General features: G+C 44.3%; 2 protein-coding genes and 1 long non-coding RNA gene across 8 annotated transcripts; 1 reads left to right on the top strand and 2 right to left on the bottom strand.

Annotated features, from left to right (window-relative positions):
- Nucleotides 1-70,590: 70,590 nt before the first annotated feature.
- Nucleotides 70,591-120,612, bottom strand: PROX1 (prospero homeobox 1). 6 transcript variants are annotated; one of them, XM_047704601.1, is made up of 7 exons: nt 120,146-120,612; nt 119,905-120,010; nt 114,242-114,285; nt 110,398-112,189; nt 102,835-102,942; nt 96,134-96,328; nt 70,591-72,775 (listed from the first exon to the last, which is right to left on the bottom strand). In XM_047704601.1, the coding sequence occupies exons 4-7, from the start codon at nt 112,120-112,122 to the stop codon at nt 72,587-72,589; spliced, it is 2,217 nt and encodes a 738-aa protein (XP_047560557.1). In that variant the 5' UTR covers nt 112,123-112,189; nt 114,242-114,285; nt 119,905-120,010; nt 120,146-120,612; the 3' UTR covers nt 70,591-72,586. The 6 variants fall into 6 exon arrangements, with proteins under 6 accessions (XP_047560557.1, XP_047560562.1, XP_047560558.1 ...); XM_047704606.1 differs by having other exon boundaries at nt 70,591-72,772; nt 120,146-120,611; XM_047704602.1 differs by lacking the exon at nt 114,242-114,285.
- Nucleotides 118,504-120,040, top strand: LOC125085816 (uncharacterized). The gene is made up of 2 exons (XR_007123013.1): nt 118,504-118,602; nt 118,735-120,040. It is a non-coding gene; the product is annotated as an uncharacterized LOC125085816 (long non-coding RNA).
- Nucleotides 120,613-124,300: 3,688 nt separating the features above from the next.
- Nucleotides 124,301-135,732, bottom strand: LOC125085550 (translation initiation factor IF-2-like). The gene is made up of 3 exons (XM_047704037.1): nt 135,533-135,732; nt 125,191-125,805; nt 124,301-124,842 (listed from the first exon to the last, which is right to left on the bottom strand). Exons 1-3 carry the CDS (start codon nt 135,730-135,732, stop codon nt 124,497-124,499), a joined length of 1,161 nt encoding a protein of 386 aa, XP_047559993.1. The 3' UTR covers nt 124,301-124,496.
- Between the last annotated feature and the right edge of the window lie 8,447 nt (nt 135,733-144,179).

Raw genomic sequence — 144,179 nt, 5'->3', positions numbered from 1 at the left:
CTATTGACCCTGAACTTCAAGGTCAAATGGGCATCACTCATGCCCTTGTTGGAAAAAAACTGTGGTTAGAAGTGCAAGGGGAAGGGGAAGTTGTTCTTTGCAGCATGTATCTCAGTGTGGAGGTTCATTACCATAAAATTAAAATAGCTGACCAAATTCCCAAGCCAGGCATTTAAGCTGGGACAGGGGCTCCGTGGGCTCTTTGCAAACAGCCCTCTCTTCAAGGTCCAGCATAGGGCTTGGCACAGAGAGGGCGCTAGACCCTCCCATTGACCAAATAGAGCACAACCTTCCTCTCCAAACTCCTTCCCACATCCCACCTCTCAAAAACCTCATCCAGCACTTTGGTCCCCTACACAAGCCTGGACTTTCCTTTCTTTAAGTCTGGCTTCCTGTCACCTCTTCACACTCTCTCCCTGGAATTTCCTTCGATCTCATTTAAATTCAGTTGATGTTTCAACCTCTGCCACCTCCCTAAAGCCTCTAGGACTTAGGGACAAGTCCTCTAGAAGGACACCCAGCCTTCATTCCTAAGCCCTTGGGGTAGCAGATCTATAGTTGTTTTAATTAACAGTCTTCTATTCTATTAATAATGATATAGCTATAAGTATACATCAATAGTTAATGTAAAGTATTATATCATATTTCCGTCTATATCAATATTGTGTAAAGCAAATTCTTACGCATTTTCTTCCAAACAGGTTGTAAGTTTCTTGAAGCTTAAAAATAATGTTTAGCCACATGTTTTACAAAGGGTAGGATGCCAAGTAGACATTCGTTCATTGAAAGTGGAAATGTTCTGTTTGCTGCGCTCAGTTTATGCACTCCCTTCCAGAGTACACATCCATGGAAATCAATCTTTCTTTCTTTCTTTCTTTCTTTCTTTCTTTCTTTCTTTCTTTCTTTCTTTCTTTCTTTCTTGAGAAATGATTAGAGCCTGGAATCCTCTGTTCCTTCCCCATTCAAGGCTCCCTTTGAGATCCATAAATGAAGAAAGGCCCAGAAAAGTGGCGGTGGTTCCCTTTCCACCCCCTTTCTCTGAGGTGTGGTTCCTCTTGACAAAGAAGAATGTCAAGCCTCAGTTCCCTGAGGGTAATTTGTCTGGTAATTATATGCAAAGACTCAGATCCCTAAAAGAGGGCTTGACTTTGTTGTCACCTGGGAAATGTCAACAAATGACATTATCTCCTGTGGAGCCAGCACAAGGCTTCTGGGTGGGCAGGGAGGGTCAACAGGGGAAGCAGGTGAGTCAGGGGCCCTCAGGGTCACCAGGGACTGGGATAGGAGGGACACTTCATGACCCACTCCCTGTAACTTTATTCTTCTGGATGAAATTTAGAAAAAAATCCATCATAACTAGAGGGTATTATGCTTAGCGAAATAAGTCAATCAGAGAAAGACAACTATCATACGATCTCCCTGATATGAGGAAGTGGAGATGAGATGTTGGGGGGTAGGAAAAGAAAAAATGAAAGAAGATGGGATTGGGAGGGAGACAAACCATGAAAGACTCAATCTCAAAAAACAGACTGAGGGTTGCTGGGGGGAGGGGGGTTGGGAGAGGGTGGTGGGGATATGGACATTGGGGAGGGAGGGTGTGTGCTGTGATGAGTGCTGTGAAATGTGTAAACCTGGTGATTCACAGACCTGTACCCCTGGGAATAAAAATACGTTATATGTTTATTTTTAAAAAGTTAATTAATTAATTAAAAAAAAAGAAAAAAATCCATCATGTCTCCTTTATGAAGAGAACCTTGAAAGGCAGATCGACTTTCTGCTTTCTGAGTTGGAAACAGAGGAAGAGCCTTGCCAAAGCCGGGATGGGTGTGTGCAGTACCATGACACCATGCTTGCTGGACTGACTGAGGCACCCCCCAAAAGCCGGCGGTGAGCAACGGGAGGCCAGTTCTTCTCTGCCTCCCGCTGGAGTAAGCTGAAGTCAGTGGAAAGACTGTGTGGTTGGTGAAGCCGATTAAGGTCACTTACTACTCCAGTTAGCCAGTGCTTGCTGTGGCCTAAGTGCCTTACATCCATCCTCTTCTTCAATCCTTAGCACAACTTTGGAGAACTTCCCATTTTATAGAAAAGGAAACTGAAGCTCAGAGAGGTAAGAAAATTTGACCTGAATCACACAGCTAATAAAGAGCAGGGCTGGGTTTTAAACCCAGGGGTCAGGTGCTTTGGATTCTAGTCCTGATTTTGCCACTGTGTAGCTTCATGACTAAGGAAGGACAATCCATAAAACTTCTTTGAGCCTCTGTGTCATCTTCTTAGAATGAAGGGTCTGGGTTGGATGATCTGGAACTCCTCTGTTCAATATGGTGGTCAGTTACTCGCCAGATGGCGGCCATTGAACACTCGATGTGGCTTGCCTGAATTGAGAAATGTCATGTTTGTTACATACCAGATTTCAAAGGCCAGAAAAAAAGAATGTGCAATATATTGATAGTATTTTAAATACTGATTACATTTTAAAATGGTAATATTACATATATTCTATGAATCATATACATATGGTTAAATACATACATATATATTATTAAAATTAATTTTACCTGTTTTATTTTTAGTTTGTAAAATGTGGGGCTAGTAGAACATTTACAATGACCCGTGTGGCTCAAATGATTTTTCTCTTGGAAAGTGCTTTCTAGACTTCCTGACAAATTGTACTAGAGATCATGTGTCTTAAGAATTGATATTTTTGGGTCTGGAGTTGGGGATAGGAGTAGGAACAGAAGCTGAGGAACAAAGCACAGACAGCCAGTGCCACTTGTGGAAAAGTCACAGGCTCTGACTATCGGTCCGCAGACTGGTCACTCAGCTCGCTTACAAATGGTCTTGGATCGGGGCGCCTGGGTGGCTCAGTGGGTTAAGCTGCTGCCTTCGGCTCAGGTCATGATCTCAGGGTCCTGGGATCGAGCCCCGCATCGGGCTCTCTGCTCAGCAGGGAGCCTGCTTCCTCCTCTCTCTCTGCCTGCCTCTCTGCCTGCTTGTGATCTCTCTGTGTCAAATAAATGAATTAAAAAAATCTTAAAAAAAAAATAAAAACAAAACAAACAAAAAAACAAATGGTCTTGGATCTGACAGCACGTTGACTAAACACCTGACAACGTGTTGTCTTACACTTTTCAGCAAGCACGTCCACCATCACACTTGCAGGTGCCAGGTGAAATGCTTTACACAGAATTCCTTACCAAGTGTATGATTTCATCTAATCCTTGCAATAGCGCTCTGGAAGCAAAATCCGCTATTATGCGGACTTCACACATCCGTGTGACAACTGAGGCACAAGACGGGTTAAGCAACTTGTCCAAGGTCATAGAGCTGGTTAATGATAAGTGTGTCTGATTCAAAAACTTATGCGTATAATCATTAGGTAATACGACCTAATCCAAGAAGCCTCAGTTTCTCCAGCTCTAACCAGGGACAAGTGGAAAAAAGCAACTGTTTTGTGGGAAGGGCACTGGTCCAGGAGGAACCTTCCAAAAGATACTTAATTCTGCTCAGGGATTATTTATCTATCTCGGAGGGCTTGTCCATCATTAGCTACCTCCAAGTCAGAAGTGCTCCCCTAGGCTCTATGCCCCAGTGGTTCGGAGAGACTGTGCTTTCTAGGTTCTTCAGTTAAAGACAGACAGCAGTAAGGAAGATGGAAATAATTATTCACCACGCATAAAACTTCCAAGCGGGGATGTCTGGGTGGCTCAGGCGGTTAAGCTCCTGCCTTTGGCTCTGGTCATGATCCCAGTATCCTGGGATCGAGCCCCACATTGGGCTGCCTGCTCAGCAGAGAGCCTGCTTCTCCTTCTCCCTCTGCCTGATGCTCTGCCTGCTTGTGCACTCTCTCTCTCTCTCTCTGTGTCAAATAAATAAAATCATAAAACAAACAACAACAACAAAAACAAACACAAAAAAACAACTCTGCCAAGCAATTGAATAAAAACTGGGAGGTTTGTCTCTGTTATCCAACAATTTCCCAAACATTCAGGTTTGGCAATTTAGAGGTTGGACTTTTAAATTTCCTTCCAGGTATGTGATGCTATATGTGTCAGTCAGAAGAGAGAGCTTGCACAGTAATTTGAACACAAAAATGTTACTATAAAGAATTATTAACTAAAACAGGTGATTAGAATAATGAGGGGCTCACTAGGCAGAAGTAAAGAGAACCCTAAAGGTATAGGAATAGCAGTTGAAAGAAGCAACTATTACCCCCAGGGCTGAGAGAGGAGCCCCAGGAACACCTCCCTGCCTCTTGTCCACTCTCCGTCCCACCCACTCCCCAGGCTGGGATTCAGACATTGTTGGAGAGAGCGTGCTTGTGGCCCCCCAGACAGAAAACAAGTAGCTGTGTCAGTGGAATCTGCTGGAAATTTGCCCTCTAGACCTCATCATAAATGAGCTCTCTAGGGTGCAGATAAAGCTGTTGGGGAGGTCGTGTCTCTCGGAAGGCGTTCAGATGAAATGACCCGAGGTGCTGGGGGAAGCTGCTAGATGTGGGGCGCTGCTGGCTGCCAGGCGCGGAAGGAACTGGATACTTGCAAAGCCACCTGTGCTGCCGCAGCTGGCTGCTGGAAGAGTTGCCCAGGCTGCAGGAGCCTGGCGCTGAAGAGCTGCCCACTGGGCAGGAGCTGGGCAAGCCATGTGTGCTGCAGCCTCCCAGTGCGGAAGAAGGTTCTGTGCGGCAGGAGCTGGACGCTGAAGACGCGCCTGGTGGGCAGGGGCGAAACAACGGAGCCCCGGCCTGTGATGGGGGATGCCGCCGGACAAGAGCACCCAGCGAGGACGGGCATCCCTTCCCCATGCAAGGTCTCTCCATGCTTTCTACGGACACAGCCTGGCATGATGCTGGCAGGCAAAGGAAAAATATCGCAAGGGTCCATATCATTTTTTCAGAGCAGGCAGTGAAGGGTGAACCTGGAGCCGAGAGAGGATAAACCCAAACCCATGACTGGAACCCTACAGAAGAGAAGAGTGGTTTTTTTTTTTTTTTTTTTTTTTTTAAAAGATTTTATTTATTTATTTGACAGACAGAGATCACACAAGTAGGCAGGCAGAGAGAGAGAGGGAAGCAGGCTCCCTGCTGAGCAGAGAGCCCGATGCGGGACTCGATCTCAGGACCCCGAGATCACGACCTGAGCCGAAGACAGCGGCCCAACCCACTGAACCACCCAGGCACCCGAGAAGAGTGGTTTTTAAACTCTAGCATCCCCACATAACACCTGGTACTGGTGAACACTCTGGAGTCGTAGGACCCCACATTCTGACCCAGGGGATCTAAGATTGGCTCTGGGATTTGTGGTTTGCACAGGTGCTCCATGTCACCTGGATGTGATTTGCTACAATCAATATTCACTTGGATTATTGCAATAATGTCTTAACTGATATCCCCAATTGCCTTCTTATTCCTGTATCATGTATTTTGCACAAAGCAGCCAAGTGATCCTATCCCCCCCTTTATTTTTAAGATTTATTTTATTTATTTGACAGAGAGAGAGAGAGAGAGAGAACAAGCAGGGGGAGGGGCAGAGGGAGAGGGAGAAGCCGACTCCCCACTGAACAGGGAGCCTAACACAGGGACTCGATCCCAGGACCCTGGGATCATGACTTGAGCTGAAGGTAGATGCTTAACCAACTGAGCCACCCAGGCACCCCTTAGTGATCCTATTGTAATATAAGTTGAAATATGTCACTCACCTATTCAGAATCCTTCAGTGGGTCCCCTTCTCACTAGAGAAAAAGCTCAAGTCCCTGCAAGGACTTGCGTGATTTATCTTTGTTCGCCCTATGTGGACCACACTGACTTCCTCTCTGTACCTAAAATATTCCAGGCATACCACAGCCTCAGGACCTATATTATCACACTCCCTTCTTCCTAGTGGGTTCCCCTCCCCAATTTCTGCAAGCCCTCACTTCTTCCTATTCTTTGCTCAAATGATACTTCTTCAACAAACTCTTCCCTGACCACCCTCTTTAAAATTACAACTCTCTTTCTACCTCTTTACCCGGGTTACTCCTGATTAGCCTGCCGTGGTTGTTTTTCTCCATAGCACTTACCATCATTTAACAAATTATCTGTCCCACTTACTTATATCGTTTGTTTTCAGTCTTGTCCCACTGCAATGTAAACTCCGTGAGAAAAAGAATTTCTATCTGTTTCGTTCCCTGCTGTCCTCTCCGGGGTCTTGGGTGGTGCTTTGGACAAGACGTGCTCCATGAATATTCATTGAGTGAATGAATATAGCCTGTGCTTCCAGAAACTTCTCTGTGGAGTATATAGATTGTGAGGTTGTTATACTAATGGAGAGCCAAGCTCCTTAACAGTTCTCAAACACGTCAAAATCTCCATGTACATGAACACTAACATAGACTTTTCAAGGAGCTACGCTTCATGAAAACAGAAGCTTCTAGAACAATGTGGATGCAGGAGATAAAGAGAACATGCCTGTTCGATGAAAGAGCTGGTGCAGCTTTAGAGAGAGAACATTGTAATGACTCACAGTACCTGTTTTTTGAGAAAAGCTATATTCTTAGTCACTTGCCTCTGGAAAGTTTCTAGAGGCTTTTGGATTTAGAAGACTAGGCTCCAGATACAATAAAGCAGGTCTGTCTGTCTTTTCCCAGAGCCAGCTTTTCTTGCCTTGGGAGGAAGGAAGCATGCCTGTGTTGGTACTTCCTTCAGTCTCTGGAACTTGTCCTCCATCACTATCTGGATCAGACCTCTCCCGCTGGCTCTTCACACTGAAGGACTGCATGAATTCCAAGTGCGGCCTTGCGAGTGAGTCATATCCCTCTTTCACGTGACTTGGACCTTATTTAGCCAAGGACATTTAAGAGTTTCTGGATGAATTATTTAAGGAGAGGACAAAGGAAGATTGAGAGGTAGATCCTGAGATTAAAGTTGGACTCCGCAGAATGGATTAGAGGCAACAAAATAGGCTTGGCTCATCATGTATATATGATACTGTAAGGCCAATGGTCTTTAAGTCTTTGTAGAAATATTTTAGGGGACCTGGGTGCCTCAGTCGGTTGAGCAACTACCTTCGACTCAGGTCATGATCCTGGAGTCCCAGGATTGAGTTCTGCATGAGGATCTCTGCTCGGTGGGCAGTCTGCTTCACCCTCTGCCCCTCCCTGCTTTCATGTTCTCTCTCTCACTCTCTCAAATTAATAAATAAAATCTTAAAAAAAAAAAGAAATATTTTAAATAATGGAATTGGACAGAGGTGCCTGGGTGGCTCAGTTGGTTAAACATCTGACTCTTGGCTCAAGTCATGATCTCAGGGTTATGAGATCCAACCTTGAGTAGGGCTCTGTGCTGGGGATGGAGTCTGTTTAAGATTCTCTCTCTCCCTCTGCTCCTCCCTCATTTAAAATTTTTTTTAAAATGGAATTGGACAGAAAAGGCCAAATCTTATTATTGTCAGAATACAGAGGAAAACATGAGACAGTAAGAGTTGATTTTCAGTTATTGGAATTGTTAAGTCTATTTATGGAGTCCAGACAACTTCATCCAATTTAATCCTCCATTAGTATGACTCTCACACCTGATTTTAACACTTGCTAAGAAAGTATCAGCCAAATACATGTTATAATATTCTGCCTGTCCTCAGCATACACACGATCATCTGAAAATACCCTGTTTTGTAAGTTCACAGAAGTGTGGAAAATATATTCCCTCTTTCAAAGGTTGTCAACTCACCAAAGCTTTGGAAGGTGCCTTGGGTCTTGAGAACTTCCAATGGGAACTCACCACCAAGCATCATTAACTTTTAAAAAGACTATCTCTTGATCATCATTTTACTGTCAATATGTCTATTGCATAGGAAGCCAGATAAGACTAACAAGAACAGTTGAAAGAGGCTAACTGACCCTCGGGTATCCCTAAGAACCATGAAGGAAGACAAGAATAATGCAAGGGAAGTTCATTGACTCCTCTGACCCAGTGCCCTTCTACAATGATTTCTTGGTTTGTCTTATTTGCTTATATTGGTAATATATGTGCTCTCCAGATTGCCTGATCCGATGGCCAGATCTCCATATCATAGTCCATCAGCAGCTTTTGACAGAGTCCAACTTGAAAAGCTGTCTTTGTCAGATCTGGATAGCCCTCTCTTTTGGTTATTCATTTACTGGCTATTCACTAACCGTTCCCTCTGTCTCTTTTGTTATTTTCTTGTCACTTCTGTAAGATCCGCCAGTTAGAAGGTCCAAGGATTTAGTCTAAATATCTCTTCTATATTGTAACTAATCACTGCCAAGATAACCTCCCTGAGGGTCGTGGTTTTAAGTATCATCTACTTTTCAAGAACTTTCAAATTCATATCTCAAGCCAGTACTATTCCCTGAAATCAGGTAATATGCAACTTTTTACTTGACACTTTGCCATTTGATGTCTGATGAGTACCTCAAACATAATGTTCCCCCAAACAAACTCTTGATTTCTATACTGCCCCCCAATCTCATTCCTATAGTTTTTCCATCTTAGTTAATGGTAATCTTATCTGTTTCATTGCTTATGGCTGAAAAACTTGGATCCTTCCTTGACACTTTCTCTCATCACCCACATCTGACCCATCAGCATGTTGGTTCTACCTGCAAAATAGATCTAGAATCTGACTCCCACTCCTATCTTGATCCTAGCCAGCATAATTTTCTCTCTAGATTCCTGGAGAGCTTTCAAGAGGTCAGTTGGCTTCAACACTTGCCCCCCAAATATATTTTCAAGACAGTAGCTAGAGTGATCCTTTGAATAGGTAAGTCACGTCTCCTCTGCTAAAAACCTTCCATGGCTTTCCATCTCACTCAGGGGAAAAGCCAGAGCTTTGCAGGGGCCCTTAAGGCCCTATGTGATCTGTCCTCACTCCACACACCTGTCTAACTTAATCTCTTACCACTGTCACTAGCTTCACCCTGGCCACACTAGTCCCTTGACTTTCCTCAGAGGCACCCACCATGTTCCCATCTCACACCCTCTCTGCCTTTGCTATGCATTAGGCTCTAGAAAGCTTCTCCCAGGTGACTTAATGACTCCCTTCCTCACTTCTTTCAAGGTCCCTGATCAAATGTTTCCTTCCCTGGGAGGTGTTCCCTGCCCCCTAATAAAAAAGAGCAATCTGTCTCAGCCAAGTTTCTAGGTAAGGTGTGAATAATTGTAAATAAGAATGCAGCCCACCACATGTTTCTTACCGCCACTCTCCTTCCATCCTTTTGTGTCCCCGTAACCTTACTCAATTTTCCCTTCTTAGTGGTTTGTCGCACTTCTCATCTGACATAACATATTCTTGCTTGTCTATTTATTGTCTTTTTCCCAAAACTGAAGCACAAGTTCCATAAGAGCAAAGGAACCTTGTGCATTGTGTCCACTGCTATATTCCGGTAGCCTTGAATACAACCTGACACATAGTTAAGTGTCCAACAAGTGTCTGTTGAATGGATGAATACATACACGGGAAGCAGTGTCTGGAAGATTAGGACATGTGGAATGAATGGTGCTGTTGCAGACTGCTTATTTGTGTCCCTCCAGAATTCATGTGTTGAAACCAGCCCTGTGATGTTATTTGGATGCAGAGCCTTTAGGAGATGATTAGGTCATGAGGACAGAGCTCTTACGATAGGATTAGTCCATTATTAAAGGGATCCCAGAGCGCTCCCTCGTCCCTTCTGGCCATGCGAGGACACAGGGAGGTTTTTAGCAGAGGAGATGTGACTTACCTATTCAAAGGATCACTCTAGCTACTGTGAATCCAGGAGGGTTAGGTGAAGCTGGATGCCTTTAAGAGAACAAGTTAATGAGGGAAAATATAGTGTTCAAACTTGAGACCCTTCAGCCAGAGGCAGGAGTCTGAGTGCATCCTATCCAGAGCTCATCTGAGCTTGGGTTAACTGGTTCCGCCACTTACTAGTGGTTTGTCTTTGGACAAGACATTTAACCTTGCTAGGTCTCAGTTTTCTTAGCCATAATATGGGGATAATAATAGAATCTACTTTAGGACAATTTTGAAGAAAAATATGTTTGAAATGTCTAGCTCACTGCATAATATAGTAAGCATGCAATAGATGTTACAATGATCCCTTTTGTTGTACAAAATACAATTTTGGCAGGATGCACCCTAAAACATCAACAAGGGCTAGCCTGAGGTTTGAGATTGTGGGTGATTTTTATTTTCTCCTTTTGACTTCTCTTTTCCCCTTTTTCTACAATGAATAAGTATTATTTACTATAGGAGGACAAATGAGCATTGTTGCCTTTAAACCGAAAAAAAATGACCAATGCAGTGTGTTTAGCTGGGGCTGGGTCAAGTGGACCAATTTGAATGGGGCTGATGGTCTCCCCAGGGGCTCAGCAGCATTGTATTCTGCTATTCCTAAAGCAAAGGCTAACACACCTGGAGTGTAGAACCCACTTTCTCAGGACAAGACTGGGAGGAGGCAAGAGGAAGAAATGACAGGCAAGGCAGGGAGCTTTGAAGCCTGAAGGTACAGGGGCTCAAGTGAGGGGCTTCTGGATCTAGCTTTCCCTTTCATGGCTTAGGACAAGTTTAATTTTAGGGCCCTGTGCTCGGCGGTGGGTGGAGAAAACATAAATCAATTCCACTTTGGTTCAAGTATGAGAAGGTTTCATAATGAGGCAAAGTCTGAAAATGGGCTCTTAAGGAAACCTAGATTTCAGTGCGTCGAAGCTAAAGCTTCTCCAGAGGTGTGCCGGGCAATTTTCAGGTTTCCAGTCATCACATTTAAAAAAGGCGGGGTAGGGGGGAAGCAGGTGACATTCTTTTCCATCATATATTTTATTCAACTCCGCATATCCAATGTATCATTTCAACATGTAATCAGTCTCTAAAGGTTATTCATGAGATAGGTACCAAAAAGTCTGTGGGGTTTTATTTGGGGTGGGTGGGTGGGAGGAGCTACGAAACCTTCAAAATTCCAGGCACAATTTGCATTTACAGTACATGTCAGTTCAGGCTAGCGTTTTCCAAGCATTCAGCAGCCACCTGTGGCCAGCGGCCACCAGCTCTAGAACATGCAACTGTCGCTCCAGGAACGGGGATTCCCAAGAGCGAGCCAGAGCCTTCTCTTTCTTCTCTTCTATCTTACCATTATCTCTTCTCAGAGGTCCTCAGATGGCCATTTCCTGCCAGGATCGTTCTCTGCCAACCTTTCCCAGAAAGGGAGTGTTTCCTGGAAAAGATAAGGCTTGTTGAGAAACACGGAGGGTAGGCAGCAAGCCACGCTGAGGGCACCCCATGTCCCTGCACACCATTGGGGTCTCCAAGGATACTGCGTGTAGGTAGAAGATAGCTGGTGGCCAGGACAGTTGGGCTAAGAAACCCTCAAGGTTAGCAGAAGGCTTGAGCAGAGCTAGGCGGGGAGAGGCCTTGTGGCTTGGCTACCTGGCCGAGAAGGTGACCTTCATAAGCTCTTTCTAACCTACAGCTCTGCCCCTTCCAAACCTTCCCCACACCCGCCTCTATCCCTACACACTTGTGTTAGCCCTTGTGTTCCTTCTCTCCCAACGAAAGGAAATTCAAGATAAAGACTTATGTTTATCTTGCCTGTGGGGGGGGGGGGGGTTCAATGAGTACATTTGTCAGCGCCGGAGGTTTAAACTTGACTAGCTAGTTCATTTGTCACGGGGGCGTATTTATCTGTGTTTTGAAGATTTAATTTTTCCCAATGAAGAACTGTATAAATAGGTCTAATGAGCCTTGAGGGCTCTCATTTGCTTTCAGAGTTTACAGCAAGCTGGGACACCTCAGAGCACACTTGCCTCCAGGGCTGCTGTGCCGCTCACCGGAGGGGGACTGCCAAAGGCCAGCGCCGTTCTCATTCTGGGGGGCGCTTGTGGCCTTGGGATGCCCAGGTTTTCCCATTCAAGGGCTTATGTTTTGGGATGTTTAGTTAAGATGATTTTTTTTTCTTTATGCTTCTGATAATCTGCATAATCTTTTGTTTGTGTAGCTGGCGAAGTGCTCTCCAGATAAAAGAGAAGGGCACAGTTAATATATATGAATAGCAGAATATCCCTGGGGGCCTGCCAGCTCTGGAGATAGGCCTCTCCTTCGAGGCACTGCCTGCTCCTAGCTTTCCTATTTTCTTTCTTTGTTTTATTAGCAGAGTTTCTGTCTAATTAAGGGCCAGTGTTAGCTCCAGGAGTCTGGGGGTGGGAGTGGGGGGTAAGGGTAGAGGGCACGAGAAGGAGAGACAGACAGACAAGCGAGGCTGTGGGATGGAGGGAGGGCAGTGGAGAGCCAGAGAGGTCGGGGTGAGGGAAAGGAAAGAAGCTTTGGAAAAACAGGAAGATAATGAGGAAAGGAGAAGAGAGGGAGAAAATGGGGGGAGGGAAAAGGTGGGGACTAGGAGAGAACATCATAGCTGTTATTGCTGGAAGAGGCCCCAGAGATGATATTTTTGTTGTATAGCTGGGAGAGAGCGGGACAGGGACTTGCCCGTGGCCACACGCAGTGACCCGCAGAGCCCGGCTTCTGTCCACGGCTGTCCTCTGTGGAACTCCCAGGGGGAAAAGAAAAGAGAGACATATTCAGGGGCTTTTGTAGAACTTTGCGGGTTCTCGCTTCAAGCCAGGAGTCAAGACTGCTCACCTTGGGTAAAGAAAAAGCCCTCTACCCCCTGCACGGGCCACTGCTTTGTAACAGGTGTTCTCTGCTCTGGTGTAAGGTTTGAAATCACCTGGGTGAGATCAAGAAAGCAGAACTCCTAGTCCAGATTTGCAACACATTAAAAAAAAAAAAAAAAAAGACCCAGCTGATGTCTACTTACCCTGTGTTGACTCCTCTGAGGGTGCCCGTGCTTACTTCTTAGACTCCTCACATCACAAGAACATGCTCTGTGACTTTCTCTACAACACGTGCACGAGCACACACAGGCGCGTGCGAATACACACACCTGAGGGTCGGGGCTACAGGTCCTATCCGCAGCCCTGCGGGGAGTTTGCCAACCCTTTTACTGCTTGCCTCCGTTTCCTCTCCTGAGGAACGGTCAGGCTGGTCTGCTGATCTCTGATCTCTGAAGCCCCTTGGCTTCCATATCCAGTGCCTGCAGAGACAGACCCATTTGGGCCAGAGAGAGGGGGCTTTGGGCGGGCTTACGAGCTGTGTGACTAGACAATTTTCAAAGTTTTTTCTCTGCCCAATTTTTCCCCATTTGTTTTTAAAAATCTTGGGACTAATAACTTCTACCTCAGGGAATGTGTGTGAGGACGAGGCCAGGAGAGCCTTGCTCTGGGACGGTGGAGGTGACTCATGTCTTCTTCATGGCCCTCGGTTGGCAGCTGTGGCCTCTTTCTTCTGTCCTATGACTCTGAGGTGTCTGTATTGAAAGCCGGCCCACCTGCTTTGCCAAAGCTGATCGGGCTCATCTCTTCCAAACTCTAACTTCTAATCATGTCTCCTTGGTAGCTTGAAATCAGCCATGGTGGGATTATTTACACCAAAATTGTCAAATGTTGTAAATCAAGAATTTTTTTTTTTTAAGAGTCAGTCGTTAAACAAAAGCAGCATACCTTTGGGCCTGATCATCCTATTTTATTCATGTTTACTCTAATTTCTCTGGATTTTTGAACATATTATTAATTTAGGCAACAGCTACTTACTTTGTGCCCGCTCTGAGTCAGGGATGGGTCAGGTTGCCTGATCAAACACAGGACATCCAGATAAATTTTAACTTTAGGTAGACCATGAATACTGTTTTAGTCTAAGTATGTCCCATGCAACATTTGACATGTACTTACACTAAAGAAAAATTACATGGAACTGAACGTCCTGTATTTTTACTTGCATATCTGTCAACCTTAGCCATGGAGAACCCACTTCTACAGGATAATCTCCAACCATGTTGCTTACGATCTGGTAGGAGTGCCCACCTTGTGAAATATGAAATCAAGGGATTAACCAGGGACTTTTTACACCCCTCCTCCTCATCTATCCTTTATTTAGTGTTTATTGAGCACCTATTGTGCACTACACACTATTCTAGGTTCTGGGGATTCAGCAGCAGACAAAGCACACTCATCGCTATTCTCATAGAGCGTATCTCTTGTTTGGCAGACACAGGTGATAAATAAGACAGAACTGGAAGAGATATGCTATGTTAGATAGCAGTAACCACTGTGGAGAAAAACGAACCAGAGAAGGAAGTGTGGGAGGGAAGGGAACAGGTCTTTCTGAAGGAGAGTGTTCCAGGTAGAAGAAACAGCAAATGCAAGGCCCTTTACTGGGTGTTGGCCATATGCCAGGCCTGTGCTAAGTACCTCCCCTCCCTTAGCCTATTTAATCCATGCAGTAGCCCTTTGCGGGGGGGTATTAGTATCATTCCCCTTTTGCATGTGAGCAAACAAGATTTTTTTGAGAGGTGAAACCTCTTGTGTGAGGTCCCCCAGCTACTCTACTGTGGAGCCTGCACTCTCACTCGGGGCTGGCTGGCAACCACCTAGATTTTCTTTCTGGCTGAGAATAAGTTTGGGAAAAGGCACTTCTGAATTCTCTGTGCTCCCATCATGCTGTGGCTCTGGGGAGCCTCCGGGAGGAGGCTGGGGCAGCCCTGGGCCTCCCTGGCTAAGGCTGAGAGCAGTTCTCCCTGGTGTCCTGCAGTGAGGGAGCAAGGGCCTGGGGGCCGAAGGGCCCCCCTACTTCCACACATACGCCCCAAACCAGGGGCCTCAGGGCCACGTGTCACAAGGTGGCCTCTGTTTGCACCCCCCACCCCTTGGGCAGGCACACGTTGCCCCTGCAGACTAGGCCTGTGTGAGTCAGGGATCCCCGCGGGACAGTGGGGAGACCGTCTTGCCTCCTTCCACTCCGGCTAAGGGCACTTTACCCCGCCCACGAAGCGCCTTGGCCGGCCTTTGGAGCCTTCTCCCAGGCGGCGGGGGGGCTGGCGGTCACCCTGAGGTCCAACAGACGCTGACCTTGCACCTAAAAAGAATACATTGTTTTCAAACAGGGCTTCCTATTCCTGCCAGATAAAGCAGCACATTAACAATGCGTCCAGGTTGTAAAATGTTGGCCGGGGATTCGTTTTTAGCAGCAAACTTTTTGTCAAGAGATTGGCATTTTCCTCCCCATTCACGAAGGCCGGCTCTCCTTTCAGGGCTGGGCGCTGGCCCCTGGGGAGCCACAGACACACACACTCCGCCGGCTCAGCCTCGCAGCGTTGATAACATTGTTATTATTAGACGTGGCCTCTGGAATCCTGAAGTTCATTCCCAAACAACGGCCCTTGTGGGGGAATGAAAGAGCAGCTCCAGCCACCGAGGTGGCAGCAGATCCATTACCTACCGGCCCCGCGAGAATCTTCCCCCGCCGGGGCCCAGAAGCCCGCCTGCTAAGAGTCCCCGGTGCAGCCTGCACCCCGAGCGCCCCAGGGCCCCTGCCCCGGCTCTCACCAGCTTCCCCGCCGCGCCCAGCCCTCTCCCACCTTGGGCGGATCCGACCCAGGCTCATTCCACACTGGGCCTCCTGGCCCCCAAGCCCTCATTTCTGCTCCGCACAACTGTCTGTGCCCCAGCGCTCGCTCTTTCCTGTCCCGCTGCCCGGGTGCACCTGCCCTGCACCCACCCCCGCCCCCGACTGTGGAATATCACTGCTACTTTATCAGTTTCTTCCGAAGGACCCTTTAAGACAACGTAAGTTTTTATCACAAAATTAGTCCCTTTAAGTATTTGTGCCTTCCCAGCCAGATGGTAAGCCGGGAGCTTCCTGATGCCTTTGTGGCTTCTCATGTGCCTATTAATACCAGACTGTGAGGTCCTCGTGGGCAGAAGTAGTGTTTCTTTCCTCCCCATTATGTATGAAATGTAAGCTGACCCTTGAACAACAGGGGTTCGAACTACACGGGTCGGCTTATATGCGGAATTTTTTTCAAGTAAATACCGTACAACACTGTAAATGTAGTTTCTCTTCCTTATAATTTTCTTAATAACATTTTCTTTTCTCAGTCTCACAATATTGTAAAAATACAGTGTATATAATGTTTAACATATACAAATATGTGTTCATAGACTGTGATATCTGTAAGGCCAACGGTAGGCTATTGGTAGTTAAGTTTCTGGGGAGTCAAAACTCAATACCCAGATTTTCAACTGCAGGGGTATCAGCCCTCCTGACCCCCACATTATTCAAGGGTTGACTGTGTTTGCAGTCAAGTGCATAAATTGCACTAACCTTAAATGTATATACACACACACACATATATATGCGTATATATATGTACACACACACGGAGCTGTACCCATATATATGTAAATATATACAAAACACATTTAATAGATGTGTGTGAGTGTGTGAGTGCATGTGTGTGTGTTACCAACACCCTGATCGAGATACAGACAGTGTTTCTAGATTTCTCCTGCCCCTTTCTGGCTAATGCTTATCCCACCCCCTTAGATCACTAGGTTTTGACATCTAGGAAATATCTCAAGTGTCTTTTCATCCCACATAGCAGATGTTTGATTAAAGTATTTTTTAAGTCAACATTATTATGCGTTGCTCCCTGTGAATGCTGCAGGGTGCTGTACTCCGTTGACTGCCTGAGGTTGGCTCTTGGTCCTTAACGAGTTAATCGTGTAAGCCTGGGGTTGAATTTCAGTAGCTCTGCTCAGTGCTGGATTTAAACACAGTGGAAACCAAGTTAAGGGCAGTGCTGTTCTGTATATCAGTATGCCCACTGAGCCAAGGAGACCCATTTATTTTTAATTGAATTAAATTGCTCACAAAATGAAAGTAGCATACTTTCATTAATATTTAATTACATACAGTGTTAAACAATGATCACAAAGAAAACTTTGCAGCTTTTTTTGTCTCTGCTTTTTTTTATTATTACTTTGTTAAACAAGATACTTTTATTAGCTGTTTTATGCTTGGAATTTTAAGGGCCCTGTTATTATTACCACTCAAGAAGTACTTAATTGGCAGGACTCACCTGAGTGAGGTGGTAGGTTGGCTGTGACGCTGGTCACTGGTAATTGTGTGTGTGTGTGTGTGTCCACATATATATGCTCTAGCTTCAATTACTGCGCCACAGAGAGATATTTGAGGGAGCATTCAAGGCCTCCAACCAAGATATATTTCTGTAATTTACTGGATTATTCTCACATGTTAGAGCACTGATTCTCAAACTTTTGAGTACCTCAGAAGCCCCTGAGGTCCTTGTTAAAATGCAGATTTCCTAGTCCCATGGCCAAAAGCTTTAATTCAGTAAGGGCTAGAGAATCTGCATTTTCCGCAAGCTTCCAAGGTACGGATTCTGATATTGGGGGTAGAAGATCACACTAAGAAATACCATCATGAAGACAGAACACAGAGGAAGAGAGACCATCTAGTCATATTTTTGGCCATGGAATTGTTTTTCAAAGCAAGTCTCCCATGGAAATCCAACATTTAAAACAACAAAAGGATTGGTGCTATGATTAAAATGGTGATCGGGTCCCTCTCCTTTTTCCCCATGTCTCCTCTTGGCCTTTTCCTGGAGGTTGGAGCCACAGAGCTATGGCACTTGGAGATACAGCTTGAAAACCCTGAAGTAGTCTTGGTTGATAAATATAGACATTTTAACTAGTTAGGTAAATTTGTAACATCATGAAGGAATCATGTAAGATGTGTCCAAAGATAAAAGAGCGTCCCAAAGGAGGATTCCTGGACTCTAAGCAGTCTTTGGCTGTCAGTTGACAGGGATAGTCATTTAATCATTCATTCATTTAACAAAAATTGGCTGAATGACCACCATGCAGTGGACGCTAAGCGTCAGCACTGGGAAGCAGTGGTGGATAAGAAAGACCAGGTCACTGCTGTCCTGGGGTCCTGGGGCTGTGTTGTACTGGTAGGACAGATGGTGGACAGGAAAGCAAACACATACAGGCTATGGAGGGTATAAACACAGTCATGTGTTATTCAGGGAAGGTATCCCAGGAGAGTTGATCTTTGAGTTGGGACTTCTATGATGAGGGGGAGGCTCCAATGGGAAGAATTGATGGAAGGAGCATTTTGTACAGAGGAGTGCCAAAACTCTGAGTAGGAATAAGGAAAAGAGGGAAAATAATATAGTTGCAGCATAGCATGCATTGGTATGAGATGTGGGCAGAGAGTCTGGACGGTGCTAGATCAAACCCCAAGGCCACAAGTGTGACTGATGTGGAAGCCAGTGTAACTTTGGCTATTTCACTGGAGTAGTGACTGTGGCTGGTTATATTTTCCAAAGATGTGTGCCATGGTGTCTCCCGTCCCTACTCTGTTCTGCAGTGTGACTTTGTCTCTTCCTTATCTACTCTCTTGTATCTGATTGTGATCTGTGATTGCTTTTGACCAACAGATAACAGTAGAAACGATGCCATGACAATTCTAGGCATAGCTTTAACTGGCCTGGCAACCTTTTTCTCCTACTTTTTGGAACATTCACTCTTGGGACACTCCTTCTTGGAATCCAGAGACTGTGAGAAGGAAGAAACCCAAGCCACATGAAAAGACCATGTGGCACTCTGCTTGACAGCACTAACTGGATGCAGTCCTCAGTCAGCATTAAGCACCAACCAGGAGGGGGAGCCATGTTGGATGTCTAGACCCACCGAACATATAGTAGCCCAGCCGCACCTGGCTATTAAATGCAGGGAGAAATCCTAAGCAAGAACCATCTCGCAGAACCCAATCAACTCTGAACCACAAGAGATAGTGCCAAATTGTTATTTCAAGCCATGTTTTGGGGTGGATGGTTACTCAGGAAGAGATATCCAGACCAGTTCAATACTGAGATGCCCTCATAACATGAGTCTGGAATACTAGTTCGGTTCTTTTTGTCCCTTGCTTGTGTTACCATAGACCTCTTAATGGATAAGCTCCAAGAAGTGAAAAACTAAGAGAGACTTTTAAGACAATCCACTTCCAAAATCTAAGTTGTTTGCCCTTTGGTGTGAATAACCCCTTGCCCCAAGGATTTTACCAATTTTAGTGTTCTAAAATGATTCTCTTCTTTGCTTACATCCTCCTCTTATTCTAGAAGCTTAAGCATCACAGAGCAAATGAGAGCTTGAGTTCAGAAAACTCTCCCAAAGGATAATTTTTCTTGGGTGGAAAAGAGTGGTTTCGGTTATCTGAAACTCCAGGGTTCATCAGGAAGATTCTGGGCTTTGGTTTCAAAAAGAGAATGGGTTGGTTCCCCTCCTGCCACCTCCTGATTGTATAGTTTGGGTCCAATAACTTAAACTTTCTAGTCTCTTCCCTCATCTGTAATCCTGAATTATAGAGGAGATATAGAGGAGAGGGGACTAAATGAAATTTTTGCAAAATGCCTGGTAAATGTTCAGTGGGCACTCAGAAAAGGCTATTGTGTCCCACTCTCTTCCACACTCCGATTTCCTCCCTTCCTTTTCTCCCCACTCTGTTCTTCTCTGATAAGATGAGGGGCTTAGAGCACAAAAACAGGGGCTGCAAATGACAAAACTGCAAAAAGAGCCTGGGGTCCCATAAGCATGTCACTTGGCTTAGTCATAGAGGTTGGAAGGGGTGCAAAGGTCCCCCTCCAAAGCCCTTGGAGGCTTGTGCTTCTCCCTTTGCTGGGTGATTCATGATCTTGTGGCTATTTCAGGTTATTGTTAATTGGCCTTTTAGTTTACAAAGCACTTTCACATACCTTATTGCATTTGATCTTCACAATAATTGCAGGACAGTTATTATTTTCCTCATTTTACAGATGAGCTGACTGAAACTCACAATGGTTAAGAAATGAGCCCACAGACTGAGAGTTGAGAGGCAAAGTCTGAACTTGAACCCAGATGAGCTGGCTTCTCTGTTAGAACAGCTCCACTTTTCTCATGCTGTCTCCTGAAAATAATCGTCACATTGGTGACACAATAATGGTTCTCTCTCAAGAGATGTCTATTATGTGAACTTCTTTCAAAGGCACTTCTGGGAATAGAAAAATAAGTACAAATCATAGCCCCTCTTCTGGAATAGAATTGCCATTTAGTACAGAATTGAGAAAAGAGCTTTCTGACCAACCTTTTCTATCTTTCCAGCTCTATTTAGTACCCCGACTCCCAACAATTCCAATCGCCCCACCAGGGTGGATCCCCTTTGACCTTACCACAATATTACCATCGCTTACTTGACTCATGTCCTTGTTTCTCTTCTTCCCTAGTTGAGATTCTAAGGCCCATCATTAGAGCAACCCCTTATGTAACATTCTAACTCTTCTTATTGGACCCATCTGACAAAATGCCAGCCCTGGTTACACTGACCTCACAATGCACATGAAACCCGCACATTCCTAGCTGACCAAGTCTGGAGGAAAACACGCAACCATGACGAGTGGTCTCAGTTTAAATTCAGGATGACCATCTTCAACTTGGCTTTCAGTGTTGGCTGCCAATTCTACTATAACTCCCTAGTCCATTCACTCTCCTTACCTTTCCTACAACCTTGCCCCCTGCTCATTTTTAGGTATTCAGTATCTCCCCTCCCACCCATGCTCTGAAGGGAAATTCCAGAACTTTTATAACCACATCCACCCTGCTCCCTGCCTTTGTACTATGTGTTTGCTTTACCTTCAACATTCAGCTTCCTACTTAAGGAAAACCCCTTCACTTTTGCTACTTGATACTCCAAGCAGCCTTGAGTCTTGCTATTCAAGGATATCACTCTGGCAATTCTTCTGCATCATCTCTTTCTTCTTTTATGATGCATCTATTTGCTTAGTATACAACCACTGTTGTTTTTCCCATCCTAAAAAAAATCCCTGCCTTGACCCTTATCACCCTTTAGTTTTAGCTCAATTTCGCTGTTGTTCTTTATAAGTAAACTCAGAAGAATTGGTGGCATTCAATGCTACAATTTCTTTTCAGTTCTCACTCTGCTCCAGTCTGTGTTTCTCCACCCCTCCCTCAAACCACCAAAACTATTCTCATCGAGGCCACTAATGATGTCCATGTTTCCAAATCCAATGATGACTTCTCAGTTCACACCTCCTTTGTCTCTAAGAAAATTTAACAATCTAGATGACTTCCTCCTTTTTTTTTTTTTTTTAAGATTTTATGTATTTATCTGAGAGAGAGAGAGAGCACGCACTTGTGCGCAGGAGAAGGGGGAGAGGCAGAGGGAGAGGGAGAAGCAGACTGCCCACGGAGCAGGGAGCCTGATGCAGGGCTCGATCCCAGGATCCTGAGATCATGACCTGAGCCAAAGGCAGACGTTTAAGTGACTGAGCCACCCAGGCTTCCCCCCACCCTGTTTTTTTTAAAAGATTTTATTTATTTATTTGAGATGACTTCCTCCTTCTTGATTAATTCCTTCACTAGGCTCTTGAGATACCATATGTTTCTAGATTTCTTCCAGTTTGCTGGCCACTCCTTCTCATTCTCCTTTGCTGGTTCCTGCTCATTTCCCTGATCTCTAAACAATGAAGAATACCAGAGCTCCATCTTTAGACATCTTGCCTCCTTTACTCTATGTTCATCGCCTTAATGATCTCATCTAATCTCTTTCAATAAGTTGATGACTCCCTATCATTGGCTGAATTGTGTCTTCCAAAATTCATATATTAAAATCCTCACCCCGAGTACCTCAGAACATGACTATATTTGCTGAAAGGATCTGTAAGGAGTCAATTAAGGTTAAATGAGGCCATCAAGATGGGCCCTAATCCATTGTGACTATTGTCCTGATAAAAAGAGGGAATTCTGACACATAATGAGACACAAGGGATACACACGCATAGAGAAAGATCATATGAGGACACAGCAAGAAGGCAAGATAAGAGACCTCAGAAGAAACCAAACCTGCTGACACCTTGATCTTGGATTTCCAGACTCTAGAAATATCGGAAAATACATTTCTGTTGTTTTAGCCACTTATTCTGTGGTTTGATGTCACAGCAGCCCAAGCCAACGCTTACATTCCTGTGATTATTCCTCCAGCTCAGATCTTGCCCTGGGACTTCTGTAGACAACTGGCTACTTAACAGCTCCACTTGGATATCTAATAGGCATCTCAGGCTTCACATGACCTTCGCCCCAAAGCCATCTCTCCAACAGTCTTCCTGTCTTAGTAAATGACAACTCCAAGCTTATTGCCTAAGCCAAAAGCCTTGGCGTCCCCTTTGACTGCCATCTCTCTCTCTCTCCTCACCCTTTCCCCTCATCTTCCATATTAAGGTAACAAGCAAATATGTCCATGTCCAGCTCTACCTTCAAATTATATCCCAAATATATGACTTTATATGTCACCATTATGTCACCACATGGGTCCAATCTCCATCATCAGTTACCGAGGGAAGTCCAGTAGCCTCCAATCCATTCTTCCTCTTTCTGCCTTTTTCACCTTCTTGGTCCTTTTCCAGCTCTGAAGCCAGACTGATAGTATGAACACATACTGGCTCACATCACTCCTCTGCTCAAAACCCTGTTCCTGCCTCACTCAGAATAAAACAAAGTCCTTACTATGCGTCACACCTTTCACCTCATTTCCTACTCTTTTCTCTTTCACCAACTTTGCTCCAGCTCAGCTGCCTCCAACTTTTCTTTTTTTTTCCTTTCAAAAGATTTTATTTATTTGAGAGAAAGAGAGTACAAGGCAGCTGAGGGGCAAGAGGAGAGAAGCAGACTCCCCACTGAGCAGGAAGCCCCATGCGGAGCTCGATCCGAGAACCCTGGGACCATGACCTGAGCCAAAGGCAGATGCTTAAGTGACTGAGCCACCCAGGCACCCTGTCTCCAACTTTTCTTCAGACACATCACAACACTCCTGCCTCAGAACCTTTGTTCTCACTTCTCCCTTTGCCTCTAGGGCTCTTCCCCCAGATACCTTTGGGTTTTTCCTTGATCTTTGATTTATTGTTTACCACTCTTCTTGACTTGACTTCTTGGGAAATATATTTCCCCAGAATTTGTCTATGTTAGGCCCTGGTCGAATTGCTGATGAAAGGTCTAATGACGGGAGACGGGGAGACTCATTATGAAATGAGACACACAGCATGTCACATAGACACAAATGTGGGGGAAGCAGATCTAAAGTGGGAAGGTGGGTGGCCAGGAAGATTCCATAAGAAGGTCATTTTAGCCAGGCTTAGAGCATAGGGAGCAAGGTTTGGTGATAGCTAGGCAGAGTACTCAGAGCAGAAGGGAGGCAAATATCCCTTGAGACTCCTGGGGAACGGTGTCTGCAGCAGGGCCAGTGAGGGCAGAGGTACAGATGTCATGTGGCAGGAAAAAGCTTCAATGTTAGGATATAAAATCAATGCACAGAAATCAGTTGCATTTCTCTACACCAACAACAAGACAGAAGAAAGAGAAATTAAGGAGTCCATTCCATTTACAATTGCACCCAAAACTATAAGATACCTAGGAATAAACCTAACCAAAGAGACTAAGAATCTATACACAGAAAACTATAAAGTACTCATGAAAGAAATTGAGGAAGACACAAAGAAATGGAAAAATGTTCCATGCTCCTGGATTGGAAGAATACATATTGTGAAAATGTCTGTGCTACCTAAAGCAATCTACACATTTAATGCAATTCCTATCAAAGTACCATCCATTTTTTTCAAAGAAATGGAACAAATAATCCTAAAATTTATATGGAACCAGAAAAGACCTCGAATAGCCAAAGCAATATTGAAAAAGAAAGCCAAAGTTGGTGGCATCACAATTCCGGACTTCAAGCTCTATTACAAAGCTGTCATCATCAAGACAGCATGGTACTGGCACAAAAACAGACACATAGATCAATGGAACAGAATAGAGAGCCCAGAAATAGACCCTCAACTCTATGGTCAACTCATCTTCGACAAAGCAGGAAAGAATGTCCAATGGAAAAAAGACAGCCTCTTCAATAAATGGTGTTGGGAAAATTGGACAGCCACATGCAGAAAAATGAAATTGGATCATTTCCTTACACCACACACGAAAATAGACTCAAAATGGATGAAGGACCTCAATGTGAGAAAGGAATCCATCAAAATCCTTGAGGAGAACACAGGCAGCAACCTCTTCGACCTCAGCCGCAGCAACATCTTCCTAGGAACATCACCAAAGGCAAGGGAAGCAAGGGCAAAAATGAACTATTGGGATTTTATCAAGATCAAAAGCTTTTGCACAGCAAAGGAAACAGTGAACAAAACCAAAAGACAACTGACAGAATGGGAGAAGATATTTGCAAATGACATATCAGATAAAGGGCTAGTGTCCAAAATCTATAAAGAACTTAGCAAACTCAACACCCAAAGAACAAATAATCCAATCAAGAAATGGGCAGAGGACATGAACAGACATTTCTGCAAAGAAGACATCCGGATGGCCAACAGACACATGAAAAAGTGCTCCACATCACTCGGCATCAGGGAAATACAAATCAAAACCACAATGAGATACCACCTCACACCAGTCAGAATGGCTAAAATTAACAAGTCAGGAAATGACAGATGCTAGCGAGGATGCGGAGAAAGGGGAACCCTCCTACACTGTTGGTGGGAATGCAAGCTGGTGCAACCACTCTGGAAAACAGCATGGAGGTTCCTCAAAATGTTGAAAATAGAACTACCCTATGACCCAGCAATTGCACTGCTGGGTATTTACCCTAAAGATACAAACGTAGTGATCCGAAGGGGCACGTGCACCCGAATGTTTATAGCAGCAATGTCTACAATAGCCAAACTATGGAAAGAACCTAGATGTCCATCAACAGACGAATGGATAAAGAAGACGTGGCATATATACACAATGGAATACTATGCAGCCATCAAAAGAAATGAAATCTTGCCATTTGCGACGACGTGGATGGAACTAGAGGGTATCATGCTTAGCGAAATAAGTCAATCGGAGAAAGACAACTATCATATGATCTCCCTGATATGAGGGAGAGGAGATGCAACATGGGGGGTTAAGGGGGTAGGAGAAGAGTAAATGAAACAAGATGGGATTGGGAGGGAGACAAACCATAAGTGACTCTTAATCTCACAAAACAAACTGAGGGTTGATGTGGGGGGGTTGGGAGGGGGGTTGGGGTTATGGACATTGGGGAGGGTATGTGCTATGGTGAGTGCTGTGAAGTGTGTAAACCTGGTGATTCACAGACCTGTACCCTTGGGGATAAAAATATATGTTTATAAAAAAATAAAATTAAAAAAATATATATATTCCAAAAAAAAAAAAAAAAAAGCTTCAATGTTGTGGCAAAAACTCAAAGGGAATTGTATTAAATTTATGTTTTCCAGCAAGCTAAGGGAAATCATCAGCTGGCTGGGGCAGAGGAATGAAATTACCTGATGTACATCTTAAATAGGTCCCTTGAGGAAAGGGAGACAAGTGTGAGTTCATTCCATTTGGAGAGATGGTGGTGACCAACATCAAGATGTTAGCATCCAAAGTGGTAGGAAGAAGTCCTTGGATTTTGGATATACTTGAAGATGACGAAAAGGGAGTGGTAAGGGGCTTCCCTATTTGACACTTGGGCATAAGATGGAGAAAGAAGACCTGAGTGGAGGGAGGGAGAATAATGTGATAACTAAAAGGACAGACTGAATCATAGTTCTGTCAATATCTTACTATGTAACCTTAAACAAGTTATATAAATTCCTGGAATTTTAGTGTCATTATCTACACAATCAAGATTGTAATATTTTCCTCTACTTAAGAATTGTTGTGAAGGGGCACCTTGGTGGCTCAGTGGGTTAAGCCGCTGCCTTCGGCTCAGGTTGTGATCTCAGGGTCCTGGGATCGAGTCCCGCATCGGGCTCTCTGCTCAGCAGGAAGCCTGCTTCCCTCTCTCTCTACCTGCCTCTCTGCCTACTTGTGATCTCTCTCTGTCAAATAAATAAATAAAATCTTAAAAAAAAAAAAAGAATTGTTGTGAGGATTGAAACAAGGTAATATATGTAACTTTTTTTTATGATAACACACACAAAGAAAGGAATCCATAGATGGTAGGTGTGTGTGTGTGTGTGTGTGTGTGTGTGTGTAGTAGGGATCATAGGTTAAGGGTAAGTTTAAGGTTCAAGCTTGTGCGGTCTGATGCTAGAAGTAGACTAACGTAGTCTTTGAGAGAGAATTCATACAAAGAGAAGGAAGAACCAGGTATGAAAATGACAAGAAAACATAGGAAGGGGAAGAGCAAATCTGACTTGCTTCCTGGTCCAGCTACAAGAGCTCAAGTCTGGGACCTAGGGAGAGAGATATCTGTAAAATGAAAAAAAAAAAAGTATCAACCCCAAATGTATTAATATATCAGGGACCCAAGCAGCACTGCATTGCGTCCTTTCAACAGAGTATAGCTCAGAGGTGTCTGGTTGGCTCAATCAGAAGAGTATGACAGTCACGATCTCAGGATCATGAGTTTGAGACCCATGTTTGGTATAGAGATTACATAAACAAAGAAGAAAATGAAAGAACAAACAAACAGTTTGAGAAAGCATGAGAAAGTTGGTTTACCATAAACGACCATCCATTTTGGAAAATTGAGGACTCCAGTGTAGCAATAGTGGTATAGAGAAGAGTTGACAAAAGCCAGAACAGTGCTTTATGTGAGACCGTCATGCCCTAGGAAGATGGCAGTGGTTCCTGGCAGAGGCAGCTGGTGTTACACCCAGTGGTGATTGGGAGCTATGCTCACCAAAAGTAATGGTACCCAGTAGAATTGGCAATAGTGCTGGTGGATGGCTCAAAGTGACTGGTGGATGGCTCAAAGGACATACACATTAGCAAATATGAGACTCCACTGGGGACAGAAGAACTGTACTTGGAGGGCAAGGTGGAAGTGGAAGAAAGAAGAGGGGAGGGGCAAATCTGCTGGACTGGGGGTGTCTGTAGAGGTGGGGAGAGGCAAAACAGGAAGCGGTATTTGCGTTCCCCGGGGTCTCATCATATCCAGAGTTGAGGGAAATGGGAAAGTTTGGCTCCATAAAGATAATAGGGTAGATTAGTAATTAATGAATACCCATGCCCCAAGGAGTTTAAGTATAGGATTGGTATCAGTCAAGAGAGGTTGTAGAAGTATACTGTGAACTCTATATTCAACCATACTCTGTTTTATTTTTTAAAGTTTAAATCAGTGTTGAGATAAACTTGTAGAGAACATACTTATCAAATTTACTATCACAAAACAAGGATAACTGCTAATAATGATAGCTAATATTTATCAAACTCTTACTGTATGGCGAGTACATATGTGTTAGTCACAGCATATGTGAAAAAGAAAGATTTTTAACTAGCATAAATCTCGATATTAAAAAAAATGAATGATGCACTCCCCCCACAAAAAAAAACAAAAGAAATATGTTTTTAAGAGGCATTATAAAAGCTTATGTTTAAAATGAGGTACGTGGAGCACCTGGGTGGCTCAGTGGGTTAAGCCGCTGCCTTCAGCTCGGGTCATGATCTCAGGGTCCTGGGATCAAGTCCCGCGTCGGGCTCTCTGCTCAGCAGGGAGCCTGCTTCCCTCTCTCTCTCTCTCTCTCTCTCTCTCTCTGCCTGCCTCTCTGTCTACTTGTGATCTCTCTCTGTCAAATAAGCAAATAAAAAAAATCTTAAAAAAAATAAAAAAAATAAAATGAGGTAGGTAATTGTCTTGTTCAACAGTATTTAGAACACACATGAAATGTGTTGTCCAGATGCTATACTTAAAAAAATATAAATGAAGTATGTATTTTCCAAAGAAGGTGTGAAAGCTAGAAAAACGACTCAAAACCCAGTCCAATGAAGTGTTGCTGAAAGCACAGGAGATTTTTAGTCTGGATAAGAGAAGACTGTGTGGGGGAGCATCTTCATTATCTTTAAATACACCACGAGTCACAGGAAGAGTGATTAGCTTTTTTCGGGATGACCCCAGTTGGGCACAACTGGGACCAACGGCTGAAGATGCTGGGAGACAGATTTTCATACAATAAAATGAAGATGTTTCTAAGAGAGATGTCTGATGTCAGGATGGGCAACCTAAAGAGGAAATAAGGTCTTTTTCACTAGAGGTATCCAATTATAGATGCACCGTCACTTGGCAACAGCAACGGAGGCAATTTCAGTGTTTGAGTGGGGTCCATTTAAACAGCCCCTTCTCACTTGGAGGTGGTTAGGTTAGATTAGTTGAGGTCATAATGCTTGTGGCCTGTGAGGGGCCGTGGTGCACCTGCCTGTATTCCAGAGTCACTGCTGACCCTCGCAGTGGCTGTAAATAGAGCGTCACTTGTGTTGACAGAAAAAGAAAAAAATTTCAGAAAAGCCATGGCACTGTGAAATCGAAGTCAAGATTCTGTTTTCTCTATATAGATATTTAAAATCACAAACTTTTCGAGGCACCTGGCTGTGTGGAGCATGAGAATCTGAGTTGCAGGGTTGTGGGTTCAAGACCCATGTTGGTTGGAGAGATTACTTAAAAATACAAGCTTTTCAAGAGAAAATATAAAAATAAAGTGAAGTCATGAAGTTGGTATAAGCCCTCTGATGACAACACATGAATGGCAACGTACAGCTCAAGCAGAAGGGACGGTCATGACTATAATTACCATGTCCCAACAACCCACACGGAGGTCTCAATCACACCTTTCCAACACCAACTGAGAGAATTCAACCCTCTGCACGCTGTACATTTCCCTCCTAATGATACAAATCCATATCCTTGTCCCCCCATAGACTGCAGGCATCCTGGGTTAGAACCATGTGTGATTTAGGCTTGGATCCCGCAAAGCTCCTTGCATAGGCCTTTAGATTCAGATGTTGCCTTTTACTAAATTAATAAATCAGAACTTTCTACTAAAGAGCCTCAAGAAAGTGGTTATTTTAATGTCAAAAAATCAACCCAACACATTATTCAATATCATCTATTTTTTAAACTTCTCAAGTGACCTACCTGTCAAAAGGAATTTTACCATATAGTCATTTGCATAGAAAGGTAAGTTACACAGTGAAAAAAAATTTCCATTTCCAAAGAAAATGAATCCAGTCCCAGTTGAATTCATTAGGCATTTATCAAGAGCCTACTACGTGGCAGTCATCAGGCCTAACTCCATAGGGATTACAAAAATGACTCAGATGTGAGACCCACTTGGAGAAAGCTCTCAATCTTACGAGATGGAGTGATAGATTAAACTACTGCCAGAGTCTGCACCAGCTGGTCCCACTTTACCTGCATAAGAAGTAAGTGGGAACTTGGGGTTGAGACTAAGCCAGCAGAGAAGACAAGAGATGAAAAGAGAGGAGATGGAACTTGGAGACGTGTTGAGGACTGGAGCCCTAGCAGAAGGGATGGTTAGTGATATTCCCTGGCTACACAAAGGTATACCTTACAAACAGAGAAGCTGAATATTTAGTTTTATTATCTGGCTCTGACTGTAATCACATGGGCCCTTTGTCATTACTATTGAAATCCTCAGTCGAGTTTGTTCTATAGGGCTTTGTTGGGTGAGAGATGTTTGGGGTAAAATAAAACAAAGAGGATATCATGTCCCATTCCGGGACCTCCTTGGAGTCCATGGGTTGAACAGCTACAAAGGTGAGCTGTGAGGAAGACTGAAAATTCACCAGAAGTGGCAAATAGGGTCCAGAATGACTAGCTGAGGTACAAGATCCCCAGAAAACCCTGAAAACTTTGGTGGGAGAGACACTGAGTTTTCTTTTAAATGCAGAAAGGGGATATGAGCCAAGCTTAAAGGACCATACAACCTCATCAAGCCAAGGGGTTGGAATCAGACAGGTAGTTGATATATTGTTTTGCAAAGAAAAGAGAAATGCAGTTTGGTTAAGCAGTTAGGTGTGGGTAAAAGAATAAAAAAGAATAATTCAAAGATATCACCACAGTTTCCTTTGTAGGAGTGGAAGACAATGGTAGTGGCATTGATAAGTAATAGCAAGAGAATGCTTTGGATCATATTAAACTAGCAATGACAGCAGAATATTTTTAAGGCAACATCCTGGAGGATGTTGGAACTACAGGATCAGAGCTAAGTACGATTTGGGGATATACAGTAGGAGCATTAGGTTAGAGGTGATAATGGAAGCCACAAAATGGAAGGCTTCAGAGAGATTGATGTGTGATGTTCAAAATTAAGAGGTGATAGAAAGCCAAAGATAACTGGGGAGAAGAGGAAGTAGGGAGTTAGGAGGAGAGCCAAGAAGTTAATGTAATGGGAGGCCAAGGAGAAACATCATCCAATAAGTGATTGATCAACAGTGTTAAATGCAGCAAAGATACAATGGAGGAAATAGATAGGGGAGCCTACCAAATTTGTATTAATACATGTACAAGTATTTTACTTTTATATATAGACTTTCAGAATCCAAACATCATGATCACAATCAAATAACAATCTTACTGTGACAAATATAGTGGCAATAGAAGATATTTATATCCTTTTTTAAAAAAGATTTTATTTAAGTAAACTCTACATCCACCGTGGGGCTCGAACTTAGAACCCCAAGATCAAGAGCCACATGCTCCACTGACTGAACTGGCCAGGTGCCCCTATATTTTTAAAGATATTCCTAAAGAGTTTATGATCGAAAAGGTAAGGCAAAGATTTGATCAGTACAAACACATATGTGGATTGAACATTTATGACAGTATTTGCACAGCTTGAGATATTTCCAAGTGCCGGCTTATGAGTCTTTAAAAGCATATTTGATAAAGATAAATTGGAATTTAGGCAAAAAATTTAGATTGTTCCTTAGAGTTCAACATAACAAAATGACCCCCTGGAGACTAAGCAAAAAGAACTCAACATCTAAGACACATATTTTATGGGCTTCTGGGTGGCTCAGTCATTAAGTGTCTGCTTTTGACTCAGGTCATGATCCCAGGGTCCTGGGATCGAGCCCCACATCAGGCTTCCTGCTCAGTGGGAAACCTGCTTTCCCTCTCCCACTTCCCCTGCTTATGTTCCTGCTCTAGCTCTCTTTCTGTGTCAAATAAATAAGATCTTGTAAAAAAAAAAAGATATATATTTTAGAGAAGCATTCATGTTTAACCCCCTCTTCCCAAAACCTAGCCCTTAAAAACTGAGTGAGTAATCGGTAACTTGCATATCTGATGCTGGTGCTTTGCATTGGAATATCCTTTATTCTGACGGCTGGACATGCTTATGCTTCTGTATCTTTCATCCAGCCTTTTGCTGGGAATTTCTTCCTGGCTACCTGCCTCTGAGATACCTATATTTCCTCCAACCTCCACTTATTTTTCTTCTTTGCTCTTCCACGGGCCCCAATTGCTGTTCATTTCTTTGTTGCTTGCACGCAGAATTCCAGTTATTTCTCTGTTTTACAAATCTTCATCTTTTACCTGTGGAACTTGGGAAAGCTATGCAATCATTAACTAGGTAGAAATGCTTCCCTTCTTTATTTGAAAATAAGGTAAGCAGTTGCATAGAACTTACAGAAGCAAAAAACCAAAAAAGTAGCACAAATTCCCTCTCTTTTTTCTGTTTTTTTTTTTTGGTTACTGAAGCTCTGTCTGAAGATGAGCTCATTGATAATGTGTGCTGGTGACCTTGACGATGAGCCTAGTAGGCCTCCAACCCTAGGGAGTGCAATTGACCATGGCCTCCAGCTGTTGTGCTGTGAAATCTATGGCTGCATTTACACCAAGGTCTGGCTTCCCATGGGCTTTTTCCAGCCAGTGACTGAGTGTGGCATGAATACTAAGGCAATTTCAACCCTGGGAGACACTGGACTCCTCTGATGGATGATTTTGGCTCCAGGACATTCTGAGGTCTTGTTGAACTTTCCTTAGACTGCATGACATTCTAGGATGCTTCAACCCAACTCCCAGTCTTCCCTCCTGCCCTTGGGGTCAGTCTTGCATGACTGCCTGGTAGCTCTTCCAGCTTTTTCTGGTTCCCTCACCAATTCCTATCACAGACCTTGCTCCTAATAAAATCCTTGCACATCTAATCCTGTCCTCGTGTGTGCTTCTCAGAGGGCGTGGACAGACACACACACATACCTAGTGGAAGAGCAAGGCTTACAATTCCATGGGTCTTAAATCTGGGTCTTCTCATTAACATTTGGTCTACTCATACAGCCTACATCAAAATAGTTGAACGAAAGTGATCTTATTTACAAAGTTTTTACTGAGACTTGTGTTCAGGAAGTCAAATGCTAAAACTTTGCTAAAACTGTATACTCACTTCCCATTGTATTTCTCCCTCATATTCACATACCACATAAGAGATAAGATTGAGTGAATGGACCTTGGTTGTGTAGGGTCTGATTCTCTGGTCTCTAACAGATTCATTCAACATTGCCTGCATATTTGAGGGAAAAGACTGAATCACTATTACTATGAAATTGTTCTGACTCAGAGAACAGAAAGTTAGAAATATTTGATTTTCTACAAATGATCTATTAAACTGAGATAAAATTTTTTACTTATCAGATCAGCAAATATTTAAAAGATTGATCTTATCCAGTGTTGGTGAGGGGATAAGGAAATAAGCAACTTCTTTATATTTGTTAGGAGTATAAACAAGTAAAAACCTTTAGTAAAGTTAATTTGTCAGGACTATCAAAATTAAAGACGGACATAATCTATGGTCAAGGGATCCCAATTTAGAATCTTTCATACAGAAATGTTTGTACAGGAACACAAAAATCTATATACAAGCATGCTCATTGGAGCTAATTATCGCCTTGTTTTGTAATGGCCAGCAAGGCGAAGCTGGTTATGCAAATTAGAGTAGGTCCGTACCATGGAATATCACACAGCTGTTAACAGGGCTGCCACTAGCCCAGAAGCCACCTTTGTGTAAATCAGAAAAAGACAGCCCCTCTTCTGGGTGAACACAGCCAAACGCCAGGAAGCACAATTTGATGAATGAGGTCCGGGCTAGACTTTAGCTTCTATTTTCACCCTGTGCCAGGTGCTCCTCTACGAGGCACAATTTGAACAATACTTAACAATCCCAGCTATTAAAAATAATGACATAATGTTTTATATTATGACATGGATGGATACCCCTGATACTGTTAACCACCTTCCCCCCAAGAAAAGAAAAAAATATATATGTAAAAGAAGAGAGGAAAGTTGGAGAACGTATTATTTACTTCTTCATAATAATTTTGCCAAAACTCAGTATCGTAAAACAGCAAATATTGGTTCTCTCACGGTTTCTGTGAGTCAGGATTCCTGGCACAGACTGACTGGGTCTTCTGGCTCAGGGCCTCTCAAAGGACTGCCTTCAAGGTGCTGGCTAGGGCTGCAGTTATCTCAAGGCTCGATCGGGGAAGGATCTTCTTCTGAGCTTATGTATGTGGTTGCTGGCAGGACTTCCTTCTCTGCTGTTGTGCTGCGGGCGTCAGTTCCTCTTTGGCTGTTGGCTGGAGGCAACCCTTAGCTCCTCACTATGTGAACTTCTCCATAAGGCAACTTGAAACGTGGCACTTGGCTTCCCTGAGAGTGGGCAGGTGAGAAGTCAGAGAAAGAGTGCGGCAAGAGGAGAATCCCCATCCTTTCTAACCTAATTTCAGAAGTGGCGTCCATCACTTTTGCGGTACGCTATTTGTTAGAAACAAGTCCCTAGTTCCAGCCCACACACAAGGGGAAGAGGATCACACAAGGGCTTGAATACCAGGAGGCTGGAGACATTTGGAACCATTTTAGAATCCGCTCACCGCAAAGAATATGCATTGTAACTGTAAATATGTCAGCAGTTATCTCTGAGGCAGAGGATGGGAGGAGGTTTTGCTTTTTTTAATATTATTCCACACTTAAAGGGAATTTGCAAGAATTGCACAAGGACCTTTTATATACACGTTCACCCAGATTAACCAATTGTTTCCATTTTGCCCCATTGCTTTGTCTCTGTGTTTCTCTCTGTGAATATGTTCACGTAGGCATGCGTATTATCTTTTCTTTCTGAACTACTTGAGAGTAAGTTGGAAATACCATGTCCCTTTATTTCTTAGTATCTCAGTCTTTTTTTTTTTTAATTTTTTAGGATTAAAGACCTTTCTTTACCACACGAAAATATTAAAATTAATCAGGAAAATAAACATTGAAACTACACTTTTACAGACTCAACATTCAAATTTTATCAAATTTCTCAAGAATCCCTTTGTAGCTATCCTTTTATTCTTGGTGCAGAGTCCAACCTGGGATCGTGCATTTCCTTTAGTGGTCATGGCTTTTGAGTCTCATTTAATCCAGACCAAGTCCTCAGTCTTTCTGTGTCTTTCTTGACTTCGACATTTTTGAAAGAGTACAAGCCAGTTATTTTGTAGAAAATCCCTTAATCTGGATTTGTTTGGCGTTAGCTCATAATTAGATTAAAGTTATACACTTCGGGCCAGGATACTGCCAGAGCACTGTTGCCGTTAAAAGCATTGTGCTTTTCATAAATGTATATGAATAAATATATACTTAATGAACAACAAAATCTGTCATGATGAAGACTTACTTTTGCATGTAAAATGGAACATTTTAATACCAGAGAAAAAGAAACCATCTTTCTCCATCTTTACCAATTGCAGTAATCCTTCCTATGACAAATGACAGGATATTGCTTTTGGTGTTTACAGTGGACACTGACCATGAGCTTGTTTTTTTTCGCCGTCCTTCTGGTCATAGTGTTCTCTTGGACGCTCTAAAGAAAAAGCCAGACAGGGGGTGGCAATCATCAGCGAAATGAATAAATACTTTGAAAATGAAGTTTTAACACAGGGAATGACCTAGTAATCTTTAATGGCTATCAAGTATGATGTGAATTTCAGCTGGGGATGCCAGCAAAAATTCAATTCTAGTACATGCTAACATTACCTGGCCAATGATAACATTAGTTAGAGATTCAGCTAATCTTCAAAGGATGAGGAGAACTTTCTAATTTTAGAACCAGCATTTATTCTCGCACCACAATGAATATGTGGTTACTTTTAAAGACCGCCTCGAGAGGAATGAAAACTAAACTTATGGCAGCTTCATTCCCGGTTGAGTGGAAGGAAGAAACACGGAGAAGAGGAAATCACGGTAGAGCTGGAATCTAAGAACACATCTCACTCGAAGGTGTGCTATTTTTCTGGGCTCTTTGAATGTCTTCTTCATCACTGTTGTTCACGCACGTTTATGAAGCCTGGCCACGGGAACTTGGACTTCTGAACCAAAACCTTCCAGGTGGAACACGCGTGACAGATAAGCAGTGCAGTTGGGAAGTGTTTAACCTCTAGCCATCTTTTGATTTTGCCATTAGAAAGGGCAAGGGGGCCCTTTCTGGAATGTTCCTGTGGACACTCAACATTTCAACTCATGAATCCTCCTTATGGCATCTGCCACATTGGTCCCCACATCTGCCTTGGGTGCGGCAAAGCACTGCCCACCCGGAAAGCTGATTCTGAGGGTGCCTTGCCTGGCTGGGCTGCGTATGCCGTTGCTCTTTTTCTCTCGAGAACATAGTGCTGAATTTTTGACCTCCATTGGCACAGCTTCCCTATCTCCTCGTCCCCAACTGGCTGAGGGCTTGGTCTGGAGCCACCCCAGTCACTTTCCACCCCCTTGATTCTCATCTTATTATCAGATTTTCTCCCTTTCTCCTTAATGGGAGACTCGGGGGAAGGGATTGTTTTGGCTGGAATTTGACAAGGCACAGGTGGTTTTACCAGCTGCAAGTTCTTTAGTTCTTGTTGGCCGCCCACCAACTCTTGGTCTTTTCACAGTTCTTTCTGTGGTGGTGGAGGAGGAGGAGGGGCAGGAAGGGACAGTAGGCCCTTGATGTTGTTGTTCCAATCAGCAGGCTGTCTCAGGTTGGCATTGAGTCCCGGTCCTTCAGGAAGGGTCCCCCCTCCCTTCCCCCGTCTTGTCTCCCTCTGGGGACTGGCCAGAGCTGTGGGGGAACAGCCGCAGAAATGGCCGCTTGGCCAGGGCCTTGGTCAGCGGGCCCAGGGCCAGAAGGGCCACCTCTGTCCTTGCACACGGCCGGGCTGCAGGGGTGCGTGGCTCCCACGCTCACGCGACTGCCACTCGCAGCCTCGGGAACTCGGGCTCGGACTCGGCTGCCTGCCTCTCTACTCCCCGGCTGGTTGGAGTCCAATGACACCAGCATCGTCTCCCAAAATAGACGACAATAATCCTCAGCGCCATCTCTCAAATGGCTCGTTTTGAGGAAAGAAAAAAGGAACTCCAAACTTGAAAGCGTTTTTTTCCTCCTTCCTTTCTCCTTTCCAAGCATCTTTTTGATAGCGACAATAACACACTTGAATGTGCCGGTGACCTCCGCTGCCACTCCGTTTCACTGTTCTCTTCTCAGCCTTTTTTATTTTGAAAACATTGCGCCGACCCCTTTCCTTAGTGCGGCTGCAGGCCCCTGCCCGGCTTCCTCGGCCGCTCCTTCCTCCCAGGCTCCGCTTGAAAAGCTCGGCCCTGCGCGCTCCCTGTGTGCGGGCGCTCGCCTCCCCCATTAATCTGAGCCCCCGTGAAAGGGGGCGCGCAAAGGGCCCTTTATTGGCTAATTCCTCTCCGTCTTCCGTCCTCTGATCCTTCTGCTTCATTTCTCCTCGCCCTCCTCCTCCCTAATCGCCGCCTCCCTCGGCCCCAGACAGACACGGGGACCGTCCTGTGGGCCTTTGCTGACGGGGAACCAAGGGCTCGGCCCGGCGGAGGCCCCTCCGGGGTGGGGGGGGGGCGGGTGCGGGGGTCTCTGGCTTCCTCGGCCCCCTTCACGGCTGCACAGACGGCTCATTCCTGTCCCCGCCCCTGACGGAATTACCTGCTTGTCTCCCTGGACGTTCCCATCACAGCCCCGACCGCCCCCTGGGTGGCAATCACAGCCACCTTCATCTGGTAGGAGGTGATTCTAGGGCTTTCCCAGGGCCCACGTGCACAGGGAAGCTAAGGGAGGCACATCTCCGTAACGTGGTGGGCACCGAGTTGGGTTCTCCCAGCCCGGCACTGGCTCCTCCAGAGAGTAGAAGCCCATTAGCTGTGTAATAAGGCTTTGTTGATATGCTACTGCTCTCTGTTTGCTTTGCACACAGAGCATTTCTTTGCAACCCAAACAGCCTGGAATGAGGCACAGAAGGAAAAGAAGGTGGAAGTGTGGGGTGTGTCTTTTGGGGATGGTGGGGCAGGGCTGGGAAAGCAGAAATGGCAGTCCTGGGAAGGAAATGAGAAGAGGAAAGATGGGGAAGTTTCTCTGCTTCCCAGATTTCCCTGAGGGGGACACAGGGGGGCTGCTACCTCGCTCCATTTGGATTCCTGGAACCTCAGAGATACCCATCAACAAAGAGAAGCATAAACACACATTTGAAAGCTTAGTCTAAGTGAATTTTGGATTACCCACTGCTTTGGATTTTCTAAACTTGAAAAAGAATCTTCTTCGGCTAGAACAACCAGGAATGAATGTTATTTGGTTTGGCCAGCACCAACATTTTTCACAAAAACCATAGTTCTGTTACATAGGCCACCGCAAAGTATTCATCATACTTAAGGGGGGTTCCATACACCTGTCAATTCAATAGAGCAAATATGCATCTTTCCTCTCTCTCTCTCTCTCTGCTTCAAGGGCCCAGCAATGCTAATCTTTTGCAATATTCTTTTCCCAATAAGAGCTCACATCCAATCTGAATGCTAAATAATGTTGTCACGAGGTTGCATGGGCACTGGTTAAGATCTATGCCCGAACTATAATGAATCTCTCTTCTACATAACTGTTATTGTGGCCAAAATTGGTGAACAGCCCATCCTCGAGGGAGCAGTGGGAGGAGACTGGAATATTGTGTTGGATTCTGTCCTGGACATATCTTCGGCTAGACTCCTGGAGCAGTTTAAATCAAGGGCTGGGCTGAGCAGGCCTGAATGGCTTTCGAATGACAGATTTATGGAGGGAGGCCTAATTAGATCATGGTAATTTGTAGTGGGACAGTATCTTTTGCTCAAGATCTCAAAGCCCATTTCTGCCTTGATAGGTGAGCAAAACAAAGACCTATGGATGTCAAGGGAGAGTCTCAGTTTCACAGAATTAATCCTTGGGCAGCCCAGGGTAAGAGTCACACCTTGCATCTGGAAAACATTCTGCAGTTTTGCTACCTGTTTATGTAATTTTGTCTTCCTTGAGCCTCACAGACCCCAGTGGTGGAGTCAGGAATGGCAGCCAGTATTTTACCCATTTTAGAGTAGAGAAAATGGGAGTCGCTTATTGGTTAAGTGACCTGCCCAAGACCATGGGCTCAGTAGCGGGGTGGATCTTTCTCTACCTCATGTGGATTGACAAGGTTGTTTGGAGAAAGGAGGTGGTGTGACTCTAAGCAGTAAGGGCAGAAGGAAAGCTCGAGATGCTGAGATTCTGCTCCTAATGACTTGGCAGAAGGGAGCATGGCTGAGGGATACAAGCTGCTAGGAAGCCAAACCAGGGAACAGTAGCAGAAGCGCTGGGATTCACGTAGGTCAAGGGCTTAAAATGGATTACGAACCTGTGTTAAAAGTACGCGGAAGCCTCGAGTCTGCATATCACGGTGTCACCTTGGCAAAAAATACTCTTGTATGTATGTGGCCGTCAATCGTTACACACCTGTCAGCAGAGTGGGGGACGCTCTGAAAGAACAGGACCAGTAGCGGATGGCGCTCTTGAGTGCTCTCCCCAGGGCCTCTCTTCCCTGGATCACACAATTATCTAACCTGCCTGATGAGACTGTCCAGTCCGGGTGACATTCACTCACTTAATTCACTGGGAATCACTTCCTGTTGGTCCCTATTGAGGTGATGTATGAATTTTGCCTCTGAGCGGTTTACCTTCCAACAAGAGGGCCGAAACATATGCCTACATAATAATGAGCAGGGGGGGCGGGGGAGGCGATGCCTGTAATAAACACACACACACCTTGTCTTGGTCCCTTATTGCTATGCTAACTTGAACATCATCTAGGTCTTTGGTAAGAAATAGACTGAGCCTTATTTTTTTGGTTTCCGCAGTAGGATTCTGCACATGGCTGATTCTCATAAAATTTTGCTTATATCCAGATGATGGTTTTCTTTTCCCTTTTGGTTTCTTGAGGCCTCTTACTGAAAAAAAAAAAAAAAAAAATCTTAATAAACAATTGATCTATGCCAGTAGTTTGGGGGTTTTCCCCTCTCTCTCTCTCTCACTCTGAACATGGATACATTGCCATTTTGGAGATGGAGCCAGTACATACCACTAAAAGACCCATCATGGCTAAATGCAGGTGGCAGAGAAACTTCATTTTCTAATCCTTAAATGTCCCCAGCATGTTAGGGACAATTTTAAATATAGTTATACACAGTTTAGCAAATCCTTGGATATGCAGTCACTCCTCAGAAATAAATAAGGAATCAATAAGTTTCTCATCCTCAAAGGGGTCACAGCGCATGGTCCTCCGCTCAGGCTTGTCCTTCCTCCTTAGCACTAACCCTGAATGCGAAGACAATGGGTGGGAGGCAGCTTCGGGGACCCGAGGAATCTTGAGACAGTCTCCCCTGACTGTTTAAGCACATGGATTATGACAAAAATCACAAACTGCGGACTTGGCAGATTCTCCCAGAGCAGGAGGGGAAGGTGATAGCCTTCTCCAAAGTCAGAGGAGGGATGGGTATTGAATAAGTCACAACAAATATGTGATATGTCCTGCAAATGATATGAAAAATTAAATACAAAGAAAAGTGAAGATAGGGCTTCTCAAATGACAGAGCTGTGGAGAGGGTGAAGGGGGAGGTGGGGAGGGAAGGGGGGCGAGGCAGCAGGGGGAGGGGGCAGAGTGCTAAATTTGTGCAAAGAAAAACATTGATGCTATGCATAGTCTGAAAGATGACATGTTTCCCTAGTCCAGATGGCAGTTTTTTTAGTTATACTTGAATTCTCTGATTGAACAGACTTTGCTCGGATACTGTTATTAATGTTAGAACTCAGGGCTCGGGTTCCTGTTTCCTCGCCATTGCGGGCTGACACTGCTATTCAGGGGAAGGGGAGTTCAGCATCTCAGAGAGCAGCGGCAGCAGCTTGTACTTCTGGGGAAATGGAAGGAGGACCCCCAGGCGGCCGGTCCTCCCATTCCATAAAATGGAAGAAGCTTGGCTCTCCGTGTGCATTTTCTTTGTGATTTGGAAGACAACTCTGCTTAGTTGTCTACGAACAGGTACTGCAGATGGTTGGATCCTGATTCTTACGGGCTGAGTTGGAAGCCAGGGAGGCTATTTCACTCTGGTTCAGCCCTGCTAAGTTGTTAGCTAAGGATGGGCTCTTGGAAGATCATGAGCCATGGATGCTGTAACTCAGTAGTGGGGATGCAGGCTGCCATGTTAGGACTCCCCTGTGACCAGATCATGTATTATACAAAGTTGCCCCTGTGATAAAGCCACTCTGTAGCTTGGTGGTGTAAGGAAATTGCGAGATACTTTCTCTTAGGGAATCCCAGGCAATAGGGAATTCCTCAGACTCCTATCTCATCTTGACACTGGAACCCAAGGGATATCTTTTGGAGACCAAAGAACTTCAAGAGAAGGAAAAAAAGGAAGACACAAAAATTACTTTCCAGTGTGTTTTGCTTTTTTTCAAGATTTCTTGATCATGATGGATGCCTAGTTTCTTTGTTCAGAGATGTCAGCCTGTGAATCAGAGGCAAAGTTCCCTTTTGGTTTTAGTTGTCACGGATGTCTATTTATAGTCATGGCCAAATGTGACCTCATCCTCTAGGTTTTGCAAGCTCAGCAAAGTGAGGCCAGGTTAGCCTGGCCACAGGTCTCCGAGGAGCACCCCAGATGCTGCAGTGTGTCTTGTCAGCAATGCCAAGGTTTTTCCCTTTCTGTGACTCCTCAAATGCCTTTCAGCTCAGAGAACAAGGTGATTGGAGAAGCCATCTTTGAGGTCAGAAATAAAATGGAAGTCTCTGAGTGTGTACAAGAGCTGCTGATTTTGTTTTCCTTCCTTCCTTCCCTCTCTTTCTTCCCTCTTCTCTTTCTTTCCCTCTCTCCCTCCCTTTCCTTCCTTCTTCAATTCTGTTTTCTTCTTTTCCTTTTTTGAAGAATAGAATGGAGAAAGGCGAAGATGATGAGACAAAGAAGAATGGGACAAATCCCTGATGGAAAAGGCCCCATGGGGCCAGACCAATAAGAGTTTCTAGGGATTCAAGCAGGAACCTGATCCTTTCTCGTTAAGTACTTAAATATTGAGACAGACAACACATCTGTGAAAATCACAGCTCTTGTCTTGGGAGGAGCCATGGTGTTAGTGAGCTCTGCCTCATTTCACAATCCACTTCTTTGGGCCTTTGTTCGTCCAGTCAACATTCTCTGTATGCTGCCTATGTGCCAGGCTCCCTCCGAAGGCAACTTCTCTCTGCTTTCCTGGAGTTTCTTATCCTCGCTTTGAGAATTTATTATTAAAGAACAACTCTGTATCTATGACATGGTCTATGTCATGGAAGTCAGTGAAAAGCTCTCCTTTTCCTAACCCAAGAATCTTTACTAAGCTGTGGATGGCTCTAGTGACACTCCCTTCCAATTCCATTCCATACATATTTACATGGCACGACTGAAACTAGAGGTCTTCAAGTCTACAAAGTCATAGCGATCAGTTGCTTTATTAATTCCATTGAAAAAATCTGTTGAATCAATTGTTGAAGCAATGTGACTATTATGTCAAGAGCCGTTGCTGTAGCTGTCCATTGATGTGGCCAGGGTGGATGGCATTGTCGGAGACACGGTGGTGGGGATAGACGTTGTCCCCGCTCACCAATTAGCCAATGCATACTAAAACATAGGGCATTTGGAGAACCCCCAGAAACTTGGGGGGAAACAGCACAGTGATCAGGAGGGATCTGCAGTGGCTGAAGGAAAACCAAAGATCTTACACCTGAGAGGAGGATACATGTTCGACTTCGATTTCTACCAGTCACAACTGTATCAAAATCACATTTGTCCCATAACACATACATATTCTGTAATGAAGCCTCCCTCGATGTTTTGGCTGTGTGTTTTTTGTTTTTTTTTTTTTAAAGATTTTATTTATTTATTTGAGAGAGAGAGACAGTGAGAGAGAGCATGAGTGAGGAGAAGGTCAGAGGGAAAAGCAGACTCCCCATGGAGCTGGGAGCCCAATGTGGGACTCGATCCCGGGACTCCGGGATCATGACCTGAGCCGAAGGCAGTCGTCCAACCAACTGAGCCACCCAGGCATCCCTTGGCTGTGTGTTTTAATGTCAGTTTTTCTAAGATGAAAATAACCAGAAATAACGAGGAACAAAGTCAAGGAGTAGAAGTGCATAGCGAGAAAACAGCAGTACATGTAGTCTTCTTTCATGAATGTCCCCATAAACGAAAATCCCAAGCAGCTTCCTTGATTTCATTTTTGGTAACTGCAACAGAAAACTGCATCTGGACTGACAATGTGTATACCACGATTCAGCCCAGTGTGTTTACAAATTGCCAAGTTATAGCAAACCCCCAGCAGAAAGGATGGAGATTTCTCACAAAAATACTGGCAAACCTTGAAGAGCAGCGGCATTTACTGACACTACATCCTAGGAAAAAGAAATGAACTGGAAACTGTACATCAGGGTGATCATCAATGTCAGTTGAATCCTGCTTTTTCTTCTCACTCCCCTCCAAATAATTTGGCTTTCAAAATTGCATCTGCTGTTCTTTCTTCAGTAGATGGGGTGATGATGTAGCATCTAACTGGAATTCTCCTCTTTTATTCTTTCCTCTCTACCTCTTGGAAATGTGTTCACTTCGAGGTTAATTTGGATATTCAGCAGAAGCAGTAAGGCAAAGTATTATAGACAAATGACAGTCACCTACAAGGGGGAAAGAATCCACTTTTGAGAGCGAGACAATAACTATCTTGGGAAATATTTAATTCCACTCTAGTTTTCCTGTTCCATCTAGAACTCTTTTGGTTGTCTCCCCTAGGCTGTAAATTCGTTGTTGTTTTTTTTTTTAATCCAAATTTATTTTTGATATTTACGAGAATGGAACATGAACATTTCTTAACCAAACATGATTGACTTTTGCATATTTCACTGGGTGGGGTTAATATTTCTTTGTAATTATGAAAGATCTGCAGTTACTTGGAGCTAAAAGTGGGTGTTGGAACTCTCATAATCTGGGACAGTGGTTGCTAAATTTGGGTCAGCAATTCCCTGTATCCATTAAGCATCATCTGTGTAAAGAATTAATGTTACAGGATGCTGGGGGGAACAGAAGGTCCTCATCCCTGAAAGGTTGAGACTTATGTTCTAGAACACTGAACTTTTAGGGTCTCATCCTGGAATTTCACTGGGTCCACTTGAAGAATTAGGAGTCTGGTCCTGTCCCTGACAAAAATCAAACAACACAATACACACATACACATCCCAAATACTAAACAGCAATAATATGGTTTTCTGTGTGTCTATTTGTTTGTTTTGTACTTAAGCCTTGTCTATATATCTGAATCAGCTTGAAAATAATACACTAACATCCATTTCGTTTCAGATAATCATTTCAAGTAAGTACTCACTAATTCCTTGCTGGTTTTCAAAATAAAAGTTATTTGATGAAAATAAACTACTTCATGCTATTCCCTACAAGAAGAATAAGGACAGAATCTCTATTTGCTATAAGTCAAATCTGGCCAGGAATAGATGTTTCTAAATAGGGTTTCACTTATTTATATGCTGCAAATCATTAGGCCTGAATAATGATAGTCACTCTCACTAAGAGTATTGTTTGGATCTTTTTTAAACATTCATGCTGATTAAAGGATTAAATGGTCACATAGTAAAAATTCCCACTAAAACAGAACAGTTGAAAAATATCGGAGCACCTGAGTGGCTCATTCCGTTAAGCGTCTGCCTTCGGCTCAGGTCACGATCTGAGGGTCCTGGGATGGAGACCCACATCGGGCTCCTTGCTCAGCGGGGAGCCTGTTTCTCCCTCTGTCTCTGCTTGTGCTCTGTCAAATAAATAAATAAAATCTTTTAAAAAATGCATGAAGTCTAGTGCTCTTTAATATAGTCAATCACTATGCCAGAAGTCAATGTCCAGTCTTCTGAACAACAGCTCCAACACACTAAAGTGGGTTTCTATCAACCCTGGGGTTATCTCTGCTTTGCCTCCACTGACCCTGAGTGGGAAAGAAGAACAGCCCAGGCACGCCTAATGGCTACTTGCCATCAAGCAGCCGTGGGAAGGGCAAGTGTACTGAAGCAGCAGAATCAATCACCAGACTCATTAACCCGCCAGCCTCCCACCCCTCCCACGAGCTCCCCAGCCTTACAACGTGCCACTACCCTCCCTCCCTGTGACCCACACTCACCCAGACCACCTTCAAGGGGCCATGCACCTGCTCACCACACCACACTCCCTTCCCGGCCCCTTGCAAACGGGCAGCTGTGACTTAAGACTTAAGCTGCGTTTCCAAAATAAAATCCGCGCTTGCCCCAATGCGCACGCGTGAGCGCCCACGCGCCCACGCGCACGTCCACACACGCATGCGCCCACACATGCGCGCGCGTGCACGAGCAAGCGCCACTGAGATCCCATCAGAGTTGTGGGCAGAGGACCCTGTGCTCGCGGGGCGTCCAGCGCTCCTTCCTTTCGGCCCCCACAAGCCCGAGCCCTTTGTGTCGCCTTGGGACGCCGTGCTGCCCGCGCTCCAACTCCTCCCGGCCCCTGCCTTCCCTCTCGCCCGCTTGGAAGCGGCAGCCCCCTATCAGGCCCGGTTTGCCAGCCCTGTACTGTACTTCATTAGGCAGCTCTATTTAATGGTTTCCACAAAAGCCATCATTTTAGCCCAACTGCCTTGACTAAATTAAAATTTCCAATCTCTGTTTTAGTGTTCTGCGACTGATGTATACATAAGCAAAACTGGTCAACATCTGCCAGGGGGTTGGCAAAAAGTTCGGTAAAGATGTACTTCACATTTCTGAAGCATGTGCAAAGTAACAGCGTCCTTATCCTCCCGAGAGCTCTCATGGTTTTACTTCACCATTTGTTCAAACACACTTTAGCTGCGTATAAGCCATACAGTTGATTCTCCCCTTGGTTGCCGTTTTATCTGTAGTGTCATTTTGAGTAATTGGGGTATGGTAGCTGATCAACTTACAGGTTTCTCATTGGCAGAAAGGGACCATATTGGCACCAAGAAAGAATGTGATGGGTCCTCTCGGTGCATAAGCAAGTGTCCCTCTCTTGCACTTGGCTACCCAAGGCCATTAGGAAATGAGCTTAGTAAAGCCTCCAAGTGTCTATGTCTTCGGTCTCCCCCGGCAGAGGCAGGCACCTATAGAAGAAACACTGCAAACCGGTGTGGAAAGATGGTCAATGTACATATTTAGTCAGTGATCTGTGAAAGTTTTTGAATTAGTTTTTAAAGCTTTGTTAAGACCAGAACGCACAGATGTTGAAAACAAGTTCAGATGTAGCGACAGATGGTATTTGATTATGAAGCAGACTGTTCATATAATACAAAGATGCTGCTTCTGCCATACACACGTAACCGCAGAGAGTGCAGCAGAAATTTTGGAAGGCAGGCGGTTCGAGAGGGTCTTTGTGCAGCAATAACTTTCCCATTTTCCAGCAGTGCTAGAATTGGGATCATTTTCCCCTTTTCTTTTCAATCAGGGCCTCTCTCTGCTCTACCATGTCCTGCCTCCCTTTCTAGCATCTTTTCTTCCAGCCTTAAAGATGCCTCTCTCCCTGCAGTGAGTTGTCTTAGCTCACCAACGCCTTTAACAACAACGGGGCGATCCGCGGGTACGCGTGGCCTCGTCAGAGGCGGTCCCAGGCCCAGAGTAACAGGGAAAGAGGAAGCGACGGCGGATGTTCTCATAGTCTAAGAGGAAAAATTTCTCATCATCCTTGCTTTGCAATGAGAACTCACGCTTGAAACAGCAGCCAGGATGATGACTTCAGACGTGCTGCCACGCACGTGCTGAGGTCTCTGCTGGCACGCATGTGTGTGAGACTCAGCTGCCTCATCTGTAAAATGGGGATGACCTTTACCTCACTCGTCTCACAGATGCGCCGAGAAGATCATGTGGAATGTGGGTTATAAAGTGCCTTGAAAACCAGAAAGCACTGTTCACATGCATGTGACTGTCATTGTTGAGGTCTGAGGATGGGAGACTGTGGGTATCTTACACTGAAAAGAGAAATCGGGGTGCCTGCTGGCTCAGTCAGTTGAGTGCGTTTGGCTCAGGTGTTGGTCCTGGGGTCCTGGGATCAAGCCCTACATTGGGCTCCCTGCTCAGTGGGGAGTCTGCTTCTCTCTCTCTCCCTCAGCCCCTCGCCCATGCTCATTCTCTCTCTCGCTCTCTCTCAAATAAACAAACAAAATCTTAAAAAAAGAAAAAAAAGGTAAAGAGAAGAGAAATCACCTTGTACCTTGGGAGACGCCAATCAGAAATTCTTCCGTGTCAGTCCTAGAAAAATGCTGTGGTATCAGAAGTAAACGAGGAGAAGTCAGCAGCACCCCTGGCTGCAGAAGTATGCTCTCCAGATGGTTATTTTCCTTTTTCAGACTAGGAACTTTGAGGACGAGTGACTTCGAGATCATGACCACGATAGAGTTTCCTGGTGAAGGTTCTGGGTGTGGTGCCCAGAAGCAGACATGCTTAGAAAAGGACAACGTGGTTTCAACAGCCTCCTTTCCAGCCTCCTTCAGAATCCAAGCTTTCAGGTCTAGGTAAGTGATCAGACCTCATCTCCAGAGCTTTTTCTGCCTCTGTTATTTTTCTTTATCAACAGAGTCCTGGCCTGGCCCCTGCTACAGGGCGAATGTGGGTGGGGGAGGGGCCAGGATAGCCTCTTTCCTGCAGGACTCGACTCAGAAGACCACCGCCTGTCCCCCGCAATCCAAGTCTCTTGTTTTGAAGAGCTTACTATGTGCCAAGTAATATTTAACAAACACAGATGAGCCGTAGGAGATGAGGGAGAGAACCAGCGTGCCAGGATATATTGGAGGAGATTTTGAGGGAGCTGTAGGAGGGAAGGCATGTCATTCTAGGTGGGTCCAGGATGCTGCTGGATGAGGAGACAGAGGGGAGTTTTCAGTGTTCTACGAAAAACCTTTTTTTGTTCACTCTGTTGGTTTGCTGGTCAGAAAAAACAACCTGGTTTTGTTGAGGGTAAAGCAGATAGGACAGTAACTTATAATAAATGCACAGAGTTTGATTAGCCAATGGGAAAAGGGATTTATAGTCTTTCTCCAATTTGCAAATGTATATTAAAACCCACTGTGTGTTTATTGCAGACAGAGCTGGTGATCTAATTCGTGGGGCTCCGGCCAAAATGAAAACGTGCGGTCCTTTGTTTAAGAATTATTAAGAATTTCAAAAGGGTGGTAGCAGAGCAGTCGAGCAAACATGGGACTCTGCTAAGTGTGGGACTCCGTGTGACCGCACAGGGCTCATGCGTGTGAAGCTGGCCCGGACTGCAGAGGAGGGATGGAAAAGCAAACTTTTCTGGTCATCTCCCATGCAGAATTTCTGCAGCACTCAGAAGACACCTGTGTTTTGAGTATCCATTTACTGAACTGTGAATAATAGATCGCCGTGAGTGAGGAGGAGAACGGAAGGCAGGGACCACAGATTCATACAAGAAAACAGAGTGGGCACGAAGGCAGGCTGGACGAGAGTAGACGTCCTAGGTTTGCACTCAGACCTTATCCCGGGTCGGATTTATGAATCTGTCTGCGAGAGAGGAATAGGCAAGCGTTCCTGTCCCAAGAGTCTCCCAGGGTTGATGGGCGCTCCAAGGATGGCGATGTGAGTGTCAAGTGCAGAATGCTGGCAAGTCAGTGCTCTTGGTCCAGGCGATGTGCACTACACGGGAGGTGAGCTGGTTAATTAGTCAGCCAGTCAGGATTTATGAGTCCTCCTTTGTGCTCAAATCTGTGGTGAGTGCCATAGCTACGGCCATGAGAACTCGGGAGACACTGGTGCTTGGAAGCAGGCTGGGGATCCTCTCTCTGAGTATTCCACATCCCCCGGACCCCGGAAGAATCTTTTTTTTTTTTCTTAAAGATTTTATTTATTTATTTGACAGTCAGAGATCACAAGTAGGCAGAGAAGCAGGCAGAGAGAGAGGAAGGGACGCAGGCTCCCTGCGGAGCAGAGAACCCGATGCGGGGCTCGGTCCCAGGACCCTGGGATCATGACCTGAGCTGAAGGCAGAGGCTTTAACCCACTGAGCCACCCAGGCACCCCCCCGGAAGAACCTTAAAGTGAAGGTTTGCAAGTCCTTAGAAGCTACCTGGACCACTCATGAATGTTCACATGGGTAGGGAAACCAGTTCCGCAAGAGGCTAGGTTAACCGAGGAGAAAGACAAGGAACAGTGAATTTGATGAGCAGAAATAATTTCTGTGTGTCTGCTTGTGAATCGGTGCTGTTCAGTTAGAGAGCCCCATCAAAGAGCAAGACATACAGCTCTGAATAGAGAGCTGAGGGCTGGAAGAGGTGTCTGGCCCTCACTCAGGCTCTGTTCCCTCCCTGTTCCTGGTCCTTCCTTGGGCACCTGTTTCTGATGAGGACTGATCATGTCGTCACTCCCCACTCCCGCAATCACCATCACTCCTACACTGAGGACCAGAATCTCCCAAGGAAGAATTCTCATCACCTCAGCTAGGACTATTTCTGAGGAAAGGAAATGTAAATAGCTTCATATTCTCAAATGGGCCTGATTGTGGTGTCCTGCTTTGGGGTAAATTGTCCTATTAAAGTGACAGCACCAAGGGAGCTCACACCCAAACTCCTGTCCTTAGAAAGGATGAGAACTGAATATATATTGCTTTAAGCCACTAAACATGTGGCGATTTGTTACACAGCCACAGCAAATGGATACATATTGTGATCATTTATTATAATGTCATAATAACTGCCACTCTCTGGAGTGCCTAGAGTGCCCTCGGCTTTGTACAAGTGTATTGATACATATTCTCTTAATTCGTACAACTTGGTGATGGAGGTACCTTAAGGACTATTTTAGAAATGAAGAAACTGAGGTTCAAGTAACTTGTTCGAGCACAGAATAAGAAGTGGGAGGAACGATTTGAACCCAGGTCCATCTTATCTGGAGTTCATGCCCATGAAGTATGAGGGCAGTTTTCTTTCATTGTGAATTCTTTCTTTCTTTCCCAGCCTCTAACCAATGCATTACGTTCTGGGTTTAGTAACATGTCAATAACCTGCTGCATGCTTGGATTTCCTCACCTCCCTCCACTCTCAGTTCTGCAAAGTGCTCAGGAAACCTAGCCCACCTCCAGTGCAAGTGCCTGGACACCAAGCCCTCCTCACAGACACGTAGCGCCCCCAGAGTGTCTCCGACAGGGCTCCCCTAGGAGTTATCTTTGCTGCCTCTGGGGTCAAGGTTCCAGGAGCTGTAGGCTCCAGGGTTATTCACAAAGGCAACTGTATCTAGTGCCCCCAACCCCCTACTCCTGCTGCCATTGACACTGTAGTATGTATTCATTTTCTAAGGCTGGGTAACAAATTACCACAAATTCAGTGGTGCCGTGTGTGGTGACAGAGACTAGTGCAGGCAGCAGGAGGCCTTTTGAATCAGCCATATTTGGATTTAACTCTTGGTTTCCTTGAGCCTCCTACTTACCAGCACTTAGACAAGAGCTAGCACATAGAAGATACTTATTCAAGTTTGTTAAATCAATGAAGTCGAGCAATACTGATGATGATGATGATGACAACGACAATGATGGCAGCAAGATAGTGGAGTAGGAAGACTTCCGGAAACCAGGTAAGACGTCAGAGTACGCCAGGCAAACTCCAAGCCAATAGTAGTTGGCTTGAAACAGGTTCATCCACTTGTTATCAAACCATTAAAGACCTGAAGACTGTGTAGCAGAGACAGCCAGCACAACGGTCCTCCACACTGGTTCATGGTCTTTGGAAGACACTCGGAAAATGTAGCTGCTTGAACAAAACCATCAATACTTAGTGTACTTAGTGCAGTAAAGAAAGAACAGTTCAGAGAAACAAACCTGTGGGAGCTTTTGGATGTTTCTTATCATTTGAGACTTCAACAGAGTCAAATGCATCTGGCAGCCTTAATGAAATGTATGTCTACTAATTTATATTTGTATTTTGTGGTTGGAATTGTTTTATGATTTGGAATCTGATTTATTTATAATGCCTTATAAAGTTATAGATAATAAATCACATTTAGTTACCCATTGAATAAATCATTTTCGTTGAAAAAAAAATTAGCAGCACAAATTTATTATCTCAGGTTTCTGTGTGGCAAAAGTCTTGGTAGAGTTTGGTTGGGTCCTGTGCTCAGTATCTCACCAGACTGAAATCAAGGTGAGGGCTTGTGATCATATGGAAGGTTTGAGGGGCTCCTCCAAGCTCTCCAGTTGGTGGCAGAATTCAGGTCTTTGGGATATAGTTACAAAGGTCCTATTTTCTTGCTGGCTGGTGACTAGGGACAATTTTCAATTCTCAGAGGCTGCCATCAGATTCTTGCCATGTGGCCCCCTCCATAGACAGTTCACAACATGGCACTTCAAGGTCAGCAGGAGAATCTTTAAGATCTCACTTAATCAGTCTAGGAACACTTAGGATAATGTCACTTATTTTTTAAGATTATTTATTAATTTGACAGAGAGAAATCACAAGTAGACAGAGAGGCAGGCAGAGAGAGAGGGGGAAGCAGGTTCCCTGCTGAGCAGAAAGCCCGATGCGGGGCTTGATCCCTGGACCCTGAGATCATGGCCTGAGCCAAAGGCAGAGGCCTAACCCACTGAGCCACCCAGCTGCCCCGATAATGTCACTTTTGATCACTTGCTTAGGGACCTTAATTATGCCTGCAAAATACCTTCATTCTAGCCATATAATATCACCTAATAATGGGAGTCATAGCTCATGATATTTATTGGTTCTGCCCACACTCAGAGTGAGGGGACCGTATAAGACATGTACACTAGGGATCCAGGAATGGGAAACTTAGGGGCTGCCCAAATATTGCCAGCCACGCAGAAACTGAAGATGGTACAGCCATCCCTGAAGACTAAAGGACCCTGAGAGGTTAGAATAGTCAGTGCCATTCTTCATGGTCCTTGAGGGAACCCACAGGCGGATGACGGCAACTGCACATCATGGGCCTCCAAAGCATGATGTGATGCTGATGGCAGGAGTCCCCTAATCCAGGGAAATTTAGGACTTTCTTTCAGTTTGCATATTCCCACAGTTTCCAGAAATGCATTTCCTTCCATGCATTTTGTTCTTCTTGTTTGTGGTGTGACAAAATTATTACCATTGTGTTGAGAAAAATATTTATTATGACTGCTTACAATTTTCCTCCTTAGTCTTGTTTTTAACAGAATAATTAGTGTTTATAGAGGCAGCTCTAAGGCTTACATTTGTCGTGGAAAATCTAGGTAATAGGCATAGGATAGAGAATATTCATTTTTTGATTCTCCTTTCTTATTGTCATGAGAAGAAACACATCATTTCTTATTTTAAAGATTTTATTTATTTATTTGAGAGAGAGAGCACGAGCAGGGGGAGAGGCAGAGGGAGAAGCAGACTCCCCGCTGAGCAGGGAGCCCTACGCAGGGCTCGACCCTGGAACACCAGGATCATGACCTGAGCCACTAAGGTGTCCCGAAACACATCATTTCATCATAGTTTCACACGTATTTTCCAGTTTCTTACGTATTCTACCCATTGTATAGAATCTTTTACATTTCTCTTAAAGACGTCTTTCTTGGAACTATTGGGTTCCTGTTCCAATAAGAATGAACCATGGTCTAAAGCTTCTGCCCAGCTGTCAATCTACTTCTGTATAATTCCTGGTTTGTTTGACTTTTTCTTCACTCCCTGTCTTCCTTTTTTTCTCCCCTATGGGTTTTCACCTTCATTCTGTTGGAATACATCTCAGGTAAATTTTTCAGAACGAGTACATGGAAAATAGTACTCTATTTTCATGCATATTGGAAAATTTACTTATGATTGATAGTTTGGGTTAATATTACATTTTAGGTTTTCACATTCAAGCTCTGAATAGTGTTTTAGGGAGTAACAAAGAGTTCAAGGAGCAAATAAGAAAAGCATTCAGGCAGAGGAAACATCTATGCGAATGTACTGAGACATGAAATAACAGGGTATGTCTTGGGAACGAGTAACAATTCAATACTGTAGGGCTGTCAGGGGCAAGAATTAGAGGGAAGGGAGGAAGTATTGGGAAATATGATGGGAGGAACAGGTAGGGATCTTGTTGGCCAGGCTAAGGGGATTAGATACAATACTGAAGCAAAAAGAAACTGCAGATTAGTCTTAATCTGGGGAATACTGGAACTGTGATCCAGAAAGATTAATGACTTTAGAGCAGTTGTATGAAGAATGGCCATGAGATTGGAAGAAAAGGAACCTGCACAGAAGTAGTAGCTCATTATAGCTGAGTGGAGAATGGTAGAGTAGTCACCAGGGACAGGTCATAAGGTGGGTTACAAACCAAAGTGAAGGACTTTAGATTTTATTCTGGAGCAGTGGCAAAACTCTGGATTCAAATAGTGGGACAGTTTAATGCTTTAGAAGAATCACTTGATACCGTGCAGGAGAATGAATTAATGTTGGGGAGAAAGATGGAAGGTAGGAGGCCAATGACAATATTGTTCACTTCTTGCCATTGTAGTACCTGGGATGGGAGTTGACAGGGCCTGAATTGGGGTTCTGCGGCTGGACAGGAGTGAACGGGTTTGAGTGATACAAGGACCATGAATTGACAGCCAAACGATATATTGATCAGATGTGGGAACAGAGAAAAGAAAGAGGGAATGACTCGTGGGTTCTCAGGTTGGTCCAGTGGATGGTTGAATGACTCCATTCACTTAGGAAAAGACATTGGGGGAAAGATATCATGATTTGGGATAAAGCGGGTGAGTCACATGTGTATCTCTTTCTGTCTCTCCTTAAATATTAATCACTTTTATCTGGATGGTGAAGCAAAGAGCTTAGTGTGTTTCTTCCTCCAGAGCGAAAGAACATTCTCCTCATCACACCACCCTATCCTGGAAACATCCCCCCTTTGGCTTCCTGGCTTTAGAGGGACCGTCTTCTTTCAAATGCTCTCCATTTCCCCCAAACATAGGGGTCCTTTACAGTTGCCAAACCCTGGACCTAGAACTGTTTTCCCCTCCTCTTTGGTCTTTCGATGTTAGTGCCAAGTAACCGCCTCAGGGAAGGCTGTCTGCTCCCGCCCCGACCCTGGGGACACTTGTTTCCCTGTGACCCTTGCCTTTGCATTACTAAGCTTCTGCATCAATAAAGAACTTTGTAGTCCATGCAGTTCCTTTGTTTTTGTGAATAACTGTCTCCCCCACTAGAGTATAGCCTCCATCAGGGTAAAAACTATGTCTTACTCATCACTGTTTCCACGAAGCCTAGAACAAATGTTTGTTGAAGGAATGAAAGAGAAGAATGCCCTGAAGCTTAGTGTGACTGTGACCACAGAGGCTTTCTACCCCCAGAGTGAAATGATTCTTCTCAGACGACTCTCAGCAGCTGTTTGAGAAGCTGGTGGCTAATTTCCAGACACGGGCCCTACTGGGGCCACTGCACACAGTTCCAGCAAAACTATAGGTCTCTGGGATGCACCGCTTCGAGTTCTGATCCCGGGAAGCCACACTTGCCGGCAGGTCACTCTGGGCAACAAACAGCAGGAGGCTTGCAATTCTACCTCCAGAGGAGGGGGCACGTGCCACCAAAGCACTCCCCTTTTGGCGCATTTGCTCTCTGGCGACCACGAGGTCCTGGAGCATGAGTGGTCGCGTCCATTTCACCCTGGATGCCGCTGAGTGCTGGCCGCAAAGATGAGCTCAATACAAACGTGGCAAATAAGCAAATGCATCCATCAAGACGGAGCTGCTGATCTGCCGTCATGTAATTTTTTAATAGTAAAATTTCTTTTATAAAATTGTTTCAAAATTATAAAAGCAATAAAGCTTGTAAAAATTCAAATAATAAAAAGTTTACACAGTGAAAAAGAAAAGATGCCCTTCATGTCTCCTCTCCAATCCTGAGTACCTACTGTCTATCTGTCTACCTATCTATATCTATCCATCTGTCTGTCTATCTGATCTGTCATCTGTTTGTCTATCACTGGTACAAATTGCACCAGACGGTTTAGAATCAAGCAAGAGGCTGGGGACCCTGGGTGGCTCAGTCAGTCAGGAGTCCAAACTCTTGATTCTGGCTCAGGTCATGATCTCAGGGTGGTGAGATGGAGCCTGGGTCAGACCCAAATAGTGTGGAGTCTGCCTAAGAAATTCTCTTCCTCTCTCCCTGCCTCTCCCCCCACAATGTACACTCTTTCTCTCTCTAAAAAAAAAAAAAAAAAAAGGCACCAATTAAGTTCTCAATTACTCATCTTGTTAGATGTATAAATGAATATAATTTTAAATATAAATGTGATTATGTGACTGACTATATTTCATAAAATCTAAGAGGCATCAATTATAAGGCCTGTCATTATTTTATGTTTTACTGAAGAAAATAATGCTACCTCTTATAATTAATACGAGCTGTTGATTGTATGATGCACCACTATTTCAGAAGTGTTGATATGTAGGAAAAAATGTTTTAGAATCAACAAAATATAGTACTATATTATTCTGCTCCTAGATTTTGCTAGTTAGTGATTTGCCCTGAAGATCTTTCTGTGTTGTTATAAAAAGATTTATCTCATTTTAAAAATTATTCTATAGTAGTCCAGATAAGGATATCAAATTATTTAATCATTCATCTGATAAATTATAATTGTTGCATTTGAGAACAGTGTTTTAAATAAAATTTCTTATGTATTTTTGTGTATCTTGTGAATATATCCATTTCCTAGAGGTAGAATTACTAGATCATATTAAATTTTGACAGTTAACTGTAAATTTGTCCTCTAAAAAAATCTTTTTGTTTACTTATTTAAAAGATTTATTTATCTATTTGGAAACGAGAACATGCATGTGCGTCTGCGTACACACAAGATGGGGAGGGACAGAGGGAGAGAGAGAATCCTTAAGCAGACTCCCTGATATGTGAGGAGCCTGACACGGGGCTCAACGCTGGAACCCCTAGATCATGACCTGAGCCAAAATCAAGAGAAGGACATGTCACCAACTAAGCCACCCAGGAGTCCCTAAAAAACATCTTCTTACAATCTTGCAATAATGTTTCAGAGTGCCTATCTCTTCATACCCTTGTCGAAACCGAATAGCATCAATAATTTCCATTTTTCTAATCGAACTGGCAAAAACAGTGGCACTATGTTTTAATTTGTACTTCTCTTGCCGGTCAAGGTAAGCACATTTTCACATATTCACTAGCTACATTTATTTCTTCTGTGGTATCTTGATCTTTCATGTTCTTTAACCATTTTACTATTGAATGGTAGTTTTTTTTAATTGACTTATTGGTGTGTTTTATACAGTAAGGCTCATTAATCTAAATGTATCTAATATGTATTTTCTTTTTATTTTCTCTAAAATTTTCCCCTTTTTTGGCTGAAGTGTAACTTTTTATACAGGCATACTTTTAATTTTATTTTTTTATGACTTCAAACATGTTCTGTGTTTAAAATATCTTCCACACTCCAAGATGGCAGAATTAGTTTTTCCAGAATGTTCCTCTGTGTTGTGTGTATGAGTGCGTGTACATGTGTGTACACATGAAAAACTATATCTTTTTCAACCGTTTGTCCATCAATAACTTATTTTTGCATATGGTGTTGGATAGGGATCTAACTTTCTTCCTTATCACTGACAAATCATTCCAATGCTCTTTGTTGAATAGTTCTGCATGTCTTTTGCTGTGGAGTACATTTTTATCCTGATTTGAAATTCGTCCTTATTATAGACAAAATTCCCATGTTTACCTGTGTCTCTTTCTGGGTTTTCTCATCTTCTTTCTTGAACTATGTTTCTCAATCCTGATTATTGTTACTTCATATTTTGTTTTTCTTTCCATTGAGGAAAATCATAGAAGAAATAGATAGAAATATACATTGAGTCTCCAGATACCGATTGGTTGTTCTCTTTGTGCTGGGCTTCATTGTAAGTCCTTGAGTGTATTCAATAACCTTACTGAACTTCAATGTAACTGTTAATGGTTTTAAAAACAAAATCCCTACTTAGTCTTCAATCCTGGGCTTTCTTTGTAGCATTTTCTCTTCTAGGTGAACTTAAAAATCGTTTAAGTAAATAAGTAAACAAAAATTGTTATGTTCCATTAACAGCCCCTAAATTTGATAGGAATTGCATTAATTTATAAGTTGATTGCGTTAATTTATGGAATAAAGTTATTGAGCAAATTAGACAAAATAACTGCTTATCATTTTGGGTCTTCCCTGTGCAAAAACTTATACCTTCCCTTTATGTGCCCTACTTTCCTTTAAAAAAAAAAATGAAGATAATCAATTGCATTAATATCTCATAAGATTTCTGAGAGTAAAGAAATCTTCTAGTTAATTCCTAGCACATTATAAGAACATAATAAACATTGGTTACAATTATTATCATTATTATTGTTGTTGTTGTTGCCTGACTCAATTCTTTTAGGGCTTCTTTATGTCTTTAGAGTATAGTTTTATAGCTTTACTCCTGATATTTTGTAGGTTTGGTTGTTATTTTATTTCCATTGTACGCTCTCATTGTTTTTTGCTAATATGTAAAAAACAGAAATTGAAATGTACATGAATTCTCCAAATATTTCTAGTGTGTCCTCTATGGGTTTTTCCCAGTTCTTCCTCCAGGCTCGCTCTGGTGCCATTGGGAAGTACCAGGTATGGAGAAACAGAGGCCAATTTCAAGAGTCACCATGTGGGCTTCTCTCAAGGTCGACATGTTATCACTCCAAAATCAAACATAAATACATTTTATTCTCAATCGTTCATATTAATCGTCCCTCTGACCCCGGATACATTGGAGAATTTTCTATGTTGTACATGGAAGTAATAATTGCCATCAGAAACTCTGAATACTGACTTATATAAAATACAGACTTGACCATCTACTTTGCAAATAGCCACTTTATATATATAGGTTAGGAAGCAAGTTTGTTTTGCAACATCATAGATAACTCAGGATGCCCAATAAGAGGATATGGCTTGGCGGATTCCAGCCATTCCTATGACGCTAAGAGAAGTGGCTAAGCATTACTCAATGTACCAGGATGTTTAGATGGGATATTTTGAAACAGAAGATAGTGTATAGCATCTCACTGTGCTATGCTAGTTAGACTAGAGTGGCTGAAGCTGCTATGAGTCTAAAAGAATATCATCTCTCCCTTGAACCAATTACCCAGGAGATTCGTCATGGCCCTGGGCAACTGAGTCACATCATTCATACCAAGGAAAACTACAATGATCTCTCTGGTATTTAGATTTTTTTTTTTTAACTCCCCCAAGGTATTTTGTTGGCTGTGTCCAGGTCTAGGAAGCAGTCCCACAACTCCAAGGTTATTTATGTATCTGTAGTCTTTCAAGTGTCAGTGGAACCCTCTCAGTTTAGACTCAGATCATTTAAAAGTGAATATTGCTGTTCTGAACACTGTCGAACTTTCTCTTCTCTCTCTTCATTCTTACCGCCATGGTATCCCCCAAGTATCACTGGCCTGATTCCACTGTGTCAAATGTATGCAGCAGGGAAAGGGGATACACCAGCAGCTGGAGGAGCTGAGCGGAAGGAAGGAGACTAAAACATAGTAATCCCATTTTAAGTAACAGGCACCGTGTTAAATGCTTCCAGATACAATACCGCATTTAATCCTCACGGCACTCTCGCAAGGAGAGCATTGTTATGATTATTGTCACACACGAAGAAACTGAGGCTTGGACACATGAAGGTCTGAACCAGGGTCTCTCGGACTCCCACACCCCAGTGTCGGTTCGTTCTGAGCCCCAGCTAGAGCTCCCTGGGCTCTTCAGCCAGGTCTCCAGGAATCCCGGAGACAAGACCTGTGTGATACTGGGGCCAAAGAGGAGCCTAGATGAGTTGGACCCATCCACATAGTCCTGGGTTTCTTTACTGGGAGGGTGATCTGCCAAGCTCTCCCCTGACGGGCGCATCAAAATTCTTTCCAACAGAATGAAGACCTGTAGTCGCCACGGGGACGCGTCTCTGCTGTTCTTTCTGCTCCGAAATCGGCTGCTTCTCCGGATCCAGGTCACAGACTTGTAGGAGTTTCCATCCACGGTTTTGCTTAGTCGGTTAAGATCAGAGGAGCAGGGCTGAGGAAGCTGTAGGCAGACAGCATTAGTGGTAATTCTTTCCCACAATACCGCACTCCATCCTTCTAACATACCTCAAGTGCATGCCCTCGGCCAAAACAGATCTGGCAAGAGGGAGATTCACAATGATGACAAAAATAGTCCCTGACTTGATAAAACAAATATCAACTGGGTCAGGGAACAAGAACTACCCATAACCAACCTGGGGATCTAATACGTTCTTCATGAGGGCAGGATTGCACCATCTTAAGTATTTCACCTCGCGCTAACTCTGAAGTTAGACCTTATACCACTGCCCTTGAACTCAGTCAATATTTGCAGACTGCAGGGGGAAAAAAAAAAAAAAAAAGCACGCAGAATCTGCAAGAGGGGTAAATGTAAGACATTCGGGAATAATTTATGTGGTTTCCTGTCAGCTCATAATTCCCTATTTGTTGATCTTTCAGAACTGACTTCCCGAGACTAGGTCACTCCGGCCGATGTTTTACTATCACGGTGTGTGCGTTGTTGGGGGGTGGGGGGAGGAGGAGGTGGCGCGGAGTTTTCATTGAATAAAACGTGGCTTTGTCTGGGTCCGGTCTCCCTAATTTCCTCTCAAGATAAAGATGAGCTCATTGGCACCGATCCGCCTCTAGATCAGTAAACACTCTGCATGGGTCAAATTCCAGCCCCGGACCTGGGGCTCCGGCACTTCGGGAGCCCATTGATTTTCCCCTTCCTGGGGCTTCAGGGTGAGAGGTCAGGGCAGGGTGGGGGGTGCCGGTGGCCTGGATTTCCTCTGCCTCCCACCTTTGCCACCATGCACGCTCCGCACAAGGCTCCAGTTCCCAGAAGTGTGAGCGGTGAATCCCAATACACCCAGAGCAGGTTTCCGGACCTGAGGGCACCTTCTTCCCCGTGGCCCTCTGCACCCCCATTCTGCCCTCCACCCAGACTTCCAGCATGGGTTTTGTGTCATCTGTTTCACAAGTTAATTTTCTTTCCTGCTCACTCACTCTGAACTCTGTTCTTCCTAAATAAAGTTCCCTGCCTCTTTCCTCACTTCTTCCTTACCTGTGGTAGGGAACTACGAACCCATTGTCACACTGACCCAAGCGGAACACAGCACACCCCTTCTGCACCTTGGATGCCCTCTGCCCCACTATCCCATGCGCCCCGACATCCTGCTGGACACACTCACTGGGGGAAAAGGCACCTCGCTCCACTCCTGTTGGTGCACCGTGCTGGCTTCCCTTGCCAGATGCCTCATGAGAATAGATTTAGGCCATCAGACCGGCAAGAGAAAAGAAAAAAGAACCAACAACCCATGGTGGCATTTAAGACGTCAGTGACCACCTGGTGGGGACAGCCATGTCTCCCACACCTCATGGTCAACGGTAACCCTTCCCACCTGACCGCCTCTCCCTCCTACCATCTCTTGAGCACAAGGCACACTAAGCATTTTGCATAGCACGGCTCATGGACTCCTTAGTTTGAAAAGTAGGAGTTATTTTTATGAAAAGATCTTTATTCTATAAAATGAAGATTCAAAAGAACTAAAAACCAAAGTCAAGGCCTCGGCCTCAGGTGTAGGTGTGTCTGGCTCGGTGCGTCCACCTTCTTCAGGAGTCGCCGACGGCTGAGGTGAGCTTGGTGGTGCAGGCTGCTCACCAGGGACCACCAACCAGCCCAGGGGAGCCACTGATCCGGGGCAGGCCCTCGTTTCCTCTGCTGTGCGGGGAGGGGGGCGCTTTACCTCTGTGCTTTCGTATCTTAATACACACGCTTCCTACAAACCATAGTTGTGCTTGCTTGCTTGCTGGAAAAAAAAAAAAAAAAAAAAAGAAATGTATATATTTATTCAGAAATGTAAAAAGTAAATGTGGAAACTCCCCTCTCACCTAAATGCTTTCTGCCCACTTCCACTCCCCAGCGGTAGCATTTACTATAAAGCTGTGTGTTCTCACCGATAGTGCATGTGCACACAGTCATAGAGCTCTATATAAAGGTGTAGCTGCTTTAAAAAAAGAAAAAACAGTAAAGTGGAGTCATGTTATATACACATATTGTTAGATCTACTTAAAAAATTGACAACATACTATAGATAACTTCCCATTCCACTACCTAGCTGTAGCTCAATCTCAAACTTCTATGGGTACATAATATTGCATAGACCATGGAATTAAAATACAAATCTTACTACTAAAAAATGCAAATCAAACTCTAAAAAAAAAGCACAGATAAGATTTTTTTTTGCATGACTTTTTTTTTGCATGACTTTAATTTGTACTCTAGTCAAATATACCTTAAAGAGGTATTTTATTTTAACATATTTTAACAATTCACCCAGTGATGGAGGTTTAGTCTGTCTACAATTTCCCCTTGTTACTTATAATCCTGCAATGAATATCCCTGAACTGCCCCCATAAAACTGAGATACAGTAACTTAAGTTTTTGCATCTGTGACTCTTTCTTGTTTAGTCCGGGGCAAGCACAGTTTCTAGAAGGGATTCATGGAGCAAATGCAGAGAATTAAGAATCAAGGTTTTCACTTTAAAATTTCCAAATAGGGTCTTAACATTTAGTATTGAGATAAAAGTCAAGGTTTTTAATTTGCCAGAGCCAGCCTTTTTTTTTTTTTTTTTTTTTTTGGTGATAAGAAAGACTGTTTTATGTCCTTTGTAGCATTATTTACAGTAGCCAAGATAGGGAAGTAACTAACCTAAGTGTCCATCTACGGATGAATGACTAAAGAAAAATGTGGCGTATTGTATATAATATGGAATATTATTCAGCCATAAAAAAGAAGGAAATCTTGCCATTTGTGACGATATGGATGGACCTTGAAGGTATTATGCTAAATGAAAGAAAGAAGTCAGAGAACGACGAGTGTTGTATGACCTCATTTGTGCATGGAATCTAAGAAACCAAGCTTATAGGTGCAGAGGAGAGATGGGTAGTCGTCAGCGGTGGGGAGTGGAGGATGGGAGAAATGGGTGAAAGAGGTCAAGGGGATCTAAGAGGACAAGCTTCCAGTTATAAAATCAACCTGTCGTGGGGATATGAGCGCACACGCGCGGAGTCATTGCTATTTCATTACATATTGGATGTAGGGAGGGGATAAGTGGGATGAATCCTGAAATTTCACTGAAAACTAATTTTGACAGGTAAGGGGAAATAACATGTGTTTAAATGCCAAAAGAAAAGACTCTTTAGGTTCAAGAGTAAAGCACCAAAAGAACCAAGGCAAAAAGCTTAATCCGCAAATAACAGACTAATAACAAATAAGGAGCCAACTTAAACTTTTTGTCACTGGATGGAATTTTTCTTGGACTGAGGGACAAAATGGCCAGAAGACTTAGGCAGACCCTGTTCTTGTAAAGACACCCTGCCCTTTGTGCCCTGGGCTGAGCCTGAGGCTTGGGTAAAAGTGACCGATCAGCCCAGTGTATCTGGGGTTTAGAAGAAGGGATTTGTGTCTATGTTCTCCCTGTCACCTTGACCCTAGTAGGCATGTAGAAATGTTTTGGGCCAACATGGTGTGGCTATGGTATGGTACAGACATCATGAATACCAGTCAAGTCAGAGTGGCTTGAGAAAAGAATCAAATATTTCTGCGTCCAGACCACTGGACATACTACGGCCAAGAATGAGCCAGCGAGAGCTTGAGAATGCCTCGGAGAAAAGTGGTGTAAATTTGGCATGGCAGAAGCCCAATGCAGGGATGACCATTTTAGCAAAGCATGGCACCTTGATAATAACTTGGAATCAAATGCTCCATGCTTCCCTGCCCAAAGACGAGAGAGGACATCCCGCCGAGAGCCAGAAGCCTCTTTGCTAGCCCAGGAACTTAGATGCCCATCCTAAGGTAAGGGCGCAGAAGGGAGTAAAACCTAGTCTGAGATGGTTGAGCATGCCCGAAGTCTGAGATGGTTTCCCACATCAGACAGAAAAGGAGCTTGATATTAGAGTTTAACCTGAGTTGTAAAAAAAAAAAAAAAAAAGAAAAGAAATCACACATTTTAAGGTAACCAAATATATGCTTTTGTAATTCCTCATGCATGCAAATATTCTAAAAAGTTGATTGCTAACTGTGGGGCTGGTGAGGCAAAGGCATGCACAATTTTTTTTAAAAATTATGGATAATGCCAAATTCCTCTCCAGTGCCATGTTGCTTACAATGGCCGCTCTCATATGCTTCACCAAACTGCCTGGGGTTCACACTGCCCAACTCACTTCTTTAGAGCTGGATAGCTCACTTTTTAGTCTTAGAATATAAACACATAGGTTTTTATTTTAAACTGCTATTCTGGAAAAGGAAAATTTCGGGATCTCTTTTATGTACCTGGAATAATCTACTTTAAATTAGCATTATTTTGCTGGATTCCTTTACTCCTTTTTCTCCTTCTCTTTGAAATTGTTGAGAAAAATCCTAGGGCTCTCTGTATGAATCTGGTTTTTTCCAAAGACTTGGAACTTCAAAAATCCATGTTAAAATGAGATATGACCTCTGAGTTAGGCAGCCTAGCAAACTAAAATGGCCAACAGAGCAAAGGCTCCTTGGCCCTTGTTAGAGAAAAAATTAGGAGAGACTAGCACATGGCGGTTGGGTTAGCTGACAGTACCAATAAGAAACATTTGTTTCCATTGTCATTAGGAGGTAGGAAAGATAAAACATCAAGAAATTGTTCCTGCCTTTCATCAGGAAGTAAATCCAGATCTTCCTCCATTCCAGTTTATTACAAATAATGAACCCTGCTTGTTTGTAGTATCATGTTTTTCTTTTTTACTACACTGCTCAACTAAATATACTTACATTTTTATTTGGGATTTTTGAATTTGTGGTACTCGATGTGGGCTTCATTAAATAAATTGGGATAAACTGTTTAGCCAATATGATCTCTTTTTGAATATTTTATATATTTCACCCATAAAACTACCAAGGCCAGGTGCCTTTGGAGAAGGAGAGACTTTGGACAACTTTTTCAGAACAACTTTTACAATTTCTTCCATGGCCTTGGATCTTTTAAATTTTTCTTTCTTTTTTTTTTTTTTTTTACTTATAGACTAAAATTTGATACCTTCTTTTTACTTAGAAATGCACCCACTTCACTGAGATTTCTCACATATCTAACCATAGTGTTGATTCTATAAATTCTTGAATATCAAATGGAGAAGGTGCATATATAGTACTCAATTGGTAATGTATAATTCCTCATGAGTTTTTCAGTTGTACACACCCACACCAGGCTTGAGTGCTTAATCATTTATGCTCCTCTGTGCCAGATTTCAAGACTCTTTTGCTCCACCTCACTATCAGCTGCTGAGCTGGGATTTAGGGAGAACATTTCCTCTGGTTACCAAAGATTTTCCACTTCTGAATAATTGGAAATAGGACCATTGATTTTTGGAATCATTTCCCAACAGGTCAAGGGTAACAACAATGACAAGAAATCCATAGCCCCAATTTTGATGGTCTAGAGCTACTCACACCAAGGAATTTCCAATACCAGCAAAGCACGGAGTACTATTTGTACAAGCAATGGGGAAAACCCAGTGCTTTCTCCACTGGCAGATTTATTTGCAGAGACACAGGCATTTTTTCCAGCACGGCTGCCAAATTATCTCCTGAGCCTGTCTAGCTAGCACCTGGGCTACTCAGCAGGGGGCTTTGCAAATAATACCCTCCCCTTTGCCAGGGTGGAGGCAGCCTGAGTGATTCTGTTTCAGACTGTTGTGGCACCTTAATCTTTCTAAGCTGCTTCACTCCTATTCTGGGGCCTACCCAAGCATGGCTGGCTGGAGGTGGGGCCACAGCAGCTCTAGGCCTGAGGCTGAGGGCAAGGGGCTGGGAAAAGTGTGGGAGAGAAGCTTTCAGTTCCTGAAGAACTTCTGTGTTCTTCAACATTCAAATGTCCTGGGAAGTTGCAATGGGTCTGGGCATAATTGTTCCATCGGACTGAAAACAACATGGCGAGCTGACAAAAGCCATCAACCGTCGGAAAAGAAAGGAAATGAATAGTGATTCAGCACAAACCCACATCCCAGCTTCTGTGCTCTTTCTGTGTTGTAGGAATGATCTCTCTCTCTTTTTCGAAGGTTTGACAGAACTCACAGAGCTGTTATTTAATTTTTACATTCATCCTTAAAGATCCCTTACTCTACCCAATGAGTCTTGTGTTGTTGTTTTAGCAGAAAACTGCTTTCTTTAAATGAAGGTTCGGCTGAACTTACTTGCTATTTATTACTCATATTCATACTTAGAGATCTCAGGACCTCGTTGCACAACGGTAGCGCGTCTGACTCCATACTTAGAGATCTCCCCCATCGCACCTGACGAGATCATTGTTATTTCAAGCAGAGAACTTTTTCCCCCCCAATGAACATTTTATTGTCTTACTATAAAGATGAAGCTCTTTTGTTTAAGAGGGGTCTCAATCTGGTGGTCCCTGAGATAATGTCATATTACCTTAGAGATCTGGAGCATAAAAGCCACTGAATTTGATTCTCTTAAGATTTCTTGAGTGCTAATCATTTCCTCTACCAGGAAAATCACCAAGATCCAAGGGAGAAGGGTCCTTCCTTCTGTGAGTCCTTATGAATGCTTTTTGGGGACATTTGGAAGGACTCTATGACCGTGGGCAGGAGACAAGTCCTGAGGAGGGAGGGAAAGAAGCCTGAGAGGCAGAAATGCTCTGACAGATAGTACTGCCATCAGGCCACGTGTAGCCATGAGTGATACCACCCCAAGACCTGGTTTCTGTTTTGTGGAGGAGGCCCAACCCCTCATTGCTCAAATTCAGGTGACCTTGGACCTCATATGAAAATGTAAAATGCATTCCTGTGCTCCAGTAACTTTTTATGCGCATACCCCTGGAAGAGAAACATGCCAACACCATGGTAGCTGGTTAACTTTATGGATGGCTCACCCCTGTGGATGGAGGGAGGCTGGGGCAGCACAGGAGCGCCAAGGGCTTGGAGAGGGGCAGAGACACTGAAGGGAGAATGGATCGTGAACAGAGAGGAAAGGATCCAAAGTCACTTGATCAACTTCAGAATTTTGTTCTTGCCTTGTCCTGCATCTTAAATTGCCTTTCTTATGAGAAGCAAAAATATTTTAATAAAGCTTTTCTTCCCCCACATAGTCATCTGTCAGAGAAAAAAGTCAACAGGGTGGCGACCTGATCCCAAAGATTCGTTTGCCTTCTTTGGATTCTTCTGGGCACTCAGGGGCTATGTGTCTTGTCTAGGTTTCCCTGGGTAGTGAAGATTTTTAGAAACGAACAGCTTCAAGGAAAGTCTTTTGGCACTCAAAGCGGTGCTCTCTTGACTATCTTCCCTTTAGCGAAAGAAGTCACCCTTCCAAATTTGATGCCAGTGTCTTGACCCTTCCTCCAAAGGGTTATAATATTGACCAGGGGCATGTAGCACACTTATCTCTTCAGTGATCTTTCATAATTTTGTTTAGACGTCTTACCAGCCAGTTTTTAATGACTATAGCAGCTCTTTTCCTTTATATAGACTTCTCTTTTATTTTATGCCTTTTAAAATACAGGAGTATTCATAGATTCCAGGACTTGGCAATACACGGCACATGTCTGATGTTTTCTTGTGACTCCTACTCCGGGGTAATCTACTCCTTACCTCAGCACATGGTAGTAAATTAATTGTGGGAGTCCTTTTTAGCTGTAGGTCTTTAAGAAAACTTGTAAGTTGCTTATGATGGCAGATGGAGATAACAATGAATAAAGCCAGCATTGTCTTTTTTTTCTTATTAGTGTGTTGGAGCTTATACTTTCCGGTAGAACATGACTACTGGCTGACATGGAGACTTCTGTAGAATATGGTCTGTGATCAGTGGTCTACATATTGTTCTAGACCAATGTCACTGGATAATTTAGAGTCACAAAAGGAATGATTTGGTGCTATATTGGTAATAAGGCTATCAAAAACCGTTACCACCTGCTGTAACGTCTTGGTGATTTCGTTGCTACCTGGATTATCCAATTTAGTTTAAAGCACATCAGTTTTAAATAAGTACAAGAAGATAGAAGAGTCATTATATTATTCAAATGTCTCCTGTCTTCCAAGAGCAGGTGGAAGAGGGAGAGCTTCTTATTTTTTCTCCAATCATGGAATAAATACTTGGCGCAGAGAGACGTAGCATGCCCTTTTGCCCAATTAAGGTAGGACAATTGGAATTTAAGTCTGTGCCATTGATAGAGAAATAACATTAAGTGGGAAAATACCGTTATTATTTAATTGTTTTGATAGTGTTAAGCACCTTTGTGTGAACAGGGTCAAATACAATTTCATCATTTAAGTGAAAGCAAAAGAATTCTGAGATTGAGAAGACTCAGTCTACAGTAAAATGGAAGCCAGAAACAGAGGTGCAGCTGTGAATGATGGGTCATAGAGTCAATTTCAAGTAGGTAAAGGATTTTTGCTAATTCTTCCTGCTCCCGATTCAAGGATAAGGGAGACCGGATTTTAAACCAAAGTGAAAGAGATAAAGGAAATTTTCAAAAGCCATAGGACCAGCGGTCTTAGTATGAAACATGCTGCCAGTCATGTTTGAAGGAACATTCTAGAAAGATTTCAGAAAATTTACATTAGTACTTAGTTCTGACTCCAACCAGAGTAGAAACAATATGAGCTCTCCCTCCCCATATTTCAAGTGATATATTTGCCATTTTTGACTTTTGGGAACACCTCTCCTTGTTCTTAGAACTGTTAGACATTTGCAATTTTGAATTAAATTTAGCTCACTAACATTGTTTTAAACCAAAGCTTTTGTCATTTTTAAAGTTAAATCCGTGAGAAGAGGTCTCAAAGAGACACGTAGCCCATTGCTACAATAATCTGAAGTAAAAAAAGATCATTTCTAGGAGTTGCAAGCATTCATGTTAGACTTGTGTAATTAAGCATTTTAATGAAAGCAAAGTCCGGAATGAATATTAGTCACAAGCAGCCTGTTGTCCTAAAATGGGACACAGGTCCAAAAGCTAAATGTCACGTGATTTAAAAAAAAATCAAACGGCACTGAGCTTGTAATGTATATTTTATTTTGCACAAGCTTGCATATATACTGCACATACATTCAGTTTAAGAGAAGATGGAAGGCACACAAGGCAATTGGACTACTGTATCCTTTAAGTGGTACAAAGCAAAAGGTAAAAGTTTGGAGAGTATACAAAAGCTTAAAACACACAAAGTAAAACCCCCTACCCACCCCACCCCCACAACTTTTTCTGTTTTAAAATTTAGTAGCTGCCAAACTAAATTTTTGTACTTTTACTTTAAAATCAATTGTCTACTGCACCTTTTTATTTTCTTTTTAATATGGACAGGGAGTCTCATTTTTTTAAATCATATCAATTAATATTACAGTACATCCTTGGTAATACAAAATTGTACACCTTCATCAAATAAATTAGGATAAATTAAACCAATAAATTATGCAAAGTCTTCAGAACAATAGACAACAACAAAAATCCACAATTGAAATTGCCTCTAGCTAAAAAAAAAAAATCAAAAATTGACTTTATCAGTTCAGTTATTGTACTATATTCAAATCAAAGGGTCTTTATTACAAAAAAAGAGCTTAATAATGCTATTTACAACATATTGCTAAATAATATAAAGGCAGTGTTTTGTCACGGTTTATACTATATACATATGAGAAGAGGCTGGGACAACATCGGGAGAAGCCATGACCTTTGATTCTTGTAGGTAGCGCTGAGACCAACCCCAAATGCATGTTTTTCTAATTCTATCCTTGAAGTGGTAATATACAATTTGAAAATGCTTCCCCCTCCCCATGTGGAGGATTAGAATATTTTTAAAACACAGAATGAATACATTTTCACAAAAGCGGGCCAGTCTGTTTGCCTCTTCTGCTCGTTTGTGCATTTTAGAGGGTGTCAGATTTGAGAGAGGGCTCAGTTAAAAAAGACTCAAAAGTCCAGACGCTTCCAGATCCTGCTATATTCTTAGAAGGATAATTATGAGAAGATGCAAAGGTTGAATACGAGTTTTGATCCCAGCTCTGAATATGAACGTTTTAGCTTTAGTTTTGTAGATGGTTTACAACCAACAGATCTACAGAAAACAAAACTGCATTTCCTTCAACAGAACATTTAAGTGCAATGCAGTAACCGCTTACTCATATAAACCAGTTACATTCTTTTAAGGGGAGCTTTTTGAAAACAATGCTTCTTGTAATTTGCAAACACAGAGTTTGTACCAGAAGGAAACATTTGTACTATTCACACCAATGAATATTCTATAATATACAGGGCAAAGAGATTTTGCTCTGTCCTCACATGTACACGGTTTTCAGGGAGTCAGTAAACCACGTTTTCTTTGATGAATGTATGATTGCTTCTGAGGGACATCCTGTTTTTAAAGCCCTCAGATCTTCAGCTCTATGACTTAGTATTAACCTGTTTGTGTATGTGCGCGCGCGTGTGTGTGTGTGTGTGTGTGTGTGTGTGGTTACTTAGTGTTTTCATGTACATAGAAAAGAAATTTCATAAATTTACAGAAACTGCATTACCCTTGCCCTTGACATCTGATGAAAGAGACTGTTATCTTTTAAAAGTAGAGAGCAGGATTTTCAAGAATGCTTTCAACTGTCTATACAGTCACTGTAGTGTTCCTAATAAATTCAACAGATGTTGTGAGAATGTAGTTATTTATTAAAATCTCATGTCTTACGTAACAACAGCCATGAGGTTAAATATTTACATTGCTTTATAAAAGTTCCCCTCTTGCTTTAGTGTTTTTATTTTGCTTTTTTTTGTTGTTTTTAACATTTTTAAAAATGATATTCACCCACATCCCTAGCACAGCAACAAAGATTCTGCAAACATAAAACACTTGAATTAAATAATACTCGGAGGCACAAAGCAAACTTCAGGAATATGTGGGTGAACGTTTCCTTAAATAATTACTACATTCTACCATCTTCCACGTTGTTTTACCATTTAATGTGAAACGTCCTCATTAAACAGCCAGAGATACAGTAAGAATTAAATGTTTTGTTGTTGCAAATAGAACATTCTTTTCACAAAACATAACAAATGTCTAAAATAGGTCCTTAAATCTAGATAGGAAAAGGTAAGCTTTTCACTTCACACGCATATATATATGTATATTTTTTACATGTGTGTATATGTGTGTATGTGTCCTCGTGTTCACACACCTGCCCACACATATACAGCACATGGTATGAAATATTGCTTCTATACTACTTTTCATTAGGCTAAGAAAACACAAGATTTGCACCACAGTTACAAAAAATTGGCTTCTACAAGAATTTTCAAAACTCGAATGCTGCTCAAACAATTGAAGAAAAAATAATTTGCGGTATCAAACTGTTCTAAAAATTCTCTTCTTCAAAAACGTATTCTCCCGCTTTGTTTTAAAAAGACACAAAATATGCATAGCTATCAACGTTATGTCAAACAGCCAGAAAAAAAAAAAATCTAGTGTTTATTGCAGCTGTAGTAATTGGAAATAAAGTCAAAGAGATGAAGTCGAAAGCCACAGAAGGCACAAGAACAATTGTACTTTTGGGAATAAACTGGTATTTTGAAGGATTTTTAAAAATCCCCCCGCTGGTGCATTTTAGGTCTAGGCACAGACTATCACCTCAAGTGTATATGCAAAAATGATTTAGGGTTAGCAGAAAAGAAGTGGTAATGTGGTATTTCAACATGCACTTTAGACTTCTTTTTTCCCATGTAAACTGTCCCTCCCACCTTCCTAGGAAGTTAACTTTCTCCCAAGTAGCCAATTTTCACTTGGTGAGAGTTGAGCTGAGATTTGAAAGATGGCGATTAAAACACCAAACCAAACCAAACCAAACCCAGAATCGTTAAGTAGGAGTTTTGAGAGACAGGATTTTGTCACTTTCCAATGCACTGGGAGGTATAAGATTTGTGATCGTAAAAAGGGGAAAAACCACCCAAAAGCAAAAGTGATCGAACAAAGAGGTGAGTTCAACCTCATGCAATTTCTACTCTGAAACCATTTCTATGCCTCAGTGAACCTCGAGCGGCTATGATCATAGATAAGCACATCAACGTTGGTTGTGAACACACACTTTTGCTGAATCCGTCTACTTAAATTAGAAAGGCAGGGGAAAATAATGCTAAAGATCCAAATGAGCCTGGGATCCTTACTGAATTTGCCCCAGATCAGAAGATACTAGCAGTCTGTCTACATAGGTGAATACACTATGGTTTTGCCTTCTACCTTGCAAATGGCAACACGACGTTGATGTGAATTACATGGAACAGCGAAGACCCAGTGGTATCAGGACGTGAACAATGAATTCCTACTCTTTCACGTGAAGCAAGACAAAAGAGTGTGACCACAAGTTGAGATTGCTTCCCTACTTTGTGCTGATTGGATTTTTTTTCTTTTTTGGTTTGCTTTTTATTCCAATGCAATGATCATCCAAACATTCCCCCCCCCCAAGCAAACCGGAACAAGAGCAAATTGGATCTGCTGGCTCTGTGTGTGCTACGTAGGGGAGCACGAGCTGGATGATGCATTGGTTGGGGGTGCAGAGAGAAGACAGTGGTGTTCCAGCCCGTGTCGCTGCTCACTGCGAGGGCCCGTTAGCCTCCTGAATGATGCTGGGCATCATAGGACTGTGCTGTTTAATTTAAAGTCAGCAGGTTTTAAGGCTTTGTGCTGACAGTAATTGCCTCCATACATTCCTGTCCATCAGCAGAATTTATAAATGATGGTAAATTACAGCGATTGGGTCAGCTAGTTAGTCACATGGGTCAACCTGCATTCTCCAGAGTCAAATGTAACTTTTATGAAAATTAAGGGAAAATGGTATTTGTGTTCAGTATAATCTAAATACCAGGTTTGTTCCTGTGTCATTTTAAGTGTACGTCCAATGACCTAAGGGGAGGGAGGGGGGGTTCTGGAAAAGCCTATTACAATGAACAAGGAATTCTTACTGCATCTGCGCACAAAACCCATCTGGGAAAACAAGCGTGAATGCCATAGGACTTTTAAAAGCAAGTATGGGACACTGTACACCTTGGAAAAACTGGAAAAAGAGAAAAAAGGAAGAAGAGGAGAACCATTGAAGAAAGCACACTCCAGCAGCTGGCTTTCTTACGTGTGCTGAAATTGTGTCTTTTGGGTTAACCCCAACCTTTCCTATGCTGCCTACACACGCTTCGCACGATTTGGTCAGTACTAGCTTCTGAATTCGAAGAGACTTTCTCAGTTGCTTTAAAATGCTGTCCCTAAAATGAAGAAACACTTCATTAGACTGTCACCACTTGGGATATCCATCAGGGCAGTGTGGGATCGCGTATGAAAAGAGGTCATCCTGACGTGGGCTCCTCTTTGGAGGTGAAGATCAAGTCAGCTCACCACTGTCAACAAGAGTCTAATGTAGGCAGGAATTTTATGGTCAACTTGGGATGTCCTTTAATCCTCACTAGAGAAAGGTATTCAGAAGATAGTGTTGTTGTTGTTGTTGTTGCTTTTTTTTTTTTTTCTTTTGGAAACAAGTGTTAAATATGAAACAGACATAATAACTCGTTGAAGCATATAAACCAAGTTAAGAGTCCATTTGAAACGTATGTGCCTTTTAATATCTGAAGTGAGATAATAGAAAATGATGGGAAAGGGGTGTTTCTCTATCAAAAATGATGTATACTCACTGATTACGAAGAACCGATTGTAACTCTTACAGACGTAACTGGAAGATCGGGTGCGAATTTCCAGCCTCATCTCGAAAGAGTCAGTTTTGTGTAGAATAGCTTTGCCCCCGGAAGAAACGGGTACACCCGTTTGGGCCTACTCGCCGTTTCTCTTACGGAAAGGCTTGACCGTGACTATTTTTGGTTTTGGAATTTGGCTTTTTGGGTAACTTTTGGAAAAGTGAGCTGTTCATCTGCCCCTGGCATTATTTTTAAACAAGGAATACAAAGCGACTTATGGAGTTCAAACCGAACAAAATATTTAAGTTTACGTAGTGGTTTCATTGAGTGTTCTGGCCTTGTTAGCAGTAAAAGCAGGAGACACACGTCACCGTCAGTGGGGCAGTGCCGTGTCACGGGTCTCCCTCTGCCAACTGCTATTTGCGATAAACTATCGATCAAGCAGAAGCATCTTTGAAATGCCTTTCCTTGCAAATAGAGAATTTCCACACGTCAAAGTTCTTTTTCCCTGAAAATTAACCCTATTTTAAAGTCTCCAAATGTTAAGGGCCTCGGGCAAAAGTAAACTAAAGACGGAAGGAAAATAACCATCCCCTTGCAATGGAAAACAAAAGAAAATGAGCGCAAGATGACGAGGAGGAACTACCAGCTGATTTCATAACATATCCATGCCTCCCATACACATCCATAGGAAATCAAAATCTAGACACGTACAACTTAGACATCCAAAGGGGACTGCTACTATTCATACATTCGAAAAGAGTTGTTGAAATTTCTACTCATGAAGCAGCTCTTGTAGGCAGTTCGGGGATTTGAAAATCTCAGGGACTTCACTATCCAGCTTGCAGATGACCTTGTATATGGCCTTCTTCCAGGAAGGATCAACATCTTTGCCTGCGATAATGGCATTGAAAAACTCTCGTAATGTGATCTGCGCAACTTCCAGGAATCTTTCTGGAACCTGCTGATACAAGGGGACAATGGCATTAATAAAGTTTTCAGTTTCAAGTCTCTAGTTCTTCAAAGGAAACTGAGCTAAGTTCTTTCTTTCAGAAAGGGGCTTTACGTGGCACCTGCATTTGCTAAAAATGGCCGGCCTCTATTCTCTTATGTAAAGTCGTTATATATAGTAGCACTGTAATGTGGGGTGGACAGCTTTGTGAAGTTCTAGAAAGGGACTTGTGTAAAGGATACACGCAGACGTACTGAAAAACCGGGATTCCCTTCTGAATATTCAGGTGAGAAAAGGGGACACACGGCTGGGATTCCCCACTTCACTAAACAGGTGCATTCCGGTGCAAGTCTCCGGCTAATCTTTCAGAATTTGAATCCTATTTCCTTTTGATTTCCATTATGAAAACAAAGTGTGGTTCTCAAAAGTAGAATAAGAGATCACTGGGCTTTGATATCACCGAAACCCCCTGTAAATGAAGAAAACCAAAAAATCTGTTTTCTTCTCATAGCAGCAGAGGACTGCTGACCCAAATGCTAAATTGTATACAGGAGTAACATGCACCAGAAAGTGCTCTGCGTACAGACAGGGATAAGGGGATGACATTCACACTGAGTCCCAAAATACAAAATCTCTACCGAGTCCTAAAATTCTACATCAGAAATTATTTTACTTTGAGTTAGAATCACTCCATAAGAGTGATTCATGCAGCTGATAGGAACTAACGAAAAACAACATTTCTGGAGTGTTTTTTATGTGTCAGGCACTCAGTTATGCACAGACTGTGAATCATCCCATTCCGTTCTCCCAGCATCTCTATAAGGTGTCCCTGTCCCCTTTTTACTGTGCAGAAAACTGAGGCTCAGAGAGATCAAGGGAATTTTTCAAAGTCCTTACGTTCTAAGACAAATATCCTCCAAATATTCTTTTTATTTTTTTATTATTTTTATGTTTTAAAAGATTTTATTTATTTATTTTAGAGAGAACGAGAGAGAGAGAGAGAGAGAGAGAGCGCACAGCGCAAGCGGGGGCGCGGGGGGAGGAGCAGATGGAGAAGGACAGATTCCATGCTGAACCAGAGCCTGACATCGGGCTTGATCTCACACTCCTGAGATCACGACCTGAGCGAAATCAAGAGTCAGATGCTCAACCGACTGAGCCACCCAGGCACCCCTTCCAAATATTCTTTTGAGAATCCCTAATTGTTTATCCATTTATTCATTTAATAAGTACGTGTGTTCTCAATTGTTTATTTAATAGTCCAACGTCTTGTCCAGGGAAAGGGGTAGCTGTTGATGTCCTTAGTATTCTCTGTCAGCTACCCAAGGTAAAGCATGGCTTCTGTTCCCTACACCAAGATAAAGGATTTGCGGAGCCGTTCTGTGAACTCTTAATGGCCCATGTACACATGGACACTCAGTAGATTTCTTTTAGTGGGGTACTTCTGCATTAGTAAAGTTTTACTTTTATAGTAAGTGCAGATATATGAGGAAGTAAAGTCACTACAGTTGTACGTGTAGACAGATCTGTCCACACATACGGAAGGGTTCAAAGATTTTCATCCCAGTTCACATATGCCATTTTACCAACTACACGGAGGTATCATCATGTCGAACAGATTTGATCTCTTTCTCCCACTCTTTCTCAATTTGTGCAATGGACCATTTTATAATGACAGTAACTATTAAGGAAAACTAAAATGATCATCAGGCATCCCTGTTTCATACATTTAAAATTGGACAAAGAAGTTCACTCCTTCCAAAGGTAAGTCACTTGTCTTTTGTAAAGAAAATTAAAGGATTTTAATTCCCCAGAAAAAGAAAGGACCCCATGTGGGGCCTATCAGAGTCTAGAAAAAGTGAAAATTTTCAGTAGCTTCTTCCAAAGACATACACCCCAGCCAGTTTCTCCAGACAATGCTCTCCAAAATCATCCCAACAACCCCTTGTCCCTGCCCTGTCCCCCATGGATGTGCTAACCCTTGTACCCCAATGGCCATTCCCTGATGAGAATTCATCTAAATTTTCTACACAATGTTGGTAATTTCTCCCAAAAACTGCTGCAGATAAATGAGTATTTGTGGGATAGGAGGAGCCTAGAGGAGGGATTAGCTCTCTCACTGGCCTCACACCCAAATAAAAAAGTCATTAAGCAGCCTTTTTGCATACTCTCCCCTCTTCCCTCAAAGATAATCCTTCACATTTTATCAGATGGGCATTACTGAGAGAGGGGATCTGGCTGGAGAACAGTGAGGCAGGTACAACTACCCACCCTGACTACTTGGTTTGGGAGCTGTTAGCCAAATGCTAAAGAAACATAATCATAGGCATTTATCAAAATAAGCATTTCAAGAAGTGTGGTTTTCCCTGCCATTGGCAACAGAGGCATGACAAAGATCTATGTTCCTTGAACAACTGGGGACGCAGCAGGGCATGGCAGTGAGCAGTGTGGGACACAGGGTACGGTTGCTCCTCCAGAGGAAGTCAGGGAAGACCGGAAGCTCCTCCACACCAAGGGCCCACGGGAGGTCTGGCGTACCCGGGGCCAAGGGAGCAGAGGTATTGTTTGAGACCATCAGAGGAGAGGAGATGCATCTAGAACAGCATCAGTGCTAGAGGAGGGAGAGAAGTTTCTAGGGGGTGCCTGAGGCAAATCAAAGTAACTTGGTGGGCGGGGGGGGGGGTGTGCTTCTCCCACCCTATTATTATTTGCCATGCTTGTTAATGACTTTTAGTGGGTTTTCTCTTGTTTTGAACATTCATTTCTTTTGGTGGTAATCTTGGGCTATCCTTCACCATCTTTTGTATTTGTGTCTTGTGTGGTTTAATTTTTCGCCTGCTTCTATCTAGTTGTAATGAATTTGCCCTGACGTGTCTTTAGATAAGGAGCCACGGTTTCTATTGTGGGTCTCCGCCACAATGCTTAACAAAGTTCTTTTGCATGGTCTTTCATAACGAGAGCCTGCCTTCTGCTTTACTCCACACTGCTCTGGAGTCACACGTAACTTCTTCCTCGATACTTAAACAAGAAAAAAAATTTTTTTTCAATAATGCTAAAAGCTAGCATTTAAAGAGTTGGAATAGACCTCAAAAGTCATTTTGTAGATGAAGAAACTATGAGACTCTACAAGATGAATAAATTATGAGAACAAGAGACTCATATGAAATAACATGTCCAGGTGTCTTATCATTAAACCATGCTGGCTCTCTTTTAATGCATTTTCAGTGATTTCTATTTATATGGGGCATCAAAACCTCGACAAGCTGTGGATCTGTGGCTGAGAAAAACCACAGAAGAGCTAGGAACTTCAAAATAAATGTGAATGGTACAAAGGATTCCCAGGAGGAGACTTAGGATATTGGTTTATGTTTGAGAAGGGATGAATTCTTTTTGAACAAATGAAATGGTTTGCTAATTTAGGGCTTACTTTGAGGCAATACTCGTACAACAGATTGGGCTGGTTTAAAGCAATTGATAATGAGATCCTCTAATGCTAGAGCAATTAATCTTTTCTGGTGGCTCCAGAGAGGTAAACTGATGGGTAGCAACTGATCTTTTGAGAGAGTGCCAAGGAGTTCCATCCACAGGTAGAAATATCACCCATGAGAAAAGAGACCCTTACCCCTTTCTGCTTTAAAACTTTCCCCAACTCCATTTAACAGACTAAAAGGGGGCCCTTTCTGATTTGGGGGGGGCTGCCTTAGAATTTGGGCTTACGAGAATGATGTTGCCCATATTCTTCTGTACTTCTTCACACCTAATGGATTTCCAATCACTAATAAACATCTGCAGAAAATCCCTTAGTGACAAGTAATCCCTTATCTAGGTTTCTTTTAATAGAACCTAACAATCTGCAGAATGAACCCCAGAGTGTCTCCTCAGCATCAGGTGGCAACAGTCAATCAAGTCCCTGGAATGCAAGACAATGCAGGCTGCTGGGAGGGGGGAGGGAAGGCCGTGCCTTTGGACATGCCACAGGGAAAAAACAAAAGGCTTCCAAAGTCTCTGGCTGGAACTCTGAAGCTATTGTGGGAGCTGCTGTGCTGAGTGTTCTTCAGGAGAGGAGAATGGAAACTTTGCTTGATAAAAAGGCATCCCAATATAGGAACCTCACCCCAAATGGTCTTGCCTCTCCTTGCCTTGATATTTGGAGGAGAAGAGAATTACGACGAGGTACTTGAATGCACTCATAAATCTGAAGGGGGCTGGCTATCAGCGTCTACCAATCTCATCACGATCATTTGTATTTGAGTCTCCTCAGAGCAAACAAGGGCCTTACGGGCTCTGATGAAATGGGGAAATCGGGAGGACGTTTTCAGATCTGCTCCGGCTGTGGCTGGGTTGGGCGCGTGCGCACGCACACATGGATCCATGTGCGCACACGCACAGTGTGTTGGGTGGGAGGTTGTTCTGCTGTTCTTTTTCTCCCCCCCACCCGCCCCAGAATGAGTGGCAAAGACACATTTTCCCCCTGTCTTCCTCCTCCTCTTCCCAGTTGCTTTACCTTCAAGGATGATTTGTTTTATTAAACTGACTGTCCCTAGCCTCTGCAGTACATAATAAAAGCCTGACATAGCAGGCTGCCTGCCTTCTGTGTCCTGCAGACACTCATCATAAGTGTCAGGACATACCAAGGTTAGTGGTCACTGGAAGTGTGCTCGCTGGCCCAAACCTTGCCAAACGCTCTTGGCAGCTGAATGAATGTCACAGAGAATAGAAGGGGAATTACAAAGGTTAAAAAGAAGACAGCCTCCCCTATTTTCTGGAGACAGAGAAGCTGATTTTTCACACCTCTGAAAGATCCCCAAGCTCATCACTTAGCCTTTTGCGGGATTCCTCAACCTGGCCCTTTGCACAGCTTCCATGGAGACCTCTCCATCCTCCATCCCCTTGAAAAATTGGTCCACTGCCCCCATTTTATCAGTGAAATGATCTTTGCTGAAATGGAGGGAAAACAAACCAGGCATGGAGCTCTCTCCCCAGTCCCTCCCCAACATCCAAAGGCTCTAATGGTTTATCAAGGTTATCAATAGATTACGATCTTATCAAGGGAGATCATCTATTCAGTTTATCTTTTAAACTATTTTTTTTTCAAACTCACGTTGAAGGGAAAATGTAAAAAGGAACATATGTATGGGCAGGAGTATTTAACGGATGGAAAAGTAACGTTGTGGCTAGTATTTTGGTGAATTAGTTTGTGTGTGGGTTTTCTTCTTCCTCCTCCACTTTTTTTTTTTTTTAATACTATAAAAGGGCAATAAAATGCTGACTGTAAGAAGACAATGTCAAGGAGAAAAGGGTACTGGTATTTTGGATACTCTTCACTGCTCGCCTTGGAGAGAGAGTTATTCTTGTCACAAACCCTTTTGTCTGCATCTGCTGACTGCTTGCCTGTAGCCAGCAGCATACTTTAACTGTTTTGTCACCTCCTAACATCACATGCATCAGCTGTTGGGCTTTTGTTACGGGTATTGTAGAACTAATCCACTGTGGCTGTTCTACTGTGCAGTAAATAAAACAGAAACGGGCTTCTCAGACAATTCTGCATGAATATTTCAGATGGCTTTACAACTCCAATTCACAAAATCAAATAAATAAATAACTCCCCCAGCCTCCCCCAGCCTCTACCCACACAGAAACAAAACCCCTCCAACTAGACCCAGATGCCTCCAAGTCAACTGCATTGGAGACAGACTTGAGCCTTCAAGCAATTGTTTCGGTGAAGTTGAAAGAATAATGCTCTCTAAACTTGAACGCCGCGGTATTCATATTTATTATTAGCGTTAGACACATCTAATTCCAAAAACTGGGTAAGCAGCTTTGAAAATCTGGAGAGCTACTTTTCTCCTTGGGCTTTCACACACACGCACGCGCACACACACACACTCTCTCTCTCTCTCTCTCTCTCTCTCTCTCTAATGCCATCAGAAATATAGTTAGAGTTGCCTTGTCAAAACTGTTTTCATTGTCTCCATCTGCATCTCCTTCCCTCCCACTCATCTGAGCGGGGTCAAAGGAAGATGCTTGTGCATCTTGTTCATCCCAAGAGTCTTTCCAAAATGTTGAACCTGTGTAAGAGCCTAAAAGGAAAAGTCGAACTTGGGGCTTTCAAACCTGAATTTACATCATGAGTTCTCTTAGAGTTGAACAATGCACTAATCACATTTCGCGAGGCATTTTCTAGATGACTTCTAAGTGTCTTTGGAGAAGCTAAAAACAGAAAGGGCCTCTGTACGTGCACACGTGCACACACGCGCACACACGCGCACAAAGGTCCTAGGGAAGGAGACAAAGTTAAAGTACTTTCCCGAGCATTCGCTCACCCTGGTGCGCACATGATTCCTCTAAACAAACTCTCCCATCCCTGCTGTTTGTTAAGTAAATATTGATCAAGGAGAGACGGAGCTCCTGACGGCAGTGGCACAAGCTGGGGACTTACACTGCAGACAGAGTGGACTTAAATGGATAAACTCAGATGCTTTAGTAACTCCTCCAAGATTATCAGATGAAAAGGCAAAAAAAAAAAACAGAGACGACATTGCTGCTCCTCTCCACTGTCTCATTCTCCCGGAATTTTCCTGTCAGGGGCAGAGGAGAAACCTGGAGCTATCAAATACGATCACAAGATGCCGTGGCGCGGGGTCTCCCTTGCGGCCGGGGCTCGCATTTACCCTGAGCGCTCGCCCGGGGCCGCAGCGGCCCAGAAGGCAGCCATGACGCCGGACGCCGCGCGCAGTGCATTGTGGGATCGCGTCCTGATGCCCCGACGTGGCAGGGAAGGCCCAAGGGGGAGAGCAAACATGGGTGCGCTTCGGGAAGCGCAAAATACCCCCCGAATGTAAGGTGATGCTTGGAACCTTTAAAGAAGGGTCCAATTCCTGGGAAGTGTCTCCGTGTGATGAGTCAATGTGTACAAGGCAGTATTTTGAGAGATGCTTTGAGTATGTTTGCTTGAGCGATCTTATGGCCCGAGTCAACAAGTTGAGAAAGTTGCTTCGTATTTCCCAAGTTTTATTTCAGTCACTTCATGATGGTGATCTGAACCCCTGTCATAGAGCTGAAGGGCCAGTTCTAAAATGGTCCCCTGAGATTCGCTGAGTGCCATGGTCAAAGAAAGAGGTAGAGTTCCCACCAAACGGCTACATGGTGTTTAAATTTTACTGGGATCTCACACATGTGTTTGGAAGCCTGGCGTTATCCGGGGTGTCCTGGCTGCGAAGCCACTTGCCGAGGCCGGCCGGATGATACCAAGAAAGGCAGAGGAGGATTCTGCGGCAGCAACCGGGCTTCGGACTAAGGTCTCTTTCACTCTGATGTTCCAAGTGGCCTTCAGCCTTCGGGGACCACACGGGACTGGGTCAGCATAATGCCTATGCAGTTTTAGGCCTAAGAGCGGGCTCACTTCCCTAGTAACGTGTTTTGCTACTTAAATATGTGAAGAGTAAATGCTTATAGGAAGTGGCTATAGTTCAAGGCTGCCCTTAAAAAAAACAAAAACAAAAAACACACAATAAAACAAAAACGCAAAAACAAACACGTTTTCTCTAAGCAAAGGAACACATGGCAATAACAGTCTGTATCATATTTTTTTTTTTTTACAAACCTTCAAAAGAACAATGTTCTGTTGAGCAAAATTCAGTAGCATTCTGTAAACATTAATTTAAGGAAATCAATAGACTCAGTGAGCTAAAGCCATATTGCAAGATAAACTGGCCAGAGTGCCACTTTGTCAAATAGATTTTCGTTTTCTCGGCTAGATAAAGACAGTTTCAAAACGGGACAAACGTGTTGCAACCAAGGTTTGAAAAGTATGTGGCCTTCAAACAGTCTGCTTGTTCCTACTGCAAAGCTGGATAAACATACTTTAAAAATGATAAGATGGCTTAGAATTGATTTGGCTTTCAGATTCTGCATAGAGTAGATTTCTTGGTTGTCTCACAGGAAAAGAATAAAACAAAATCCTATGCATTCAGAAAAAAAAATGTACTTGGGAGAAGGGGTTAAATTGTCTTGAGAAAGGGAGCTGGGGGGGGGGGGCAGTGTCAGTTGGTGCTTGACTTTAAAAAAGAAAGGAAGAAAGAAATCTTTATTCATGCTGACCTGATGGGCAACAGGCCTTCTTGCCAAAATCCAAAAGCCAAACTCTCTAGTGGGTTTGGGATCAGAGGTTTCAGCTGGTGGAAGCTGTTCCCGTTCTGTGCACACCACGCAATGTCATGTTAATGTGCCGGGGCGGGGATGGGGGACCGAGCGGAGAGGCAGACCCACACAACGGTCCCCAGGTTGCTCCCAGCCAGACTGAAAGAGCTGCAGGGATATTAGAAAAAGTGGCAAAAGGAAAGCGCGTATCTCCGTCTGCCGCTGCGGCGGGGACATACATTGAGCTTGTGGCAGGAAGACTTCCAAGGGAACAGGCATGGCATCCTCCGGTGCCGTACCAGTCCGTGGAGATGCTGGTAGAGGAGCCACCAGAGAGACATGGTGGAAATGGCCCCACTTGAGGAAGTGTAATAAACAGAATGAAGAGTCACATGGGAAGGGAGCGAGGGAGGCTAAGATCTACCTTGAATGGACAGCAGAGTTCCATGAAAAAGCATCAGGGACGTGAACTTGGGTCTGCAGTGTGGGCAGGGAGGGGCTGGGGACACCACAGGCAATCACCCCTCGTGTGGGCTTCTCTGACAGCAGCGTGGAGGAAGGGCGGAGATGTGCCCTGAGTGCTCCCTTTGTTTCCTTACCTAAATTGAATTTTCCTCATTTCAAAGTGGCTATTTAGAAAATACAGAATGCACAATAAAATTTCTACACCTCCAAGATGTTGATGAGGTATGTGTTGATTTAAAAAAAATCACGTGATGATCAAGAGCTGTGCTTGGAGGGAGATTTTTTTTTTCTTTTTTTCTTTTTTAAAGATTTTATTTATTTATTTGACAGAGAGAGATCACAAGTAGATGGAGAGGCAGGCAGAGAGAGAGAGAGAGGGAAGCAGGCTCCCTGCCGAGCAGAGAGCCCGATGCGGGCCTCGATCCCAGGACCCTGAGATCATGACCTGAGCCGAAGGCAGCGGCTTAACCCACTGAGCCACCCAGGCGCCCTGGATGGAGAGTTTTGACGAATTGTGACTTTTGAGAATAAAAAAAAGAATGTCTTAACAGCTACTCTGCTTGCTAATAGTGCGTGTATGCTTTTTAAATGGCATAAACCTTCCATTGGAAACTTGATAGAGATAGCAAGAGAAATAAAACCGTCTCTCTTCTAGCCCCAGAAAAGGAAGTACTTAACTAGTTTGCTGGGAACAGAATGGCAAATGCCATTATAATACACTCTATGACCCTGTCGAAATTATTTTGTGGCACTGAAATTTGGTTCACCAAATATGACAAAAAGGGCTAGTTTATGTGCTCATGCTTGGAAGTCTTTGTGGCATACATGTCAGGAAACACAATGATCATCATGTTGTTCGTGGTGACAGAGTAAATGTTCCTTCCCTCCTGAACTCTGCACATGTTTCAAAGAGTGACTCCAACTTTAAATAGACAAAACAAATGAACAAATAAAATTCAACAAAAAAAAAAAAACCAGAGAAAAAGTAATAAAAATGGAAATCTAATACTTTCCTAATCTCTTTAGCCCCAGGATTCGTTGAAGATACTCTTAGATCTTAGACATAACTGGAAGCTCCTGCCGGAATTACACTTCTGGTAGGCTATTCAGGTAAGACCTGGACCAAGACTATTTCACCCAAGAATCATGGAGTTTTGAAACCTCAGGACTCGGAGAGAGTCCGTGTTCTCCAAGACAGTGAAACAATCCCAAACCAGGGGTTGGCAAACTTTTTCTGTAAAGGGCTAGATAGTAAATACCTAGACCTCGTGGGCCACATTCTCTTTCTGTTGCATATTCTTCTTCTTGTTTACAACTTTTTTAAAAATATAAAAACCATTCTGAGCTCAGAGTCATAAAAAACAGGCTGAGGGCCGGATCTGGCCCATATATCATAGTTTGCCAATCTCTGCTCTTAGCTAAACTTGAGGGCTAACGACGGTCCCGAATGCACTTTCATTCTTCACTAATCCCATGTGCCTCACCAGGTCAGCACACTACTTGTTCCTGTACGGTGGCTGGGACTGATTCACCCAAAGTCAACCTACAATGTCATGCCATTCCTCAGATGCACGGAAGGCTGCCCATGTCTATGGGAACAGAATGAAACCACACCCAGCGATCATCAAGGCCCAGGAAGACTTCAGTCCTTCTCTGCCGTGATGAGGAGCATTTTATTAGAAATGTTCCTGCCGGGAAACATTCAAATGTACGAGATGGAGGAGTCCGGACCTCCTTCACAACACACCAAATGAATCAGCTCCATACTTAGATGGAAAAACAAGCATCGTACCTTCATGTAGCAGTGTTCACTCCCTTCCCCTCAAGGTAGCCCCACGAATTATGTGCCATTGGTAACTGAGTTCAAGACAGGCTGATAGTGCTTAAAGTTTAACTTTTGCTACAATTACTGGGTGAGGTGGTAGAATAAATAGGGCCAAGCTTGGTGCCATTCTTGGATGGGAGATTATCCAAAAACAACAAGACATAAACTCTCCAATATTGCACGAAAGGAAGCTGGGGCACAGATAATCCACAGTTACTCCTGTTTCGTTCAAGAATGCATTACGTGATTGTTTTCTGCCGCGGGTTTATCTTCGTAATTGAGCTTTGCCTAGACTAACATGGAAGCTAGTCTGCATGTCCCGTATTCATGCTAACAGAGCTGAGGAGCCCAGGGAGAAACTGTTAGGAAGTGAGGTTCAGGCAGGACAATGAGAAGAGCATCACCCGTGGCAAGCACCAGAGGAGGCACCATGAGGTACGGATGATGATCAAAAGAGTGTTTCTGAGATCCCCAGATCCTAGGAAAGACCGCCACTCCGGTGACAACAGAGTATGCATCCCAAATAATATTGGGGCTGCTCTGAGAAAGGACTGGGATTAAAGGCCTCCATCAGATCTTTTGGTTTTGACGAAAGGATTTTTGTTCTCAGAGAAATTCTGTTTTGTGTTTCTAGAATATTCTGTTGGTCTTTCCTCCACAATTACCCTTTGCAAAAGGAAGGATGAGCTGTATTTCAAAGCAACCTAAGAGCTTGGAATGGCACTGAAATTCCTTTTTCAAGAAAGGGAAATAGTTTGGGAAAGGGGAGGAACTGATTCTTGAACGGCTCCTGGCCTCTTTGGGAGCCTTCCAGACCCATGCCAACACCTAATGGGACTTGAGGTAATGTTTGTGATGGGGAGTCTTAGGACGCTGTCAGGGATTGGCTCTTGCATTGGTCCTACAGAAAGGCAATTACAGGAATTGATATACAGATTTTCTTGCATACCGTCAGGCCACTGAAAATGAGAAACCTTTGAAAATTGTCTCTATATTAAAGGAAACACGGTGGCCTTGAAACCAGAGCCTTTCATCTTTCTCTACCCACTTCTGCTTCTGGTTGTTCTTCTGCCTTTGCACCACTCTAACCCCCACAATTGTTCTCAGCAACATACTACCTTTTACTAAAAGTCACCTTTAGAACCAGATTTTACTTTAAAATGCTATGGAGCCCCTCCCCCCCCAAAAAAACCCCAGAAATTGGGGACTAGGACCCTAAAAAGATGAAAAATACATATCCAAAAGACTTGTGTGAGGATTTGATACCTACTGACCACAAATGCATGAACACATACCAAATCCCACTGGGAAAGACTTTCACAATCAAGATTACCACCATATTGGGAGTCCTTAAAAGAAAAGGTGGTGTGCTTTTACAAAAATTGCCAACCCAGCCCAGTAGTGAAGGTAGTTATCCGAAACAACCCTTTCTGTCCCGAACGAGGGCAGATGTTGTATCTTAGACAGAGGTTCACGCACAGCGCAAATTCTGGTGGTTGGGGGGAGGTGTGCCATAGTGCGATACGTGTGGGAACAGGTATACACGCCCTCTCTCAGTTCGTTCAGTTCTGCTCCATCTCCTAGAAAACCCACTTGCGTGAGGGCTTCGGCACAAATGTCCTCACTGTTCAGCTGCCCCAGCCAACACAACACATAAAGTGAGCAGAGTATAATGATCGTGCCAATTCAGTCAATAGATGTTTATGAATGTAAAAAATTAGTCTTTCTAATCCCAGCATGGGAGTTGCCACGTCTCCAAGGGCACTGTTGAGATTCAGATCTGCAAAGAGAGCCTTGGGAGAACACGAAAATGGGCACCCTAGAGACTTTCACTGAGATAATTAAGCCACAGCAGAACCACAAGGGTCGAAGTGGCCCTACATGGACACCATCTGGATTCCTAGGTGCTCCACAGTCACTGCTGAAAGCTTTGCCTCATGCCCAGGATTTATTTCAAGAATGTGGAAGGTCTTCTAGAATCACCGAATTTCAGAGATAGAACAAAGCTCCGTGTTTCGTCTTATTACTTGACAGATGAGCAAAGTAGAGCTCAACGAGGCAGGTGTTGTCAGAGGCAAACACCCCCCCCCCCCAATCCGGTGCTCCCTCTGCCAGACCCCCTCCCCTCACTGCTACCCTTCTCATCTGGAACCCATGACTCCGGAATCCTGGACCCGTTCCAGCCTGGTGTCACCTTTACAGCCACACCTGGGGCAGGAGGACTCCCTTTCTCTTTTTAAAACCAGTTTTGCGTTGACTCTTTGTCCCAATTCTGATGAGAACTCCCTGTTTGCTCATTTGTTTGTTTGCCAATTTAGGGTCAGCAGGAAATGGTGCAAGAGTTGAGCTACTGATAACAGCAACAAGGTAAGTTTTACTTGGCTGCATGATTTAATAAAAGCAGATGCTTATACAGCACCTACTTTGTGCTAAGGTCATCACGTCTAGTCATGTCATTCTCAAGACAACTCTGTGAGGTAGTTGCTATTATTTTCCTCATTTAATAGATGAGGAAACTGAGGCACAGGGAGGGTAACATACTTGTCAGGGTTTCAAGGGCTGGGATCTGACCCCAGGAGCCAGTTCCAGAATCCATGTTTCTAGGTTCTGCACTATTATTAGTTCACGACCACTGACATTGCAAAGACTCCCCCAAAGGATTTCCTTCTTAAGATCTCAAGGTGATGCTTTCATATAAAACAACACTGACTTATAAGTAAACATTTTGTTTCCTGCCTGAGAATAGTTCAGAGGCCAGAGCTTTCTTGCCCTAGTTTTATCATTTTAAAGACTCAAGCCCAAGACGAAGGTCATGTCTTCATGATATCAAATACCCTGATACTTCATCTACAAGAACACTGAAAACATCCTGACAACATAGCATGGTGGATCTGCCCCTTGTTTTTTTTGTTTGTTTGTTTTTGTTTTTTTAAATTTTTTTTTTATTTCTCTGGGTATGACCTGGAGACACATTCAGATTTGCCAGAATAAGAATACTTGCCAAGTCTTATCAGTTGTTCTCATGGGACCATCTTAACCAAAAAGCCGCTACTGAGATGTTACTCAAGAAATCCAACTTCTGAGGATAAACTTTTGGGACAAACAAAACAAATCACAGTGGGTGTGTGTGAGAGAGGTACAACCACCAAACCACAGTGTGGCCTGCCCATAGCTCAAATTAGGTCCTGTGGTCTGCTAAGTGTAACCGTCCCTCGAGAAGACACAGTCACACCAGAAACGCATTACAGAAGGGCAGCAAAAATGATCCAGGGCAGCCCACTTACTGTATGGGATTAGATTTTTAAAAAGGACTAGAGCCCCTTAATCTGGAGAGATGAAGATTAAGAGGGAGGAATGATCAAAGTCTATAAAATCAGAAAGGAAATGGAGAATATGGCCATAGTCCTGTTCACAAATCCCAGGATATTATAACAAGGGAGATCCCTTTGGAGTTCCAGGGAAATCACTTTAAGAGCCATAAAAAGAAGATGCAATTTTCACAGCAGGTAATAAATTTAGAGAATTATTATCTTGAGGAGTGGTATACTCTGAGAATGCAGTTAGGTTTGAAAAAAAAAGGTTTAAATAAACCCATGGGTGATAAAACCATAATGAGCTAATAATGGAAGCTTGGGAATGTTCTAGGGACATCGTGAGTCTCTTGAAAATGATTCCAACAGTGACAGGTACCAGCCTCTCCTGACAGGCTTTCTGCCCAGGGGGCTGGGTAGCCAACAGATCTGACCACCTCTCCCTTCACTCTCCCAGTCAGATCATTCCTAATATTCAAAAAGGGGCTCTGACTGGAATGTGTTCGGATCTGGTACGATACAACAACTCATTCCTCACAGAGAGTTTTCTTTATTCGTTGCTATTGTCTCTGTCCTAGGGCCTGACCATGATTCCCATAAAAATATGAACTTAATCCTTAAAACAAAAAATCTCTGTCTTACTCAGTGATAGAGACATTTCAAATATCTTATGTTGCGGTAGTTAGGAGATAAAAAAAAAAAAACAACTGGTTAAACTCTCTACTGGGGAAGTTACTGATAGTATGGTAACACAGACCAATTACTTCAAATTTAAGGGGAAATTAAACATCCTAATTATGGAGCACCCATCACAGCCCAAGATACTAAACTCGGGAATGTACTGCAGTTAATGGAGAAACCAGCACACCTTCACAAAAGCTGTGGTTCTGTGAAATACACAGGATAAGACTTAAGGGAAATGTTTTAGCTCTTTTCCAGAAGATCCAAGTGCTAATCACTTTAAATATCTAATAATAGGTCACTGTTGGGGCTGGGGAGGTTAGGGCCGCAGAAGGAGGCAGGGGACTTTGGTAGGGGGTAGAGTGGAGATGAAGATTCCATTCAGAGAAAAAGAACCTTCAGACGACCATAACATGCACAGCGGAGCATGAAGAATCTTTCCTGCACTCGCATTTGAGACTGCTCTCTGAAACTTGGTAAAATGTGGCAATGCGTAGAAAGCAAATAAAGGAACCAAGGAGAGGAAAGGAGTGGCATGCAGAAGAAAGGCATCCGTCCAACAAGCGGTATCTAATAACTCCCCATCCCAGCCCGATCTACCATCAGACCCCGGGAGCTGTCCCTTGGTATCTGGGCAAACTGTAAGTTTGAAAATGTCAGCCTTCATGTTGGGGAGCTATGCAAAGTCACCATCCATCTGGGGAACGGAGAAGTAGGAAGGTGGCAAGGGGGTGGGGCTGGGTCAAGGGGTAGAGTCACCCTGCTTCTCATTGTGGACCTCAGAGTGATTTGGGCAAGAAAACTGGGACATCTGGAGTTCAGAAGTCGAGGAAAATGGGGAAGAACCGGGAAGATGAATACATGATCATCAGCGACACAAAAGAACGGAGCAGAGAGAAGCCTGGGCTTGGGCACTCGCGTCTGGCAAGGAGGCCGGCAGCCGGGCTAATGAAGCATTTGTGGTGTGGGATGTTTGCCAGCGCAACAAAGAAGATGTGCTTGGGCTCTGCAGATGTGCCAGGGCCCCCAGAGCAAAATAATGACATAATCACCATCAGTGTCACAGACCAGACTGTACACAAGGTGACAGGGGAGGGGGGGGCCTGTAATACACACACAGGGAGGACTCGCCACGGCCCATGGCGGCGGCTGCCCCAAGGCCTGGGAGGCAGGCAGAGTCACCTAGCCTAGCTGTCTCTAGCTGGATCTTCGATCCCGAGGTAAGGCTTGTCCCCACCACCGGTGGGTGCTTCTCCTCCGACCCAAGCTGCTCCCAAGGAGGCAGCAGCAATCAGAAAAGCTTATGAGAGAGCTTCAGACTGGCAGGAAAAAAGGCAGAAGGAAGAGAAGCAAGAGGGAAGTGGAAGGAGAGAATTTTGAGACACCCTCCCTCGGTCTTCTCCCAAGTTCTGGGCTCAAACTTTTCTTGAACCTGGCCCCGGCCCTCCCACCTCAGATATCAATACGATCACGGACGTCCGTGTTTCAGGCCGTAAAGAGAAGGCAAGAAAACTCTGGGGGCACCTGGGTAGGGAGGACACGAAAGGGCCGCGCGTGGCCCCCCTGGGTGCGAGGGCCTGGGCGGGGGCAGGCGGGCGGGCAGAGGCGGCCCCCGCCCATCCGAAACCAGGTCCCGCAGAGGGCTCAGCACCTGCCCGCGGCTCCCGCTCGCTCAGGTGGGTGTGTTAGTACAGCTGTCTGGCTTTTAAGTGACTTTTGTCAGTTTGAAAGTGAAAGTCTGTTTGAGGAGCTGCGAGAACAATAGCCCAGAGCCCGGAAGAAGAGCTTGCAGCACAAAGGACCGAGACTACCCTCGTGTCCCTTTTCATTGCTTCTGATGAAAGATTTATAAGAATAACTTTAATTTTTTATGACCCCCTTTTTGGTTATGACTATATTAGTTGTGTCAACTTCCATACACAGGTTCTCTTTAAATACCAAAAGGTCTGTGGGGAAAGTTGTTCAAGGAGGCTACGGGGACAGAATCACTTCTGGACATCAAGTGATGGGTCCCTTCCTCCAGGAAGAGCTGCGCTGAGAGACCCAGAGATTTCCTTGAGAGATGGTTCCCTTCAGCCTCGACGTCCCTGTGCCCCCGACAGCGAACAGATCTTAAACCTTTCTAATGTGCCCGTTCAACCGCTCTTTGGAAGAACAATTATATTTGTTTTTCTTGGCTTCACCCTATTTAACAGGAACAGAAGTATAATAATCATTAATGGCCTTCCTCCTTTACTTCTCGAATAGCTGTCTCTACATTGAATCTTTCAGTTTGTGTCTCAGCCAAAAAAGCAGGGGTGGCGGGGGGTGGCGGGGGGGGGGCACACAGATTGCATTGTTTTGTGTCATGTTACCAAATAGCACTGACGATCGGCTTAAGGCAATCACTGAAGGTGACACAATGTTTTCAAACGGGAATGATCTACTTTCAAGAACCCAAGTCCTAGGCCTCACCAAAAAGACCGGTTGCAGAAACACTCACTCTTGGAAATTTATACCGAGACACTTAAGAGAAATGAGGGAACGAGCTCTACATTTTCTGCCCTGCGGCTGAAAAAGAACCAAACGGGTTCCAGTGAAATCAAATCCGGGGGTGGGAGGAGGCTGAGGAAATTTGATTTAAAATATTATCGTCCACGTGAAAAGGGATCGCCAACTTCTGAACAAGCTTTAGGTGGCTAAATGAGTTTGTTTCATCCAGACGAAATAAACAGGCTGGGTTTCAAAAGGCTGTCAGAACTCCTCCAGACACTGAAGCCAGGATGGACCGAACACAATGCTAACATCCCACCGAAAGCTCCAACCACCACCGGCGGCGGCTCTCCGCAGAGAACTTGCTCCCTTTCTCCTATTGATAACCCTTTGTGGGACGAAAAAAAAGAGCAGAGGCAAGGAGAAGTGAATGTCAGACAATAGACATCACTCCCCACACTGTCTCTGAACTTCCCTCATCTCTGAAGGACAATTAATTATGAAGGCCTTAGGGGTAGGTCGAAGCAAGGGAAAGCCCACTGCCTTCCCAGCACTACGCTGCCACCTCTGTGCTTGCTAAATGCCTTCTCCTGTTGGGGCAGAGCCACCAAGAGAGCCAATAGATCACTGGGGGGGGGGGGGGGGGGGGGGCGGGGAGGGAGGAAAGCAAAAGATTTTTTTTGTGTGTGCGTCTGCCCTTGTATAATTCTATTCTCACTGTGAACTCATCCATACACAAAACACAAGGACAATTTTTTTTTTTTTTAAAGAGAGAAAAGCCACAGGGTAGGTTGCAGCAGAAACGGCCTCTCAGTGGTGTGTTAAAAAGGATGGTCTTTTCACCAAATCATTTCACAGAGGCAAAACAGACAAACACAAAGAGTTGAGACTTTTTCTCCGACATTAAATGGAGTAACTGATAAGGTCAGACACATGATACCTAAAGACATGAATCTGTGCACTCTTGAAGTCAAAGGGCCTCTCTGTGCTGAGGAACAATCTTTCAAAGGAAATAGATCATAGAACTCCACTGAATCCGCTTTAAACTTTATGAAGCAGGAGGAGAAAAAGCTCTAAGTAGGGAAGCTTGACAGAAGAGCCTTGAACTATTTTCTGAAGGAAAGATGAGACCCTCCCTAGGCTGCCACAAAACATTTTTTTTTTCTAAAGGCTTCTCTGAACTTTGATATGTGCCAAGACACTGCCATTGAAAGTTGTATAATTATGTGCTATAGCCACTGTGGAAAATGCTTTGTTCACCCCAACAAAGGACAATAAGCAAAGTGAAGCGACGTTACACTGTATCTTTTTCTTTAAGAATGTTGAGAAAGGTCATGGAATGCTATAACTAATAAAGCTGTTGAGTAAGGAGGTTTTAAAGCTGATCTTACTGTGCTTGAATGTAACCCAATGACAAAAAAGACACAGGGAGCTAAAAATGCAACGACATTACCAAACAGATGATAAATCAATGGTCCCGCTTCATTATACTGATCAACACCTTGAATCCCAAAAGGACAGTGGTGCAAAAACGAAGCTCCGTGCGCGCACAATCCTGCCTCTGCCCCCCGCACCCCCCCCACACCCCCCACCCCTTCCAGCCCACCTCGGAGCCGGCGTCTTTTACCGTCCTCTCCCTCACTCTTCAGGCCATCATTCTGTACAGGAATGTGTTCCCAGACAGCCATGTGTCTACTTATATTTAGAGAACATTCATTTAGTCTCTTAAAAGATCAATTTGGCTTGTCAGTGGCGGGACTGGCAGGGGAAGAAATGGGAAGAGCGTCTTTTCCTCCTCGCCGCCCACCAAGGGTGCGGGTCATGTGATCACTCAACGGCTCAGTGGCTCCGAGGCCAAAAAGACAGCAGCGGCAGTAAGAGGGTTTCACCCGTGTGCCAGTTTCCCCAATGATCACTCATATTTAAGTATCTCTTTGGAGCGGAGAGAAACGCTTCCTAAATCCACCTGTCCTCATTTTTCTTTAAAGAGATGACAATGTGAATGAAAGACTTCCAAATACATTAAATCTTCTTCAACGCGGGATGTGTGGGAAGCGGGAGGGCTGGGCACGGTGGTGGGGGGGTGGGCAGGCGGGGTGGAGAGGATGTGTTCAGCACGTGTTGTTCAGTGTCTGGGGTAGGGGTGCGATAGGAGGGGTGCTGGGGGGTTATTTTCGCTTTCTAAGGGCGAAGCAAGGCAAGGCAGAAGTGGGTCCGCGGAACCACCCTTCTTGCTGGTCATGGGACGCCTGGAAAAGAGTTGAACCACAGGCTCTAGGACGGAGCATCTGCTGGGTGGGGTGTCAGTGTCTTAGGAGACGGCCTGTACGAGCCCATTAATCAATGAGTCAAGTTCCCCCCATTCTGTTTCTTTCTCAGCCTCCCATCCCCACACTTGGGTCTTGGGGAGGGGCGGAGCTAGGGACACTCATAGGGCACTTGGACCCTGCCTGCAGGTAAATGCCTGGCACTGGCAGGCCTGGGAGGGATGGCGGCCGGGCACGGAGGGGCGAGAGCTACCTCCTCCCAGTACCGGAGAATGACAGGGAGCGTTGGGGGCAGCCTTGGAAAGTGACAGCCATCATTACCTTCCTTCCTGCCACAGTTGTGAGGGAAACAAAAAAGTAATAAAATCCAACTCATCTGCCCCTAAAGTCAGAAGTATCAGTATGATTTAAAAACTGGGAAGGGATCCCAACCCTCCTCTCCCTCCCTATAAAAAGATGTTGGAACTTCTTCAAAGGGAAGTGAGAATGAAGCATGGAAATCTATACCATAACACCTGGAAAGACAAATTTATTGTTGCCAATCTCATTAAACGTGAGAAGTAGGAGTGAAAGAAGCAGCCTGTAATTAAACACCCCTTTCCTGCACACCTTCACACACTCACCTTCAGAAGCGAGATGCCCCACCCCGTGCGAGGTGGCCAACTTTCCTTCCTCCAGCACAGACTGAGGGCGGCGGCGCGTGGTGCGTGCCCCTCCCCCTCCGGGTCTTCTCCCACTTCCCCTGGGTCTTCTCAAGCTCTCACCACACTAAGTGCTGTGCCAAGAATCTTGGCCATTGTGTAAACTGATACAAAAGGCAGAACAAGCCCTCCTGTCACTTAGAAGGTCCTGACTCATAAAGGCCAGGAAACGCAGGGTCTAGAGGAGGAGAGAGATTGAAGCCACTCCCTCCTCGCTAGTGATAACCTTCCCCATCTGCTTTATTTTCCTGCAGGCCAGGGGTCAGCAACCACTCTGGCCTTGAGAGCCAGGAGCAGCAGGGGCTGGAGGGGGATGGTGCTAGGCGGGGACAGAGGTGCCGCCAGCCAGCTTATGACAGAGGCAGAGACAGACGGAGCACAAAGCTGAAAAAAGACAAGTAGCAGAAGAGAAAGAAAGAAGAAAGTCATGGTGAAGGAGGGAAAGCGTTAGCCTCTTTCTCTCTTTCCCTGGCTCTACCTGTTCCCACCAGTTTAGAATCACTTAAAAAACAGGATAAGGCTTCAGGCAAACTAAACGTTTTCTTCTATTAACATCCACAGCGTTATTATTGCTCACATTAAACCAGTTAATAATGGTAAAACACTGAGAAGAGTGCCCAGGACATAGTACAGCCAATAAACGTTAGCTATCTTGTTGGTGTCACAAACAACGGATAGAGAAACTTAAAAATGCCACCAATAAGCTGTTTTATTATTTGACCAACTAATATTTCATTGGGTGAACAGATAGCCCTCGGAACGGACTGGATCTTTGGGCAACATGTAGCCATAACTTCAAAGTCTCTCTACCATGCTCCATCCCTGTCTAAAAATTAGGGGGAAAAAAAAAAAAAAAAAAGAAAGAAAGAAAGAATCCCACAAGATGTACCATTCTCTACTTGGCCATCCTCTTCGCTTGCTCCTATAAGACCACAGATTCACTTTACTTGATCTTAAAAGAAAGTTAAATACAAAAGTCAAGGAGTGTACAAAGCACCAAATGAGATATTCTACTCAAGGTGCTGGGTCTGCTGTGGCTCGTGGCCACCGCCAGCAGTGGTAAAACCAACCACACTGATAAGACCAGTGACTTTTTGAGCATCTCACCTAAGCACTGACTTCCATGCACCAAGGCATAGAAGGGAAGGGACCATCTCATCCGAAGCTTCTGTTAGTAAACGAGCCCAACTGGGAGGCGAAATGAAAATCTATTTAATGACCGTCTGTGGCGGCGGGCGTGCTTGTACACGTCTGTGCCTATGGGCGAGTGGAGGGGACAGCGCGGAACCCATGTTCCTGCTCTGCGTCTTACCTCATTTCCGGAAAGATCCCAGTGTTTTACTGAAGAAGGAAAAGACCCAGAATAAACCAATAACTTGTCTGAAGTCACATGAGAAGTGACAAAACTGCTCCCCGGGCCCCATACTCCTTGCACTGAAGCAGTCTTAAAATAGACACTGCAGATAAAGGAGAGGTGTCCTGGCTGGAAGTGGGTATGATTCACAAAGAGAGAAATATCAGATGTTAATCACATTAAGGGAGGATTTAGATGCTGCTAAATGGAACAGCTTGTTGGGTACTTCTCGATGCCAGCCGCCCCTGCTTGTGTCATTTTGGCCCTTATGCTGTGAGCAGGGGGTTAAGTTCCAACCAGGTAAGGTTTAAGAACCTTAAAAATCTGAACGTGCACCATAAGGATTTGTCATCTCAGAGTGTATTACACAGCAAAAATGCAGAACTCATGGCGCGAATCTTGGGCAATTCTTTTAGAAAGCTTGACGCACGTTGCCGAACAAATATTTGCCATTATCAGCTGTAAAGAGTTCACTAGCATACAGTTGAGTTCTCTTTGGGTAAAGTTTAGAGCAACAGACTCAACAGAAAGGTGGGGAAAAGAAATGAAAGTCTTCATAGGATTTCTTTAAAATGGCTAGCCCTAGTCCTATTCGTCAGCTCTAGAAGAAATACTCAGAGAGTTCTGTCAAAACTCTCAGAGTGTAAACCTGCGCTCTCTAACAGACTTTAAACACGGACCCTTTACAATGGAGAAGCAATGCAAGAAGGATCCCCACTTGTAATGTGTTCAGCCAAAGAGAAACGTTGCTCGTAACACCTTTGGCAAGAAACACATATTTCACCGTGGATACCAAAGATACGTTGGCTTACAGTAGAAGCGTTCAAACTTTCACGGGAAAACCATGACTTCCCCATGGCTAAGTTTCCACCGCTAAGTTTCCACCATCGCTGCCTGGTCAGCCACCATCACTGATGTGCACTGCCAAAACCCGTGTGAGAAGATCCCCAAGAGGAAAGGGCAGGTCCCTTTCTTTGACCAGTCTAGACCAAGATGGCCTTCTCTTCCTTTGAAGTAGCCAACTTCCTGCTCTGGGTACCTATCTATGTGAGGAAAGCATGAATATTAACATAAGGTCCCCTGTAGGAGCTGATGGCGGAGAAGAACATTCCTATCCTGAAGATAACACAAGAAAAGGACCAACATGGCAAGCCACCCACAGTCTGTCTACACTCACCACCGGGGGTTCAGGCTACAGAACTCTGCCACATTCCCACCTCTCGCTATTGTTGCCTCAGCCAGCAGGGCTCAGCAAAATGCTTTTGTGAGGGCTCGGAGATTCGCTAGTGTTGTCGCATAGAGTCATCACGTTGCAATGAAAACGGTTTGCTGAGGCACAGCATTAGCCGGTAAAGAAACACCTTACTCATAGCCATGCATCTTTCATTGTTGTGTAGCCATTGCTTTCTGGGAATTGTCTACACTGCTTTGTGTGTATCTAGAATATGCATGTTGTAGATATGTGTGTGTGTGTGTGTGTGTGTGTGTGTGTGTGAGGGTGTGTGTATGAACAAAGAGTGGCATGCTCGTGAAGCTACACATAGGGACATAAACACCCTAGGCTCTCCCCGCAAAAGAACAAAAACAGAAACAAAACCATAAAAAGCTGTGGATGGCTCTCTCATAATACATACTAAGCAAATTCTCATACCATTTCTTCCATAAAGGAAATAAATGCCGATTGAAGGAGAAACCACAGAATTACTCCCCCAGCCACCTTTCTAGACCTTTTTAGAAAACAACGTTTGCAGCCATCATCGTACATAGCCTAGGTCAGCTCAGTTGACATGCCGGAACCTAAGAGCAAAAAGGCCTGTTAGAGTGGGGACCTCTTCCCTGGAAAGGGAGTCAGTGTGTATGGGTTCCTTGCTATAATTTTCTCTGAATTCGTGGGTTCCCTTTTCTGTGGCCCATGGGTCTTCATGCATGCAGCAGAGCCGGGGAATGGGAAAGGACGTAGGAGTGGGTCAGTCCCCTGGGACTCTGCCCACGGAGTGAGGGCTCCTTCTTCTGGCCTCACCTCTTCCCCTGTTGCGGGATGCTCATGTGAGATACCAAGACTAAAACAGATTTGGGGACATTGCCAAAGAAAATGGATTCTTTTTTTTTTTTAAAAGAAAAGGGAGATGACCAAACAATAAAGATGAGTTCCTACCTCAAAGTCATTTGCTTTATTGTAGTGCATGTTCAGAGCCCTGTAGAGCTCACAGTCTCTGGTTATAGACAGCTCTTCCGTACTGGTGACTCCATCGTTGATGGCTTGACGCGCGTACTTCTCCATCTGAATGTAGTAAAACTCACGGAAATTGCTAAACCACTTGATGAGCTGAGAGGTAATGCATCTGTTGAACTGTCAAATTTAAATGTTGGAAAGGATAAGAACATAGCCATTTTCTTCATTTATTCTTTAAGCATTTGAAGTCTTTTTAAAGTTCTCATGTCCTCCTTACTTGGACAGAGTATGTTCTGGATTCCACCAAAATGGTGGCAGGAGGGGTGAAAGCGGTAGTACATGTATAAGAGATTATAAAACCTATCAGCCATGGAAATCACCTCCCAGTCCTCCACATTTCCAATGGAAAACTCACATTCTAAATTTAAATTTCCTTAAGAAGCTGAATATCTTATTCTAAACACCGTTCTTCCTCTTTCAGTGGAATAAACAGCATTTGTATAGTTTTTTATGGAAATGCATTCAAGCCACAGAGTGCTGGGAAGAGTAATTACTTGCAAGTACAGCTTCCCCTGCTTTTCAAAAGTTCACGTTCCACCATTTTGCTTTTACGAAAAGACCTACAGTGGTACCCGGTTTCACGAACCGAAAGAAATCCAGAAAGGATATCTGCTTTTCAGAAGCAAAGCAACAAGGGCAAACAGCGTTCAGCTTTGCAGCGAGCCATTAGGGAGATGGCACACTCCCCGAGCCGCGAGAGGAGCCCCACCAAGCACCTTCTCCAGGAGCCAGGCTCAGCATCTCAGCATCATGGCGCCATGGCTTTGCACTGTGTCTGTGAGCATCTGTGCTTTATCTTGATTTATTTTGTGCATCTGTTATCAAGAAGTGTCCTAGGGTATCAGAAAAGTCTAAGAGAGCTTATTTTTTTGGGTCTGGGAAGGCTCAACGTTTTTTTCCGTATAAATTGACGGTAATTGGTCCTTGGCTTTCCGTCATTTGGGCTTATGAAAAGTTTTGCAGGAACGCTCTACTTTTGGGTAGCGGGGGAAACCTGTACCAGAAATGGTGAACCACACGACTTCACCACTAGCGTGATTTCTTTTTTCTTTTCTTTTCTTTTTTTTTTTTTAATGAGAATTTGTGTCATCACATGACGGCCTCGTGCAATGCCAGAAAACAACTTTCACACAAAAGGGGAGGAGTCTGGCATTGGCCTATGTTTTGGTAATGGGTGATCCCCACGGCCATCCGGCTGTGACTCCACTTTCTGTTTGCATACGGTGCTCACCTCTGTCTGGCCAGACCACCGTGCCTGTTCGCACACTTCCTACAGCCCGTGCTGGGTAAGACCCACGCCCCTTTCTGTTGGAGTCTATGCTGTTTGGAAGGTGTGGTTAAGACAAGAGTACACAGACGGCCCAGACAGACACTTTATTACATTTTTTTTTAAATGCCAAGGTACCCTAACATGATTTGGCTTTAGATCTTTGTTTACCAAGGTTTCCTGATGACCTTTTAAATGAAGATGTCTTCCTGGATTCACTGCAAATGATACCATTCTTATTGACAGTCCTCTGTTCGCGGTAAAGGACAGATGCATCTCAACTTGCCAAGTCAAAACCAATAAATCCATAGCTTTATATCAGGCGGGCTGACAGACAACCCCCTGCCTTTTGTCATCACAGGCATTCCCTTCCCTGGGCCCCCAGAAAAAGATGTACATTCATCAAAAATCAACAAAGACCACTTATCAAACACCGGCCATGAGAACATCCAGACTCCCAACAAGATGACAGCTAAAGTGTGTACTGGGGCTGTAATTACTACACAGAAAGTTGTTTCTATACTAGCAAAGATAATAAATGAATGAAAATTTATGGCAGGGAATGGACATAACAAGGAAACAGAAGCAGGAAGACTGGTGTTTCTCCCAAAAGGCCACCTTGCATCATAATTGCCATGGAGTTGCAAGGGCCCTTACAGATAATTGACCAGAAAATGATTAAGTCATCAGCAAATCGCTTCTGCTTGCAAGAGTTCAAACATGTACTTAACCTATCCAAGAATTATATTTTCACTCTGTGTGTCTGCTCTGTCTCTATTCAGCCTTGCGGGGAACCCGATTAAAAAGACAACTGAAGGACCCCCGTTATCTGATCTTCTGGTTGCCGATTTCAATAGAACTTAAACCCATTACGATTTGCTGAACTTGGAGTTCTTTCTATTTTATCTCAGCAGTAAAATACACTGTCCAAATTTCCAGACACTGAGATAAGGACTACAGGCCCCCGTGACGGCTTACTGTTCCTTTTTAATTCTTTTAGAATAAGAAACAAAACATTACAAAATGATAGCAGGCTGTGCACTGGGGAATGAAAATTGCTTTGACATGGAGATTAGGCTTCTGCATTGTTACAAGACATTGTCTCCTATGGACAAGAGTACTGTAGAGGAAAAAAATAGAAGGGTATTTTTTTTTTCTAGAATGGTCATGAATGACCTAATGGGGGAGGACAAAAAAGTAAGTGCACTTGCCATTATTTAGGAATGGGACATAAAGGGAGATTTAAAGCTTATTGTTACAGAATGGAAATACCAGAGAGAAAGAATGGGCAAAAACAACAGACTCCCCCCCCCCCCAACACAAGACAAGTGAAATGACCAGCACAACAGCTTGGAGAACTGGGTTTCCCTCCACCAGAAGTGCACTGAGATTTGTTCTGTTTCCAGTTGCTGGCGAAAAGCAGAGGCAGCACAACCCCCCCCCCCCCCGCCCCCTTTTCTAGATATTCACACTGGGGGAGAAAAAGTGTTAAACTTTAAAGAGTTAATTTCCCCCCCGTTCTGTAGTGGCTTACAAGAAAAGGATCAATTGTTCTATAAAGGAAAGCTCTGTAGTGTGTTAATGTGTTACTGCAAAAACTAAACGCTACAATAAAGAGGCTGTGTTTCCACAGTGTGTGAGTCTCTGTGACTTTGATTAATGCTTCCCACGGGACATCTCAGCCTCAATATGGGCTGAAGAAACTTCCTAAATATTCAATGAGCATGGTCAAAAGATGTATAAAACAAATCAATCTGACACCTTAATCTGGCTAGACAGTAGTTGACTCAAGGGGTGGAGGGAATGAGATACATCATTTAACACCGCCGGCTTGAAAAGCTGTGAGCGTCTGTTCTTCAAAGCTAAAATGACACTGAATCTGTTGTACTTAGTGGTCTAAGAGTTATTAGTTGATACATTAAAATCAGCCCCCAGTAGGTGCACAGGAAGACGGAGGGGCCCCATCAGTCCTCAGCATGTCCTGCCCATTTGCCTCCTTGTTCTTCTCGAAGGATTTTGAAGCCCTGGTGAGCTGAGCTTTTTGTCTGGCTAAATGTCGCGGTGAGGGGATGGAGTTGGCCTGAGAACCTGCCACTTTGTTTAGATTCTTACTCTAGGCATGAAACCAAGTCAGCCCCGGTTTCATCCTTCGTATAGATCATCACTGGACAGCTCTCACCAAGCCAGCATCTGAATCGCGGGAGGTGTTCCCCCACCCCTTTCTCTCCAGAATAATTTAAAAGCATTCACCTCCTGCCCAAATGGAAGTCACTTGCAGAGAGGGAAGTGCTCTATCCCTCCCTGAGGAAAAATGCAAGGCAGGGCGTACCCCCCTGCCTGGGCTCACCTTCTGGGGCCCATCAGAGAATGCACTTGGTCTAGCATCATCTTCCAACTGTGTCTGATGACACCTAGGCTACGCTTTACTCATGAAACAAAATATTTTCCACTTGTGTTGCTTCTCCTGTTTTTGTTTTTAACTTGCAAAACTAACTTGGGGTCCCCATTTGAAATGAAATGACTTTGATGATTTGGAAAGGTACGTTGTGCTATAGGATTAGGAATTTTCACTTAGATGAAGGCATAAGTATAAGTATAAGCTTGTGTTGCTGGGAGAAGTCTGACTTGGTCCACAGACACATGACTACGTCTTTCTCAAGACAGGTGATATAGGCTCTCACCTGTTATAAATTCCTAAGGTCCTTCCCCTAATTTCTAGAGATCTCTTAATTCTGTAGTGGTTTTCTCGAATCTACCTACAATGAAATAAAATTTTGGGTTGCATATTCATATACAGAGAAACACCTAGTTATTTCCGTCTTGCAAGTAAGTATCCACGTTTATATATCTATATCTAGAAATAAGTATGTGTGTATACATATGTACATATATACACACCCACTATATTATGTATCTATACATTTATATCATCCGTATAAATATATATGTGTATGAGCCTATCCATCGTCGGCATTCAAATTCTGGATTTTCTTTACTATTAAAAAGTCCAAGCATGATCTGCTATTGTTTTCTACCAAGTTTCTGGAACACCGTGCCTGGACTATCCTTCCCTTTTCTATGCATGCCTTTCCAATTTCATCAGCATAAGCTCAGGGAATACAAATTCATTTATTACTAGCCAAAGAAAAAACATAATTAGCAAAGTTAAAAATGTATAATTCATTCCAAAAATAAAAGAGAAATGACCTTCGATGATTTTCTGCTATGCATTATATGCCCTACCATTTCCCCTCCATTAGAGTGGATAATTGGGAATTAACCAGACTCACGTATACTTTAACAGCCTTCTCTCCCAGTATGGATAGAGTATGGATAGAATCTATCATCTGAATATCAGTGCTTTTTTTAAAATAAAATATTCACCCCGGTATTTAATTGTTGTTTACATAGTGATTATTTGCAAAGCTGAATTACTAGATGCATTCTAAAGGAAGAGGAACAATTTCTTGTCAGTTTACACTGCCGAGTATTTATAAAGATTACAGATTAACCACTACAGATTAACAATCTCCCCTACCCTTGCCCTTCTCCCCCAGCCCACGAATGTTTCTAATATTTACATGTACTGTTGGATCCTGTTGCTGGCTCAGAATGGCGCTGCTTTCCACCCTCCCAGCGCTGCGTTTCCAATGGTGGGTGAGAGATCCCTATGGATGCAGTTTGTAAAGCGCTATGGCCTCCTTCTTAGGAAAAGCACTATCTAAATAATATAAGGGATTGTCTTTATTATAATCACAACAGTGCTGATCATTGCACTAAGAGGAGTGGAGGAGGTAACGTGGGCACCTAGACACACACACACACATACACACACACACACACACACACAGGTGCATGGTAACACTTTCTTCCTCTCATCCATGTCCCCCCTACTTCCTGGAACTTGGGTGTTGAAAGGACTGCTCCCCACCCCCGGCCCCCAAAGAACTCTGCCAGGTTCCATTAGGCTGCAGAAGCTTTCCAGTCTTCAACCAGTTGGCAAATTCCCTCCCTGGTGCCCGTTTCAGATGGTCCCCCAAGAAGTCCAAACCCTCTTCCTAGGCCTACTGTGTCACTCAGCCTTGTCTGTACTCGAACGATCCTCAACCAGTCCTCCAAGTTACTGCCTCTCTGGGCCTTCCCATCCGGCCCAGAAGGTTGGCCCTGGAAGTTGGGGGGACATGCCTGCCACTTAAGGAGCTCCCCCCAGGGACGAAGGAAGATAAAAGGCTGAAGTGGATACACACTTCAAAAGCAAACAGGAGGGAAAACAGAACTTTTCTTATAAGGCCAAATAAAACATCAGTGAAGGAAACAAAAATGAGTTGGCCTGCAAAAGGGGGGGCAGCGCAGCCACGGGGCACCGGGCCACAGGGCTTGAAACCCTCTGCGTGGAGGGAGCGGTGCCACGGCAAAAGCCTGCTTTGGCAGCTCCTGAGTTCTCAGTGGCAGGAATAAGAACTTGTACACATGGGGGTGGGCAGCGGAGGGTAGGGGGAAAGGCACCCAACCCTAATAAACTAATCTCAGCTAATGTAATGTTTATCGAGTTCCTCGGATAATGATACCATGCATGTGATTATCATCATCAAAACCCAATCTATGTTTTAAAAAGTTGCAGATGATTAACACAACATCAAGTTGTTGCAAACAATTACTTAAAACCCACATACAGACACAGACGCGCACACACACATCCACACGCACACAGAACCAGGAGGTCCCCATATTCTGTAGAATGAGGGAGGCTGCAGCTGTAGGCCGACAGCTTTCATATCCTCATTTGAATAATGTGTCCTGAATCTGTCACTTTATTCATTCTCCTTATGCTCAGTGTACTCTACATCAACAACAAATTAAGTTGTAAATAAGAGACAATCATCACTTTTGTTTTTAAGCAGCTACTGCATAGAGAATTTCAATGTACGCTCCTTTCGACAGGGGGAAAAAGAGGTGTTAGAGTCTGCTTTCCTAAGCGCAAATATGGGGAAACCAACAGAAACAAAAACAGAAAACAGTTTACTGTTGCTGAAGGGAGGGAAAAAAAAAAATTCTCGGAAGCACACCCATCCAGGGCTGGCCGAAATTTCTCCCAAGAAGTGACTAAGACATACAAAGCAAGAGGCTAAGTTCCCACATCACACTGGAAACCCATATAACTTGGTACCAGCCTCCTGGTCTTAAGGGGCATCTTTGCCTGGCACGGCTTTCGACAAAAAGACAAGTGCATTGCATCAATTAAACACAGGTGTATTCATGGATTGATTTTTCACACTCATCTCTGCTAACTTCCAAGAGTTTGAATCACCATCACATGCACAGAGACTGATAAACGACCGATGAAAAACGTCCTTACCTTCACATCGGAGAAGTAGGTCTTCAGCATATTTGAGCTGGGATAACGGGTATAAAAGAACATGAGCTTTGCTTTTTTCAAGTGATTGGGTGACAATCCTTCCTGCATGTAGGAGGCATTTAGTTAAGGAAAAAAATGTCTTTAAACACAAGCACTCACCACCCGCTCCCCCAAAGAACCTGGAGGCCCATCAAGTAGCTGAGATGGGGGGAAGGAGGGTGGAATTCTGGAAGGCCAATGGCACGGGCCATGGACTCCATCACTTCGCTGATGCCCCTTGCTCCAAACGACTCCCGCTGGGCAGAAACTGCCAGGTGTAATGGTGAGGATGGACAACGGGGTTGCAGAAATCTTGACGGCTCCGTGGTGAGGATGGCAACACATTCCCCTGTTCGAGGTCCTTATGCTCCCTATACATTCACTTGTTGCTAAGGAGACAAATGCACCCAACACGGATTGTACAACTCTTAGCGTGAGAGTTTTTTTCTCCTCTGCAATTACAGTTCTGTTTGTTCTTCTCTCCCCACTCTGCAGTTTACATCAAGTTATTATCCTAATGTGCATGAAAATATAAAATGCATTATTTTGAACGCTGTCAGGCAAGCTGCGTATTTTACCTTTTAGTGCTAATCTAATGGAGCATCTTGACTCACTTTCTTCCTATCTTATTATTATATCCTTTTAATTGTTTCCTTTTAAATAATAGCCGCAACTTGGGAGGGGTAGTTTTGGCACAGAGGACGCCGGGAGGGGGTGTCGCTTTTGTTAAAGCAACGATCCAAGACCAAATACAATTTGCCTCTCCTGGATTTATAGTTAACTCCTTTGAGAGTGGCACAGTGACGGGGGCTAGCAAATCAATAAATGTGGGTTAGCAGATCAATAAATGGCCACTTACCCAAAATAAGAAGGCCTATTTATCTGGAAACATCATTACCTTTTAGATCTGTAAACAGCAGCAACTAAAACAGTTCCCAAGAGAATGTGAGGCTAACCATAACAATCCAGGCTTCCTGATTCTCCCCCAGATTCTTGGCAGTCCTCAGCAGACTCAGAGCTGGGATGGCTCTGGTCACATCTGTGCCGCAGCCTGGCCCTGCCATTTCCTCAGCAAATTAATGGCTTTATAATTTATCAGAAATGAAGATGCACGTGGAGAAAATCAATGTGGTCCCCCACAAGGTCAATTAAGGGTCCTTCCTAGAAGCTTCTCTAAGGATTTTCTCTTAAAAGAGAGTCTGGGAAAAATAAGGAAGAAAAGAAAAGAAAATCTGCACTTGCGTGTGCACACGCACACATCTTACCAGGCAACAAAAATGCCACACCTGGTGAAAAAAGGTAAAACAAACAAACAAAAAAACCAACCTCATATTTAGGAAAAGTCAAGGTTTCTAAATGACCTCCATCAAGAACAGCATGACCAGTCTTAGGAAGAGAGAGAAAGCAGGAAGTTGGTAGCGAGGCATAATCAAATTCATACTGATAAGCTCTAGACCACTTCTAGCAGGGTGTTCAACCAAATATTCTGCTGAGGGTTGGATCCATTCACATTCCCTTTAACATCATGCAACGTTTAAAAGATCACCTTGGTTTCTAAACAGAAAAATTCAGTCTTGCGCTCCCCCCTCCCCCCCGCCCTCCCCACGGACAATACAGACTGAAGGAAGAAATTTCGATTTTCTGTCTGTGAGCCAAAGCAGCTTCACTGAACTTGTGTTTTTGTTTCAGATCCGTAATGATCACAAAGACGATAATTTATGACTGACATATTTCTTGTGCCAAGGAAAGAGCTGAAAGGCCCTCCAGTAACCTCCATTAGAACGGTAGAGAAGACTAAAGGAGCCCAGCACACTTCAGGACCATCTGTCCAAACGGGTAAGTGAAATAATAGTGGCAAGCTGTCTCGCCTTGCCTTGTGATAAGAGTTTTAGGCAACTCCAAACTTCAGCAGACACTCTCAGATCTGGGTTCTAGTCTTTTCTTCAGATGGACAGATGAAAAAACAACCTTGCACACTGAATTATTAGCAGGGGAAAAGTACTGAATGGTTAAAAAAAACGTGGTCTCCTGCAAAACACCCTGTTTTGCTGTGGTTCCCTGAGATAGAACTACCAGAACTTCCTGACGCTTTCAATATGCTTAAATCATGCTTCGATGTTTTAGCTCTTTTTATTTAAAAAAAAACAAAACAAAAAAAAACCAGACACTATCCGTCTTATTTTGATCAGGATTTAGAGGCTTTTTAGTTCATGAAAAAAATGATTCTGATTCCAGTGTCTCAAGTTCGTTTTGCTTTAAAATGTTTCCTGTTGGTAATACTTAGAATTGATCAGTTGAAATGGAACAGAGAATAAATCTTTATCTCTCGCTTGTCGTGTAATTAAGATAAAATTCCCATAAAATATATGTTTCTAATAAACTATTAAAAATAGCTAATGAAACATTTAAAAGCCAACAGTTAGATAATCCTTTTTTTTCCTCCTCAAAATAAATCTGAACTGACCAATTGGTTAATTTCCCTTTTAAGTGCTTGTGCTGAAAAGCAACTGTTCTTCCAAGAAAGCACTAGCTGTTTCCAGGATACTTACACACGCACAATGACTCATGATGGAATAGATTCAGTAAACATACAGCTGTACTGAACACGAGCTAAGCTCCATTCAAGGCCAGGAAAGAAAATGAGCACAAATAAATATTAAGGAGGTAAGGGGGGGATGGGGCGAGGGGGATGGAACGCAAACAAGATCTGTCCCAGCAGCTCATGTGGCTTTGCCTCAATTCTCTTAGCCATAGCTTTGTGAAGACAGATGACATTCAATTCTATGTGTAATGCAAAATAGACAATAACTACTGAAACTTGAGACAGATGCCAGGTGTAAAAAAAAAAAAAAAAAAAAAGAAAGAAAGAAGAAAAAAAAAGAAAATGAAAAAGGAAGAAAAAAAAGATGATAAATCCATAAATTAATGAAAGACATCTGCTCAGGAATAGAAAAGATCAGAGAAGTGGGTACTGCAGCTGAACCTGAAGGGGGGATGGGAGGGGGCCTCAAACAACCTGGGAATCTGAGTGTTGTCTGTTTACCAAGCTCAATATAACCTTACCTACACAGTCGTGGTAGGGGAGGAGCAGGGCCACAAAAAGGCAAATGCAAGAATGCATTGTGAGTGCTGGAGGAAGGGGCCTTTTTTTTTCCCCCTCAGCTAAACTCCGAATTGTGGCTAGAGATTTTACCAGCTGCACTTCCAACCGAACTGGATTGGGGCTACTTACTTACATTTTCTAAAATGCTCTGAAACCCAAAGAATTTTAGCTGTCTCCTGATGCTCTGATTTGCTGTTTCCAAGAGGATTTCTCCCTCAAATGGGGAGAGAGGATCTAGACTGTCTCATTTAATCAAAGTGATAGATCACGCTGTTACTCCATTAAGAAGTTGAACTCTGGGACGCCTGGGTGGCTCAGTTGGTTAAGCAGCTGCCTTCGGCTCAGGTCATGATTCCAGCGTCCTGGGATCGAGTCCCGCATCGGGCTCCTTGCTCAGCAGGAGCCTGCTTCTCCCTCTGCCTCTGCCTGCCATTCTGTCTGCCTGTGCTTGCTCTCTCTCCCTCTCTCTCTGACAAATAAATAAAATCTTTGAAAAAAAAAAAAGAAGTTGAACTCATAAGATGTGTCACTTATGAAAATTAAAAAAAAAAAAGAATTTACTGAATAATTTTTTGGTGGGGTAAGAACCCAGATTCTCTCAGTCTTTTGTGTATATGTTTTTCCTGTAGCTCATGCAGCTAATAGAATCACTGTGGCTCCACAAGACTTCTAAAAATGTCTATGGATTATTTCACATATCAGAAATTCATTTTTAATCCATGTTTTCCAGTTAGATTTTAGTTTCAAATTACCAAACAATTTTCCTTTCCTAAACCTGAAGTGCTTTAAACATTCTCCCCCAAAGTCAAGTCAGGGATGCTGGCTGTCACAGGAAAGGGAATCAGTTTCTCCACTGGTGCATCTTAAAGGCTCATAAGACTATTCTCCTGGCTTACACTTGGGGGCATGCAAATGTCTGAGGCCCAAACAAGGCTACTTTTCTTGAGATGCAAAGAGGATGAATGACAAGGAACATCATGAAGAAAAACAATTGGCTGGCTGTTTCTTTTGGAATTTGAATAAAACTTAGTATTTGATTAAATAGATTCATTTGCAAAGATACTGAACACACACACACACACACATACACACACGTATCTCTGAGATGTGAGCTCCTGGAGCAGGTGTACTGACATTGAGTTCAACAGGCACACATTCACTACTTCCTTTGGATTAGAAAAGGATAACGAGGGACGCCTGGGTGGCTCAGTTGGTTAAGCAGCTGCCTTCGGCTCAGGTCATGATCCCAGCGTCCTGGGATCGAGTCTCACATCGGGCTCCTTGCTTGGCGGCGAGCCTGCTTCTCCCTCTGCCTCTGCCTGCCACTCTGTCTGCCTGTGCTCACTCTCGCTTCTCTCTCTATGACAAATAAATAAATAAAATCTTTAAAAAAAAAAAAGGATAACGAGGTAGTGTGTTTATATAGGTTACATATGCTTCATGTGCTGAACTTAGAATGGATTTATCTGATAAGCTGGTGTTCTTAATAGTTCTTATCTTGGCTACTTTGTTCAAAGAAGCACACGATGCCCTTTGAAGTGGGAAAGAATCATTCCTTAAGAATTATATTATTCATTACTATTGGAAAAGCCACGACCACAAAGAAAAACATAATAAGGACAACCTTAGAGGTATCATTTCATCCTTATTTCTACTCATGTCTATTGATTTTTTTTCTAGGAATAACTCGATGGTTCTAAGGTGGACTTATATACCTAAAACTGAAGTAGACGCCACAATCCAGGATTCCCAGAATTCTTTCAACTAAAAGCTTGAGAATTTTGCCTACACACCATCGGGTAAGTCAAGGGAAGAACTCATTGCCATACAAGGATGGAGACAGGAGACCAGTGGACCCAGTCTCCCAAAAACACTCAGACCCTCATTGGCTTCAGAATCATGGGGATTATGGAAAGGGTTGCTTGCCTATCTTCTTCCCGAGAAAGAATATATCAGTGGGGTGAACGGTTAAAAGTACGGCATGATCGAGGGGAAAGAAACAGAGGCTAGAAGGCCAAAAGTGGGACACGTAATCATTAACTGCGACAAGGGGCCAAAATTATTTAGCTCCATGAAAGAAACAGCTCCAGGTGTAAGCAAGATTTCATACGAACACAGGTGTTTCCAAGCCATCCCTGTTCAACAGCCTCTTATATTGGTAGGAGAGGGACGTTATTCAGCTGAAGAAGTAACTATATTCTCCTTAAAGCCTTTGATATGTATAGAAATAAAAGGAACTTCTTTCTATTCAAATCCTCTAAATTCCTCAGGGGATTTAGAGAGCATGAGACAATGAATATAGCCAACACTTAAAGCAATCTAAAAGACTTTTTTCCTAGAAGACCCAACTTACATTAAAACAAACAAAAAAAGGCAAAGGCATAACGATCTGGTTATAATAAAAAGGCTAATAAAAGAAAAACAAACCATAAGCTGGGTAAAGAGTTTAGTGTGCGCTTATGGGACTGTGAAACCTGGCTTTTTAAAAAATATTCCTCAAAATGGGTATGTCCCTTTCCTCTGAGTGTGTGTGTATGTGTTTGTGTGTGTGTATGAGAGATAGAGAAAGAGAGAGAGAGAATGAGAGGAGAGAAACAACCCACCATCATGACTACAGCCTTCAAAATGAAGTAAGATAGGGTCTAGCAATAGGGTCTAGCCCTGGACCTCAGCTTTGTGTGTATCTCAGAAGATCCTCTTCCACCCAAGGATAGAAAACCATTCCAGGCCCTGCATCTTCTTGCCTGGACTTTCTCATCGCCGACACTATATGGCAATCACTTTGACTGATGTTTATGGCCTGTTTATAATGTGCAAGGCATGGTGCTTGGCACAGCTTTGATTCATGGCTGGTAGATTACATTTTAGGTCTTCGGAAGGTAGAAGTTAAATGAGCAACCAAGCCAAGACTCAATTTCTGTTTCTGTATCTAAGTTCTCAACATCTTTATCTTCCTTCCTCTCGTGACATTATTCTCTTCTTCCTCACAGTGGAAAAAGACCATGTTTCAGTGCCCCAAGGGGGTCTCATACTCGTGGCTCATCTTAGCAGACATCTTCGCTAATGTCCTAAGAGCTGGTTTGAAGAATGGCCTTCCCTACACAGCAAAATGTATTTCCACCATAGCTGGGACTTTGCACTTACGTGGCAGCGTCTGGAGTGGGCTTAGATCTTAAAATGTCAATCTCTAGTCATCAGGACAATTGCTCAAAATCCTCAATTTAGCAAGAGCCAACTTAATTGCTAAATTTTATGTCCATCTGGCAATTGATTATAAAAGAAACATGCCTCTACCTGCCCCCAAATGCTACCATTCGACTACCCCCAAACACCAACAACCACAAGAGTTTTAAAAATTTACTGAAAGGACCAAATTACAGAGGAAAAAAAAAATGTCTGTTAAAAATAGTTGGAGTTCAGGACAGGTCTAATAAAAAAATATAACTGGCATCTCTACCTAAAAAGTCAGGTTCAAAATATAAAAGTGTCATAAAAAAGAGCCATTTTTAAGTCGAATACAGCTGAGTTTTATATTTAATTGTGCTCTCTTGCTTTCCAAAATAATTTGCTTTGTGTATGTTAGGACAAAAGATTTCTGTGTATGGCTGAACAGAGGTTAATCATGCATAGAGGCAGCTGCACCAGACCCAAAGAACAGACCTTGGGTGAACGTGAGAGCGAGAGAGAGAGACCAATGCCGTCTGAATAAATCAGTACCTGTGTATTTCCTTAAAGAAACACCAACAACGACAAACGAAGTCAACTTAAAGATTAAAGAGAGACTCTGACTCCCCCCTCCCCCACCCCTGTGTCCATTTTTCTCTCACGGGAGCCTCCCACCAGTAAAGTCCTCTTCATAAGATTAAATCAGGTCTTCTTTACATGGCCCAGGAGCCTTGCAGATGGTTTAAAGCGAGAATTCTTCTTATGGGATCTTAGGGATCTCAAAACTGACTTTTCTCTTGACTCCATGATAAAGCTTACACCTTTAAAAAAAAAAAACTGATAGAATTCAATATTATAATGAGATTTTTTGGGTCCATCTCTGACTCTACTCCTAAAAGAAATTTAAAAAAAAAAAAAAGAAAAAGAAAAGAAAAAAGAAGAGAATGCAGGAAGAATAGCAGAAAAAGCACTGCTGAAAAGCACATATTAAATACCAGCTCTCTGAGGCAATTAACAACTTGTGAAAGTTGCAAAGATGTAGGTTTCCTGCGAAGCTTTTGTGCCATCAGGAGTGCAGCACGTGTGCTGATAAAAGCCTATTACTCTGAATAATAGGAAAGATTGCATTCCTAAGAAGATACTAATCTACGTTATTCTATATATTGTGGAAACCTGACCTTTGGGGAAGCCTTTTGGTTTTGTTTTGTTTTGTTTTGTTTCGTTTTCCTCGAGGGGGGTGGAAAAGAAAAGGATATTGCACTTCCCGAATACGGTGAGATTTCGGACATGTCTTGAAGATCGCCACACTCGGACTTGATGAGCGACAGGGAGAGCCCTTCTGCGGTGCTGGGTGGGTGTGCTGGTGAACAAGGATGGTGGCTCAGGTGGTGGGATGACATCTTGGTCCTCAGACTCGTGGTCTCCCTAGTTAAGTCTAAGGATTCGGGAGAGGCTCTGTCTTTTCCCGAGAAGGAGCCGGAGGGAGCACCTAATGGACTCTGAAATGGGTAGGCCATCAGGGGAAGGGGGAAGGGGTGGCGGAAGGTGGACGTGGTGAAGCCAGCGGTGGCGGAGAGAGGCGACTGGTGCAGGGGCTGGTGGTGGCCGCCGGCCGGGGGGCCGGTGGTGGCCTGGTCGGAGGAGTTTTTGCGGACCACCAGGGGCAGTGCTTCCGTCTGGTCTGTGGAACTGGGCATCTGCACGTTGCCAAAGGTGTCCAGGGGGTTCGGAATGATGACGTCGCCGAAGCACTGCAGGCGCTGGTTGGCGGTGTGGAAATTGTGGTTCTCCCCGTTGACGGCGAATCTGGCCTGGGGGATCTGGAGAGGCGGGAAGACCTGAGGAACCTGGCGGGAGGGTTTGGCTGCAAAGACTTTGACCACAGTGTCCACAACTTGCGACATGGCAGTGTTCAGTTCCTGCTTCAAGGTCTCGGCCAAATGTTTGCCTTCTGGTTGTAAGGAGTTTGGCCCGTGATCTCTCTCTTTGTTGTTGCCTTCACGTTTCGGCTTGTTCTCCGCCAGCTCCTGCTCCCTGATCAGGGCGCGGGCTCGGTCGATGAACTGTCCCGGGTCCAGCTCGCACATCTCAGTGTCTGACCGCCCCACGGAGTCCTGGGCCCTGGCGTCCAGGATCTCTGAGCGCATGCTGTCTTCAGACAGGTTCCCATCTTCATCATTTTCAGAGTCGGTGCTGTCATAGATTTGGTAGAACTTCTCCTGCAGCTGGCGCAGCTGTTTCTGCATGTCCTCCAGCTGCTGCTTCAGCTGTCGGCGCTCCTCTCGCTTCTGTTCTTTTCGGGCTGAAACCAGCTGCTGGAAACTCTGTTGCTGCTGCTGGGGCAGCTTCTGCTTGCGTTTGTTTTCTCTGTAACTTTCTCGGGGACTCACAGACTGCGGGGCCATCTCTCTTTCATTTTCATTGCCCCTTAATGCCACGCTGGGGGAATGGCTCATCCCCCGAATGATGTTCTCAACCCGGGCCCGCTTTGCTCTCAGGTGCTCATCACATAAGCGATCCATGTCGAACTGGCTCATGGTAGGCCTGCCGAACGGGGAAAGACACTCTGGGGGGCTGTCTCTTGAAGAGTTGCTGCATATATCCTCCTGATGCACTTCGGAGCCTGTACTAGAGAGACCGCTGGCTTGGAAACTGGGCTCCGTGCCACCATTTTTGTTCATGTTATTTTTCAACAGCTGGGAAATTATGGTTGCTCCTGGAAAAGGCATCATGGCATCTTCATACGAGTTCGCCCTCTTCAGCAGCTTGCGGAGTACGTTTGACTTTTCCCCATCTGCATGCTGAACCACAGAATATTCAACATCCTGCTCAGAACCTTGGGGATTCATGGCACTAAAAAACGTCGCTCTTGCCTTAGCAAAAAATGCAGATGCTGTCCCTACCGTCCTTTTCACTCCAATGTCAACTCTTCTCCTCTTGGTCTGCCGGCTTAAGAGGGCTGTGCTGTCATGGTCAGGCATCACTGGACAGCTACTGTGCCATCTTCAAAAGCTCGTCAGCTGGGCACAGCTCAAGAATCCCGGGACCCTGGCCAACAGAACAAAAGGACTGATGAATCATTTTCTTTAAATTTCTCCAAATTTCCTGACCTCAATCCTGAATCAAATGCAAAATGCATAGGCTCTGGGATTTATGGCACATTACAATTATTGCAATTTATTATGCACTCTGCTTGAAATGAAACATTTTTAAATATTTCTGCTCCACTGGTTTAAGATGGATTAAGATTAAAAAAAAAAAAAAAAAGCAAAAACTGCTTAAGCACCAGTAATATGATTCTCTTTCACAAATGCCTAAAATGATACTGTTTATCTTCAGAAGAAACAGTAGATTATAAGAACACAGCCTCTGACGACCAATTGATTAAATTTTGGGCATTGAGATTCATATTACAGAAGAAGATGAAAGTGGTCTATACTTAAGAAATAAGGTTCAATTTTGAGGCCGTGTGAAATTTGGATGAAAAATTCCATTTCTGAGGTAAAATTACTGTGGTTTTAATGCTATTAAAGGAAAAGGACTTGAAAATAAATGCAAACACTTAACACACCCCCTTTATTGCTGAATTTTAAAATATTTTTGTCGTATATGAAAAGGGAAAGAGAACACCCCCATCAGCATCTATCCAATATAAATGGCCAATTTAACATTGAAATAAATGCACAAATACTCATTTTACAAGTCTGCTTATTTAGCATAGATATGCATTTTTATTAGTAAAATCACATTCGAAAATGGTATCTGTTGCTATATTTTAACACAAGTGTGAGAATATTTATACATTTCTGTGATGTCCTTTTGATGACTTGAGTTATTACAAAGTTGGACTCGCTGCAAAAGAAGGAATTGTCACATTTTAGAAATCGATATGTGGACCTATAAGTTGAATTAGGCAAGGGTAAATACATCTTTGGTATCGGTTTTCTTCTGTTCCAATCTGCCAAAATAATACTCCAAATGCCTAAGGAAACTTTAACATACACCATTTATGAATCATGTTTCTTATGCAAATGAAAGAAAAAAAGATAAATAAAGGGAAAATTGGCATCAATCAAAATACAGGAGGAAAGAGCAGTACCTTTTCTGCATATGAACTTCCATTGTTTCTTGAGGACCCATCTAAAAAGAGAATATCCTTCCTTGCATTTCATAAAAGGCACTTGACATATTTTGTGACTTATTACCTAGTGAGGCTAGCCCCAAATTTTGTGTAAATATAAGATGTTGTATCTTTTTGCTTACAATTAACATTTTATGAAGAAAATGAAAATATTTTTTTCACACAGGGTTTATCTAATATTAAACTTCACGTCTGCTTAACAGAGCACATCTTCACAATAACAGGGTCTATTGCCAAAGGCAGCGTGCAGAGTGTTTGGAACAGCTCCCATCTCTTTCGGTTCACCTGTAAAAACATCTACGTGCTCCCTAGGACTGCATCTGTGGCTAGTTTTAAAGAATGACTATCCATGCAAATAGGCATAATTTCAGCATGAAATAACCTGTAAAAATCAAGAAAATGCTCATTGCTTAGATGACAGTGTGTGGGTTTTTAATTCTTTTTTTTTTTTTTAACCAACAAAGATTTCATCCTGCATTCCTTATTCCTGGTCTCTATATGAAGATACAGCATTTTTTTAAAAAAGACTGTTTTAGAGTATCATGTAGGCGATATGATGCTTCTCCATATTTTTCATATTCTTAAAAGTGAAATACTTTTTGTATGCCCCAGGATAAAATTTCCTGAAGTCGGAATGGAAACAGATCTTAAGAACTTCAATACAGGTTTCAAAATCGGTTTCAGAATGATTTGGAACCCTCACACATCAGTAATAAAACTGCATTCAGGAATACAAAAATGCAATGACAAATATTTCACTGGCATATTAGGTCTGATAAATCTGGTGTAACAATCAGATGAGAAAAAGAAAAAGACCGAGACAAACAAGAAAAGGGATGAATTATTTCAAAGCCCAGGAAGACTTGCACATTGGGGGTAGGTCTTTGCAAGGAGGACTTTTTTGTGTGTCTATCAGCTCTCCAAAAATAGAGTTCATTGCCATTATTTAAAAATTTTACCTTTTTTTCTTTTTGTGTGCAAATCCTTTTCTCTTTAATATCACCTGAAAAACACACGAGTCTCCAATCAAAACCTTGAACAAACTTTCTGCAGTCTTTTTCTTCCTCTATTCATCTTAATCTAGATTTTCCTCCTACCCGTCCTTGCTAGGAGAAGAGCATTTCTGCAACTGAGGCTCAGAAATGACAGGCTGGTGTAAGGGATGAGCACAAGGTCATGCCCAGGCATCCTTCCTTTCCCGACTGCTATTTACCTCTGTGTCAACTGCACTTCCTCTCAGCCGGCCTAGGTATCAACAGCTGCATCCCTGCCTCAAGCCCAAGCCAAGAAGAGGGCTGTGCTCTTCCTAAGGTGGAAAGACACAATACTCTCATCTTTGGTGGATGGTTAAGTGTGAATTAAACATCCTTGTTGGGTCTTTCAAGAAGAGAACATCCTGTTACTTCCTTTGAATTCACCAAACTAAACTGATTCTTCCAGTCCTCTTTTAACCGGTCATCAGTTTTAGATTAGGTAGCCTTCTGTTATCTGTTTTAGGCTAAGAGAATTTAAACACTTTTAGGTCTTATAAAATGTTCAGCTGAGATGTAACCAATAAGACAACACAAACAGGAAAAATTGTACATTCCACTAAGACAAGGCATTATATTAATAGGCACAAGTCAATACATCTCTCCATAGAGCTAAGACCTAAAACTAAAACTTAGAACTAAAGGTATCGTAGTAGTACACATGGGGACCATAACCCATGGAGGCAACAGAGATGAAGCCATTATAACTGCTTGACGTAATACTTCATTAGCATCTTGATTCATGAACAAGATCTCTATGTGAACACATACACCACTTGAGAAAATGCATTGTTACGTGATGCTAACAGAAATTAAATCACTCAAAAACACTCTTAAAGGCGCTTCCATGGATTTCCTAATTCAGAATTTAGAGAATGCTATGCACTGACTTTACCACTGATACCATCCTGTCCATTAAGATGTTTAGAAATTCCCTTATTTCTCAACATCTGTACTAAGCCACAAGGTCTCAACTACAATTATTATTGATTCTTATTATATTTTAATCTTAACATTAATTTTGAGTTTAACCAGGCAATATGAAACCTTTGGATCAGCACTTGTGAACACCTATATCAGCAAGTCTGCAGAAAAAATTACTGATATAGAATTTGAACCCAAATGGATCGTCGTTTGGATACACATATTGTATTCCTATAAACTCCTCTGTGATTGGTATGAAAACCCAGACAGAATAGTTCTATTTTTAAATATTTTGCCATACATTTGGTACACAAATGCTTTACTAATTCTTATACAATGAATATCTTGACAGAGCAGATTCTTCCCAGAAAAAGATAAGAACACACATCCGGGTATAATCAAGTCAGCTTGTAACTACTCCAAAAGATTCATTAAGATCTGAATTATCTGAAGAATGTCAGACGATCTAACATAGGGACTCCTAAGGAACCTGGTGGCTTCATGTTAGAAAAGAATTTTCAGTGAAGAATTTCAAAGGAACACGGAAGGAGAAAGTGGTTAAGTGCTCTACTTTAATAAAGAAGTTATTTGGGGGAGGGGAGCACAACTTTTACTGTATCTATCTGGAGTCCAGATTCTGGACAAAGAAGTGTTCATTATGGTAATTATCCAAACAGTTCAGACAAATCTTTTATGAGACAGGGGGAGTGTAAGGTTGGCATCGTTTCCTGTTTGGATCACTTAGATTATCTGTCTTTGTTGATGAAATTATTTGAAGAAATTTCTCAAGCCTACACTTTATTTCCTATGGAAAACCGCCTTTGAATAGGCCTCTAACCTACTTGGGCCAACCTGGTTATGAAATTTCAAGTGGAATATCATTAACAAAGAACATTACAAATCCACCTAAAATTCAGTCATTCAAGGGGGGAAAAAAGATCAGATGGTTAGACGGAGGGACTCTCCTCCAACACCACCAAATCACTAAGCTACCCTCCTCACTGTATTCAAGAGTTCATTTCTGCTAATTAGCAACTTGCCCTTCGGAGATGTTTCTGCTTATTGTAAGGTTAAGAAAGCGTTTTAGGTTTAGTCTGAAGAACCCACTTGACACAAGTTAATACTTCAATTAACTAAGATTGTATTGTCAAATCTTATATCAGGCTTCAAATTTTCCGATCATAAGAGAGTTCTCAAATCACAACCATTTCACTGAAAATCCCTCCATCCTATCAAAAATTCCACACATTTTCCACCTGCACAATGAGCACAGAGTATTTTCTGAGATATGCCACAAATATTCACTTGTACTTATTTAAAAAGCAGTAATTCACCAAATTACTAAATAAATGATCTCAAGGCAAAACACTTACGCTTTTTTTCTTTTCGTGGAACACTGAAACACTCTAAATGTCCTTTGAAGCATTAGAGTACACTAGGCAGTAAGGTTTGAGAAATTCCTCACGTATATGTCCTTTCCAGTTTATACAGGTACTTAATTAGAATCCAATTATAATAACATGTCACACACAATCCATCTTCATATCATAAAACCACTAACATTTTATAATTCTTTGTTAATCCTAAACCTAAAAATTCCTTATATTAGAAAATACAAGACAATCCCTTAACTGATATAAGAAATTCATGAAAAAGGCCTATTTGCACTTTGAACAAATAAAGAGCAACCCTGGCAGCTATAGCTCATGTTTTAAGATCGCAAGGGCTCCTTACACAGGAACCATGCTAGGAAATGAATAAAGTGAGAACAAAGATGCATGTTACGTATGCATGACTTTTTTTTTCCCCACAAGGTGGTGATTAAACTAAACAGAATTCTGCATAATGGACACATAAAAAATATCAGTAAGTACCCAGCGCAGATAATCCCCATTAAAAATAAGGCGAATGGACATATCCATAGATGACATGAAAAAACTTCCAAAGAATCCAAGGAAAGTATTGGGGGAGGGACCTGAATGTGTTAAGGCTGAAGAGCAAATACACAGGCCATCGCATTTTCGTGAAACAATGATCACCGCCCAAACAGCAAAACCAACCGAGAAAACCATTCGCCCTGTAATCTATTTCTACGGCACACAAGAAGTAGCCTGCTTCAAGAAAAACTTTAAGAGTCAAGTTTGAATCATCCAGCCCTAGTGCTTACATCGAATTCTCAGTATCTTCCTGCAACATCAAGCCTCAGGCCTTACCTTCCCCTATTTTACCATTATAAACAGGTCCACGTTGTAGCATATGGACAGGTTAACCTGAACGCTCCCCTCTTCCCTGCTCACCACACACAGCCCATTCCATTCTGAAAATACTCAGAAGTTCCCTCAAGAAGCTCTTCAGAGCCGACCGCTTGCATCTTGCCTCCAATAGAAACAAGCAGTTACCTCTCACGTACTTGAGATTTTCCTTCTCCGTCCAAGTAATAACTAGGACATCTGGCACATGTCTGGTACAATGACAGGCTCATTCTACTTTATGAGAGTATTTAACATCGGACTTGAAAGACTTTGTGCACGTACCTATTCTTTCTGGGCAGGGAGAAAGCACGCTAAAAAGATAAGCTTTAACAACAGTAACACTTTCAAATGACTTTTGGTATCCAGGCAGTTACACACACCACCCGTGGCTGCCCAAAACACACAAGCACACCAAAGACAGCTCTCCCCCACCCCCCACCCCCTTCGGCACCGCAGACCTGGGAGATAGGCATAAACCAGAGAGGGGAGCAAAAGGAAAGTCAATCTCCGTCCACCTGCCGCCTGAGGTGGGGGTGCTTTCGGCTGCCTGGCAGACAGAAGTCTGAGACACAGCCTCAGCCGCAGCCTGCCAACATCCTTAAGAAAAATAAACAAACACAAACCAACTCACCCCCCCCCACCCCCCAAGCACAGAACTCCCACGGCAGGGCTCAAAACGTTAACAACAGCCTGGTTCCCATTAGCCCCGACAATCCTATTAACCGGGGCGCCCATAAATTCATAAACCTTGGGAAGCCTGGAGCACACATTGTGGTCTGGAACTGCGCAGACACACACAGACACAGAGGAAATTTGCACCTGTCTTTCTTGACACAACACACCTGTCAGGCCCTGCCCATGCACAGCACTCTACTAATAGACCTCTGCCTACCTAGTTTAGGAAAGGAAATTATTTTTTTGTAAGGGAGGTTATAGGTGGGAGGGAAGGAGGGTGGGAGGGAGGGGTTGAGGGAAGGGGGGGCAGAGGGGAAGAGGGAGAGAGAACAAGACACTTACAGCCTTGACTCTGAGAGAAGGCCACCCTGTGCTTGCACTGTTTTTATAAGCTCAAGGAGACAACACAGACCTTCTTGGAAAAATAAAAACAAGCAGGTGAGTTCCCAGCCTTCCCCCAGGCGGAGTAGGGTTCTGGATTGCCAAGAACAGCAGTTTCACACTCCAACCTGCCTCCTTGGGCTATTTAAGACGGTCGCCCAACCCCTCCTCCTCCTCCTTCTCTGCCAGCCTGGAGGGCTCTCAACTTCCGAAAAGAGCTGAGAAGTGGCGGGAGAAGGGTGAGTCTCGCTGGAAAGCGACTCCCTTCAGCCATTCCACGCCCCCCACCCGAACTCCAATCCACACTTCTCACCAACATTCAGTTTCAGCAGGAGTAAGTGGCTAGCCCGCCAGAAGAACCGACAACTTGCTGAACTGGACTTTGGTGATGTCTCCCTGCCAACGCCACCGCCCCCCCCCCCCCCCCCCCCCGCCTGCGCCCTCCTCCTAGTCTGTTCGGCCAAGATAGCGGCTCTTCCCGCCCTCCTCACTATTCTTCCCAGTAACAATCCCCCTCACCTCTGTTCTCCTCCCTCCCCAGTCCTCCGAACTGGGGCAGAACCGCAGGTACCACCCAGACAAGACCAGATCCGAGCAGCCCGACAGCGCAGACTGCCAGCGAGCGCGGAGAGAGTCCTCGCCTCGCGCATCCGCAGCGGGAGAACATCCCCTACCCCCACCCGCACCGCGACCGCTCGGGCCCCCAGCGGCGCTCGGGCCCCCATCCCTGCGCCACCCCACCTCCCGAGGCTCCTGCGCCGCCTTACCCAACTCAACCTGACCTAGCCCTGGCTCCTCGGAGCTCGGGAGAGGGGCGCCGCGCGGGTTTCCCGGGACCATCTCTCCACCGCTCCAACCCCGATTTCAACATTTCGGCTTCGACAGCGTTTTGCGAGCAAAGTCACAGAGCGCCCTCCTCCTCCCTCCCCCCTCCTCTCTACTCCCCAGCCCTCTGCTGGGGTTAAAAAGGAGAAGTGAAAGGTATGCAAATGACAAGCAAATTGGAAGAGCCTGGAAGAAAGGCAGCTATAATAAACAAGACAAAGAGAAAGGACGAGGGGACCAGCACCGGAGTTTTAGCCGGGGGAGACGGGGAGGATGAAGCTTGGCGGAAAGCGGGGATCCAGGCGAACAAAAAGCGACCCGGTCCCCCTCGCGGTCCTCTCTCCCGAGGAGGCAGGGCAGGAGAAAGAAGGAAAGGGAGCAGACGCCTCCTCACAGCGCAGAAACAGTACACAAAAGGTGACAAGATCAGCGACAAGTCCAGCCGTATCAGCCACCCCCACCCCCCCCATCGCCACCACCACCCCAGCCACCAGCAGGAAAGAGAAAGAAATAAAAGCCAAGCGGATCACTTACTCTTAGGAACTGGGAGGAGCGGAGCGCTGAGTTCCACGGAGGCTCCTGCTTAGAAACTGTTTAGAGCCTATTTTATGACGATTCATTTAAATAACACCATTTTCTCCTGGAAAAAAAAAAAAAATGTTTACACGGGTATGAGTAATGGGAGTCTCTTTTCTTTTCTTCCCATTCAAGAACAAGCCAGGACAAGTGATTCTGGAAAAGGGGAGGGGACTGGCGAGGGGGAGCGGATACTTACGCGGTGCAGAGGGCAGGGGGACCGAGCGCGGTTTCGCCGGCAGGGAGAGGAGCACACGCGCGCGCACACACGCGGCGGTGTCTCGCGGGGGATGAATGTGATAATTGGACCCGGGCCGGTGAGTGTGCGCGAGCGGGGCGAGCGGGCGTCGGAGAGGGGACGGAGGGAAGGGTGGGAGGGGGCAGGAGAGGAGAGGAGAGGGAAGAAGAGGAGGCAGAGGAGAGCAGGGAGGAGCGGAGAGAGCAGCGGAGAGAAAGGAGCGGAGGCGAGAGGAGCGGGAGCGGGCGGCCCGGCGAGAGCTCTTTTGCGCCGCGGCGCTTCCCCGGCTGCAATGGTGTATGATTTCAGAGCGCTCCCTCAGCTGAGGGCTCCGCTCCACAACAAGATTTACTTTAAGACACAGCTGAAGGAAACAGGAAGACTGCACGTCACAGTCTGACTGACGTACCCGGCCCCAGCACCCAATCGCGAGGCGCCTTCGGATTCAAGGGGGGATAGCGAGGCAAGAGAACTTGGGAGGAAAAAAAAATATATAAAAGGGGTGGGGGTGAGGGGCTGGGAAGAGAGGAGGGGAGAGGGGCCCCGCGCTCCCCCTCCCCCCGCCTCCATCCCCGGCCCCCACCCCCGCCCCCGCCCTGCCACCGCTTCGGGGCGACGGGATCGCCGCGCCGGGGCCGGAGCGAGCCATCTGCGGGCACTGTGCAAAGCGGGCGACGGCGCGAGCGGCGCTCGGCTCACACTAGCTCGTCCAGGACGCAGGTCCTTCCCCCCCCCCCACCCCCCTTCCTTCCCCAGATACGGCTGATCCAGTTCCCCGAGCGGCCGAGCGTGGAGCGGACTTGGGTGGAGGAAGGCACGGAAAAGTGTCCTGGAGAAAAAGTGGGGCTTTAGGGGTGGGGTGGTCTAGGAGGAGGGAGCGAGGTAGCTCAAATCGTTCCACCTTTAAATGGTCATAGGTAGTATCAAGAATACATGTCACCCTTGCTTCCTTTTAAAGGCGAGGTGGACAATAAAATACAGGTAGGTTTGGGATTAAAATCATGGGTGCCAGAGGCTTCCCTTGGGCTCCGCTGCATCTGGTAGCCGACCAGTATTGGCTGACTTCCAGTTAATCTCCCGTCAAAATTATTAGGAATATGAGTATTTGCCCTTGGTTATTGGGGTTGTAGAAACAGCAGCCTTTTTTTGGGGGGGGGGAATCTTGCAAACATTACCTCGCAATTACCCCGCACTAACTCACTCACCCCAGAATGACCAAAGAGAGAGGTTTCATATAGGAGTACACAGTTTTGACGCCTGGGTAACAAACTTTGAAGTTTATTAGGTAAGAAATTTCAAACACTTAAATTTCGGGCTTCAACATAAAGCTATAGAAAATTCACTTTGGTTTGACATTTCTTGGATGAAAAATAACTGGCAAGATTTCTTTAGATAATGTGGCTCTTAAAGAGCTCCTTGGGGGTTTGCAACTTACAAATGCTAAAGGGCATTTCTAGCCGCAGCCCGAATGTGTCTTTCACCGGGCACCCTAAACGGCTTTTAATAAAGCAACCGTGTTTATGTCCTAAAGATCCTATAAAAGCCAGGACTTACAAGGGCTGCGAAGCAGAAACATTCATACCTAGTCGATTACACACGCAGTTTTTAGGTAGGAAGGGGGCAAGTACTTTTTGTATGTTCCTCGAATTCAGGCAGATCAAAGGTTGAATGACTTTGGGACAACAGTGTTTATGAGCTATGTTAAAAGTACACTGGCGGACAACTACCACCATCTTCTGCAACACACACACACACACACACACACACACACTCACACACACCTCTTTCCTAGGACCTTTACAAATTCAGCCTCAAATTCATCAGACTGTGAAGAAGTCTTCTCTTTGAATAAGAATAGAGATGATAACATGTCTGAGACTATACCCTGTAGGAAACTTTTGGCACGGGATTCAAACATTGAAAAGAAGGGGGAAAAAATCAAGCTGGCTAGGGTAGGTGTCAGGGATAAGAAAAGAGACTTGCTTGAGCATCCCCAGCCTTCATTCCTCCCCTTCCGCCACCCCCAGACACTCCCTCCACACCATTAGGGAAACCACACAGACGCACACAAACACACCACTCACACTTACAATGATCGGCTATTGTATCAAGTGTTGTAACCGGGATGTGACAATTTAGGCTGGGAACAGAAATAATCTATCAACGTGCCCATTAGATACAGGATGGAATAATGCTTCTATTGGTTGGGTCCTTTCGAGGTAAGCGGGTGTATTGAGCGAGGAAATGTGCGTTCTGTGAATGGATCAAGGCTACTTCCTTTCTTCTTTTCCGTCCTATTATTTTCTTTAAGTATCCCAGTTTGTACATATGTTAGCGCCAGCCGACAAATAAACTGGTAGGAGTCAAAGATATATGCCCTCCATACCTTAAAACCATCTGCTCAGTTTGACATTTAAAAGGAAGGAGGGCAGGGAAGGAGGCGGGGGGGGGGGGGGGGGAACGGAGCCCAGGGACAGAAAAGATTCAGAATCTGGAAGGAAATGGCTTGAACTTTAGCCCACAAGTTATGTCAATTGCACCTAGCGCTAGGATGCACGTTTTGCACACTCTACGCCCCGGAACTAGCGGCAGGAAAAGTTCCCTGCGAACCCCAGGAACCCTTCTGTCACTCCCTGGGGAAGGCAGGCCTGAATGGAAGTCGGGGTAACCCGCTTGGCAGACAAGGAAGCTCCCCCCCCCACCCCCCACCCCACCCCCGCCAACGCAGCGGAGGCTCGCGGCTCGCCGCGCTCTGCCGCGGCAGTTCGCAGCCCGCATTAGGGCGCAGGAGCGAATGGTTGAAATAGGAGCGCGCGCGATGCTGGGCATGCGAGCTCGGTCCGCAGCCCAGCTCCGTGAGCTACGTACGCGGAGCCCTGTCCTGTCCCCTACCGTCGGGGCGACGTACAGGCCGGGCTCCTGGCAGCCTCTCTTGCCCAAGCTGCGGCGCGCTCTCAGGTCTTGGGCCGCCCAAGAGCAAGGCGTGAGGCCCGAGCCCCCTATCTCCGGCGACTCCCGGTTTGTTTTCTGATAGGGGAGAAGCGATCGGTCAGGTCGGAGCCGAGAAGTCGCCTAGATATTGGCTCCATCTCTGCAATCAGGGGCCAAGCCTAGGGTCAACCCCTTCCTCCGCCCATTGGCAACACAACCGCAATACCTTAAAAGTTAACACAAGTTCTGACCGGTCTTCCAACAAACCTCATCCATGCAGACTGCATTTACTTATTTATGGGAAGGGGATCTGCAGTGAGTTCTGGGTCAAACTCTTGCAGTTACCACTTAATGCATCTGGTTCTGGGTTAAACACACTTTGCTTCGACGTTTCTTCAGTGTATTTCCGCCCCCCTCCACCTGTCTTTCTTAAAGCCCTTAGATGAAGGAAGGAGGGAAGATGGCACATAAGAAATTCAAAACCTTACAAAGGACCGTCATCAGATCTTAAACAAATCAATTCTGGGAATTTCAACTGGATCCAGCATAGAGGCCAGTGTGAGCGTGGATTTCGAGAGAAAGATGCTGAGGATCCCTACCTGGACACACAAACACACACAAAACCATCCACTCTCCACCGCCACGGCCACCACCGCCACCACCCTGAAGAGGAGAAGAAAAAGAAAGAAAAACCAAGTCCAGGGTGCAGGCCGGCCTGCTTCCGGCTGTCGAAGGGCAGACTGACCGCCATTCTCTCATCCCCCACCCCCCTCTATCCCCTGTGCCCAGTGTGACTCCAAGCCCAACCTGGATCTGTTCTGAATTGGGGGGGGGGGGGGGGTAGAAATGCCACAAGATCAGTAGCAAGTAGCAGCTGCGGCGTTTCTCTCTTGGGAATCCCACTGCTTGAAGCCTCCCCAGTGATGTTTGTTTAACCAACAGCTTTCAAAGTAAACAGAGGCCAAGTGCTCCAAAGAAGTTGAAATATAACCCTTATAAGAATTAGGGGGCCGGAGTGCAGGCGGAAAAAGTAATTTTTTTTTTTTTAAGTAATAAAGCTTCCATTCCAAATAGGGGTCCACCACAATGCCTAAAGGAAACTAGAATTGTCATAAAAATATAAATTCATCGAAAGGATTCATTACAATCAAGTGACCTCCAAGAAAAGCACCCTTCGTCCACACACACACACACACACACACACACACACCTGTGGGGCTGGTTGTCCGTGAGGGAAGGGGCACACTACTAACTTGATTTTGGGGAAGTGGGCGAAAACAATCGAAGGGAGGTACATTCCCTGCCCGGGAGTAGAAAAGAGTAGGCTTGGAGCTCTGCGCCGCCAACCCTGGCTTTGCCTCAGGCACCGAACTTTCCAATATCAAGATATTAACAGATGGTGGTGAGCACATGGAGGGCTGTTACTTACATAATCCAGCCACTCCGCCCGGCCGCGCGGAGCCCGGCAAGGCGTCCTCCAGGCCGCGTGCGCGCCTCCCGAGGGGTGCTGTTGCCCCCCTCCCCCGAAATAACGTGCCTTTCTCCAACCCCGCCCGGATCTTTGGGGGCCAGGATTTGGGGAGGTCGTGCTTCCAGAAAAACTATTCGCATCGATCGGGTTGTGCTTTACCTTCTTCAGTCCACAGCAGTAACGAAGCTGGAGACCCAAGGGCAGAGGGAAGCGGAGGGGACGCTTTCGGGGAGACCCGGACGCTCTCCCTCGGGACCTGGGGGGACCAGGGAGTGGAATGTTCGCAATTTACACCCCTCCTTCTTTGGCTCAGATTAGCAGGTCTTTCCCAGTCCCTGAAATACAAAGGCAGGCTCGGGGCCGCAGCCGAGGGGGAGCGGGGTGGGGTGAGGGTGTGAGTGCGAGGGGACGCCTCTGCACGCGGGGGCGCAGTGGGCAAAGTTACGCGGAGCCGCCGGGCACCGCGACGCTCCCGAGCTTCTGCAGGGTTTCAGGCGCCGCCGGTCGCGCGCGGGGAGTCCCTTCAGGCTGTGCGGCCGCCCGCTGCCTTCGCGGCCCCCGCCGCCTCCCCCGCGGCCCGGTCCCTCCCGGTGTGCCTGTGTACCTCCGCCCGCGTGTCGGGGGACGCGTGTGTGTGCCGAGCCTCTCCCTGACGGCGCCTCCGGCCGCCGAAACCCGTGAGGAACACGCCTGCGTGGGTTGGAAAAGTTTCGGGTTGGGAGGGAAGCCTGGGAGTCGCCTCTCCTGGGCCCCCGCGGGAGCGGGGCTGCCCTGCCGGCGGCTTCCTCCCGGTCTCCTCCTCCCTCCCGGCCCTTCCTTCCTCGCCGCGGCCCCGCGCGAGGTGTCGCGGCCTCTCGGCCCGGGGTCCGCGAGCGCGAGATGCTGCGGCGGCGGCCGGGCGCTCCGAGCAGAGGGCACGCCCCTCCGGCCGGCTCGGGCCCTCGGGGGTCCCGCTCGCCCCGCCGGGTCCCCGCGGCTCTCGCCTCCTCCGGGGCCGCCGCGGGGCCGGAACCCTGCTCGACTGGCCCGCGCTGGGCGCACGCCGGGCGCAGAGGGCAGCCACCTGCTCCCCGCGCCGCGCGGGGCAGGGACCGTCGGACGCAGCCGGGCCGGAGCTGCCCCGCGGCCCAACCCCCGCGCCGCCCGCCGCCCGCCCCCCGCCTGTTGCTGCGGGGGCTGTTCCGGCGGCGGCGCGCCCAGACCCGGGGACGCGCTCCACCTGGGCCAGGGGGGCCTCTCCGGGGACCCAAGGAGGGGTGGGGGTTTTTGAAGGGATGGAAACCTCCCCTCCTGTCCACTCCCTTTCTTTTGTCAATTCATCTAAGGATATCTGGCCGTTACTCCAGCTTTTTTCTTTGGTCTTTCGACTCCAGGGTGTGAATTCCCAGGAGGTGCTCGATTTTGGGTGGTTTTGGGGGATTTGGGGTCATAGGATTTAAGTTATCCTTCCTGTCCATCTTACTGGGCCTCTATGCAGGAACGGGTAGAGATAGATAGGTGTAGGCCAGGCACAGAGAAGGAAGCTCCCAGTTTGGATTTATTTGGGGGAAGAGAGAGAGAAACTCTGGAAAGTTGCATTTTGTTTAAATTAGAGCAAGACAAAGTTGAAAGCCAGATTTCTCTTAATTTTTCTGGTGATATTTCTTTTATGAAGTATCTAAGTGTCTGTTTGTCATCATTTTAAGATCAAAAGGAAAATCCATATGCTGCAGAGTTTTTCAAAATTGCTATTTAAATATGTTTTAAATGTTTTATCCAACGTGGAGATGGCTGCTCAGAGGCAAGACCGGTGACAGGGATAGCGGGTTGGTTTGATGTGGAGCAGCGGTTCCGAAGAGTAGAAAGTAATCAAGAATCACCAAGGGAGCTTTTCAAAAAACAAAGATTTCTGGGCCCATCCCGGCTAGGCAATCAGTGGGAGGACCTGGGCATCTGGGGGGTCATGCTGTGTTTCCAATTACTGCTCAATTACTGATTCTGCAACCTTAGGTGTGTTACTTAATCTATCTGAGCCTCAGTTCTTTTCATCTGTTAAGTGGGGATAATATACAGCTTACAGAGTTATAGAGAGTAAAATTGTTCAGCATATGACTGGTGCTAAGGGAACCTATTTTCTCTACAAGTGTGTGCTCTGCACACATGCACTGATCTCACTGATCTATTCTCCTTTTATACAGAACCCGCCCCCCCAATATTTTGATGAAGCTAACTGGAGGGTCATTTGATAGGTACACATAGGCACATTTTAGCATATGCTTAGCTGCAACTTTGAGCCATATCTGTGTACACCTCTCACCTTTTAGGGCATAAACAGTAGAATTAGTACATGTTTGGAAGCTAGGCTCTCTGCTCTTGGACTTAGACCTGTCCATCCTGGCAGACAGGAATCATTCAGTGATCTGAAGTCTGCTCCTCTCACTTTCCCTGCTTTATAGATAGCAGATGTTTCCTACGGAAGCTGCCCATCAGACCAATGAAACCACAAGACAAAAAGTTCTCTTCAAGAAGGGAACAACAAGAAGGAAAAAAAGGTCAACAATCCTAGGTAAAAAAAAGACAAATGTGTATCATCTATGGTATGTTTTTACATGTCTGATGAACAATTCCCCCAAATCTGTGTAAGGTAAACTACAACCCTTCCTGAAATTATTTTCAAACCAATGAACACAAGCACATCCCAACATCCTTACGAGGGGACCCAGCCAAAGATTGCTGCAAGAAGGCAAAGAAAGATAGGCGGGAAGATGTCAGCCCAGGCTGTGTTTCTGCAGTAGTGTGAGAGGAAGAAAGCCAGAGAAGGGGAATGGGCTGAATGAGCAGAGAAACATCAAGAAGGGTGACAGTTTTAGAACTGGAGAAGGCTGTGAGTAGCTAATTATACATCCCCAAAAAGGTATTTGCCGGTACCCTCCAAAAGCTTGAGATAAGTAATCAGGGTGTTTCCTGGGCTGGGATAAGGGACAGATGGCCAGCTTGGGGCATCTGTGGGCCCAGTCCCTAGTGAATGACCCCAGGGGTTGGGAGGAGGCACTCTCTGAATGACAGGGAGTTCAAGCATCACCCCTAGATGCCTGTCTTCCTAAGGTTTGTGGATATCTCTGGGCAAATGTGGAAGATTCGTGCTCTCTGGGCCTCAGGGAAATGGCTGTGACTCTAGGGGACAAAACAAAGAACCTCAAGACAACCACAGAGAAACACACATCTGGGGCCAAGCTGCAGGGAGGCAGGTGACACTGACTTCTTACTCCCTGGGTAGAAGGAGTCCTTTGGCCTGTACTTGAGATCCTGGTGGAGAGGTGGGGGGAGGAGGGGGCAAGGGGCAGAGGCTGAGGGGGTATAGTGTTGGGTGATGGGCAGAGTTTGGAGGGGTGGGTGGGGGAAAGAGGGTGGGAGGGGGGTGGTCGGGGGTGAGGAGAGAAGGTAGGTGTATGCACTGCAGAGCCCAAGTTGGAGAGGTCCTGGGGTTCAAGGGAGTGGAGTTAAGGGGAGAGAGCAGCCGGTGGGAGTGGGGGGAGCCTGAGACTGGAAAGAGGCAAGGAGCACCAGTTCCCCTGCAAGGCGGCTCACTGAGGCCTGAATGGTGCATGGAAGTGTGTCTGGAGGGCTGAAGGGGAGGCAGCAGAAAAGGTCTGGAGGCCAAGTGTGACCTTTGCTCAAGGGAGGATGAAAGGTACAGCGACTAGGCTTCCTCAGGCCCTCACTAGTCCACTGAAACTTAGGAACCCCCTGGCTGGCTTGCCAGGGAAGCCCTGGGACCCTGCTTCAAGGCTGACTCAGGCCGGGTACTGCACCCTGGGGCCTCCCCTTGGGGGTGTGGCAGCTGGCAGGTGCACAGTGGGGGGGAACCCTGCTCCCTGCTCCCTTTTCCCTCTGTAGGCACAGCCCTTTGCCCCCAGCAGGACCTCCCTTCCTGGGCCTCCATTCCTACTATAGGCCTAGTGTTGCTCCCCCCACCCCAGGTCCGAGAAAATGGAATAACACAATTCAACAGACAGCTGATGTTCACAACGCCTTGCTAAGGACGGCAGTTGGGGGAGCAGAGTTTGGGGTTTGGGGTGTTAATCCACATGGGTGGATAGTTCTATGTTTGAATCAGTTCGGTTTCTGAAATTTAGGAGCACGAGTCTAGAAGATTCTGGATGAGGGGCAAAAGTGTCCACACCTCCTCCTCTCTGTATCCCATGGTGTTTGAGTGAGAATTCAGAAAGAGGCAAATAGACGTTGTAATAAGCAATGATGGATAATTCAGCATTTCTAGAGCACTTCCAGTGTTATAACTGGGCCAGAGTCTCTACACCATACTGCCATTTTTAAATTCTAAAATCCCGTCGATGGTGAGACACACTCTCAATTTAAAGATGGCCTTTGAGAGAAAAAATAAAACACGATGACCTGAAATGTACCAGGGATTGTAAGACACACTGATTTCAGGAACATAATACAGTAAGAAAAAGTGAAACTTAGAAGGGAAGAAACAAAGTATATTAAGTGTAGTTCTCTCAAGGGCCCTGCTAAGAATTATCCCCACTGTACGGATGAATAGACTGAGGCTGGGGAAGTTTTCACCACTTGCTCAAGGCCACAAAGTCGGCAATTTGCAGTCAGAATTAGCACCCAGGTTTGCCTGCGGTCAGAGCTGGAACAGTTTCTCCCAGGGCACATAACCTCAGCAAGACTGGGCTTTGTCAGCTTTTTCTAGCCCCAGTTCCACATCTCGACCCTTTTACCATCAACGCCCCCTCCCCCACCCTCTAAGCTATGGAGATTTCCATGAGCAGCAAGTAATTCAGTGGGGAGAAAAGGTACAAAATAGTCAAATGACATTCTTCAGATTCAAATAGAGTCTTTAAAAGGGTAAAAACCATGCATGCCAGGTTTTGCCTTGCACTGCAGGAAGTCGATGAATTCAAGGATCCCTGTATTGCTGAAAATAGAATTGTAAAAAATAAAAGGGGTGGGGGGAGAAAGTGAACGAAACTAATCCTATTAAACGTGGTAGCATGTTTTTGTGGCACGCAGGGAGAGATTAAGCACAGGAAAGGGGATAAGTACTGCTTCAGTTTCACTAAACTAATGTGACAACTTGTCATTGGAAATCTTTGCAGCTTGTTAGTAGATGACTAGCTGATTCAGAAGTGTTTTCTATCATTCCCTTTGTGTCTCCCGTGAGGTTTTTTTTTTTTTAATTTTCTTTCTTTTCCTGTTTCTTTCTTACCCACGCTGCTCTATTTTGCTTTTTAATCCTTCGTGTCTCCTTCAAGTCAAAACATTTAGCTTGCTCTAATCAAGATTTGGTTTTGAAGATGCCCTTTGACCTCCAGGGGCCCAGAGAAGCCCCTGAGGGGGACTGCCCACCATCCCCAGCCCAGGGTAGGTCAGTCTTGTGGGTGGAAAATGCAGGCTTCCGGGGCAACACTCTCATTTCGAAGATTTTATTTTTCAACCGTCCTCCCCCTCTCCACTTTCTCCTCTAGTTCTTGTTTTAACCTTGTATCCTCTCTCGTTTGCCTTTCATTTCCAGGCTTCTGATTTTTTTCTTTCTTTTTCTTTCCTTTTCTCTGCTCTTTTCTAACTTTCTTCCCTCACCTGCTCGCTTTCTCCCTTTCTTAGGACTTCTTTTCCCTTTTCAACACACCCCAATAACTCTCTTATTCGAGAGATCGAATCAAACAGATAAGACTGTAGGATTCATAGAGGAAAGTTGTGAATCCTTCACCGTGGTTTCCACATCGAAGTAACTGCTGCTCGAGGGGGCAGTGTCCTGGGGAGGAGGGTATCCAGGGCCCATCCCAGATGGGGAACAAAAGGCTGATCTCAATCGAAAGGAAGCAAGAATTTTAGGCTCGGTCTCTGCCTTTCCAAAGCAGGTGTTTAGCATGTTTGGAAATGTGGCTGACCGGCCCTCTCTTTCTTGCTTTGGCATGGCTCTCTCCCACCTTCCTCCTCCCTCCCCCGCTCCAACTTTCCCCACTGGCTTACCACCAGAGGCGAGATGTTGAGTCAATGGAAAAACAACATTCGCCAACATTAAAGGGAGACTGTTTGGAAAAGGAAGGCCCTGCTGAGGTGCAGAGGAAGTCTGTGCATTAACACGGGCCACCTCTTATCTGGGGCAGCTGGGCCCGAGCTGCCTGGGCTGATCCCCTGGCTTTGCCAAGAGGCCTTCAGCAGAGAGGACAGGCCGCCTTGCAGGCTGGGGGGCTGATCCTCATCCAGGACCTGAGCATCCCAGCATTTTAGAGACAAAAAGGCCTTGCTTTTCTCCCAGAGGCTTCATGGGGAAACCTGTCCCAATAAGCAAAGTCTTGCAAAAAAAATAAATAAATAATAATAATAATAAAATAAAAGGCAGCAGTTCTCAGGGCTTTGGTCCCTGGACTTAGACCCAAGCCCTCTCGTTTCCAGTCCTTTCCAAGACTCCCAAGCACTGTAAGGACTGGCCATTCTGATCTGAATGTGATTTATGGGGAAAAACAAGCAAAAGTGACCCAAAGGAGAATTAAGAAAGAAACAACAACAAACATACAAAAACACGTGGGTAAGCGGGTAAGGGCGCACTGGCTCTAAATTGCTTACCGTTAAGTCTTGAGCCAGGTCCCGATGGAAAGATAAGGGCAATCCTTAATCAGTCAATAATTAACCGAAGCTCCATTAATGGTCCAGTCAACCAAATCCTGCTGACACCTTCAGAACCCTGCTTCAGTGGGAGGGGTTAGGTGGAAGCTTTTGACAGACCCCGCTCATGGATCACATCAAGAGGGGTAAAGTTATGCCTGGACCTGCCGGAGAAATCTTTTGGTTAATTTCTGCAGATTTCACTTTTCACTCCCCCCATCTCTCCACCAGGATCTCAAGCACAGGCCACAGTGCTCCTTCTGTGTTGTGCATAAAACAGTCTGGAGATCCATTCTGGTTCCAGGTCAGTTTGAAGCAAATCCCAGATGTGATCTGCTCGTGGCTACCCCAGTTTTCCTAGAGGACCATATCTTTTCTTCCCTGCTTTGCTCATCATAGTAATTTGCTCATTTTTGTAGTTTATTTCCAGTGTCTGTAGGTATTTCTATTCTTAGTTTCTCAATGTCCACATCTCTTCAATTTGTGATAAAAGCAGAAACGCTTCTGAAGTGATCAGCAACCAGATAGCCCTACCAAAGCATGAAAATAATTTTCGAGTTTTAAATAAGTAGACGATGAAAAGACTAATAAATATCGATTTTTGTCTTTCTGGTAGATCATGTTCTTTTCACTTCCGACAGACACAGATTTTTAGGAGAGGCTTAAGTCGTAAATGGTTTTTTTTTTAAGCTTTTATTTATTTATTCGACAGACAGAGATCACAAGTAGGCAAAGAGGCAGGCGGGGGCCGGGGGTGGGGTGCGGGTGGACGCAGGGTCCCTGCTGAGCAGAAAGCCTGATCATGACCTGAGCTGAAAGCAGAGGCCTTAACCCACTGAACTACCCAGGCACCCCCGTAAATGGTTTTTAATTTCATTTTTTTGTTTTGCTTTGCTTTGTTCTATACAACATCTAGTGTGTTATGATACACTTTTAGTTACACTATTAGATGAGAAAAAATCAGTGTATTAAGTGTGGTTTGAATTTTTCCTAAAGTTAAGCTGTAGGTTATGACTGGGTGCCAGTCCTTGAAGTTTTCTCCTAATTTTGTCTATTCAAGCCATTTAAGAAATCTGTTCTTTTAAACATGGTGAGGGGGGGTGGGGTATAAGAATGTGGCTTGATAATGAATCCATCTCCATCCCAAAAATAACAAAAACTGAATGTTTGGCTACTAAGGTATCAGTGATGTTATTCCTACATTGTCAAAGATGGTTCATCCATTTACACTTCTGTTGGTTCCCCGGCTCAGCCTCTGTCATCACCAACACATCATTCTCCTCTCCTAATAGAACTCAGTAGTCTGGGTGCTCAATTAATCGTTGGCTGCTTGGGGGAGTTGCCAATGAGTGGAAATTCTGCCAATGATCTGTGACACCCTTTTCAACAAACATTAATTGAATGACATTTCTTTTTTCCCCAAACCATCCATCTGTCCTTTCTTATGCAACTTCTGAGTTTCAAAAGGGTAGAAGGCAAGCTTTCTTTTGGTCACACATTTGGCCCAAGAGGGCAATCTATGAATTTAAAAAAACATAAGCAAACTACAGCCTTATAAATAAGCTTATGAGATTCATCTTTTTTTTTTTTTTAAGATTTTATTTATTTATTTGACAGACAGAGATCACAAGTAGGCAGAGAGACAGGCAGAGAGAGAAAGGGAAGCAGGCTTTCCGCTTAGCAGAGAGCCCAATGTGGGGCTTGATCCCAGGACCTGCTGAAGACAGAGGCTTAACCCACTGAGCCACCCAGGCACCCCCAAGACTCATCATCTTGAAGCAACATGTTAAATATAAAACCAGTTAGACCCAGCCTTTTTTCTGTTTGCCTATTAAAATTTCTTGCTCTCATGAAGGCAGTTAGTAAATGGCTAGATTCAATGTTGCTGTGATCATTTGGGGGTACAAGTGGGAATGGGAAAGGTAAGAAGAAAAACAGATTTTTTTTTTCAAAACTAGTCACTAAATTTGTAGGTAAACAAATCTAGGACCCAGTTTTCTTGGGGTTTCTGTTAACTTTTGATTGTTTTATAATATGGTAAAGTATTATCTTGCCTGTAAGAATGCTGTTAAGTGAAGCAGAGGACATAAATCAAGTTGCTGTGTGGTCATGTTGCTTGGATATTAAAATGAGATTTTAAAGAATGAAACTGGAGTCTATTTTTCAACAGGTGGAAAGGCATTTATAATTACACTAATAATTTTTGCGTATCATATTAATGAAGATAGGGAGACATAGACCTTGACATCGGCATGTTGAGTTACATTCACTGTGAACAAAAATGTTGTTTACCCCTCGAGAATTTCTTAAGAAAAAGAAAAATCAATCTCCATCAATGAGCAATATTTTTCTCCCCAAGGGATATTGATTTGAACATTGACTTCACAATGGGTGAGTTATTTCCCTCAGACCCCCTATTATGAATTGTTCGGTGACATGTCTTTTATGAGCTAATAAACATGTTGTTTCTAGTGTAGCAATCTCGTCGCAGAGATTCCAACTTCTGAGTTGTGATTGGTTGGGAATAGTTCAGCTTTTGTATGTGAAGTATTTCTACAGTGTATATTCCAAGTTTAAAAAGCAATATCTCGGGCGCCTAGGTGGCTCAGTGGTTAAAGCCTCTCTGCCTTCGGCTCAGGTCATGATCTCAGGGTCCTGGGATCGAGTCCCGCATCGGGCTCTCTGCTCAGCAGGGAGCCTGCCTCCTCCTGTCTCTCTCTGCCTGCCTCTCTGCCTACTTGTGATCTGTCAAATTAAAAAAAAAAAAAAAAAAGCAATATCTCTCTTCTTCCTTTTTAAATGAAATACAGCTCTTTCTATACTTCTGAGGGAAAAATCAGGGGGCAGTGAATAATTCCCTTTGCTGTTTGCTCCTCCACCACGTGTCCTCTCAGCTTGTGCGTGGACCCATGACTCCTGTGTAGTCATACACATGTCTTCATGATTCCCTTTTCTCTCTTTATGTCATGGCACAATATTGGCATCTCTAATTTTGAAAATAAACCAGATTTTCAATTTACCAGAGAAACCAGTTCGTAAAGGACCACTGTGGTGGGTGGAAGCAGAGGAAAGTATAGGTGGTGTTGAATTTTTGTCAACATGAATGCTCATTCTTCAATTTATCTGTTAGGATGTGTGTATAATGTATTTTCTTAATGAGCTTCTTAAAGGGCGAATTTAGAATTTATATGAGATCGCCTTTGGGTTTATTCATCCATCCATTTATTCTTGAACAAATATTAATTTACCGCCACATCCTGTGCCAAACACCGTGCTCAGCATTGATGATAATGATACGTAAGACCGATCTGAGGCAGTCACAGGGTGGCTGGGAAGACATTAGGTCAGAGAGTTATGAATACATGTTGACACGAAACACTTTAGGAGCCCCGAAGCTTAGCTTCAGGGAAGCTGGGAGTATCAAGGAAGCCTTCAGGGAGAAGGTGAGCATAAGCCCAGTTAATTAATCAGACCACGGGCTGAGGAGAGGAACAGAAGTGTGTTCCCCGTTACACCATGAGAGAAATCTTAAGCAAGTCGCCATACCTCTCTTAGCCTTAGTTTCCTTGTCTGCCAACTGGGCGTAATAATACTTGCTTTATGAGATTGTTGTGGAGATTAAATGAGAATGCGTGAAAAGCTTCAACACTGTGCACAAAGTAGGCACTCCATAAACGTTTGCGGCAGAGCTATAAGGAAATGATGTCACAACGCACTCTAATATTAATCCAACAAATATTTATTGGGCACCAATTGGGTGTGTCACGTCCTGGCGCTGGGTCCCAGGTGAGACACCATGATGATGGAGGGAGGGATGGGATGGCAGGCAGCGCGTGCGTGTCACTGAGGAGACACACTGCTTCTGTGCTTTGCGACCTGGACGTGGGCTCTTGCTGCGGGGTTCAGAGGCCCCAGGGGATGCCTGGAGGAGGAAGAGGAGCCAACCTTTGTCCTGCCAGACAAGGAAGGGCCAGATGTGGCTGTGGTGGCCTCAACACAGGCAAAGGACAGGCAGACTTGTTCTTGTGTGGTTCCTTAGTTTCCTTTAGTTTTCTTGGGTGCTCACTGGCTTTCTGTAGCTAGATTACAGTCCCTTAAAAGCCAAAACAAACCAAATCAAGACCCCCATCTGTTAGCTGTGGCCTGTTATAATGTGGCACCTCTGGTATACACCCAGTAGACATGACTAGGTCTTCATACTTCCCTCTTCTAAGCATGCTGAAAATTCCAGTTGTTTCTTATGCCCAGTCAGTTTCAGAGGGCTCAGATTTAAATGCTTGCTTTTGTGCTTATTAAAGAGATTCATGAATTGGGAATTGTGATCATGTCACTGCCTAAAACTCTTCGCACTGCTCTTAGGATAAAGTCCAAAATCCTGAATGTGCCTGACAAGACTCTGCATAATCTGGCTCCTGTCCTGGGCTCCAGCCTCAACTCCTGGAACTGCCCGTCCTCTTCGCGTCTCCGCGTCCCTGGCCTTACTCCTGCTACTTCCCTGCCCGCCAGCGCCCTTATACAGGCGGCTGCCCATGCGCGTGCGCACAAGGTCTCCCCAACCCTTCCTCCGGACGGACTCCCCACCTTAGGGGCCCACTTCAAAGTATTTGCTCAGGAAGGGCCTCCCTCATTTCCTAGGTTAGACACTTGAATGATACAGGCTCATATCAGCTAGAGTTTTCTTTTATTCTACTCACCATAATTGCAATAAATTATTACAACGTAACCTTAATTCATCCAACAAATATTCTTTGAGCCCTTGATGTGGCCTCAATGTCGGGAATGCCACACAGAAAGACAGAGTCTCTGTTCGTGGAGCTCATGAGCCGAGGCAGTGAGTGAGAGGTGCCTACAGATGGGGTATGGTGTCAGGCTGTGATGAAAACTCTGGAAAATAGTTAAGCTGAAGGTAAGTTGGGAAGGATAAGAGGGCAAGCTTCTGGCTGTCCTGTTCAGTGCAGAATTCCCAATGCCCAACACAATGTCCGGCATCTAGAAAGTACCTGACAAAGAATTGCTAAATGAAAATCAGGTTGGTTCCAGTAGACCGGAAGGAGTGAAGGGCTGAAGAAGGCTAATAGAGCCATGCTTGCTTCTCTCCAAGTTCCCTGACTGTGTCTGGGACGATGTCTTCTTGCTCGTTCACCCTGCTTTTGTTAGGAATCCATGTCAAACCTAACTCCCTGTGGAAGTTGACTATAATCACACCTTTGGGGTGGTAACATTGCACATGTTCTTTCTTAATTGCCACGGGCAAAATAGCAACTGGTTGGTGAATGAAATGTTTAGGCTTTGAAGAATTGATGTTCTAATCGGTTTCTATTTATGCCAATGATCAACTATTTCTCAGAGAGGAGGAGGGTGATTTTTTTTTTCTGTGATCTCTGTGCGTCTAAGTGACTAATGAAGTCAATCTGGGCTTGGCAGATTTTGCCACAACTTGGACAGACGTGGCACTCATGATGGTGTGTTACTTCTCAGCTTGCTGGTTCCCTTGTTCCCATTGCAATGATCTCATTTTTGGCATTTTCCTTTCACAGCGTTATCTTCCCATTTTGCACGATGCTGCCGTGGGGCTCAGGCTTAAGGCAAGGCCTGCCACTTTTCTTTCAACCAACCCTGTCTTAAAGACTATTCTGAAGACCAAACCTATTCCCTTAGCTTTATTTTGTTTTAATTTGGGTGGAATGGGGGTGGGGGTGGGGAATTCATGCTCTCACAGTTTTTTTTTCTCTACTTTGGAAAGAACTGGACCTTGGGTCTCAGTGTGACTTGAGAGTCAGACTAATTGGGTCCATTCTCTTGTCTTGGTTTAAAAAAAAAAAAATTGCACAGCAGAAAGGAAGTGCATGATCGGGATGGTTCCCGTTCTCTTCTGTGGACCCTAGCACACCTTTGCTATGGTGCGGTCACCTGGCTCCACTTCTCCCATATAAAGCAGTGTCTTTCCCTGCCCCGGGACCCTTTCTGGTTCTGCACCTTTATATAAAGGAGCCCATTGCTTTGTTTGTATCACTCTTTTGACAGAAAAAAACCCAAAGTCCATTCTCTAAGTTCATTTTGGGTCCAGTCCCCACTGTTTTCGTTTGTCCCACCCCTTTCTCTCTGTGTATCACACTGTTTATCTCCACAACCAGATCCCAGACTCCCCAACAGAGAATCACATAGTTTCTATCTACCATTAACTAGCTCCCCAACCACCCCGTGCTCTAACCAGAGGTCTTCTGGTAGTTACTGCTCAGGGCTTTGACGGGGGAGAAAGATTGGAAAGAAAAGACTCTATTCCCAGCTTCGCACTGTTTCCTTTAAGCTCACCAGTTTGTAATTATATATTTACTTATCTTTCTACGTATTGACTGCGCTCCCTTCCCTCAAGCTCTAAGCCTCATAAAGGCTAGAAAACGTGTCTGCTTTGTTGACCAAGGTATGCCTGATGCTGGCCAGAGCAAACATGTGTAGTGAATCTCGGTGGAGTGAATATAGAGGAGAGGAGCTTATTCAGGGCGGATTTTCACTTACCCTAAAGAAGTGAAATGAGAGCAAACTTTGGTGGTTTTGTTGAACTGTGGGCAAATTGGTATGGACGGAGAAATTCAATGAACTGTATTCAATAATTTTTGTTCCTGGGCTAGAATCATGAGACTAAGACCCGGAATTCTTGGTCCCACCTCTTTTGGGGCATTAAAAACCAAAACCAAAAACAAAAACACCAAGCCCAAACCTTGGCATATTATACCACCCAGATATTTTTCTTTGTCTCAAAGAAGGCTCAGCTGAACGGCAGATTCCTGACCTAGCGCAACAATCACAAACTCCGAAAACCTCAGCTGCCCCAGATGATGTCACAAAACCCTTAAGAATGCTCACTGCTGAGTTGGGCACAGGTCCAGCAAACACAATTCTTCCTGCCAGTTATTCAGGGTCTTTGACAGATTAGGTGGTCTTTTTTCTTCTTCTGCTGCTTTTTTTTTTTTTTTTTCCTCCAACCTCTTAAAAGGCGGTTCAGTTTACCTCTAAGCAAGACATTAGCTCTGGCTGCCCCAAATAACATTTTAATTGAAGTTTCAGTCCAAACAAATGCCCAGCCTCTTTATTAACCCCAACAGTGTAATTTTTCAACCTAAGACTGATTCAGGGGGAAACTGTCTCACTTAAACGGCTACGCACTGGGACATGGCATTTTCCCTCAACCAGTCTCTTTTCTGACCTTGATTTGAACCTTAATCTCTTCTAACGATGTTTTCTTTATTAGCTGCTCACAGCCGCGGCACAAGACTAATTTTCCTGTTTTTAGATTCTCAGTTTACAGAGGTATTTCACTCCCCTTTTTGCCCCCAAAAGTCACCAAGATTTCATGGACCTCTTTGGGAAAGGGAAGGGAATACCTATTTTGCACATTTGTTGTCTTTTTTTTTTTTCGTAGTAATTTAAATAGCTGCTTTGCAAAACGTTCTGTAGAATTTTAGACTGTATTTTTGAGGTACATTCAAGTTTAGGTACAAAGAAATCATACTCTGAATTGTCAGAAAAACCTGAAAAAAAAACAAAACCTTTTAAATGATTACAGAAGATTTTTCGTCAATAGCCTGGTCCACACTTATAAAGTGAAAACTAAGGCTATTATCTGAGTAATTCAGGCAAAACCAATATGTTTTTATTAGAGACCTCTAATCTTTTGGGGGAGATCTGAATTATCCAGGTAATTGCTGCAATTCCTTTCTTCATTTTTATGCTTAAACATAATCAATGAGTACTGACAGAGAAAAATCATTTTCCTTCGTTACACCTTCCCATTATTTGATATTGGTAAAATGATCTGAATTAAAAAGAAAAAAAAGCGCACCCTTTTCAGTAAAAATGAAAAAAAAAGTGTTTCTCTATTTGGAGTATACCTTAATATAGCAGAACTATGTCGGTAGAAAAACAGTGCTTATGATCATGTGCTCAATTAGATTTATTATAGGTTTTTGTACTTTTTGGCATTAGCGTGAAAGCATTTGGTTATTATTTTTTATAACCTAATTGGAGGCTTTGTATCTAGTTATCCCTCCGTTCTCAGCTTAATACAATAGTTTGTTGATTGCAAAAATTACATTCTGTGACTTTAAAGTCCTAGAACTAGGATTGCCATTGAAAGTTGGGGATTCAGCCTGGTGTTCGGAGGGCAGCGACCATGTGCCCTCTGGGTGAGAGGAGGTAGGCAGCTGGGAACAATTGTCTGTCCCCCGCGGTGTTCAGTGGCATTAGCAGCGTGTTGGCATGATAAACTTTGCCTTCATTTCGCTGGCTCAAACAATTAGTGGGATTGAATCAGAGTTCTACTAGATCATAGTTTATTATATGTTATTAAATTCCATTATTTAAGAAGTTGCTGCTATGATTATAAAACTTCCCAACGTATCCTGCAAAGCCCTCATCTCCATTTCTGGTGCATTTCCTTTTTCATTTATCTTTGGCTTCTTTGATGGACAAGTTTTTTTTTTTTGTTTTTTTTTGTTTTTTTTTTTTTGCTTTCCCCTTTGTACTTATTTAAAGAGCTAAGAGCTAATTTGAAAATACATCTACGAAAGGACAACAAAAATGAGATGTGAAAAAAAAAACTGGATGAAGATTCTTAATTAGTCCATTATTTGACACGCACGATTTAACATGGTATGCTTAGCATTGTGCATTCCCCAAAAGAACAAGGCTCTTTTTTTTTTTTATCCCAAACTTTAACTCCCTCTCATTCATTATATCCCTTCTTGTCACTTTCCATTAGCTGATCATGACATCCTTTGCTGGAAGGGCGAGCAAGCAGATTACTTCCAAACTGGTGTAAGTGACACTCAAAAGACTGGCCTAAAGGGGGTTCTGTGGTGGCAACCAGCTCCTCAGCCCCTGGAGTTGGAGAATGTCATTTCAATAATATATTGGAGTCCATTGTCACATCATTTCTGTAGCAACTTGGCAACGTCCCAGAAGTGGCAGGAGCGGGTCTTGTACTGTAAGGGAATCTGATGTTATCACTGTCGCTGATGATAGTAATAATACAGTGGAATAGTATAGTAATTTAATTATTAATAATAATTGTTATTATTAATAGTATGTGCTATTAATAATATATAGTAATATTATTAATAGTGTAGTATGAGAATAAATAATAATTATTATTATTTTTGTAATATATTGAGCCAATCCAGTCCTTCTAACTAGCATCTTGCATTTTACAGATGAGGAAACTGAGGACTGGTTAAATAAATTGTCCATGGTCACACAGCTGATAAGTAGCAGAGCTAGGGTTTTAAGTGAGTTCTGGCAGACTCCCAGCCATGCCTCTTTCTGTTAAAGCAGGTTATGCATAAAACACCAGCTTTTAGGAGACTTCACTGTGTCTCCCTAATTTTGTTGCAACTAAAAAGTAACCTGTCACTGGGCCCTTCTGAGTCAGGGTGGGGGATGACCCTGACTCAGTGGGGGGCACCAAACACACATGATGGAATGGTACTAAGGAAAGAGGGGCAGAATCTGATCAGGTCAGCCCTGGAGATGCAAACTGCTCCCAGCTCATCACCCCTGCCCACCCCACCCCACCCCCCGCACCCCAGCACCCTTCTCCTCCCCTCAAAGGTCCAACCTTGGGAATCACCCTTGGCCTTGGAAGGGCATCGGCCTAGGAAGAGCTGAACGGTTGCAGATAAAAGGTGTATCCCGGTCACAGACAGCGATGAAATCTGATCCCAACAGCCCCGGGACCAGTCCTGGCTGCCACTCAGACCCTCGAGCCAGCTTCCGGCCTCATAGGCTCCTCTGTCCCTGAGAACACAAGTTTTCTTCATTAACCAAATTTTAGCTTCTTTCCCTCACATGAGGCACGCTTTAGCTTCTTGTCCCAGTAATCTTTGAAATATTTTTATCGTAGAGAATAGAGAAATACAGAGCAGTATGTGAAGTAAACGTTGCCTGTCATTTGACAACCAGGAGAAAATTCATAGTCCGGGATATGTATCTTTCCTGTTTGGGCTATACGTACAGGCTAGGCCCCCAAAACGGGGTGGGGATAGGATGGACTCTGAAATCGGACCACCCATCTTTAAATGTAGAGCCTGCCACCAGCGGTGTGACCCTACTTCCCTGGATCCCAGTCTTCTCAGACGTAAAGGACCTGCCTCAGAGAGCTGCTGTGCCAGTGATCTCACGGGTGAGAAGCGGCTGCCCCATGGGAATCACGTCCTGCCTCTAGTTACCATCTCATAAGCGCTGGTCAGTGATCTTGTCTTACCAGCTCTTTCTTTCTTTCTTTCTTTTCTTTTTTTAAAGATTTTATTTATTTATTTTACAGATATCACAAGTAGGCAGAGAGGCAGGTGGGTGGGGGGGAAGCAGGCTCCCTGCTGAGCAGAGACCTCCCCCCCCTGCCCTGATGCGGGGCTTGATCCCAGGACCCTGAGATTATGACCTGAGCCCAAGGCAGAGGCTCAACCCACTGAGCCACCCAGGTGCCCCTAACTGGCTCTTTCTGACCATGCTCCAGGCTCCTTAAATCCAAACCCATATTTAACTTCATCCTCAGCCATGATTCCGTCCCTTCTCAGTCCATGTGCTGTGATCTGCTTCCCCCCTACACCTCACTGGTGATTTTCCAGGTCTCAGCTCCTGCCCTGGTAACCATAACTCTGAAGTAAGCGCGGACAGCATCTTCTTTCCATGCCCGTGTGATGGACGCATTTCTGCCTGGATGCCCCGCTCACCCTGCCTGAAACCCAGGCGAAGCCTGAGCACCGCCCTCCTTGATCTCAGCGGGCTGGAAGGCCTTGAAATGAGCGCAGGTGGAGGCAAGAGCAGGAATTTGTGGTTGTGAAGACAGCAGCAGCATCAACCCACAATTCTGGGGCCGCTGGAATGTCAGTGAAAAACTAGCTTCCAGGTACATAGATGTACGCAATACCAAAGCGAGTGTATTTGTTTAAATCACTTTAAATGTAAAAGAAGAAGGTAATTATGAGTGATTTTTAAAAAAATGTTCTCTTTGAAAGCTCTCTGTTGTCAAGGAGTCCCTCCCAGTGATCTTTGTGCCTCTGAGAAGGGGTGAATATGTACATATGTGCGTATATTTCAACTGGGGGGAGTGTGTACTGGGGGAGCGGCAGGCCAGTGGTAGGAATGGGGAAGAGGGAATTATATTTAATGAAACTGGGAGTTCACATGGACCTTTCAGACGTTAAAAAAAAAAAATGTTGATTTTATATGCCAAAGTCTTGAAAGGGGCTTGACGGCTTACGGCTTTGGTGTATTTTTCCAGATGGCAGATGCCATTTTGTGTTTTGCATAAACTGACTAAATTTGCTTGCTCTTTGTACTTATTTCACAGGCAACCATTCTTTGCTTTCAATAGGACAGAAGAGCTCCTTGGCACTGGAACCCTCGTGGTCTGGTGAGGGAGGGATGAGGGATGTTCTGAGGACACACAGCCATCATCCAAAACTTCCTCTGTTCAGATGGAGGAAAGAGGTTGCACCAGAGCCTTGGATCTGCTTTGCCTGAGGGATGGTTCAGACTGCGTGAGTGAGTCACAGAAGGTGAGCAATGCTGAAGAACTTTCCAGAGCTATCTTTCCAGTCTGCCCATTCTTATCTCCATGGAGGACAAATAGGTTCTTGATGTTCTTATTTCAAGTCCTCTACATCTTGCTAATTGCTGGTTGTGTGATCCTGAAACTTAATTCCCCTGCACTTTAGTTTTGGGGAAAAAAAAAAGAATTAGGATGATGGGAATAAATAACATTCATCTCTAAGTGTTGTTGTGAAGATTCCGTGGATTAGTTAACCCATGTAAAAGATTTTTTTTTTAAGATTTTATTTATTTGACACAAAGAGAGAGAGATCACAAGTAGGTAGAGAGACAGGCAGAGAGAGAGGGGGAGGCAGGCTCCCCGCTGAGCAGAGAGCCCGATGCAGGGCTCAATCCCAGGACCCGGAAATCATGACCTGAGCGGAAGGCAGAGGCTTAACCCACTGAGCCACCCAGGCGCCCCAACCCATATAAAAGATTTAGAGCAGTGCTTGGCATGTAGCAAGTGTTCAAGAAATGTTGGTAGTTATTATTGTTATGATTAATTTCTGTGGACATTTGCATTTTTACCCCTTATTTTCTGAGGCTCGACCTGCCCTCCTCCCATTGTCCTTATTCCAACTCTTTGGGTTCCTTTTATGGAATTAGACTAGTAGTCGAGTGGATCAGCAGTCAAACAGAATCAAGCTGAAGTTCCTGAAGGAAAAATCAATAACAATAGCTCCTCAAGAGTGACTTCATTTCTTCAAGCCTCAGTTTCTCCATCTGTAAAATAGGGACGATAATCCTCATACCTGTTTCTGTAACATTTGTGAGAGGATTAAATATCACAGGGCTTGCACAATATCTGGCAAGGATGTAAAGCATGTTGGTCTTGTTATTATTTTTGCTGCCACAAATATAGCACTCTTATACTCAAAAGGGCCTCGAGGAACTTGTCAGGGCTCCAGGGCTCTCGCTTCATGTCAGCTACCTCACCAGAGAGGAGAGCACACACAGAAATAGAAAGATGCTGAGAGGCCGTGACTTTCCTGGGACTCTTTGCTGCATAATGACACAGAATTGAGAGAATCGGGTCTTGCTGGACATGGATTCCAATTAAAGTTAGAAAACTCGAATTTCTGAGCAGGCCAATCCTCACTACACTGGGGATGATTCCAAAGCACGGGAACTATTGGAATAGGAACTTTGGCCTTAGTTTTCTGTCCTAAGCACAACCCCCCCCACCCCCCACCCCCACCCCCACCAAATAAAGTGTAGAGTCAGGTAGGCTGTGAGGGAGCCCTAGTGACCTGGGCTGGTCACCTTTCATGGAGGAATCTGGCATTAGCACGTCATAAATATTTAAATTTCACATTTTCAAAAAATGCTTATTTTTTGCCTTCAAACTGAAAATGGATAAAAGTTGCATCTGTGGGGCGCCTGGGTGGC

The sequence above is a fragment of the Lutra lutra genome, chromosome 15 (assembly GCF_902655055.1).
Source record: "Lutra lutra chromosome 15, mLutLut1.2, whole genome shotgun sequence".
Taxonomy (NCBI): domain Eukaryota; kingdom Metazoa; phylum Chordata; class Mammalia; order Carnivora; family Mustelidae; genus Lutra; species Lutra lutra.
The sequence above is the reverse complement of the archived record's forward strand: the minus strand, read 5'-3'. Positions and strand labels throughout refer to the sequence as shown.

Coding starts and splice junctions, on each gene's coding strand:
- PROX1 (XM_047704601.1), bottom strand. CDS start 112,122: ATGCCTGACCATGACAGCACAGCCCTCTTAAGCCGGCAGACCAAGAGG. Junction 102,943..110,397: donor CACCGTATTCGGGAAGTGCA/ATATCCTTTTCT, acceptor AATGCCTCCTAC/ATGCAGGAAGGATTGTCACC. Junction 96,329..102,834: donor CCTACTTCTCCGATGTGAAG/GTAAGGACGTTT, acceptor TAAATTTGACAG/TTCAACAGATGCATTACCTC.
- LOC125085550 (XM_047704037.1), bottom strand. CDS start 135,732: ATGGGCAGCCGCCTGTATAAGGGCGCTGGCGGGCAGGGAAGTAGCAGG. Junction 125,806..135,532: donor AGTGCGAAGAGTTTTAGGCA/GTGACATGATCA, acceptor CCCCTGGCCCAG/GTGGAGCGCGTCCCCGGGTC. Junction 124,843..125,190: donor CCCCCGACACGCGGGCGGAG/GTACACAGGCAC, acceptor TGGTCCCCCCAG/GTCCCGAGGGAGAGCGTCCG.